The sequence below is a fragment of the Strigops habroptila genome, chromosome 4 (genome assembly GCF_004027225.2).
Source record: "Strigops habroptila isolate Jane chromosome 4, bStrHab1.2.pri, whole genome shotgun sequence".
Taxonomy (NCBI): domain Eukaryota; kingdom Metazoa; phylum Chordata; class Aves; order Psittaciformes; family Psittacidae; genus Strigops; species Strigops habroptila.
Genome location: NC_046358.1, coordinates 51,120,179 through 51,242,074, shown reverse-complemented (window position 1 = coordinate 51,242,074; position 121,896 = coordinate 51,120,179). Strand labels below are relative to the sequence as shown.

Sequence of the window (121,896 nt, the reverse complement as noted above, 5' to 3'; positions counted from 1 at the left end):
ACACTGCTCAGCACACCACTGAATTGCCCTCTCAGAGCTCAGACTGCATCCAAACGCCAGCTCACTGCTATTTTTGAAGGGAAATACCCCCTCAACCCTGGGACAGAAAAATGTGAGGCTCTAAGGGTTGTTTTTCCCCCTTTTTCTCCCTTGCTGAGCCATGTGGACGCAGGATAGCTGGAGGCATAGCTTGCTCAGGATCTGTCAGCTCCCCAGCCCTACCCTATGCTTTAAACAGGACAAACAGGTTATGACATTAAAGTTTCAAAACCTGGGGGGGTTCCTTGCACGGGAGAGGTTAACGCAGGGGCACTCCAGGCCCCTGAAGAAGAGGTGGGGATGCTTTCAGGCTTGAAATGGAGACACAACTTTTCCAAAATCAGAGCTGGCTCAGAAGAAACCCAAACCTGCTCTCCCCACCCATCTCTCTCCTCTGGCAGCTCTTGCAAGCGCTGTACCTTGGCAGGCGGAGGTTCGAAAACACATCACCCTGGGTGAGGCTGTATCTCACGTGGATCCCAGCAGCCCTGGCTGGGGCAGCCCCTCCAGCCCCAGGCCGGGCTTCATGTACCCAGCTGGGGAACGCTTGAGCATCTAGCTGCCAGCCAGATGTGAGGAGAAACCGCACCCCCCTCCCTGAGCATCATCTGAAACAGCACAAACATACCCAAAGATGGATAGCCTTACACCCAGAGCCTGTGGAGATACTGCTGGTCAGGTGTCTGCTATTCCCTTCACCACCATGGAAGTGATGCTGGAAGTTAATGGGCACAAGCAGGTCTTGGTTTTATTTCTCCAACCAGCATATTGGTATGGGAGGGCTGTGGGCAGCCCACAGGGCTGTGAGATGAGGGGGTTTGACTGAATCAAGGGCAAAGCACATGCCCTGGGGGGCAGCGAGGAAAGCTCTTGCCCCTGGGCATAATATCTCTTCCCTGCCATGCTCTGAGTTCCTTGCACAACCAGCAGTTTAGGGAGGGTGAGAGGAAAACTACTTTTTGGCTGCCCCCTGGCCTGGGGAGCCCCTCAGCTTGTGCCTTTGCCTCCTTAGTGTGGGGGCTGGAGCACAGGGGTGCACCCACAAATTCAGGCTGCCCCCATGGCCCCAGGGCAGCACCCACCACTATAGTACAGAGCTGCCCTGGCAGGGCGAGCAAGCACGCCCTGGGTGCCAAAGCACCTACATCTCTGCAGGGTACCTCACTGTACCCGCTCCAGCAACCCCAGAGCAATCTGCAAAAGAAGCATGCTCTTGCTAGAAGATGAGAAGAGCTCTGGAGAACTTGGAAAAGTTGCTTGTGAGATACAAACTGAACCACAGATTGGGCAACATAACTAAACGTTACTGTAATGGGAAGGACCTCTTTGAGGTCCAAAACACCCTCTAAGAGACCCTCTGGGAATAGCAGCATCCAAGCAGCCAGCTGGTGATAGCACACAGATAGTGGCTTGGGAACTGCCTGTGCTGCCTGCTAGCAAGGGAGAGGGAAGGAAGCATGTTTTTGGGATAAGAGTAAGCACTCAGCATACATGCTTTGCAGGTTGCAAGAAGTACTTGTAATACTTTAGCAGCACCCGTGCTGTACTTCATTTCATTAAAAATGCCAGGAGGTTTCCTGTGGGATTTAATATACAATTTTACAAGAGAGCACAATGTTTCTACCGGTTTATGGTACCAAGGTGGGTGGCACCAGGAAAGCAACCGGTGTGCCTGGTCCTGGGCTCTTTGGTGCTCAGCACACAGGGTGTAGAGTAGGAAAGCCCCAGGGACTTCTAACAGGAGCCCCAGAGGCTGGCCTCGGGCCTGGGCTCCCTCCCAGCTCAGACACAACTCCGGGAGGTCTCCTATGCTGGGTGTCAAAACAGCATTTCTTAGGCAAGAGTTGGTGTGGCAGGAGGGAAGTGCTGTGCATGGTATCCCTTGGCTCAGCTCGGACATCCCTGAGCATGGGATGCTGTGCATGTACCAGCTGAGCATCCCGAGCAGCTCCAGCTGCTCTTGGACCATGGCAGTGGAAACGGCAAGCAGAGAGAAAGCTGCCACCCTGCTTGAGCTCCCCTCACTGCCCATGTCCCCTGGCTGACAGGTCCCTGGGACACCCGGACATTTCCCCTTCTCCTTCTGTCTCCAAGTGTCAATTCTCAGCACAGCCAAGGAGCTGCCAGGCTCCCTGTCCCCTGTGGTGCTTTGAAGGGCACCACCACAGCCACTGCACCGGTGGGAGGAAGGGAGAGAAACAGGGGCAGGGCAGGGGGGGCAGGATGGAGATGGCAGCGGCTGGGAGCCCCCCCATCTGTGAGCGGATCAGGCTTTCACTCCCAGCCATTGTGGGAACTTCCTCATAGATCTCGATTTCGTTTTCGTTAATTTCTTCTAGCTCCTGAAGCCCTCCAGTGCCAAGCTGTCATTTTCCTCTTTTAATCATATTTTGTGTCTGTGCTGCTCTCTAGGCGAGTCTGCAAGCTGCTTCCAAGCTCTCTCAACACTTAACCATTTACTGCCTGAAAGACATGCTGACATGTTTTTCTCCTTTCTGGGGATGGATCCATTCTCCCTTTCGCCTCCCTTTCAGAGGCTGCTGGAGCTGGTGCTACCGTTGCCATTTATTTGCAGCAAGATCCCTGTGAAGAATAGGGAGGGCATTTGGAAAAGAAAGGAAAGGCAGTCCTCAAGGAAACCCCCTTGTGACTGCTGATTTAGCTCAGATCTAGGTCCAAGGGAAGTAGAACCTAAATATTCTCATATCTTTTCTGTTCTCAGCAGCTCTCCAAAGGGGGACAAAGAGGTGAAATGGTGGTGGTTTAGCTTTAGAAAGCTAAAACAGTTTCAGTAACACAGATTTTACATTTGGCAGGCAGCAGTTACCAGAAGCCCCAACAGGTACCCAGCTGCTGGCATCCCTGTGCTCTTTCAGATAGGTTTGCTCTGGTGCAAGCTGTACATTACCAACAGAAATTCTTGAAGCCCAAAGGTCTGCTGGATTACCTGGAAGCATAAGCCTTTCCCAACAGGCCTATGGCAAGGAGGCAGGATGCTATTTTAACCCAGAAGATGCTTTTTACACACAGCATCTGCTTGAGCAATCCCCAGAAATGGCACTCAGCTGCCCTGGCATATTTGCCAGTGCCAAGTACATTCTAGCAAAGAGATATTTTTAAATGCTGGAAGAACTGCCTCTTCCCAGATGGAAAGCAGGTAAGGAGGTGGTCCTGCTGCCCTAGCCTTTGTGTAAGTAAGTGGCTGGTAGGACCTCCCCCGCCCCTTTGTATATCCATAGGGACCCTTGTTGCTGGGTGGAAGGAAGCAGAGAAAGCACATCTGGAGCTAGTGGAAAGCCGAGCATCCCACACCAGCAATGTTCACACTAATCCATTTATATGCTGCAGAAAGAGGGCTCCCAGGGACTTCAAGGGAGCTGCTACAGTGTCTTGGAGGGATTTTGTGGAATTTGTACCTCCCTCACCTTCCTCCTGCTCTCACCCTCCCCTTCTTGCAGCTACAGGTCTCTTCTGCGGAGTAGTCTCTGCAAAGGGGCACCTTTGAAACAAGTAGTCTTGCTACATCTGCCTGTCGAAGTCCTGTCCACTGGATGTAGCAGTAGTGATGTTTAATCACTTTGTTGCTCCCCAGCCTTACAAAGATGACACCTTTGGGTTTCAACCCATGGCATGGATCAGCTAGTGCGCTTCCATTACCATAAACAGGGGCAGATGATGAGGACGAGCATGTTGCTTGGGTATAAACAATGGCAGGAGGTGATGAGAGAGGTGGTGTATCGGTGCTGTGGGAGACCTGCTACAGGCAATTGCCTGTAAAAAACTCCTGTGAGATCCTGGAGGAGTTTGCTGGGTTAGTAGTTAGATTAATAGTGTTCTCCCTCAAAGGACAGGAATTCGCCCTGTGGCAGATCCCAGCCTCCAGCTCTGCAAGATGCACTTGCGTCTGGCTGTGCAAAATGTAGCTGGATTGCATCCTTGCTCAGAGCAGCAGCAGGGCTGGGACATAAGCCTGGACCCCCAAAGCACCACATGGTCCGCCACTGTGCAGCATCACTGCAGCCTCTGCTGCCTTCCCACTTCTTTTAGTTGTGTCCCACATGCTTCTCTGTGAACCTGAAAACTTTGTCTGCTTCTCTGACTCTAAAGTGAACAGGTCCTGTTTACTCTTCATTATAATAATTAATGCTATTACTTTTATTACAGGTCTACCTAGAATCTGCCTGCAAGGGATGTATTAGAGGAGATGATGGCTTAACACACAGGATAGGACAGGCTCTGCCCTGCAGACTCGATAGCCAGTGGTGTATATCTTCCTTGACTTGGAAATGTGTCGATCGTGCTTCTGATTGATTACAGGCGCCAATTTGGTAAAAAACACTGTTGTCGAACACAGCTTTATGAACATGTTCCTCTTTTCAAATTCTGTTTCCCACTTCCCTGAATGAGTCACAGATAAGAAGACCTTGTCAATGCTTGCCTGAGAGTTTCCAAACCTGTTTATTCTGGTCTTGTTCTGGTCATCCAAAGAAAGCAGTGCTGGGGTAGAGACACACTATGTGCAAACACATACAGCGTGAGCAGTGCGAGGGTAATAGCTGTCTTCGGACCCCAGCCTTTTCTATTTCAGCCCCTGAGCTATTTGCTCTCCTGCAGAGAAGGTAAAAAAGGACAGAGCTTGTGCTGGGGGCTGGGGGTGGGGGGGAGTGGTGTGTGTGGTGGGGACCCCCAGCCACCCCTTCCCAAGAAGATGTACATTCATCAGCCAGAGCCAATGCTGCAGGGTGACCATTTGTCCCTTCTCCTGGGCATGTGACGAAGGACCTGCAAGCTTCCCAGCAGGCCGCCTGCTTGTCAGAAAAGACAACACATTCATGACAAACTTGGTGTAGTTTTCTCTTTCTTGATTCCCCTACTTCCTTCCCACCTCCCTGCACATCGCATCTCACAAGTGGGTTGTGCTCCCCCACAATAGCACCAGCAGAAGAAATGCAATGAGACACGGAAAAGCAGCCTGTGCCTGTCACAGCCCGGCAAGCCTTTCTGCCAAAAATGGTGGTGAGGTTTCCTACAATCCTTCAAGCACTTAGGCTGATCCTGGGAAATGCTGCAACCAGCACAGAACAGGGCTGCATGGTGCTGTAGCAGAGGCTGAGAAATACATTAGTGAATGAGAAGAGCTCAAATCCTGCAGCGGTGAAAATGGTGTGGGACAGACTAGGTACAGAGTTAAAGCTGACTGCTGGGATTGAAATCCAAACCTCTAAGATAGCCCTGAAAACTTTGAAGCATCTTTAAAAAGCACCCAAAACTTTGAAGCCAACAGTAGCCCTGGTGCTCTGCCAGCATCCTGGCAGAAAACGTGCCCTCTTGGGCGGGTGCGTCTGCCCAGTGTGTTTACAAAGCACCAGCTAGTCCTGTTGGGTTGGCAAAGGGAGCTGCTATGGCCATGCAGCCCCAAGGAGAGCAGAAACAGGGAATATCCGTGTTCCAAGAAAAGGCTGCTTTTTCTTGGGGTTTAGAGTATAGAAAAGTGGGTTGTGAAGGGCTGGGAACATCAAGAGAGGAAATGTAGCACTAGTCATGGCTCATGGTTGTCGCTAAATTTTCCTTTGGTTGGGACTGCTCTCCTGTGGCCAGTCAAAGGTAAGGTAGCTGGCCTTATCAAAGCTGTGTTAAACCAGTACCCAAAACAGTAGTGACAGCCTTACTTGGGGGACTTTGCTGTGACAGCTAATGGGAAGGGATTAAGGGGTGTCTGAGATGTCGACAAGGGTCCCCACCTCCTAAGAGCCTGAACTGCTGACTGTTGTGGCTCATGTCCCTCAAGCCATGTGCAAGGGAAGGGAGGGAGCCAGGCTGCTGTGATGGGATCCATTCAGTGCCAAAAAGCCCATCTTCTGTTTCAGTGCTAATGGAGGGGTCACTGGGCATCAGGAGGAGTGACTGCTGTAAATCATTACCCAATCTCCTTTCTGAAAAACGTGTCACCTGTGTACCACCCATTTGTCTGCAGGTCCCCATTGATCAGAAACAATGTGAGCCCAGCAATGGCATGCAGTGGGGGGAAAGCAGAAGGAGAAGAACTGTCTGAATTTTGATTAAACTGGATTCAGATCAAAATTTGTCAGAGACTATAAGGCAGATTGTCACAAACTGGAGATCACTGCCAGCCTCAGGAGACTGCCATAGGATTACCAATACTTTGTATTGTTTTAGAAGTCTGTCACTCTTCAAGTGAGAAACTCACTCCTTGGGTTATTTTCCATGCGGAAATAATCCTGCAAGCTCAAGCTGTGCCCTAGGGCATTTGCAGCATGTAAATTCAAGCAAAAAAAAAGCACTGTCTTTATATCTTGTAGTAAACCATGAAATAATTTGGATGTAGTCTGGTGTGGGCCTGGAGAGGGGCTTTGCAGCTGGACCCTTACAGCGACGAGAAGAACAGCTGCAGCCTCCAAAGAGGGAGACCCAGATGTTGTCACCGGGCCTGTCCCTAGCTCTAGCATGATGTATTGCACATGGAGGCTCCTTGTGTGTTTGCCATTAGCAAAGCTGGGTGCCTGGGGGCAGCTGCGCTCTCCCTCCTCCCTGCGCGAACCCGCAGCTCCTAAAGCACCGGGGAGCTGCAGGAGGGATGTGAGGGAGCAGGGCGCCGGTCCGCCAGCGTGTCCGCAGCGCCGCCCGGTGCGCTACGGCCGTACTGCTGCCGTCCCGCTCCGCCCCGCCGGACCCGGGAAGCAAGGGAAGCCCCGGGGACCGCACGTCCCCTCACTCCGGTCCCCGCCTTCGCCTTCACCAGGGCCTTTGTCGTAGCAGAACAGCAGGATCCTCTCTGCCGTGGGAATATTGAGGCACACACGACACAGTTCCCCAGTCCTGAGAGGTGAGATGATACCACAAGATGATGACATCTCCCCTTTGTGCCCCAACATGTTCCTCCTACCCGTGCCCCCTCCGTGACAAGCCCTCCCCTCTGTTTGTCCAGCTCTGCCTGGGCAAAGGGTGCCAGCTCCAGCGCTGGTGGTGGAGCCCTGAAGCAGAGCACAGGCCGCTTTGTGCACAGCAACCCCAGCCTTGTAACAGGCTGGGGATACCTGCCAAGGGAAGCAGCCCACAGAAGCAGAAGGATTTTAGCAAAGATCTTCCCGCTGATGGGATGGCACATTCCAACTCTTGCTCCTTGCACCTCGCAGCCCCTCATGGTGCACCCTGCTAGGAAGTCACTCCATCACAAGCAATGCCCTCCTGACAGTCTCAGACATGCAGAGATCGTCCCTATCTTGCAAGGGTCATCTGTTTAATCCGTTTTCCACCTTAAAACATATGACAAAGAAAACTACAGATGTCTCAGTATTCACTGCACCACCAGTTCATTCCCTGGTGTAAAGTTTGTCTGTAAAGTTTACCAGCCACCATAATTTTCTTTCAGACCACTGGTTAAGATACCATACAGCTTTGGCCAGAGAGGATGCCATCCTCTTATTTACCAAGTAAATAGTAAATATTTTACCAAGTAAAAGTGCTTTACTTTGACCTAGTTCTCCATGGTTTTTTACTAACTTTTCTTTGCATTGTAACTCCTCAACTCCCTAAACAGAAAAGCTTCCACCCTGTCATTTGGGATACCTTAAATTAAGCCTACATCGAGCAACCTGGTCTAGTGGAAGGTGTCCCAGCTCATGGCAGGGGGGCTTGGAACTAGATGATTTTTAAGGTCCCTTCCAACCCAAACCATTCTATGATTCTATGATTCTATGATTATTTGAAAAGGATTTTCCATGTCACAGATCAGCTCAGATGCACAGCCCCCCACAAGCTGATGGTGCCATGAAGGCCTGCCCTTGCACTGGGGCAGCAACCCTGCCTTTTCCCGTAAAGAGATCACATCTTCCTATTTTTCAGCACCTCCCAATTCCAGCTGCCTCTGGTGTCACTGCAAAGTGCAACCAAAAATCTATACTTCTTCAATATCCTGTGCATTGCCCAGGAAAGGGCTAATGGGAGAGGCAGACCACTTGAGAGGCCGATCGATAGGCCTGCCTGATTTTGATGGTAGGTGTCTCGCAGAGCGCAGCACTGTCTAAACCCTCAATTACCCTTCCCTCACCTCTCCCTGCCTCCTGACAACCGCAGTGGTTAAGCCCTCTTCAGCATCTGTAAGTTGACCACTGCCTAATAAAAGGCTGCAAAATACCAGCACATCTCTGAGCCACTTCAGGAGGTAACTATTTATTTCTGAAATGTGGTGAAGGGAAACTGCCCCATGACTCCAGTCATAAGGAAAATAGATATAACAGGGAAGAAAGGAAAAAGCAGGTTTTAAAAAATACATTAAGAGGAACAGGGGGTTTAAGACCTTTTAGAAACATTTTAAGGTGAAGCCTGTGACCCCATTTTTCACAACAGACAGATAACTTTGCAGAAGTTACCTAAGCATCCAGCTTTTCCTAAAATCGGTCCCAGAGCAGTCACTTCAATACAGGTGTCGGAACTGAAGCATTTTTGGCCGGCCTGGGTTTTGGCCATGGAGAAAGGGAGCAGAGAGGCTGCAAGCAGAGAGGCTGCAAGCCATGGGGCAACGCTCTTCGGAGCTGTTTCCTGTCTGATGCTGTGACATATCCCAGGGCTGCAGGTGGGGTTGATGGGAAGAGAAAGGCAGAAGCCCATCCACAGAGATTATCAACAGTCACCCTGAAGTGAAGCAGGATCCAAATAAGCGGGTAAAAACGAGAGAAAAAGAGGGCAAGTGAACACACTGTCAGGAGCAGATGAGGGGCAGGAGGCTTCTGCAGACTGGGGCTGTGTGTCCAGCTGGAGTCAGCATACTTAGCTTCCTGGAAATTCAGCAGGGGAAAGAGATTTCAGGCCCTCTCATGCCCATCTCCACCCATTAAACAAATGAGTGTTTGCTGAAAGCAGGAGAGCTTTTCCAAACCCCTTGTTTCAGAAAACCACTTCTTCCTTATGGACATCTCCCAGTAGAAGCAGCTGTCAAGCAGAGAGGAGCAACCCTGAGAGCTGCTGAGTTTTTGCAATCCTCCTTTGATGTGCCCACAGAGAGCAGAGCTTGCCTGGCATGAGGACCCACGAGAGCAGCTCTAGTTTTCTGCCTCCCGGTTCAACCCCTGGCTGACCACCAGCAACCTGTACTGGGGCAGAGGGAAGGCTCCAGAGGAAGGGTAAGGAGAGACTTGCAGCGTCAGGCACATTTATGACCAAGTTTCTTTCAGCCGTGCACGTGGGGATGTGGTCAGAAATAAAACATTTCTAGTGTCCTGCACAGCTGCAGACTCCAGGGGAAGGGGATCTGCTTCCCAAGTCTTTCTAGCAAGAACAGAAGCCCAGAGACTGACCTACCTATGGTCAATCCTCCCACCTACAGCAAGATGGGAGAATAACGGGGAGATGGTGAGACCTGGTGAGGCACCGGCGGGTAACACAGCCTGTTTTGCTTACTGCGTGTCAGAGGCCTGATGGGATAACGATTACGGGAGACAGGGAGGGGAACAGCACATGCTGTCATAATTACAGAAGAGCCTTAAAAGGGCATGAATATGACTTTTCACGCCACATTTGAACAGAAATGCAGCATCTTCCTGTTCTAGGACCTCCAAAGCACCTTGCAGAGATGGACAAATATCTCCCATCTTCTGGAGAGGCTCTGGAAGGAGAGGGGGAGCCTTCTCCTGAGATAGAATCAGCCACGTGAGCCACCATTTCTCTTGATGCGCCTGTGCCAGCAATGGCTGGAGGCTGGGGAGGGGGGAGGTTCCTGGGCCATGACTCAGCATGGGGTGCAGCCTGGAGCACTGAGTCACTCCATGCCACCTCCAGCAGAGGTGACAGGCCACCAGGCACATCACAAGCAGCAGCCGGTCATCTGTTTCTATGCTCGCTTGGCCCGGCCATTGCTCTGTCCCCATGGCTCTTGGCTGCCCTGCAGGCACTGGGGACCCAATGGCACCAAGCAAGGAGCCCTGTGGCTGATTCGGTAGCAACTGTCATGTCAATTAGAAGGCAGCGAGGTGTCATGTTATTAACAACAGCACAAAGTGGTCCTTACATAAAAATTCTCTCAGCAAGCTGAAGAATGCATTGACCAGCTAACAGATGGAGAGATACTCTCTTTTTTAATTTCTTCCCCCCCCCCCTTTTTTTTTAATTTTGGGGGCTTTTCAGGTGGGCTTTTGAAGAGGCTCTTTTTCAAGATCTGCTTTTTTCTTTTTTTCTTTTCTATTCTTTCCATTGACAATCCCAGAATGGCAGAGTGGTTGAGGTTAGAAGGGATTTCCAGATTGCCTGGTCCAGCCCCCTGCTCAGGCAGAGCAGCTGCACGGGGCTAGGTCTAGCCAGGTCCACCAGGACCTAACCCTAACCCTAGGGCCTTCCATGCAAAGCTGCTTTCCAGCCAGTTGAACCACAGCATGTGCTGGTGTGTGGGATTATTCCCGTTCAAGGGCAGGACTTTGCATTGTCACTTGCTGAGGTTCCCATCTCACTACTTCTTTAGCCTGCTAAGGTCCCTCCAAAGGGTACCATGGCCATCTGGCCATCCAGTGTGTCACAGACCATCTGGGGAATGGAGACTAACCTCAGTTCAAGTCTAACTTTTAAGCTTTTCCTGAGCATGAAGAGAACCCTTAGTCCTTTCTGGAGCTGTCACTAAAGCCCAAAAGAAAACCAACGGAAACTACATGCAAGGTGTTTTCCATCTTGGGGCATGGACTTCCCTGATAGAGGAATTCAAAACACATTCTCACCTGACCAGCCCCAAACATGCTGTAAAAGCTTCTTGCACAGAAGGCCTTTCAAATAGATCTGGACCAGGGGGAGATGTTAATTTGGGAAAAGACGCTAGAAAAGATACTCTAAGTATAACTGGTCTCAACCCCACACCCAAGCCACTATCGTCACTGTGCCTAAGCTGCATTGCTTTGATCATACTTTGGTGGCTGCTTGATGCAATCTAGGAGAGAGAATAGTGTCAGGAGAGGAGGTCTTGCACACAGCCAGTGTCATATGCCACTACCAGCTGCCTGAGTTGTGCTGGCAGAGAAAAGCATGTTCTTTCTCTAGAGCTTTATTCTCAAGGAGCAAAACGATGAGCAGCATTGCACTTCAGCCTTGGATGTTCACTGCCTGGCAGCTGCGATTGCCATGGGGACACCCCAGGAGTGCAAACAGGTGCCCCAAGTTGGGGGGCATCACAAGACGAAGACCAGGTTTTCTGTCCAACCGAGGTCTGGTGTGACCTGTATTGCCCCTGCCCTGGATGATATTCCTGAGATGATGGGCTGCCACATGAGGAAGGTCTGGCACTGGGAAGAGAGGATGAGGAGGGTGGGATGGTGACCCAAAACAGGCAGCAGGGGCACACCAGCTCTGCATCATTTGCTCATTTCAGTTGTCCAAAGGTGTTGGCCTCCCCCAGCAGTGATGCAGTCCAAACAGTGCTGGCTCTGATCAAACAGGGACTTGCTGGAGACCTTCTTCAGGCACTGTCGGGGCTGAAAAGCAGCCCTGCGTCACAGGACATAGGGAACAACAGGCAGCTGACCCTGCACCCGCCCTGCGCTGCTTATCGGCAGGGCAGCGGGAGTGCCTCCATTTAGGGATGTGTTTGCTTTGCCCGACTGTAGCAGTGTGATAGGGGCTGTGGTGAGACATGGGTCCCCCTGCCACTCCTCCATGGACACCCATGCACACAGGCAGACCCTCGCTCCCATCTCAGACTTTCACCGGATCCAGCCCATGGCTGTGTGCCTGCCTCCTTCACACTTTCAAATGTGTCTGCGCTGCTTAAATTTATCTAGTCTACCCCACTCTAACCTCCACCATGGGGTATGGGAAAGCACCCTTACCACCTCCTAATCCCGCCATCTCTTTGAAAAGCAGAGAGAAATGCTCAGATTTTGTTCAGTCATTAGCAAAACCGCAGTGTCAGGGTGAGAAACTGGTCCTGCAGGAAGTGCTGGGATTGCATCGAGCCTCAGCCCCCTCAGTTTCCCCCTCATCTCTCCCTTGTCCCATCCTCCGCAATTTCTTGGCCAATTTCAGGAATAAATGGCTGGTTAATGGCAGGGGACTGGAGGAACTGTTCTGGCCCAGCGCATGCCATAATGACAGGTTATCACGCACGTTGATCCCACTCCCATTTCTGAGCACTAGCAAGGAAGCTGCAGCATCCCACAGCCCCAGAGCTACTCAGCCAGGTGATAGCCTCCCGGAGACTGTGCGCCCCACGGCCACCCTGTGGCATCTTTTGGGGCATGGAGGGCTTGCTTCGTATGACCCAAGGCTTGGGGCTGGAAGTCTCTTTTGTGTTGTCAAGAGGAGGACTGACTTTATGCATTTTGGATGTCCTTTTGAAGCACTGAAATGGGGGGGTCTGGAAACAACACTAGTTGTGTTGTTTCTGCCCTGCGAGGTAGTTTCTGAATTGATGGAGAGCTTTGATTAGTGTATGTTCTCCAAAAGTGCTGCTGAGCGGTAAGTCGAACGCAGTTGTGCTGGAGCCAATGGGGTAAGACCTTTTACACCCAAGGAAGTAAGTTTCCCTGGATGCTAAAGCTCATGCTGAAGAAAAATTTGGAAAATATGACAATCCAGGGAAAGATCCTTGTTTTTTTATCATGGGAGCTGTTATTAATCCCTATCATGCCAGATGAGTGACTTGGGAAGTATAGATTTGGTTAAAGTCCTGAAGAGCACTGGATCTCTAACAGCCAAACAAACCATAGGAAAGTGTTAAACTAACCTTCTGCCATCCCATTATCAAAAAAGAAAAGAATAAAAAAGGAGATAATCCTTGTTTAAATATCACAAGCAGCAGCTGAGTCAGTGGGAGCTTTAGACTGGAAATGTCAGGGAGGAATTTAGATTTTCAGAGCAGTTGCTGCTCTGCAATTATCATAAGGCACTTACAAGGACCCCTTGTCTCTCATTGCCCTCAACCACTCATCTGCAGGGAGGGGGAGTAGAGACAAAACACATGGCCCTACCAGGGACAGATAAGGGAAACCGAACTAAAGGCACAAGGCAAATCCCTTCAGGCTATGGCCGGGCTCCTGTCACTGCGCTGGTGAGGCATAGGCAGGAAGGAAGGGGACAGGGAGCTGGGGGAACGCAAACCCACAGGAGAGGCAAGGAAGCGATATAAGCAAAAGGAGATTGCTGGAGAAAAGCACATACTGGCTCCCCCCAAAAAAGGCATTTATTTGCTTCTGGTGATGTTTTGGCGGTAGGAATTAAAAGGGAGACAGAACAATGAAGATCTGGGGAGTTTTTAACCTCTTCTTGTCTGTGGTACTTTTCCTCCTGTACCAGCACACCTCGTTGCCATCTAGCACGTCCCTGATGTAAATTAAATAAGCAAAAGTATTATTAACTCTCCTGAGGCAGGCACTGCCTGCACAAATAGGGTAAGGGGGAAGGGTGAGCACTGGAAACACATAATTTCCACCTCATTAAGTAATGCAGAGACATGCATTTTCCCAACTGGTACATGTGGGAAGGCTAAAGACTTCCTCTGCAGGGATGGTGTTTTCTTACCTGTCTTTTATCACTAAAAAAGTGAAGTTTCCAACACCAGTCTTGGCAAGGTGCAAGCTAGAAGCACCTCTGTCATGTTGTGCTGGCAGGAGTTGGTAGGGGTCTGCCCTGTCTTCTTGGCTGGGGACAGTAGGTATCCCTGCTCCCAGCTTTGTGCTTTGTGGTGATGGGTCATGACAGCTGTATCTCCTCCTGAACAACACATGGGTTGTGCCATCCCCTTTAGTCTTACCTTGTCCTGTCTCTGTGTCTGATGGACACAAGATGAAGTACTTTTTCTGGTTAGGACACTTCAAGTAGAGGGGAACATGGCTTTCCCAATGCCCATCTGGCTTGCTTACTATCACTATTAAAATTGTATGCCCTCCTACTGACTTGAACTTTTCTTCATTAACTTTCAGTTACTGGTCTTTATGTTCTTTTCTGCAATAGATTAAAGGATTTGTGTGTGAAGAGGACAGTCCTATCATTGGGATGATAGGAAATGTAATCTTGTAGAGCCTGCTTTTCCATCATGTCATCCTAGTAGCTTAATGGCAGAATTACTGAAGTCAGGCATATTGTACCAGTATAGATCTCAGACTCTTTCCTTTCTTTACTTTCCATGACTGTGGATCAATAAAACATTGTTGGTACATTTTGAAGATCCAGAAGAGAAGCACAGGGCTTTGATGAGTCATCCTCTTAAGCCTGCTAGGTAGAATGAACCTTGCCATGGGTGATACATTTACGTTCATCCTCTAAAAAGGAAAGAAAAATATTTTCTCATGCTCTTTCCCATGTATTTACTTGATGACTACCTGTTAGGAATAACAGATGAGATCCTGAGCAGATGTGAATCAGTAGGAAAGCACTGATTTCACTGTGAAATGCTGGTGACAATTTCCAATTCAGAACTGGTTGTGTCTCCATAATAGATCTCATCCATTCGATGATGAATGCAAAATGCCTTTCTGCGTATAAACAGATGATGAATAAACATTTGTATGAAGTCAATATGGTGACATTTTTATAGGTCTGAGACCCCTTGTGTGACTCCTAATGCTAAAAACACATCAGACCTTTTGTTTGACAGGTGGATGGTTTTTATCTTCCAGTGCCCGAGGAGAGAGGGAACTGAGTGGTTAAGAAGTCAGCAATTTTCTGTTCATGCGGAAGTAGCACTGAGCTGCATTTCGCTGGTCCACCTTGCTGACCTGGAGCTGCTGTTACGGAAGAAGGGAAGGGGGGTAAGAAGAGGGGGAAGATGTATCTACGTCAAAGAAGTGACATGTTCATGAAAAAGGAGTGTTGGGCAAACACTGACAACCACTGATGGAAACTCCTTGGCTACTTCTAGGATCATTTTCTTCCATGGCTAGGATCATTTTCTTCCACTCTCGGCGAGAGTGGCTGACTGGAAAACTGAGGGGAAAACAACACTCAGGGGAATCGCCCAAGAACAGATGTGGGCCAGACCTATCCCAGCCATGCTCTGCAGCCTTGCAGTGCAGGTTCTAACAGTCACAGGGAGCTAGTGACTGCTGGCAGTGGGTCAAAGTCCCTTCTCGTCCCATGCCATCAGCTTTGGCCAGGCTAAGACTGCACCAACACAGAGTGAGGTATTTCCAGTCCTTCTGAGAAGGCAATGGGAACTTGCTCTGGTCGTTTGTCACACAGCTTATCTTTCTCTGTTCTGATACCACCATGTGTTACGTAAACTATGTTTTACTCCATGGTGTGGGCAGATGAGCAAGAGGGTTAAACACATCAGGCCAGACACCACGGTCACTAGCCATGAAGAGACTAAGCATTCAAAGCCCACTTTCACGAGTTACTTTATGTAGTAGGACAGGGACTTAATTAACTTTTAGATAAAATGGGGACATGCCCTCAACTTTCTCTTTTATCTAGAGAAAGAGTTGGGGGATCCAGGTTGCTGCAAACCTCATAGAGCCAAGACTTCCAAGGTTCTGGATCAAAACTAAGCAGTAGCATGAGTCCCTTTTCCCTATGTACTCAGCAATGCAAAGGCCTGATGGGCAATCAGACTGCAGCTGAGAGGACTGCAAGGAGGCGAGAGCCAAATATTTCCATCGATTTCTGCATCTATTGTCCACTGTTAACTGGTTCTTCACAGCTGAAGGTTACAGCGATTACCAGCCTCCAGGCAGAAGGCAGGAAACTAAGGCAGTGAGTTAAACGACTTGCCAACAGCCATGCAGTGAGCAGTCAGAAAGGCAGTCCTGTGTTTTTGGCAATAGGATTAGCACCGGGCATCTGATTTTTCTTGTCAGAATGTTTCTGATGCTTTCAGGAAATTGTTTACCTGCTCAACCTCCGCCCCCCCACCCCCCCCCGAAGAGCAAATTCACTATCGAGCTCAATCTTTAAAAATTCTGTGCCAGATCTCCATATAATTACTTTTTCTGGAGGGTTTTTCTACCTCTCCAGGAGTCCTAGGCTCCTCTTCCACCTTTCCTCCCTTCTCAAAAGGTCTTCATTGTATTTATTATTAAAGAAAGCTGACTCCAGGAGCTGGGAGCAAATTATTTGGTACCACAAACATAAAATAAAATCATAGGGACTGGTAGTGCAGGAGGAGACCTGTTGCAATGCACATAGGCTACCTTTCCACATAAAGGCAGCATTCTCTGATGACCTTGTTAAAGAAGTTTTCTATGAGTTGAAATACTGTGGGTCAGAGGTGTCAGCAATTAATTTTACAACCCTGCAAAATGCATGTTCCAAGAGATAGTGCATTTTTTACAGCCAGCTGCTCCTCTGTCTGCTTGCTGCCCTCATTTCCAAGGGAAAATTGCTCCTAAGTGCTTCCCCATTGATCCGAGACAAGATGGTTGTTTTGGATTCTGCAGCAGTGGGTGAATCATCAATACAAGATTTCTGAATCTTCACTCTCCTGTTCCAGGTCCATTTCCTGAAAGACAGAGAGATTGCTGCTGCTTTTGCTTCTGAAAACTCCAGGCTAAATTCTCTGTTTCTGGGTAAATGCTAAGTGGTTTCCTCCATCCAAGCAGCCTCCCTTCCCTCTGAAAACCCTTTCCCCAAACAATTCACTATTTTTCTGGAAATGAGGTTAATTTCCTCTGAAAAGTTGATTGTTGTAAAAACTTCCCAGAATTGCACTTTTATTGTTCACCAACAAGAGCAGATTCAATGAGTTTTGTGGTAAAATTTGAGCAAATTGAGGCAAAATTTGAGGAAAAATTGTATCTGAATGTGGAGATGAAAACAGAGTTTTGAGACCAGGTGGTCCCATGCTTCAAAACTGCAGGTGGGAGGGTATTTTTTATGGGTAATAGGAATATTCTCAGATATAGCTAAAGACTAATCTGGCCTTCTGAAATGTGAGATCTTGGACACAGAGGTATGCATTTAGCTGCTGAGGGTATTGGCCTTGATTTGTGCCTGTGGGGCACAAATTGGTTTGTGCCTGTGGGGCATATCTATCCTATACACTACACTGTGAAAAGGTACTGACACATACTGAGGCAGAAAGGCACTGGAGGAGGCTGCACACCCCTACTCCATCTTCTCATCTTCAGGAAAAGTGTGTCTTCTGCCATTTTTTCTGTAATGTAGTTGGCTTTTTTTATTTTGCCTTGGGATTTACCCACTGACTGGAAGAACGCCTGCATCAGGGCTCTTCTTGTCCCAGTGGTCAACTCTGTAGAGGGGAATGGAAGGCCAGGACCATCTGATCCGGCTGAGCTTTTCTCCCAGGGTGGCAGAAAACATCTCACTGCCCTTACTGAAGAGCTAGCACATCTCTGCTGCTTGCAGCCCTGTTTTTCCCCCCGGCTCATCAGTTGTGAGAGAATGTGAGCACGGAAGTCAGTGTTTTCTAGATAATAGGAGGCTGCAAACTTAAGAGGGAGATGAGGATTTTAATCATCTTTTTTTTTCCTCCTGCTGCTGCCCCAGTCCTAGGGAGGCTGCAATGACGTGAAGGTCTGAGGTGTCATTATGGGTTATTAAACTCCTTTGTAGCACTCGGGGATGTTGAATGGAGCTGTGAAGGGAGAAGAGAAAAAAACATCTCTTGATGGAACTGGCTAACCCTCACTGTAATTACTTCATGTGGCAGACTGTAATTATCCATGCTGTGGTGGGGAAGAGGAAGAAAGAGCAACAAGGGGGCCTGGGCACCCCACATGGCCATCAGGGTTGCCTTTGTTGTGATGGGAAATGGCAGCTCGTTCTCACATCAGCATACACCGTCCCTTTCTTTGACCTTTGGTAGGGCACTCTCACAGCACAAATCTTGTCCCTGCAGCTCCCTGGGCCACAGGAGAGACCCCCACCCTTGCCAGGGTAGGCTGTAAGTGCCTTTACTACTGATTCACCCTCGGACTTGTACCAAGACCACAGGCTGCTGCATGAAGAAGTCTCCAATTCAGATGATGAGGAACAGTAACTTGGCAGATAGGGTTTTCCTCTTGATCCCCATACCCGAGGTGTTCAGGAATGGTGATTATAGCAATCAGTGCTTGAGGATGCAAAAAATGACCACATGGATGCAGCCAAAGTAGATAATATCTTGCTTTTCTCTCTGCACTGCCAATCCTGCATCCAGCGGCAAGTGAAATGAGCCTCCCAGGGATTAGCAGCACTCTGCACCTTAATGCCATTTCTGGATTCTTTTTGGGTCTGCTTTACCTTTGAGGGAGGCACAATTTATGGTCTTTTCTGTCAGGGGACTAGTGCAGCTAAGTAGTGTCCAACAGTGTTTGTTGTTTCTAATTTATGTCAGATTAATCCCTTAAAACACACAGCTGGATACACATGACACCCACACACATTCAAGGGTGGTTGTGTAGATGGGGCGTGAGAAACAAAGCATGATGAAGACCCATATATCTGTTGTATTTCCTTCATAAAGCTTCCTAAAGGTTCCTCTTCCTCATTAGCAAATCTAGTAATTAGTCAAACATGACAGAAGCTGAGACAAGTGTGGCTTCGTTTAATCAAACAGGCTTACACCTCCTTCCCTCCCACCCCCAGCAGAAGTCATGTCTGATAGCAGCAGAACTTAAACATGGACCCAAACAGGTGATTTATAAAGAAGCAGACGCACAAAGATCTGGAAATGTCCAAGCTGTGGGGGCTCTCCAAAAGCTGGGAAGGACAGAGGTGGAAAATGTATTAAGGAGCTTTGCATTGGACTAGCTGGGAAAAAGCAATGCCTATCCTTTTGGAGTTATGCTGATAACACTGCAGTGAATGACGTCCACTTGCTGCGCACCTTTCTGCTCAAAGGAGAACCTGCTGCCATGTGGTTCTCTCAGCTCACTTCCTCTGTCAGCTCCTCCAGGACAGGAGAACCAATCTGATTTTTCCACTCTTGTCAGAGAAAGAAAGTCTTACTGTCACTCATGGCAACCTGGAAGTTTTGCCCTTGGTTGCATGGAAAGCAGAACTTCACTTTGGCTACATGGAGCCTCCATGCTGGGAAGTGTTCCTGTACAATGCAGGACTCTCATCACTAGACAGGGATGTGCGGGTGACAGATTAGCAGAGTTTAAAGAAGAAAACAGTTGTATGCCTAATTCATCGTATATATAAAGAAAAGGGATTAAAAATCAAGGGCTTTGGGATAAGACAACTAAGTGGAAGAACTGAGATGAGCTTAAATAAACTGCTGGATTTCACAAGGAGAGAAACGATATGTAATGAGATGAAAGGAAAACAGAAAATATATTCAAAGAAATTCGATCTATTCATACAATAGTCTTGAAAACTTTTCTGATGTTATCAGCACTTTTTAAAGCTGCTGTTTGTTGGAAGAGCCTTCATATGTGATCTCCGAATATGTTACAGCCTGCAGGGAGGCTGAGTGACTCTGTGTTCCCATATTTACTAAAGAACTTTGCCAATTTTCTCAATTCTTTACATGAACTGACATTTTAAGGCTATCCTGTCAGAAAATTGATTACCAATTTGGATAACTGGAACTTGCTTTTATGGCTGATTTTAGGTTTATCATCCCTGGCACATGCTGTTCTAAAGAGACCTTTGAAATAAGTTAGTTACCAAAAACAAAAGGTCTAGCAAAATGATTTCTCTTTCTAATTTTAAGGTAAGAAAACAGTATGCAGAAAAAGAGATTAAATTCATTAAGTAATTTGAATTTTTTCTTTGTCCTAAAATTGAACTGAAAACCTCAAACTAAAAATTCATATTCTGAAATTTCATATTCTACATGGTGTTTTAAAGGTAGTGCAATCCAGAAAAGTTCATCCAGAATTATAAGTTTCTTTGTTAAAAATATTCAATGCAACTCTCCTCCTACCCAAACCCTTTTTTCCTTCCTAAAGGAAATCCCAGTGAAGCTGGCCCAGTCTTGGCAAGGCCTCTCATTGACAATGTTCAAGGACAACTTCTTCAGCAAAACAGACAGGCAATGGCTGCAAGAGGCATTTTCTTTACTTTCTTCATATGATTACCTTACTGGCATTAATGGAGTTACAGAACACCCAGTGAGGGCTCTTTGTTGATGTATAATGTGACTGATACACAAGCTCAATTTTGCGGCCTCTTTTGGAGTTGGTTCTTCTTCCTGCCACTCTTTATTGGTTATCTTCAGATGACCAATATGGTCTTAGTTTGCTTTTAACTCATATGAGAGTTCTGTTTGAGTTTCCATATGAAATCTACTTCCTACGTACTAGGAAGCCCTAATAGCAGAGTGGATTCAGTCTTCCTAAAGCAAGACACTGGTGCGACTTATGGCAGATACCTGTTTGTTTGAAGCAGCTGTTTCTGACAGTCTGCTGACTTACTGCCTGACTTTAATTCCCCCTATATCAGAAAAGGTGCTGAAGATCAACTTAAAAACACACAAAAGTCCAAAAATTTGGTCTCTGGAGAGGACGAGATCTCTTGTGGGGTAAAAACCAGGATGAATTGCTGTGATTGACTTCTGTGGGATTGCCCGCGGTGGTCATCCCTCTTCACACTCTGGGGTAAGATAGCATGAAAATGAGCATCACGCTGCTTGAAAATCCTGTCTGTGAGATCCCTGAGAAAAGCCTTGCTTCTAAAAAGTCAGGACAGAACACGGAAACATGAGAGAGCGTGGGTGGCAATCTGCATGAGATCCTAATCTTTTTAAGTTTCATGGAAAGATTAACTTCAGCAGCAGCTAGGCTGTGTTTTAAATTAATGCTGTCTTACACTCATCCCCAAAACCCTTCGTTCTCTTAGCCAGGAGGCAATGAATTCCTGAGCAGGTCATTGAGCCAGGCTGTCAAAGACAACCATCACTCCTTAGGTGACAGTGGTCTTACAGTGACAACGTGAAGCAATGCTGAAGATCTTCTGTTCTGTGCACCTGTTGGAAATATCAGGCTCAAAAGGGTTGTGAAAAGGTGCAGCCTGCAGCGAGTACAGACAGGACAAGGATGCCTGTCTAAAGCAGCTTGGGATTGAGTGCTGGTATCTCAGAGTGGTGTTCCCAGTATCCCAGCTTGTCCAGCTACCACAGTCCACCTCAGCCAGTGGCAGAAAAAAGATTAACCATAGGATTGAGCTAATTTGTATCCCCCAGTAAGGGGGTCCCCAAAGCCACCCTAGCATCTAGGAGGTGACTGGGCCTGCAATTCTTCTCCTTGTCCTGGAGCTGGGCAGTAGGCATGATTTGGGGTCTGCCCCAAAATATCTTCTGAGAAGATGCTGCAACACCAGGCAGCATTACCCTCCATCAGTTTGGTGGGGTTTTATCTTGTGTTTTGAGCATCCAGGGTTTAGCAGAGGACAAACAGAAGGTTTAGGAGACTCAGAGGGGATTAGAGATGAAATTAAAGCAAAAGCAAGGACGGCTCTCAGTGTGCAAGGTGATACCACATGGGAGGATGCAGAGGCTGGGGAGAGAAGAGCCCTGATGTCTGCTTAACTCCTTCCTCTGGTTTCCACTGTACCAAACAGCAGGATGTCCTCAGCACCCGCAATAAGAGAAGCTGCTCCACTTGACTTAAAATTAATTTTGGCTCACTACTGAACCAAATCTTTAGCTGCTGCTCTCTGCTTACTTCAGCTTCAGCTTCTACCAACCTCTAGCCAGCTGGAGCTTCCCAAGCTGCCTTGGTGGGGCTGGCAGCATTGATTACGCTATCTGATCCCTGGTGTTTGCAGATGGCAAACATCAGGAGCTTTGCAGCCCTGAGGAGGTCAATGGGATCCTCCAAGGCTTTTGGCACTGCAAAAATCATCAGCACACTGGCATGAACTCAGCTGTCCCACATGGGAAGAACGACCCACCCACCCTAACCACATGTCTTCAGCAGAGATCTTTGAAAGCAACACTGTGGTCAGCAAGGTTGTGGGTGAGCTCTCCAGCAGTCAGCTGGTGAAAGGCCACCAGCTTCCCTGCTGCAGGCGTTTGTGCCAGCCGGTGGCCTGTCCCCCGTGCAGCAGTGGCTCACATGAAGCAGGACCGTGGGTTCCCACAGCATGTGTTTGGGATATGAGGGCTGCTGCAAATCCCCAGGGAGGAAAAGGCCACTTTTACTTGCAGAAAAGCAGGGTCCTGGGATGGGTCCTGAGCTGCCACCCACTGTCACAGCCCTAGATGTCCGCAGGCATTTTTTTCTTAGGAGTTACTTCAAGAGGAATGAAGCCCTTGGGAGGGCAGGACTGAAAGGGTTTTTCCAGATTATTTTCTCTATTGCCTTTTTCATCTCTGAGGACTCAATGGGCCCGATTCTGCTACCCTGCTGTTAGTGTTACATGGCCGAACCAAGACATGAGGTGGTGGGAGAGCACTGAAATACATAGAGTTTTCAGAAGTGAGGCATCAGGAGGTGCATACGTGACAGCAGCATCCAGTCCAACAGCTGCCTTGGGGGAATCAGTGTTATTTTGCTATTTCTTTACTGCCTCAATGACAAGGCAAACAAGGGGAAAAAAAGGGCTAGAGAGGGTTGAATCTTTTCCTTCCTTTTATTTTGTCCTTTCACAGATCAAAATCCTTTCATGCAACTTTCAAGTTGGGAAAGCAAATGTGGACTGAAACACAGCACGAGAATGAACTCCATCAAGAAAGCGGGGAAAAAAACAGAGTGGAAATCTTTTGGGCACAGGCAAACAGGTGGGGGGAAGTGTCTGGTCTGCGAAGGCAGGGTGTCTGCAATCTTTGTAGCGATTAGATTTAATGGGACAGAAACGTTTCTCTCCTTCATGTCCCCTCCTCCTCTCAGCCTGAGGGGGAGAAAGGAGGGAGGTGGTGATGGGGAGGTGGCGGGGGGAGAGAAGATTTGAAAGAGTCTTTGACGTCAGCCCTGCCCTATAAAAAGCTGGCAAGGAGCTGGAAAGCAGAGAGCAGAGCTCACGGAAGAGCAAAGATGCCAACCCCGAACATCTCCACCTCTGCAGCCAAAGGTTTCCGCAGGGCGGTGTCAGAGCTGGACTCCAAGCAAGCTGAGGCCATCATGGTAAGACAACCCTACCCCACTTCTTTCCCTCCCCCTTCGAAAACTGCAGCCTCTCCTGTAGCTGTAGGCAGAGGCAGGCAGGGACAGATGGACCAACACTGCCTTTGTGGGAGTTCCCCACATGGGCACCTCTGGGCTTCAGGCTGGGAAAGGGAAATTACCTGTACAGTTCTCTCTATATATAGCTACATGTGAAATGCAAACATTTAGGGGGATGAAATCTTGAACTAATGCAACCTCCACCTTCCCCCAACCAAGAGCAAGGTAAATAACCCATAGACCTAAGTCAGGAATAACAAGGAATCCCCAGCGTGAAAGGCAATTTGAAAACCTTAATGTTTTCCTGGTTTCAAGGCAATAAACTGCAGTGATTTCACTTGTTCTAGCATAATGGAAAACTGTGGCTGTTATTTCAGACAACATATGAGGCACAGGCAGTTTAATCAGTTTGTTCACTGCTGCTGTGTCCACAGTTTCACTCTCTCCCAGCACATCTTTCCCCCGTCTCTGTTCCCAGCCCTCCCTGATGTGGACTCAGCCCTGGGTTTAGCTGGTGGAATGCTTCTGCACACACCAGATCTGTATGTGTCAGGGAAAGAAGATGAAAACTTCCTGCTGATCTGTCAAGTGCCTTTAGAAAGCCAAGTCTGGCCAACCCATTGGACTCTCTGTAGGGATAGGGACATTTCGCCTCCTAACCCAAATGCCAGGGCAGGCAGGAGGAGCCTGAGGCTCCCAGCACAGGACAGTCCTGTGGGTCAGAGATACGACGAGGCTGCGGGCAACCCTGGAGGAGCCAGAGCAGACCGTGGCAGTGGGTGCAGCAAGAAGGGACCCCCTCAGGGTGCTTCACAGGAGGAAATGAGGGAATCGAGACGGGTTAGGGAGAAGATGTGTTTGGCAGAAGTCTGCAGGGTGACTCCAGCAGGTCGGTTATAGAGCTCCTCATTTCCCTCCCCTATGCCCACTGCCTTTTTCACCCACTCTCCTTACGTTGTGTGATGCTCTGACTTGGTAAAATCAGCCACTACATAGGCAGTGAGAGGTGTTTTGGAGAGTGGAGTATGCTGGAAAGGAAGGGAAATATTTAGGAAAAAAGGAGGTAAGCTTGCTTTCTATAATAAACGGAAATCAGGGAAGGCTTCCCTCTCACACAACCATTTTTGTTTTGTCAGAGTAATGAACACTTAAGTGATTCTTGAAAGCCTAGTATTTTCCAGACTGCTCATCAAATAAGTATTCGAGACGCTCACTGCTGTCTGGAGAAGGGGAGAGTGTTATGTTATTACACGTTCTGGGGTGCTGCTTCGTGTTTGATGGGAAACAGGCCACTGAACAAAGGGCCCAGAGGAATTTGGGTTCACCAGGCATGCTGGCAGGAGCATAGCAACCTGCTTGGGATAAGTGATTCCTCCTCTATCCTCCAGGGATAACCTCAGCCCATCTTTTTATCCCTTCTTTGATTGGAAGTTCTCAGAAAAAGAAAAAAAAACCCAACTTAGTCTTGTAAGGATCACTTTGAGAGCAGGCTCAGCGAAAGGCTTTGTCCTTTGCTCTCACCTAGCACAGATCTTGAAAACCACATCACTTATTTTACTGGCTTCTACCAGGCAAGAGGTGTGACTGCATTTGTATGTAAGGGACGTCTTGTGTGTCTCTGTGGCCACGTGTGGTGATCGGCCACCCAGTGTCTGTGTGTCTGTGGTATCTGTGTGGCCATGGGTGATTGGCCACCCAGCCCCTGCCCATCACTGCACCAGCTCCAGCAGGTCTGAGGTGTTCCCTTGCCATTAACCTCCAGGGACTAGCACGTGGGTGGGAAAAAAGGACCTTTGCAATCCCAGAACTCATTTACACAGGCAGGTATTCTACGTGTCACCTGGGCCAGCCAAACATCAAACTCACACCATGGAAAAATCTCTTGTCATGTATTTGGTTTTTCTGCTGCTAGTAGTTTTTACAAGACACCCTGGGAGTGTAGCTGGAGCAGGATTTGATTACAGAGCACACGAGTGGAGCCAGACACAGCATAGCAGTTGGAGGCAAACCAGCAGAAAGGAGCGCCCAGGGAAGCAAGGGTGCGACATTACTGTGCCTATGCTGCTGGGAGGGAAATAGCCTCTGCAATCCTTCCTGCTTGCTGCAAGTAATGTGCCAGGAGAAAAAAGCCACAGTACTTCTTTAACTCAGAGCGCAGTATTTTTAATGACACTACTCAGGTAGGGGACTCTGAGTTGCAACAAATTCAAGGAAGGAAAAATGAACTAACCCTTCATAAGAAGTGCAAACTAACCCTTCATAAGAGATGCATGACCATATCAGACTCAAGCTTCAGTTAGGCAAATAAATGCTCTGCAAAACCAAATTAAAGTTCTCACTGTAGCTAGATGTGCACTCAGAGAGCTAGCCTGCAAGGCAATTTGGAAATACCAATGGTGACTTCCAAAGAAAAGAAGGCATTTATCATGAGATATCAGTTTGGTTAGTTTATATGCCAGATTCCTAATTTCCAGCAAAAGGAGTGTAAATGATGAGAGGCAGAGGAGAGGATGATGAGATGGGAGGCGTGCAACCAGGCAGCCTCTACCTGGCAGAGGAGGCAGCAGGCGGGCAGACGCCTCCCAGACCTCTTCTTCCACCAGAAATGTCTTTTTTTTCCTTAATTTTTAAATTTACCCACCCAAAACATGCCACCATGGAGCTAAGCAGCTTCCGGGACCCCTCACTCCTGACTGCCAGGGGCCACCCAGCTGCAGCACATGGGTCTAACTGGTCAAGGCTACTTCTCCCATCTGGCTTTCCAGTCAAATGAGTCTGCTTGCTATTTAACCTCCTCACAGACAGATTTTAAGCAGATTTACAGCGTAAACACGTGGGCCTGTTTTCCCTTCTCTCCCCCGCTCCACCTGACAAGTAAAATCCTGCTGCACCTCTGGGCACAGTGTGATAAAACATCCTTAGCTAACGTGCTGCCTGGCTTGGGACTGCTGCACAGCTCTGTTATGGTGGCTAGCACAAGGTTGTTTGCCCTGCTTATTGCAGGCACTTTAAAGTAAACACCAGCTTAGCTTTAAACACAGTAGTGATATAAAAACACACGCTTAAAGCTGAACGCTTTCATGAGACTGTAAAAGTTATGGCTGAGGATACTTATTAGACATCTTCTCTCTTTGGGCATGAATACCAACAGTTTAGACAAACAGCAATATGCGCTTATTTGTTAGAAGGTGTTTTTCTATGCCACAAAGAATAAAAGGGTTGAGGATCAGCAAATATCATTTCAGAGAGGTATCTTTATTAAAAAAAGGACTGAATAGAAGTGCGTAGGCTGGCATCTAGATGTGCTGCATTTCTGAGGCTGCATTTTAAATGTCAGTGTTACACCGCTGAAGCGTCCAGGAGGATTTTCTCAGGAAATATTAGTTACTAATGGTGGGCTTTGAAAATCAGAGAGAAAAAGGGCTTAGTAGTTGAGCGGGCTGTCTTTTTAAAAGGAAAATATTCTCCAGATTTTCACAAGGTAGGGAAGGTGCTGCTTGGTTAACATTTTCCAGATATTTTCAATATCTGGAAAATATTTTACCTCTTTTCCAGATATTTTCAATGTAATCATAGAGAAAACTGCAGCCAGTCCTGCTCTATGTGCAGATGCTAGATGGCTTTATGTCCTTCTTTGGTGCTGCCCCAGGTTTCTTTTGACGAGTTCTGAGGGTTTGTCAGCTGGCTTGGGTTTTGAACAGAGAAAATTGGAACCAGCTGAGCTGACTCTAAAAGGAAACTCGAGTTTAGTTTTTCTAAAAGGAAAACTGGTTGTGAAGTACCATGAGCATATGAGTTAGTATATGAGTTATTTGTATAACAAAAGAAACAGCAGTGACAGAAATAGTTTGTAGCTCACTATAAATATAAGGGAGTGACCTAACATGACCCCAGGCACAGAATTACGGTATTTCAGGTGCAATTCCAAGTAACAAGTATCTGCAGGAGTTTGTTGGGACAAACCAAATCTATAGATCAATGGGAGGAATTTATTTTCTGGGGTATATGGATGTGGTTCCAATTACATTTCGATGGGCAATCATCCACTTAATGCCAAAAGAAAATGTTGGGTTGGATCCTGGGAGCAGTTTAGCTAAGCTACCCTGTTTATACACCTGCAAACAGTTCATTTTACCTTGCCAGGCCACGCCATGCCACAGCTGTGGGCTTCAGCTGTCCCTCATAGTTGTTTTTTCTCAGATGTCTTCAAGTTTACCTAACACCTCTCCAGTTCATCAGACACCTGAAATCTGCTTAAGATTGTTTCTGATTCTTATTTTTTGAAGGATATTGGAAACTGTTGCTAATGAAGGTGCAGAGAGAAGCCCACTCTCCAGTCATGCTACAAGGGTATTTTACACAGATTTTTCCTAAAGCTCCACTTTTCCAAAAGTTCAATTCTAAGGTCTCAGTCCGTATCACCAGATTTTCCTCTACAAAGCCAAGCAAGTCAGTCCAACCTTCCCCTTCTACCTTCTCTGAGACACATGTGTCATACCTCACCCAGCTACGAGCAAAGCCTCTGATCTCCCCTACAGCTCTATCAGAAGTGTTAATTATTTCTGTTCTGCCTTCAGTCTCCACGGTTCATTGGTAGGCGTCAAAGTCTCATTGAAGATGCCAGGAAGGAAAGAGAGGCTGCAGCTGCAGCCTCTGATGCTGCAGAGTCTACAGAGACCATTGTCTTTGAGGAAAAGGATGGGAGAGCAATGCTGAACCTCTTCTTCATGCTCAAGGGAGCCAAGACTTCACCACTGTCCCGTGCACTTAAGGTGTTTGAGGTGAGTACCATACCTGTTGTATGGGATTCAAGGAACACACTACAGGTTTCATGGCTGTTCTGTGAGAATTATCATTTGAGTCTACTAAAGAAGACTCAGACTAGGCCTTCCTACTGCAGATTGTAAGTTAATTGTCTGATATCCCCACAGTCATGCTTTGCTCATGCCCAACATACCCTCATTTTTCATAACTCAGAATGAGCTATACCTTTATCTGGTAGCGCTGCTAAGCTCTGGGCTTAACTTTGCTTCATTACTGGATAAAACCGCACAGTTTCGCACCTACAATCCACACCCATGTGTCTGGTAGCATACCCTGACAGCCCTCTCCACTGCTCAGCACTTCAACTTCATGCACAAGGCTCTGATCCCACGTTCAAAGCAAGCTCTGTGCCCTGCATGGCTACAGACCAGACCAACCTTACTTGTGGGTCAAGGATTTGTCAGCCTCTCAGTGCTGTTGCCATATTGTCCCTTGGTCAAATACTTACAGGAAAAACTTCACCCTGAATATAAAACGGGTATATTGATTTCAAAAATACCTCCCTACTTCAGGGATGAATTTGATTCACATGTTAAAGGTTCTCTTTGTTCCCTGAAGATGTTCCCCGTGTATGGCTCTAATACCAAGGGAAACTGGTAACTAATTGAGCTTTTTCCCCCTAGCCAGCAATATAATGTTGCATTATCTAGGATCTCAGTACCATGAATGGAAAGACTGAGATAAGTACTGCCTATTTAAACAGTAATCAAAACATGACAACTTGCATTATGTAGTGCATTTTCATCCAGAAGGATTCAAAAGTGTTTTGCAAACTGATGCTCTGAGAATGTTTTATCTACAATAGTTTAATTTCATTGACTTCAGCAGTGAGAGGAAAGGACAATTTGTTCCTATTAATCTGTCACATGGGTTGTAAGGGGCCTTTGAAGGTCTATAGTCCAACCTCCTGCTCAGAGCAGATCCAGTCACAGCAGGTTGATCAGGACTGTTCTTGTTGCATTTTGAGTATCACCAAGGTAGAGATCCCACAGTCTCCTTGGACCCCTTGAGCAGTGTTTAACTGCCTTCATGGTGAAGAGCTTTTTCTCTTTTCTTTTTCTTTTCAATGTCCTTGCTTCCAGCTCTTTTCCTCACACTGTGTACTTTTCAGACAAGCCTGGCTCTGTCTGCTTTACAGGTACTAGACAGTGAACCAGCCTCCCCTGCCCCTTCACTTTTTATGGTTGAAAAAATCCAGTTCCCTCAGTCTTTCTTCATATAACGTTGTGCTCCAACCCCCTGCCATCTTGGCAGCTCTCCACTATGCTACAGTACACAGCATAGGGTACAATGCCTTCCGTCTTATGGGACAAGGTGCTCCCAATGTAGTTTTACTCATCCCAGACAGAGAGGAGGAATCACTTCCTTTGACTTGTGGTCTACAGTCTTGCTTCTATAATTCAGTACGTGGTTGGCCTTTCTTGTCACAAGGGCATGCTACTAGCTCACATGTTAGTACACAGAATTATATAGCACCTTCTTCCACATGAAACGCAACCTCTTCTGGGGTAAAAACAGATCACTAGCAACACTATACAGCAAAACCACTACCTAACAGCTGTAAACATACAAAAGGTGTATTTGGGGGATAAGTATTTCCCTGAAATTGTAGGGCATTCTAACTATTCATTGCCCATGTAGTACTATCTCTGATAATTGTACAGAAAGTGGTAAGATCTTGATCAATTGCAAAACCTCTTGCATTTCCTCTAAGAAGATTGTTGTAAGAAAATTTGTTTTCTTGTCTCAAGACTGAAAGAATCTCTAAGACAAGCTTGTCAGACAAAAGTCTTGGTGTTGCCGTGGTTCGGGTCTCCTTCCTAGAAGTGCACAGATGCCAGATAAGGCATAAAAAATCCATCAGTATAACATTTCAAATGCAGAAGACTGCTTAGAAGGTATGAAACATAGAAGTGTAGCCTCTCGTACTTGATAGATTTTATGTTACTATGTATTTAAAGTCTATAATTGAAACAATTTTTAAAACATCAAGCAAGAAGCTAGAGGAGCTTATGGTCAAATAATATTTGTTTCTTCCTGGAGCAATTTACTTGCTGCATCAGAAGATTTCCTAGTAAGAAGCTCTTTGAGCTTGTCACAGAGAGAGCTTTAAATATAATAAAAAGACAAGCATGTCAAGCCACAACAGAGGAAGATTTATTTCGCAGATCCCTCTGGCAATGCAGGTACAAGATATGAAAGCAGACGGGCATAATGACATTTGCCTCATCATGAACCAGGCTTCAGGGAAACTGGTTTCACTCTTCTGTATGTGTTATATGCAGCCAAAGCATAGGTAATGCAATCACAGCTGTCAGATTAATGCAAAGGTATTGATTGTTGAAGGGACAATGTAATAGTGAAGTTGGTAGGTACATTAAAAAACACGATCCTTATTTAATTTACCTGTGGCATTGCATCTGTTCCTTCTCATCATTCTGCCTCTGATTAATAAAAGAAATCATGTCCCTTCCTCTACCAGAGATCTTGCAGAGACTTTGGAAGGATTGGGTCATTGCTCAAGGACTTGGGCTTGTACCACCAGCTTTCACTGAGCTAAAGAAAATATCCAAAATCTACCAGAGAAGAATCCTCTTTTTTCTCTGTTCTTTGGGGGAGGCGGGTTCTGATATTGAGTCCAAATGATACCAGTTCTGCTAGGGAGCCCCAAATTAACGCTGCTGTGGGTTGGGTACGGCTCAGCCACGCCATTTCAGCACCACGGCCAGCGCCGAGCCGCAGTCCCTGCCCGGACAGCGCTAGCCCCTGCTATGCCGTCGCCAACCCCTTCCTTATCCCCGACCAGCTAAAAAGCATCTTTGTCTGCAGTAGGAGTTTGAAGGAGAGGAGGCCATAGGATGTGGCACTTTGCCACACAAGGTTCCCCTTTTGATACGATCTGCTTTACCAGTACCCATAGGGGCCTACCAGAAATCTGGAGAGGGACTTTTATAAAAGTGAGTAGTGGTAGGACAAGAGGTAATGGCTTTAAACTGGAAAAGAGTAGATTTAGATTAAACATTAGGAAGAAATTCTTTACTGTGATGATGGTGAGGCACCGGAACAGATTGCCCTGAGAAAGTCTGGATGACCCATCCCTGAAATAGTTCAAGGCCAGGCTGGATGGGGCTTTGAGCAACCTGATCTAGTGGAAGGTGTCCCTGCCTGTGGCATGGGGGTTGGAACTGGATGGTCTTTAAGGTCCCTTCCAACCCAAACCATTCTATGATTCTGAGTCTATGATAGTTATTGGCCAGCCCCACTGGTTGTTTGTACAGAAGGTAAACCTGTGGAATTAATGGTTAAATGCGTTTATCCCAGTGAGGGGAAAAAAGGAAAAAAAAGACAAGGGGACTCCCTCCCAGATACCTCCATATGGACATCTTTGGGAAGTACCAGCAAGTATTTCAAGTATTGTTTAATGCTTTTGTTCTCCTTTTCCATGTTCCAAAAGACATTTGAAGCTAAAATTCACCACCTGGAGACCAGGCTTAGCCGAAAGCCCCGAGAAGGCACTGCTGAACTGGAATACTTTGTGCGCTGTGAAATCCACAGCTCTGACCTCAATACTTTCATTAGCTCCATCAAGAGGGTAACAGAAGATGTGAGGACCACTAAGGAAGACAAATGTAAGGAACTTACAAACTATTTCACTTTTGCAGAGAGGCTGGGCTGTAGAAACAGGGTTGTTCCCAGAAAAGAGGATGGGCTATTGTACGCTGAATTTGAGCAAAACAGAAAAGACTGCCTCTGGGACACCTGAATCTTGAAAGCCACTTCACCCCTTGTCGATTTCTCAATGGACTCCAAAGTCCATAGCCCATTCTTCTGGGGCAGATTGGAAAAACAGAAATATGAGATGAAATTTCATCCTTTGTTCACACCTCTCCTACAGAGTTCTCCATTCCTAATCCAGTGTTTTATATTATAAATGTAAAGTAGTTTCCTACCTATGTGTCAAGAACTGTGTACAGGTCCAGCACTAAACTACAAGACATTCCCATGCCATCCGGTTCTGAAGACAGGGTTATTCTTATTGTAAACTATCTCTGGAGATCTGCAGTGATTGCCCTACAACCAGTTGGATCTCTGGATTAGTTTTTAATGTTAAGTCTAGAATCTTTAAGTAAAATCCAATTTTCATCTTATTGTTTACTTTTGTCACAAAATACTCTGCTGAGAGATGGACAGGGAGTCATGAGGTACAGATCATGGCATTAGACCTGACTAAGGTCTAATGGACAAGACCATTTGGAGTGTGGATCTACTGCCCAGAAGGCACAACTGTGTCGTGTGTTCATCATGTGTCTGCATTCACACATTACGTCAGATGTATCTTATTCAATTTCACAACCCCTTCTTAGCAGGGGATGCTCCATCTTCACTTCCACAACCAGTTTTTCTCTTTCTCTCTACCCACAGTTCACTGGTTTCCCAGAAAAATCTGTGAATTGGACAAGTGCCACCATTTGGTCACCAAGTTTGACCCTGACTTGGATCTTGATCACCCGGTGAGTTAGTCTGTGTGGACACATCCTCACGTCCTGAGCCTTCCCTCAGAAGCAGGGAGCTGGACAACACCGCTTAGTGCAGCTGATCAGGGAACGGTGGTGCAGTCACCACCATGACAGAAGTTTCTTCAGCCAGTGGTGAACTTTGTTGGGCGAGAAATTTTAGTAACTGATTAAAAATCCTGTCTCTGTTCCTATTTAACACCACAGGGCTACTCTGACCAAGTATATCGCCAGAGAAGGAAATCAATAGCAGAAATTGCTTTTCACTATAAGCAGTAAGTCCCTTTCTTAACATTCATGCAGGGATAATACCATGTCAGTGCAACCTATTGGGAAGTCATTGTACTACCTGTATGAGACTTCTTTTCTTTTATGTTTTGTACCCCCATTCATCCTTACCAGCTCGTTTTGTGTCTGTCTTTTCTCTATGTGTTCCAGTCTCTTCTAAATTAAAAAATGTCTATAGTCATTAATTCATAAATTGATAAAGCCAGAATAAATCTTGTGCATGACAAAAGCCATATATAATTCCTTCAGACCTCAAACTTCATTTTGAAATATAGTATCTCTTTTAGAATGACATCTAGTTTTGAGTTCAGTGTTTCAAGTACCTAAAAAACTGCCACATGCCCAGAAAACTTGTTCCAATGGTTCATTATCCTGGCTGTGAAAAAATGCAGGGTTTATTTCTAAACTGAACTTCAGTGGCTTTAGCTTTCAGCCAATGGATCATACATGCTTTTCATCTGTTGGACTGAATTCTGCTATCAGATTTTATTTTTCTTTTTGCTATGAGGGTATTTATGGACTAAATGGTTCACCTCCTAACTCTCTGCAATAAATTAAATAGATTCCAGTAATGGTCCCATTATTGTCATATATAGACTTAAGACTATCTCTTGTACTCCTACATAATACTTCTGTTATGATAAATGCAGTGATAGCACGCAGCATCTTCACTACAACATCAAACAGAGCTCTAGTATTCAGGTGGGTTTGTAAAATATTCTGTAGATCCTATTCGGTAACACTGTCTTTCACTGTAGCATCTCCCTCTCTGAGCATGACTTTAAATGTAGATTTCTATAGCAAGCTGTGCTGAAAGTGGGCTATGGAAATTATATGGGTCACTTTCCCGAGCTACCCCTGCAACCAATGTGATCCCAGCACTGCTTTCTGCTCTGTTAGGTTTCATGTTCTTTGCAGATTTGAAGCCCAGAATATAGACGTTGATGTTTTTGTCCTGTACTAATACTAAATGCACAGAAAGTCACTCTGTGAGCAGGAGAGTCCTGAGGGACTCAAGAATAAATACTGTCCTAAGATGATGCACCCACTTCAGGTGTCTTCTCTCATATCTCATCTGCAGGTTAGCATTTATGAGCCTCTGTGTAGCATTCCTTCAGGCTGTTAATGAAAAAGGAACTATGCTGTATGACTGTAATATGTGAATATCTCATTTGATCAAATACAGAAGGATTTAGAAAATGCAGTTGGAAATTAAGATTGAGGAAAGGCAAAAGTATCAGTCTTCTTTAGTTCCCACTTACGTCAATGTTACTGGCAATCAAACTTACTGACAATACATTTTGCTGCAGTTCAAATGCATTTTGTTTTTCTCTTTAGCTGCTTTTATTTCCCAGCCACTGACTCATTCTTGGAGTCATCAGTCCCATGAAGTTCAGGCACATGAAATTAATTTATTTTCACACAAAATTTCTTTTTTTTTCCAGTGAAAACAATTTATTTCCACACACACACACACACACACACACACCCCCCCCGGAAAATATTATGCCTTCATGCTTTTGCTCATCCCTTGTTCATTTATAACCTCTGGCTAGACTAACACTATTCTTTGTGTCTATGTATTTTTTGCACCTGTACAAATGACCCGGTACTAAGGCTTTGTCTTTCCTATCACCCTCTTTTTGGTTTAAAGAAGTTTGTTGAACATCAGAGCAAAGCTTCTCTGAAATGCTTCCTTCTCAAAGGGAAAAGGAGCCTGGCTTGTGCTCTGCTGCCGTCAGTAATGGTGCATTTGCCTTGCAGTGGGGACCCAATCCCTCACGTGGAGTACACAGCAGAGGAGATTGCCACCTGGTGAGCGCTGATTTAATCTGTGACCTTTATTGGCTTCAACACTAGAAGCTGGGAATCAAAACCTAAGTGGTTAGGGAGTGACCTCTTGAAAAATGCATCAGCAGTGCAAGCATCCTACTTAATGGCTTGTTATAAAACTCAGTAACTTATTGTACAGTATTTTAAGGTAGGCACTGCATCCAGGAAAGCAAGCTACCTCCAAAACAGTGATGCTCTGTCTCTTCCTCTCTTGGGGCTGCACCAAGAGCACTTTCATGCTGCAGCCCCCAGGAGTTTCCTCCAAAGGAGCCTTTCCCAAAGGAGAGCAAGGTAGATAATTTGGAGTCCCACTTCTGAAGGGGACCTGGCTTAGTAGCAGCCTCCAAACAAAGGGTGCTTGTCATAGCTGCAGAAAGAAGTATGAGTCCTGGGGTGAATATCTGCACGGTACCTCACTTAGGAGAATGCTTCCTTTGAACATGATTATTCCCAGGAGTGTCACTGAAAAGAAAGGCAGCTCATACAAGTGAGTACACAGGCTCCTAAACAAGGTAATCTCCTGGTTATATTGACTGTCTTCATAGTGCAACTGTAGTAGCTAACCTACAGGGAATATTTTAATTTCAGTTAATACCTTTTGTACAATCTTCTGACCCTCAAGGTAAGAAACAGGTCTGTGCAGGTACAAGTACTGACTTTTCAAGCTCATTTGGATGTGCTTCTGTATGTTTACATGCCCCTATCAGTGTGCACAAACATAGACTTAGTGGAGGAGAAGGGTGAAAGGACAAGAAACGTAGAGGTGTGAGTTCTTGATAGTGTATAACCAGAAGACAGGAGAGGACTAGACATATCAAGCCGTTAAATGTCTGTCACCTCTCCTCCTGAAGGAAGGAGGTGTACAGCACCCTGAAGAGCCTGTATCCCACCCATGCCTGCAAGGAGTACCTTGAAGCTTTTAATCTACTGGAGAAATACTGTGGCTACAACGAGGATAACATCCCTCAGCTGGAAGACGTCTCCCGCTTCCTGAAAGGTAGGTATGAGTCTGGGGGACCTAGGTCCAGGATCTGCCAGGGCTCCAGCATGGTGGTGGCAGCTACAACTAGGAAACTCGAACCCGAAGGAGAAGCGTGTGAGCTAAGATTTGGGAGGAGAGCTGGTGAAGGCTTGTACATTGCACACAGGGGACAAGGGGAGACCCCAGGCAGTGGGGACTGTAGCCAAACACAGTGAGCTGCAACTGAACGTCAAGCCTGCCAGTCAAATGATCCCACTGAGCACCTAAAGAGCAGATGTTACTCCCTAGTAGGAACAAAAAGATTATCCTTGGCACAGCAGAAGCCCTTTAGTTTCCAGCACTGATCTTTTTGCTGTCTGTGCTGGGAATGCAGGCTGCCAGCACAGCGCGTGGGCCGTGCACCCCTGCAGAGACAGTATGTGTTGTTTCAGAGAAGACCGGATTCCAGCTAAGGCCAGTGGCTGGCTTGCTGTCGGCGCGGGACTTCCTCGCCAGCCTGGCCTTCCGTGTCTTCCAGTGCACTCAGTACATCCGCCATGCGTCGTCGCCCATGCACTCCCCTGAGCCGTGAGTATCGCCCGGCCACAATGGCCTCCCCTGCCCAGACATCCCACCAGGCCAATAGTTAACTTTTTCCCCTAACGGACAAGCTCTGTCTGCTGCTGACCTTGTTTTCCTCCTTTCCCCCTGGGCATTGGCAGGGATTGCTGTCACGAGCTGCTGGGTCATGTCCCGATGCTGGCTGACAAGACATTTGCCCAGTTCTCTCAGGTAAGGTGGTCGTCTGTTTCCTTGCCCCTGAGAAGACAAGGCACGACGTGGGAACCCAAACCAAACCCAGTCTCACCATCAAAGCGCTTCTTGTTCTATGATTTATTTATAATAAAGACAGCATTCAGGAGCCCTAGTGAAGGACTGAGAACCCTAACGCAAAGTGAAAATATCAGGGTCTGCAGCAAAATGTTTTCAGTCTGAGCATGATGAAGCCCCAGCAGATGCATGGCAGTGCAGGGCAGCAATATCTGTTGTCTCAAGGCAATAGAACAGAGCAATCCAAGTGTAAGGCTGTAGGACTGAACCTGTCCTGATGCTGGCCCCTTCCCTTCTCTTCCCAGGACATTGGGCTGGCATCTCTGGGAGCAACTGATGAAGAAATTGAGAAACTTTCAACAGTAAGTTTTCTTCTTTTCTGGATGGGGGTCCCAACCCCTCCAGCAGCACTTCTGTGGTATTAAGGGGACTGGTCCAGCCTGGCTTTCCCAGATTTGCAGGCTCAGAGCCCATACCCGAGCTGCCCCACACCTGCTTTTTCACAATGAGTGTGAGTGGAGATCAGTTAAACAGAAGAGCTAGCCTGCACATTAACCAAATTTTCTTGGGCAGCAGAGTATCGTCAAGCATCGTATTTCTAATGACAGCACTGCTGGGACTCTTTGGGATGGGATTAAATGACATCCACTTCCTTTGCCTCTCCCTCAGCAAGGTGACCTGTCCTGCTCTAAGGGCACCAAACAGCAGCTGGATACTCAGGGGACCAGCCCAGGCACACATTTTCCATCTGTCCCAGTGTGGCAGCAGCTTAGTTTAGCACTTTGCTCTGGCAGTGATGGATACAGGGTAAGGAGAGGGGACAAAGTGACAGGTTCCTTTTCATTTTAAACAACCCCAGATCCTGGCCATGATGGAAGGGCTCCGAAGTGACAGGGAGATTAAGCTGATGAGCTGTGTCCCCTATGCATTTTTCTTTCTCCTTTCACAGCTTTACTGGTTTACGGTGGAGTTTGGGCTCTGCAGACAGAATGGGATAGTCAAAGCCTATGGAGCTGGGCTTCTGTCTTCCTATGGGGAGCTCATAGTAAGTCCCAGCATAACTCGCCTCTCTGCCCTGGACCCTATAAGCAAAACACCTTCTTCCTTTGCATAGTTCACATGACTATACCAAATCTGTTCTCCACCTCTGTTTGTCACATGTGCTCTCAGATCCCTTGAATTTCATGACAGCATTTTTCTGCTGTGTCCATAGCATTCCCTGTCAGATGAACCAGAGTTGCGGGACTTTGATCCTGACACTGCTGCTGTTCAGCCCTACCAGGACCAGAACTACCAGTCCGTATATTTTGTGTCCGAGAGCTTCAGCGATGCCAAAAGTAAACTGAGGTAGGACTGGGCAGTGAGAGAGACCCAAACAGAAGGAAATTAAGCTGTAACAATTAGAGCAGGGCTTGAAACCATGTCTACTTTCAGTTCCAGGTCTCAGAAGTACTCTGGAAACTGATATCGGGTCTTTCAAAGTAAAGTGATTTTCCAGTTCATACAGGCTCCAACTTCAGTCCCTTAGATTTGCCCAAAAGCCCCCCCAAAATATGCTGGACTCAAGAACATGGGTGTGGAGGAGTGGGGTGGAGTGGGAGGCACTCTTAGAAGCAAAATTGAGGGTGCGAGAGAAGGGAAAAATCTAGCTTGTCTGCCTAGTTTTCATGTGAAGAAGTTACAGACTATCTCTAGTTCCTAAGGGAGTTCAAGCAACATAACAGGTGGTCCAGAAATTAGAGACTCAAACCACACACCAGGATCCCCTCTGCTTCCTTGCTGTAGAAGGGCCAAGTGATAGAGGTCAGGTACTGGCTGGGAGCATCTCACCAGCATGTGTCTTTCTGAACATAGGCTTACGCACCATGTTAAAGTTTGCTCTGTGGGTGCAAGTTTTAGGAGAGGGGTGAAGAACTGCTCAAAATGGTGTCATTCTCTGAATTCAGGATGCAGGAAAATGACTTTCTGAGCAGCTGCTGGGCAACTTGCTCATTTATCATTCAACCAGCAAAAAAACCTCCAGGCATTGTTAGTAGCTCATACACAAACAAGAAAGGTTTGCTTGATGCGGATAGATTTATTCATGGGTAAAAAGGAACTTTTGTCTCCTAGACTGATTAGCGTGGGTTAGTAGACCCCAGACAGCATCTCACCAGCATAACTGGGTTTCCCTGTTCCATGGGGCTGCAAACAGGATGGAGAGTGGCAGCTGTACAAGCTGTTATCTGTTCAGAAAAGCATGTTCTTGGTTATATCCTGAATTGCCTGAGAAGCAACACGCAATCCCTTAACATTTGACTGACAGAGGGAAACTTTGCCTGTACCATTTTATCTTAGCTTAGGAAAGGATGAGACAAAGTATTACACAATATACATGACTTTGCATTTCCTGCAAGTGGGGTGTGTCATAAATAATGTGGTGAGGACTGCTATATTTCAACTTCTGCTTTTATTACCCTCACTTGTATCGCTCATACAACCTGGAGTCCAGCTGCTCAAAAGCAAGCACCTGGGGAGCCTGTCTTCTCATACATGCTAGGCTGCTTTAAAACAACAAAAAACCTCAACTGTTGCCTTATGAGTCATTTCCTTGCATTTTAAAAGGAAAAATGCAACCCGTACGCAGCCAAGATTAGGCTGGAGGGTTTTGACAATGACAAGCACTGTAAATGATCCTCTTGAAAGAGCTCAGAGACCACACAGATGTTACTCTGTGAGGCAAAACCATTAAAACCTCTATATTTTTTGCATTACTGGCAGCTGCCACCATGGACCTGATTATCAGTGTTATCCCTCAAGAGAAGCCTCTTTCCCCCAAAAGAAAACTTCCCAGCAGTTTTCTAGGATGGACACACATCCTCAGTGTCCTTCCAGGCACCCATGTCATACTTGCATGCTTCAAAAAGACATCAAGTGAACACACCCATGTTGGAGGGTAAGTTTCTAACCATTAGCAGCTGTGCTACGAGTCATCGCTGTGGCTGATAGCACTAACAAAGGAGGTGAACTGGATCTCACCTGGTAGAACTGAGATAAGCCACACCTTTAGGAGGTGGTCAATGTGAGCATGCAGAAACCCCCTTCCTTTGCACTTATTTTGGTTTCTCTGCAAGCACCAGTCTGCGGCTTTGACCATGTTGCCCTTTGGCCCTGTCTGGTGTTTTCCCCCAAAACCGGCAATTCAGGAGTAGGCTTCCCCGCGTTACCAGCCAAAGCATCTGAGAAAGGGATGCCGTTCCCCGAGCCCAGCGCCAGAGCACACCCACGGTAGCCACAAGAGGGTACCCTAAGCTAAGCAATTCAGGAGTGAAAGGGTGAAGCCTCAGTAGAGGGATAGGAACGTGCCTGTTGCTAGTGTTGTTCGTCCCCTCATCTTCCCAGGCCTTTCCAGCATGAGACTGTAGCCATAAGTACCTAAATATAGATTCCCAGCTCCATATTTACACATCCACTAAAGAAAAAAAAAACCAAAACCTACCTTGTCAAGTGTACAAATCTGAGGTGAATATGATCAACTTTGGGGAAATCTTACCCTTGATTTGTTTTCACCTGAGCATGTACTTCTTCATGAGAAAGGTAGCAGCAAGGTCTTGTTCTTGAGAGGTAGCAAGGTCTTGTTCTTGAGAGGTATCAAGTAAAGTCATGCTCATCACTGAGATCTAGACTCCAGCTGGCTTTCGGTACAGTCATACCACTTTGCTCAAGCATATGGCTCTGGTGATGTTATGCTCATCCTCTCACCCAGGCCTGAGCCACTGCTTGTCAGATCTATCCTTAATATGGCTTGCAGCTAGTTCCTCCCTCCCCGAGCAGAGATTAGTCAATAAATGAATGTCAGAAAGGATTTAGGAATATACTACTATACTACTATGGGCTTTTCTTGCAGTTAGCTTCTAAATCTCCTTGGCATTTTTGAAACAGGAAAAAAAAAAAAAAAATTGAAGTAGAGGATGCCTGGCAGTGGACACAGAGGTCACCAGTGACTAGTACTCTCCAATTTGGTGCAAGCCCTCGTGTTCAGCCCACGGAAACCTGCAGTCAAACTTATGGTTTTCCTTGCTTAACAGGAGGGGTCTCAACTACTGCAGTAGCACTGTAGAGCTGGAGAGGTGGGAAACCAGAGCTTTTGTCTAGAAACTGTCTAAAGGAGGCACTAACCTGTTGTGATCTGGGTGAATGGTGATGGGTAGGGGGAGACTCAGGACCCACCTCTTGTACCAACCGTCTGCACCCTTTCCTTACAGGAGCTACGCAGCACACATCAAGCGGCCCTTCTCAGTGAAATATGAGCCCTACACCCACAGCATTGAGCTCCTGGATAGCCCTCAGACGATCTGTCACTCCCTGGAGAGCGTAAGGGATGAGATTCACTCGCTGATTAATGCGCTCAATGTTATCAGTTAATATGAGAACTGGGCTCTTCACTTCTCCTCTTCCCTCTCAACCCCAAAACCTCCTGCTCTGCCCTTGACTAGTTCCCAACTGATAACTCCTACCCATCTTCTCCAAACATTTGCACCGCTGCCTGTCACCATGCAACCCCACCAGCTTTCCACTTTTGTATGTAGGGCCAGCTCAGAGGAGGGTAGGCAGGCAGACCCAAGGGCTGCTGGCTTGTTGAGGTGGCTGTTCTATTGACTGCTGGAAGAGGCTTAGCACAGACCAAAGGCATGGCCAAGCTACAAAGCTGAGGTCAAGAACTGCGTGGTAGGCTCCTGGGTGCAAGGAAGAGGAGAAAAGCTTCTTTATCAGAGAGAGAGAGAGAGAGAATCTATTTTTTGCAGTTTGAGAGAATAAAATAATCTGCTTTTCTGCTTTTTTAGCCCCAAAGCAACTCCTATAGCAACTTCAGGAGGGACCCTCAGTCCCCACTGTGTCCTGCCTCTTACAGCCTCGCACATTTGGAAAATGCAGAGCTGCTTGAGAAGCTTTTCTGCCTGAACTAGCCCTGTGATATTTAACATTCCAGCTCTCAGCCTCCCCTCAGCTTCTCACACAGGGTGATTCTTAGGCAAGAAACCCTGAGCTGTACCACCCCTCCAGGCTGCAATAAGCTGCTCTGTTTAACCTCTAAACTGACCTAAGCCAGGAGTTGCCTGTCTGGCATAGAGCAGCCCTTATCTACCTGCATCCTCCCCAGCACAAGCACCACAGAGCAAATCCTGGCCAGGCCAGAGCATGGGCACCCTCTTCAAGCCCTCTTTTAAAAGCTCCCACAGCAGAGAGTGTTCAAGAGCCCAGCTGCAATCCTTCATAGCAGGTAGCAGCCACAGCTATTTGTGTCCCTCTGTGCTGGTGGCCCTGGGCAGCCTCAGCAGCCTTTTGGTGGCGCTGAGTTTATTGGTTGGTGCACATTGAGTGAGGCCACTGGTGTCTCAAGTTTTCCAGTCCTTGGGAGGATTTCACATGCTTTCACTTTTCCAGTCTATTACACAGACAGGTACAGCATTGTCTTGTTCTTAGCTATCCCAATATCACTGTCACCTGCTGTAGCTCAGGTGTGTGACTAATGCTACTGCTGGCCATTTCTGAGGAAGATAACATGTGGTTAGGATGCTCAAACCCAGTTTCATCTGGCTTTCACTGTAGATATTAATGGCTTGATCTGACCCAAAGCTCTCAGTTTTCCTCCCCCTGCTTTTCTCTTTCTTATCTTCTTTCAGGCTGTCTCATAACTTAGCAGTTTGCTCAGAAGGTTGGCCCAAGGTTATGCAGCTGTGCAGTATCAGAGCTGGGCTTGGGATGCGTGAAGGCAGCGAACCAGTTGTGGGGGACAGTGAAGGGGAGAATTTCACTTAGTTGTTTTCATGATCAGTTATAACATTTCTAGACTTTTACCATCCTTATCCACTATATATGATTTTTATTATTTCCTCTTTAAGAAAATGCAAGGTTTAACAGTTAAGTTTTGGCTATTAAGTATCCTCCAATACTTAAAAATACTATTTCTTTCCAGTGTTACTTCTACTGTGGCTCAGTCATAATAGTTTACAATCCATTACATTTTTTCCCCTTTCAGACATTCACATACATATGCTTAACCCCCAGTTCTTTCAAATTTTAACTACTTAGCTACTGACAGCATTTAGTCTCCCATCTGCTTCAGTACCTCCTTTCTGTTTCCTTTCTTATTTGACCCCTCTACTAAATTCCTCCTAAACTGCTTAAAAGGCCATTACTGAAATCAGCAGTTCAACACTAGGGCTAGCTGCTCTCCTAAGGTTGCTCCTCCTCAGAGGATTGTCCCATAAATGAATAAAACTACTGAGTTCATTCAGTTATCGTCATTTTAGAGCACTTTTTCCAAAGCTTCAGCTATGATTTCCCAATCTGGGTGGATCCAGACCTTGAGCTGTAACTCTCAATGCTCCCTTAAGAGCTGTAACAATTTTTAATTTGGGGTCTTAAATTATTACTTTTAGATTAAGTCGCTGGAACAAGCTATGCAAGACTAAGGCAGTTAGGTCATAGGTTAGCTATCTAGGCATGAAAATCTTATAGGTGGCTCCAGTAAAACAGACTAAAATAAAGAAAATAAACCTTCAAATGGGCAAGATGTAACGATGAAGCCTGTATAGTTAATGCACATCTTATGGTCTTGCAAGCAATAGCAATGCCATGTTACTGGCCTGCACATCGCTGTTTCTCCTCTCCTTTGGTAGTCTCTAGCTCCTGGGTTACTGCCCATGAGTGCAGCAAGTATGCTGCAAACCCTGCAGTGACACCAGGCCCCTGGACAGGACTGAGTAGGGAGTCTCCATGGAGGTGTTTGCTTTCTGATCTGGCCGTAAAGGTCTGATGGTGGTTGCCTCTAGTTCTCCAAAGCACTTCACAGTCAATATCTGCCTTGTTAAATGTCTAAAATTAATGCAATTTATAAAAAGACCAAAGCTATTAATATGGAATGAAAAACCAAGCTAAAAATCCTTGCAACTGCAGGAGCCCTCAGCTCCTCCGCTTTGCCTCAGAGTTTGCATTGCTGCTCCATCACTCTGTCAGCTGTTGCTTGTTCAAGGAGCTGTAGTAAAATCTGTTGCCCTACAAAAATAGAAAATAAGCAAATCTCAAAGCATAAGCCAGCCCCGTTAGTATGCAAGCACATAAACAGATCTGCTGTCGCCACACAGGAGGTAAACACCACACAGGCTGTGCTCCTTTGCTTCCGAGAGATGAGGTTGCGCTGGGGCATGCTGTGAGTGCGGGGGCTTAAGCTGAACAGGCGCCGGAGGTTCCTATTTGGGGCATTTTCTGTGTCTGTGTTCTTGACAAATTAATGACAGATTCCAGAATTTTTTGGCCCCTTAGGGGGACATCTGAGAAACATGAACCCATTTGTCTTTACCGTTGCCCTCATCTATTTAATATCTTAGAGGACTTATCCTATTAGTAACATAATAGGTCCCCTTCCGTTTTGTCTCTAAGGCTTGTTCCTTTTTATCTGATTTCAAATATATTTCTTGGCCTCTTATTTCATAAGCCATATATAAATTGGATTTGTCCTTTCTCATTTTACCTATTTTTCTCATGTTGCTTCTCCTACTCGAGCCTTGTTTTCTTCTTTATCCTACCATAGTATTCTGGGGTCTGGGACAAACAAAATATGGTAGAATCGTAAACCAGTCCATAATCTGTCACTGCTTCTTAAAGCTACTAATATTGAGCTTAACTTTTCAGCCTATCATTTTTGATATTTTCATACAATTTTCTTTACTCTATTTTTAATAGTCTGACTCATTTCTTTCTACCACTTGGGAGGATTGCAAGTGGTAGGATATATGCAGTCCTTGCTTAATCCCCATGTTACTCATTAAGGCTTGAGTTACTTCACTTACAACTCTGCTTCTCATCCCATCTCAGCTGCTGTTCCATACCTATGGACAATTTTCTTTAACAGCATTTTTACAGTTCCAGCCACTGTATTCTTTTTAGGCAGAACGCATCAACCCATCCTGAAAAGATATTCATGGGAACAAAAAGATACTGATACGCTTCTTTAGTTTGCGACAGTTTATCTGGATGATCCCTTTGCAGTATTTGCCAAGATCCTTATTTTAGCCAAAGCAGTTGCCAGCTTTCTTTTACTACTCCACCTTTGCATCATTGCACATCTCATGCAGGGGTTTTTCTGTCCTCTTTCTTGCTGCATTCGGAGCCAAATACAAATTCTTTCCAGTCTTTCCAGAGTACCCTGTACTTCTTTACGTAACTTACTATGACAGTCTAAGATAACTTGCTCTTGTTCAGCCAGCCACATTATCCATCCCATCTTCTCTTTTAGCTGATTCCTGGTTGGAGCTGCAGTAAACAAACTCCAAATCAATCAATCTACTTGCTCACCAAACTATTTCTCAGTATTGTGTTCAGTCTTCCCGTGTACTTTAACATCCTTTACATATATTTTATTCCCACTCTCCCTCTAAGCTTGCAAAATAAACCTTCTGTTTTATTCATGGGTGTCCCATTAAGTGCTTGCCATTGCCTTTCTCCCTATCATTCACCCAGTATTTTATTCTATTATCATCATACTAGCTTTCTGTAGAGATATTGTGTAGAGGGATTTGTCTGTTGTTGCCAGTCTGTAAGCTCCTTGGCATGATCCTTTCTCTAGTTTCCCCACTAGTTATTTCCTCATTCCACTAATAGTAGTACCTTTGAGTATTTTTCCTCCTTGTTCGAATTTAGCACTCCCATGAGTGCACATGGTTTATTACTGGCTTCCTTTAAAAGGATATCCCCATTAATACCTATTTCTTCTCTTTGTGCTTAAGAGCAAAGTATAAGTAGACTGGGGTACAACTGGACTATGAAGGGGTAAAGCCTCAAAGACCATCACAGCCCAGACTGCCTCTAAGCAGGCTTTCTCATAACCAGGGAAATTTTGGTCCAGCCTCGGGAGAGGGGAGGACTCATATGCTACTGGTATCCATTTTCCTTTACTATTTTTTTGTAATAGCACTGCTCCCACAGAATAAGCTTATGTTGAAATTCTTCTTACAAATAACTTTCCTTTGACTGGGAATTTTAATGCAGGAGCTTTTCAAGCAGCTTCTTTCATGTTAGATAAAGCATTGTCTTGCTCTTTGCTCCAGTTGCCTTCCTGATTCTTTTTCTGTCATTTCCATAATGCTCTGCTAGTACTAGCAAAGATGAATATACTACCATAAGATACTAACAACACAGTTATAGATATGCTGCTGTAAGAAATCAAATCTTCCCAGCACTCTTCAGTGTCGGGGCTGATTAGTGTGAGTCTATTTCACAGAAGGCTTAATCTTCCTAGCATCTATCCATCTTCTTGTTTCACCAGTTCCAATTCCCAGACAGTTAACCTGGGGTTGCATTAATTGTGCCATATTCAAATTGACTTTAAATCCCATTTGGTCTATTAATTTTAAAACTCAGGTACTTCCCTCTTGTACCTCTTTTTCTATAGCTGCAGTCCCCCGAATATCATCTACATAAGACAATTTATTTTCTTTGTCCTCAGGATATCATCATTCGAACACTTTCCTAACACAAGCAAGTGCAGCAGGGCAGGTGCTCGACCCTGTGGGATATGAGTAAAAGTATTTTGTTTGTCTCTTAATGTGAAAGCAACTCTGTAAACTGCTTCTTCGCCTGCATTTTGCCATATGGGCGTTTGCTGTGAATTGTGGGTGTGCTTTCGTGCCACCAGCTCTCCTAATTCATCTGGTGTCCAAGGAGTCTGACTTAGCCTTTGGGCTGCCAAGGAGCAATGGAGATACCTGTGCTCCATTGGGAGTGGGTGGTTGGTACATGGTATCATGTCCTGCTGACATTCGAGCAGCTCCCCATCAGTTCATTAAAGACAATCCCTCTTCCTCAAGCTTATGGGCTGCTGTTAATGCTGCCAGTTGCATCCTTGTCTTACCACTCTGCTGGGCAATTTGATTAAATGCCCATGATGGCATGATTAAATATTCATCAAGGAGGTGCCCAATGTGCAATGAAGCTGGTGGAGCACATGCTTTAAACAATTTACCACCAAATCCCCATTTAATTAAAAATCTGAAGCAGTTTCTCTAAGTCCTACACTGTACTGTTGTACTTTCTTTCAGTGGCTTCATATTTGCACCTACCTGGGTAATTTTTTTTTATTTTGACAGCTACAGCAGTTTGATCTGCCATACCTGTCTGTCCTAGGGCAGCACTTGTAGTCTTTGTGGGATATGCTGCTATTCTCAACTTCTCTTTCTTCTCCCATTTTCCCATATCATCCTTGAAATCATCTTCCTCTGATGGCTCCCGATCCAGTTATCTCCACCACTTCCTTCAGCTACAGCAGTTATTTTTAATTTTTGCATCCCAATCTGCTTTTGCAAGTGTCTAATTTTAGCTTTGCATTTACTACGATCAGGTCCCTTTTGAGCTCTCCCTTGCTCCAGGGTGAATCACTGCACTATATATGTTAATCCCTCTCCTTACTTCGGCTGTTTTTCCTTCTCATTTTCTAAATTCATCTGATTCTCTAATTGCCATTGCACTTCCTTATTGCCTTTTTGGGCCACTAGATGGTATTCCTTTTCTAAAGACAAACTTATTTCAAGTCACTTGATAGACTCTTTTAAAACACGATTTTCCCTTGAAGCAGCTGATATTCTGATGTTGCCCTGGCTCAGTCGGCACAGATTAGTGCTTCTTCCCATACCAGTCCCACTACTAGAGGCACCATATCCTAAAGTTTCCCTTCATCCACTCTCCCATATCAGGGAACATTTGGTCTCTATCACCCATCAGCTTCCTGTGGGCTGGAGAGGCGCCCACAGCCCCTGCTGTAATCTCTGATCTTGCTGGGATTTCCTGTAGCACTCCAGTATTCCTGTTTTTAGGCTTTTTCCTCAGTCATCTTAGATTTTTCCCATGCTTTCAATTTCATCTTAAAGTATTGCCTAAGTATTGTGCACAAAGCTGGTCAGATGTGTAGAGTTGCCTTGAATGAGATTGCTCAGAGGAAAAGACTGAGGATCTATCCAGTCGCACCCTCCACCAAAAGATGCTATAAATTCCCTTTTCCTGACAGTGGAGCAGATTTGTAGGATTATGTATTCGCTTAGAGCGAAGCACAAGCTCATGTCCTTTGGGTGGGTCATGGGAGCCTTTATGCCATTTCCCTAGACCTCACCAAATGTGGCTGCAAGCTCTATAAAAAGTGACCTGGAGAAAGCCAAGGTGATGGGTCAGCCCAGGTTAAACCCTCCTATAGATGGAGCATGGGCTGGTGAGGGAGGAAGAAAGGAGAAAAGCCTTCCTTGGAGCCAGGCCCCACTGTACCTTCTGGTATCTGCGTGTCCCAGTGCCTCGCTGAGCGGTCTCTTGCTGTTGTCGCTGCTGCTGCTGTGGGTGGATCTGTCTGTCTGTCTCTCTGTGTAAAGAAGTATGAAACAGAATTATTTTTCATTTTGGAGTCGTGCTGCTGCTGACATGATATTAAGAATAAAAAAGATATATTTCTGGTCTAGCATCCTGAGTTTGGCTCTTGCATCTCTCTGCTGTCCAGAATCAGGTCAGCCGTCTTGCCTGCAGGCAGTACGCAAAATCCAACCTGGGGCCTATTATGGCAGGAGAGCCACAACTTGCGCTCATGCAAAATGTTAACTTGGAGGTGGAAAATGGTCCCTTGTTTGCAGACGAGCTGATCTAAGCCCTTCTTTGCCAAGATATTACCAATTGCACAATTACGCATGGAACAGTATCTGGGAGGTCTCTTTTAAATAGTAACACACCAGGGGGGTTTCCTTTGCTGCGTGCTTTCTCTCCCAGCATTTCTCACTATTTCTGTTCAGTTCCAGTAATGCTGGCCACGTAGGAACACCGATGTACGCACTATGCCTGGTAACATGGTCTAGTTTGCATGTAACGGGGCTATGCAACCCCAGTCCTAAATGTGTTGAACACCCTTCTTGGAGTAACCCTGATTGCTTAAGCATAGGGACTATTTTAGATGATGCAAGGCATCTGCTGCATCCATGTGGGAGTGGTGGATGGGATACAGGATGCCCAGGAAGTGAAATGCACTCCCGGAGACCAGAAGAGATGCCCAAGGCCACATAAGTGTTTACTACTCCAGTTATCATTACGTTTAAGGGAACTAATTCCAGTCACTGCTGCTAACTTGGCTTTTACGTTAAAGCCATACTCTTTCTCTGGTTAAATCCCTTCCAGAATCATGGACAGAAGTAGATTAATGTATTGCTGGCACGGGTCTGGACCATGCATGCAGGCACCCCAGCACCCCCTGAGAGGGAGTTTCCTCATTTAGGACTTGTAACGATACCCTGTATCTTCACAGTGCTTGTTAAAGTGTTACAGCTGTAATGAATTCATCTTCATTACACACTTGGGAGGTAGAGGAGTAACTCTTGTCCCTGTAAAAGGCTGACAGATAAAAGACGGCAGAGAATCAGAGAGACTCAGACCAGGCGCAGAGCCTGAAAAGTAATTACATGCCTAAACAGCTTTGGGAAGAAGTGTCTAAGTGGCAGATCTGAGGCTTGAACCTCGGTCAGCCCCCTCAGGACCAAATCTTTCTTCTTGTGCTGTGATGGTACGGATCAGAAGAACTCAATTATTTACAAATTCTATAGCCACAGGTATGCTCCCACACACGCACAACCCCCTCCCAGAAACAGGAATTGATTTGGATAAGGCTACGGCTGACCTGAGCTGTCATTTGTACTGCTAATCCAGCTCAAATCAGACTTGTTTTTTTCCCCAGGGACCAGAAAAGGTACTGCTCTTTCCACTGCAAAGAATTTGTTTTCAGTTTTCCTACACTTGTTCATTACGGTGTTTTGGGAAAAGATAGGTTTTCTAGGGAAAAGAGGACCTTTGGACATTTTTCTGGCATGGCTGAAAGCAGAAAATATCTGAAATGTCTTGGAAATTAATCAGGAGGGGTGTTTCATTGCTTTTTTTTTTTTTTTCCCAAATTGAATAGAGAGGTTTGCAGAGATTAGATAAGGGATTTAAAACCTTATGTGACTGCACCCCAGATGCGCTACCATATCCTTGCAGCACTCTCATTGTGCAGCTGGTAGGGTTGGCGGTGGCAGCTCAGTAAAGCGAGTGTTTGGAGATTAGACATTTTTCAGACTTGCAAGTGTTTCTTAATGTCTCTGTCAATTAGTTCACTTAAACCATCTCGTACATGGTGTATATCACTCTGGAGCAGCTTGAGCTCATGCACATGTTGACATCTATACTGCAAGCCTCCCGAAACCACGTACATTTCAAAGTGGTGGGGCCCACCCAGAGTCCTTGCACATCCCCTGTATCCTCTCCAGAACAGTAGAGGGTTTGGGTCCCGATCTAAATTTCCCCAAATCCAAAACACTCCCTCCAGCTCCAACCAGCCACTATCATGTACGTGAGGTTCAGAGGTTTTGCTTGGGATGGAGCAACTGGCTTTGAAGCTCATGTGAAACATAGGTTTGAATTAGACCTGAACCACAGCGATGCATGACAGGCTCAGTGGTGAGCTCTGGTACTTGATAGGGTCAAGGCCCATCTTCACTGATTTTCCTGGAGGGATAAAGATGCAAAAATCTATTTTTTCACTCCTGACAATAGTTCTACTTGGTCTCTTTGCCATTATTTTCTCTAGGCACAGCAGGGTGAATTGATCTACAAAATATTTGCAGGGATGGTGGAGGATTAAACATCTCACACAGATAGTTCAATGCAACAGTTGTTATGGAGAGAAAAACAGGGTGGGGTGAGGGAGTTGTTCATTTTCCTTCCACTAAGGTCAGCCTTAAATAACTCTCCCACCTCCCCTGGAGGCTGAGACAAGATAATAAAGACAAAAATGTCAGAGCAAGGCATGGGGCCCCTCTATTTACAGCAAAGGCCAAATCGCTAACCAACAGATCGGAGTTTGCTTTCTAAACACCGATAAGCGGCAACTTTGAATTAACAGCCCCGGCTCTTCCACTGCTGTAAATCAGCCTGACCCCGACTGCCCGCAGCACCCCAGTGCCTGCCCCCAGCCAGGGGCTCCCCAGCAGGAGAAGGAGGCTGCAGCAGTGGGCTCACCCCTCTCAGCCCCTGGAGATCCCTGTGCCTGGCTCCAAACATCCCCCCGCCTTCCCCTCCACAGCCCCCTAACACTAACAAGCCTTATCAGTAGGATTTACACCTCCTTGTCTAGGAACCCATAGGCAAACCTACAGATCAGTTACCGGTGTGCATCCAAATCCTTAAAGTAGCTTTAAGTGCCCAAAACAATCCACTTACCCAGCGATAATTAACGATATCGGACCTGGGAGTCCCCATGCCCTGGCAGGGGAGATCATAGCACTCTACTGTGGGGTCCAGCCAACCACGAGCAGGGAGGATGTCAGCCCTTCTGCAAGTCCTCGGCACCTCCCAGCCCTGGAGGAGCAGCCAGGAGCGAGGAATAAGCAGTGTAGCTGGCGATAACACCAGGAAGATGGATACCTGGGAGCAGCCACTGCTCACAAGAGCAGTTGTGGGTTGAGTTTTATTCACTGCTGGATGCTGTGTTAGGAAAGGTCCTTTGGCACAGAGCTGTGCTGGTCAGTGAACACTAATTCCCACGTGGGTGATGCTGTGGGAGTGAGGGGGAAGGAGGAAGAAATCACAGCTCCTGTCTCAGGTCCCAACCCAGCTGGAGGCATCTGAAGTGCTGAAGCTCAGAGCACCCTGCGAAGGAGAAGGAGCGAGCGACACCTCCAAGCCACATGTCTTGGAGAAAAGTGACATCTGGGGGCAGTGGTGTCAGGGCAGCGTGAGCCAAAATCTCCAAGAGCACCCTCATAGCAAAACAGGGGCTTTTAAAGTTAAGTTTATTCTAGAAAACAGGGTCTCATGTTTAAACTTGGCAAAAAGTGTAGTGCAAGAATGAGTATATTGTTCCACAATGTCCTCTTACAGTGTCACTTGCAGCCCCCAATTTTATCATTGGTGAAACTATGGCAGATGTCCACAGTACATCCACAGCTGTGGAGATGAGCAGTGGCAGAAAACACAGAAGCAACATGACCATTTATTTTCATTTAATGAGACCACTTTACAGCAGGGGACAAATCCAGTCTGAGCCAGTGAAAACCATTCCTTCATTTTCCGGCATTTCTCTCTTTACCCCTTTGCTGGTTTTAGCACCCATCAATTTCTGCTATGCCTGCTGCTCTCTGGTGGCCTGCCCATGCTTTCCAGCATCATGGCTGAGGACCGGGTCTCCTTCTCTATTTTACCAAAGGCTTATACAGGTCATCCATGACTGTTTTCCAAGTGGTGCCTCTGATGCCACCTGCTGTGGAAGCCATAGTGGTGACACCATGAGATTTTAGTGCCTACAGTTATGGACACTAGAGAAAACACCCTGATGGACTAATGGCCCCTCTCGTGGTTGCTCCTGAGGGCCAGGTCAAGATCCAATTTCGTTGTTCTTGTGGACTTCCATGACATGAAGCAGGACAGACATGGTACCAGTGCTGAAAATGTGTATTTTTTAATTGGTGCTGATCAGGTTACTTTTCCAGCGCTTCTCCACTCTGAAAGTTATTTGTTACTTTTGTTGTTCATTACTTGTCCTCTAGCAGTGTGTCATCACCTCTTCTAATGTTTATCTACGCCAAGGATTACTTTTGGGCCATTAATAGCCACAGATTTCATCTTCTCCTCATTGATAAACAAACTAATTTGTTCTGCTGAGTCTGCTAATAGCTGTGTCTAGGAACTATTAGCAGCTCTTAGGTGCTATTTTCTCCTCTACCTTCTCAAAAAATATGTGGCCAGTAATATTTTAATAGTGTTAAAAGAAGCATACGTGTTTTTTCCATCTATATTTATAACCTCGCATATGCTTTTCCCAAGATGGGTGGGAAAGATTTTTGGAAGCTTTACTCTAGAGATCATTAAATTTGGTCTATTTTGCTTGGGTAGCTGTACTTGTGTAGACATTTGAGCCTGCAGAAGCTGGGGGAGGCCTGAGCAAGGTGCAGCCAAACCAATTTTGCTTGTTCCATGGTCCCCGGTGAGCTGGGCTAGTGAAGGTCAACATTTACCTGCCAAGAGGTGTGTGTACTCAGGAGAGGTGGCCAGAAGGCTTGGGTCACAGGAGGCTGTTCTCAGAACCACAGCGCACCTGAGAAACTCCTTATCTTCTAATGAAAGCTACTGACTCTTCAGAGTTGCTCCCTGGAACACCTTCTACCAGTGAGCTGCATCTCCAGAGGTGTGGATGTACTCAAGACCCTCTCTGCTGTTAGCAGCTGATCCAAAGGTGACTGAAACCAGTGGGTCAGACCTGGTTGGTTACACTGGGCTTTGGGCTACACCCTCCCTTTTATGAATCAACCCTTTGTGCTCTAAGAGGCAAGACAATGTCCCTGGCCTGGAAAAGCCTGGAAAATTGTGAAATCCATGGTCTGGCAGGAGTGTCTCCCTTGGGCCCGGTGTCTGGCAATGTGATGGGGCCAGTTCACATGCCCTGCACCCAGGCGGCCACCCGGATTAGTTTGTAGAAGCAGCTGAGATTACTTGTATCCCAGCAAGTGACCCCCTTCTCTGCTTGCACAATGCCCTTTTAAGCAAGGGCATGTCTCATTGTGTGCCTCCAGATAAGCCACAGAGCCTCACCCTTTGCTATAGCAGCCCCCTCTCCATCCTGAGGCTACGGCAGCTGCCCCACCTGCCATGTATCTTTGCAGGCATCACAGGATTTGGTTGTAAGTATTCCCATGATTACGGACCCTCTTTGGTGCCAGGTTCACGTCCCTGCCCTTCAACTCACACCACTGCCACTGGTGGGGTGGTCGCACGCTGCCACTCCATGGGTGCTTGGACATGCCAACGGGAGCACAGCTGCTGGAAACCACACAGAAACACGGAGCACCAAAGATGCTGACTTCCCCACTCCATGCCATGTTGCCCCCCTCACAGGGAGCAGAGCAAAGCCTGGAGGAGGAAATTGCTGGGTCCCTATTGCCCCATGCCGAGTGAAAAGCTACACCTCTGTAGCTCAAATAGCCCATGTGCTTGAATACACTGTCCCAGCTACACAACCCCAGCTACCAGCGGCACCTCCCAGGGGCTGGCCACCCCCAAAAGCTGCTCTTGGGCATGCAGACTCCTCTGGGTGCCTCAGGCTGCTGGTGCAACACAGGGGTGCATTGGCAGACAGTGCCTCCTTGGTGCCTCCTCGGTGCCTCCTCTGGGACTATTTGTTTCACAAGCCACCAAATTTGCCCTGCAGGGAAAAGGAGGCAGGCAGTCACTGCCGTGTTGCTCTCTGCTCCACTTTTCAGGCAACACACATCTGGGGATGGGCAGAGCAGCCTTGGTGGTGGCTGTGGAGTGTGAGAGCAGTGGGAGGGATGCCGGTGGAGTTTCGGGGTTCCTGGGTGCTCTCCGAGAACTTGCTCGCCTCCACACCTGACCTTTGCTGTCAGTAAAACTTGCACAAACTTGTAATTGTTAACTAGTTCCCCTGTAGTGGGCTTGTTATTTTTTCAGGACAGGGTTCGAAAATGCTAGACATCTACAGTAGTAAAGATTTTATTGTGCTGGCAATGGACTGTAAAACTTGATTACATGACACTGGGGATTGCCTAAACCTCGTTCCCACTGATGCAACCACTCGGGATTGGGGGGATGTGAATGAGGGAGGTGGCTTCGAGTCACGTCTGGAGGTGGTTTATCATGAAGGGCAGGAGTCAGGAGCAGCCCATTCCTACCCAGCTGCTCCCACCCTTCGGCCAATTGAGCCCAACATGGTGCCATCTCTGGGGGGGTCACGGGAGGCATGCATAGCTGAAATGATGCATGAGTGTTTGGCCTGTCACTGCCTCATCACATGAAAACCATGGGGAAGCCCAGCCTGGAAGGAGCGAGCTGAGATTTTTATGTAGAAAAAGCTTTTCCATCAAGAAACACGCTCCCCTGTTGGCCCCCTCTCTCAGTTCGCTGCTGACATGGGAGGTTTCCCCTCTTAGAAAAACTTTTCCACAGTTTATATCCGTTTTATATCCATTTATATCACTGACAGCATTTTTCATATTCCAAAGGACCATTTATGGTAGGAAAATAGAGTTTCCAATAAATAATCAAAGTGATCATATTTTTGAAGGGGGAAAAAAAGTCATAGTAGGAAACTTCTTTAAAAAAAAAAAAAAAAAGGCTCTTGCTAAACTTAGAGCCAGTGTGATATCTTTTTTCCTTACAGTAAATCTTCTGGCTTATTTCTGCACCCAAACTACAGTGAGCCAAGAGGAATTCCTGAACGCTCGGGTACAGTCAGCCCTTCCCCTGCTGGGCCATGCTGCAGAAATGCCATGAGCTTTTCAAAGCTACCTCCAGGATTTAGTTAGCCAAGAGTAAGAGAAGCAATAGACTTGGCAATTCCAACACAAAATAAAAAGCTATTTTTGTTATAACAGTGGGGTAAGCCCCAGGGAATGGGGAAGACCAGCAGTGAAGCTGCCCAGAAGGGAGAAGACAGTGGATAGAAGAGCCTCCTTACAAAGTCCTGCCGTTAATAAAACATGAGTTCAGGTGAGCTCAGGTAATGTTCAAAGGTGCAAGAAGGAAAACATTAAATGACAAATCTCAGTGTGTGATTAACTTGAGAACATCCTGCTCCAGAGCCTTTCCAAGTCCATCACTGGACTGAGGTCCATTGGACCACATGCAGTGTGGTGACCACAGGAAAATGACTGCTAAGGGGATCTGTAAGGTAATTCTCTAAGTTGTCCCCTTCATGTGACATGCTGGGTGGGGGCTCCTTGCTCTGGAGGAAATGTGAGTGGCACAAGGCTTCTGCTCCTGGCTCTGACAAGCTACTTCAATTGCGGTAAAATGCCAGGTTTTGTCTTGTGTGGCTGCTAATTCCCCATCTTCTCCTGGTATAAAGAAGGTCTGAGTAAGTGAATTCCCTGTACTCATACCTTGCTGAAACCCGAGACCCTCTCCATGGGTATACCACTAGGTCATTCAAGTACATTCAATATCTTTTTTGAGGGGGAGACAGAGATAGTGTTACATATAGTGCAGAAATGCTATTAACTCCAGTTGAGCATCACAACCTGGATTTATTAGCAGGAGGCCGAAAGACCTACATGCCAGGGGATGTAACTGATAACCTTGTCTCGCATCCGTTTGAACAAATGAATCCCCTCCCTGTATGCTCATCAGAGATTTAGCACTTTTCATGAGCCTTTTTGCAATCGCAGTCATTTAGCAAACATATGATACTTCACACTTAAAGCCATGAGAGGGACATATGGGACTTCTTACCTCCTAGATGCTGATGGATGGAGTTGCTTTGGCTACTCAAGAAATCAAGGGTCTGGTTTAAGTCTCAAGGCATTCTGCTGATTTTGGTGAACTTCCTTCTGATTTATACTGTCTATGAAGAATCAGGCTTATACTAAGTTAAACAAGCAGCAGAGATCAAACAGATGAAAATGTCTCCTTTTCAGGGGTGCTGAGCACTTGCAGTTTCAAAATTTAGAGGGGAAGTTTAAAGATCATCTCATCCCCAGCACTTAAAATGGACCTTCTCAGGCTGGGAAAAACAAAACCAAATCAACACAAAACAACCCACAAAGAAGTATACTTTCAGCAGAAAGAGGAACAAGCATATTGGTGACAGAAAAGTCAGGCATAGAGATATCAAAAAGTGGGGTAATGTGAAAGAGAGAGAGAGACCTAGATCTGTTGCCAGAATCAGACCCTTGAAAGCAGTGGACCACCCTGGTTCATCACCTCCTCTTAAAAGTGAACTTACCAGCCAGAATGGAGATTAATCAGCTATCTCCTGGCTTTTGCTGGGATTTACCAGAAACATTTCTTGGTGTTGAAGACACAATTTCAAGCAAAGCCCCAGAAAGAAGAGCTGAGCTCTCACCTGCAAATGGCAGAGACTCAGCCTCTGCTCTGCTTAATCCCAAATAGGAATTTGAAGGGGCACCTGGTAGATGAAGGAGGGGACCTGTCTTTTGAAGGGTGAAGGGAGAAAGACGTATTTTTTCACATAGAAAATTTCAAATGCCCTAACTCTGGCCCCGTGCTGAGCCAAAACGACCACCCAAACATCTCCTGTGAAATGCAGATGTTATTTCTTCCCCAACTCAAGCTGTGGACTCGTGTCTCTCACTGTGCGCCACACGGCCAGCGAGTGAGGCTGCAGATAGCCTCAGCACAATAATGTGTTTTCCTTCCTCTAACACCTGACGGTAGCATGGTCTCACCAACAACTTGGTCCCATTGCTGCATACTTTCCAAGGTGATATTAATCAAACAGATTAACATGTTTGCCTTTAATTTTACATTTTAGAAACAGCTGTTGAGCTACCTCAATGCCAGCAGTGTCTATTGCCAGCATTAGTGCCATTAGTAATCATTGTAGCTGTCATAGCACCATTATCTCCTGCTAAAAGGGTCACTGATGGCTCAGGACAGAGCTTCAGGGAAGCAAAAACAGGTCAGATGAAATGAGATGGAAACTGCAAACTGTTGCTTCTATCTTAACTTGCATAAAGACCTGTGGATGCTACGTAGAGGGAAATTAATGTGCACAAGCAGCAAAAAATTTGGCTAGAGTGTCGTTGAGGAGGTGGGGCTCACACTAGCTCTTGTGTCACTTGGGCTAATGTAAAGCATATAAATATGGGAAAGAGACAACAGGGATATTACTACCAACCAACCAATCTTCACCTCTCAGAGCAAACTTCTCTCCATCTCTTGCGGCCACTTCTTTGGGTAAGTCTGATTGCCACCCTTTTAGCTTCTACCTGTTTTGCAGAGCTGTTTTCTTAAGGTGATGTAGCTGTGATGGTGACAAGTGCTAGCTTGTTAGATCAAGTCTCTTCAGGTCTTTAAGCACATTGGGCTGTTCTTGGGCAGTTATCATAAATAACAGGCCTTTATGACTTGTCAGAGAGGGTTTTTCCTCTAAAGGTCTCTGCTGATCTCAGCTCTCCTGGGCACATGTGCTATAGGACTCAGTGGGATGGCTCTTCTAGTCCAGTTTGGTCTTTTGGGGAAAAACAGGGAGGGCAGGACTGACGTGAGTATCTGGATAGAGATGGACTTCTGGTTATGATCACTAGTCACTTACTGTGACTTGTAAAGCCTGATGCAGAAAGCTTTCCTTCCCTCTCAAACTAGGGCATCTTTATAAGGTCCATCTGCTACTTTGATCTCATTTTCCTGCCCAAGGAGATGAAGGACATAAGATGCTTGATGACAACTGATTTCTTCCTCCTAGACCTCCCTGTGTCTCCTCTGCTTCTTAACCTTAGGCCTCACCCCACTAACCATGGCTCTCTGGATCCTATCACTGCCTCTCCTGGCCCTTCTTGCTCTTTCTGGCCCGGGGACCAGCCATGCAGCTGCCAACCAGCACCTCTGCGGCTCCCACTTGGTGGAGGCTCTCTACCTGGTGTGTGGAGAGCGGGGTTTCTTCTACTCCCCCAAAGCACGACGGGATGTTGAGCAGCCTCTAGGTAAGTGAACGCAATTGTATGCTTATGTGATGCAAAATATAACAACCGCCTATCTTTGACAGTGACACCAGGAATGTCCTTGATTGGGAATGCCAGGAATACCTTTAGCATACCAACAGCATCACATTGTCAATGAAAAGCTCTTCAGGTTAAGAAGGCAGATGGGAGGGCAGGCAGGGAAAGAAGATTTATGAGGCAAAAGGAATTGTGCCTGAAAGCTCAAACTTGTCTAATTCTTTGTGTGGCCATTACATTGGCCTGGGAGCATTCATAGAAAATGAAGGTGGAAGGAACTCAGGAAGCCTCTTTCTGCACCAAGACAGGATCAGTTGTCCCCATCCTATTCCTGACCCATGCTTGTCTAGTGTGTTCATAAAAACCTTCAGTGAGAAAGCTTCTTCTGCCTTCTGAAACTGTCTGTTCCCATGTTTAACTGACCTTCTCCTTGAGTGTTTCTTCCCAATATCAACCTGATCATCCCTTGCTGTAAATTATTTCTTGTCTTCTCCATAGTGGACATGGGGAAAAGTCTACTCAATTCTTCTTTATGACTGCTTTTCAAAATATTTGAAGATGTTCCCATGTCTTGTTTTAACCTCCTTTCGGCTAAATCCTCTCTACACATTCCCACTACCTTCTCAGGTCATGTTTTCTAGATTTCTGTCCATGCAAATTGTTTTGCACTTGATCCACATCCTTACTGACTGGTGATGCCAGAGAAGCACACAGGATTCCAGCTGAGGCCTTGCTATTGCCAAGTAGAGTGAGCAAACTGGAAGAACAATATTGCATGTTTTTCACACTATGTTCCTGTCTACACAGGCAGCCTGCCTTTTTAAAGGAGCACTGCACTGTTGATTGACAGTGATCACTGTCTCCCTTGGACGCCCTAGCCTGCCTTCAGGTGGATCAGCAGTCCTTGAAGGACTGCTGCCACAGTCAAACCTTCATCCTGAATGAGCAACACAGTCTTCCTGCCTACCTTTAGCATCTTTCCCATTTCTTCCTGAACAGCATCCTGTCTTTTCAGTGCTTCTATAGTTTCTAAGGTAATTTTTAGTACTAATCTTGCTCTTCAAGAGGCTTGCAGCCCCCACAACTTTATATCATCTCTTATTTCATGGTGGTGAAATGCCGGTGGAGCTGCTTAGGTTCCCCTTTTCGGGACTCCTGGACCACTGACAAGTGCGAGCCAGGAGGCAGGAGGAGATGACAGAAATGCCTGCTCACCCTGCGGTGCTGGGCCGCTGCCTCTGGTCCAGCACTTTGTGTCTGTGCCACAACACAGGTGTGAGGCAGTTCAGAGAGCAACCCTTCAATACAGTGTTTGTATCTAGATGGGGCCAGGACGTGTAATGTTCCAGCTGTAAAGCAAGGATAATGTCTCTCCTACAGATGGATACCACAGCTCCTCTCATCTTTGGCTCCTCTAAGAACCCAACAAGCAAACTCTCTCTTCTACCTTCCAAGCTGATAACAGAGACTGTGAATAGATGCAGAAGAGACTCCTGACAAATCCCAGCAGTTTCAATGCTCTCGTTTCAACACGGACCATTACTTAACCTCGCCTGACTACAACGCACCTCTCCCACCATTTGTTTTCCACCATTTGTTTTCCCATCACACACTAGTTTCATTCAGACCAGATTCCTTCCCCTCTGTATGTAAGATCCTGTGAAATAGTCTTAGAGGTCTTCAGAAGGTGAAGCAAGGTAATGTCATAGCAGAGGGTTTGTCATGATTCATTTTGAACAGCCAGCTGGGCTGTTAGTTGTTCCCTTCTCTGATTATTTGTTTCTGAAGACCACCACAAGTGGGTTGGAAATTTTGTTATCCAAATTCTCTAAATATTGTATGGAGAATTTAAATAAGGCCAACCAGTTTGAAAGTATTTGAGCACTCTCTACCTTTTTTTCCAGGACTTTTGACTGAGCCCTCACTTCTTTGTCACAGATGCTGGTTGTGTTTAGTCTGCTCATAGCTAGCTTGAAGGATGAAGACAAGTAAATCACAAAACATTGACTAGCTATTTCCTCTTCTACTTCATGCTGGACTAAATCTTTCCTAAATTTCCCCCCTAGCACACTAGCATAATGATTTCTTGTTACTCTTGTGTCTCGTTCATTGCATCACACTTTGGGGGTTTGAGGATTTTGCATCTTGCTCTGTACTTTCATATTGCCCTAGAAACCACATCTCATTCTTGCTTTTCAGGCATTTTCTTTTTGTTGTTAGGGTGTCTTCTCTCCCTACAGGAAAAATCACTGTTTTATTTGCCATTTTCTGTATTTTCGTTGGACAACTAAAACCTGAACAATTCTACCCACAAGTTTTCCAGCTCCTACCAGCAAACAAGGCATTCTGTTGAGTTTTGTCTATATCCAGATACCCCAATTCACCATTCCTTCTAAAACCTTGTCCCAGCTGTGAACAAGAACATACACAAATGCTTTTGCCATCAGCATGAGGCTACATCCAGAGAGCCAACAGGAGTGGGCTGTTCAGGACCAGCTGGGAAATGCATCCAGCCCCAGGACTGGCCTGTCCTTGCAATCCCAGGGACATCCCAGTTGTTTGCCTTGGCTCCCAGAAGAGTGGGTAATTGCCTGAGATGAGGATGCATTCTCAAGCAACCCACTGCTCTGGAGCAGAGGGGCCCATTTTATCATCTTACTTACTAGCTGCTCACCCCAGGAAGGGTGCAGGGTTTCTCTTCTCCACACACATTCCTCAGTAAAGCCCCTGTATCCCTTTGTCCCTCATGCTGCTGATATCCACTCCATAGGATTCTGAGCACCACAGGATTATTCTGGGAGACGAAACACAGAGCCTGAAGGTGCTACAGCAGCATCAACCCAGGGAAACTTTTGCAACTTCACTTTTCCAGCTAACTCTGGCTTAAAAATCTGGTGTCTTCAAAGGGGGTGTCTGCAGGACTCAACAGCCAGAGATGATGCTCTGTGATGTCCCATGGCTTATCCTTTTCTTCCCTGGCAGTGACCGGTCCTTTGCACGGTGAGGTAGGAGAGCTGCCCTTCCAGCCAGAGGAATTTCAGAAAGTGAAGCGAGGGATTGTTGAGCAATGCTGCCACAACACCTGCTCCCTCTACCAACTGGAAAACTACTGCAACTAGCAGCAAGGCCGGCGGCAGGGAGCTTGTAGGCCACAGGTAGAAACATGCACTTAAGCTACTGCACCTTCAAAGCAATTGAATAAATGTTGTGGACCTATTTGAAGGACTGTGCCAATTCATGTGTCCATGTCTTGGGGCGGGGGAACTGATGTTTAATTTAGAGTGTTGTCCTCTGTGCTTGGATAAGGCAGTTTTAAAAGGTCCTGGAGCCACCCACCATTTCACACTATCCTTCTGCCACCCAAATGAACTCCCTGGGAGGGAGGAAGGGAGGAGGATGTCACAGCACCAGCGTGGGTACACATTGCACCCAGTACCCCTAGTGCTGGGGAGACAAGGAGGAGAGGGCAAGAGGTTTGAATGAGGTTTCTCTTTCTAGGGAAATGTTACAGGGGAATATCTGTGGCAATGCCATGCTGATCAACTTCCTGCAGTTCACAGCCCAAATATAGCCAGACAGCTGGGAGACCGAACTTCCTCAGCTGCGTAATGGAAACAGTTCAGATTAAGCAAAGAATGAAGTCACCTATTAATTGTACCCAGAAAAATCATGGATGACCACCGTGACCAATTTAGAAAGTGTGTCCAGTTCCTCCTTCTGCTTGTGGCAGGCCCAGGCAGACTCCCTGCTGTGGGACATGCTTGTCATTCACAAGTATTTGATAAGTCACATGCAGAAAGTCAATTTAATCCAAAAGGAGTTTTGAGTGTGTTGGTCAAGAGCTGGGCACCTCAGGGCAGCATCCCTGCTTCTGTTGATGCAAACCTCTTTCAAATATCCGCCCCCAAAATCTCTGCTTTCTGGGAGGGAAAGCTGCCATGGAATGCCAGCTGACTGGTGTGGCAGAGAGTGTGAGGAAGGGTCATGTCCCTTCTGCTGAGGGACTCCTGGGCCAGTGTAGTGGAAGCCATGCAGGAGGTCCCTGTGGGATGGGTGCAGCCTGGCAGAGGTGGCAGCAGTGGCCACGGCTGCATTTTGCTGGTGGCAGATTTTGAAGGATGGTCTGAGAGGAGGCTGTGATTTTGACAGCCTCTATTCCCAAGCTAGATCTGATTGCCTTCATTGGAGCCATGCAAATGGAAGCTGCCATCTCATCCCTGCCAGGGTGCATTGCTTCTGCTCCTACCATGAGCACAAAGCTGGCAAAACCACTGCAAACTGGAAGAGCAGCCGGAGCAGCTGTTGAGAAGACACATCCATAAAATAAGAAGGAAATCAGAAAGCACCAACAATGGTGACCCTCCATACAGGCTCCCTTGGTACATCCAACAGTCTGTGACAAGGGCCCCCTCCTGCAGCTGACACATCAGTGCTGCTCTGCCAGTGCTGCTCCCTCTTGACCACCCTTCCACCTCTCTCCATCGTCCTTTCCTCTGGGCCCTGCCAAATATTCCCAGCAGCACAGCTTGCAACTGTGACAGGCAGCCTTGGGCCAAAATCTTGTGGTTATGAAAGATGGCAAGACATTTACTGTTTCTGAGGCTCCCACCAAGTAAGCCTCACCGCATACAGCTCTGGCGGTTTCTAGAGGAGACTCTCTAGAAACAATTCTTCTACCTGTCCTGGTGCTCCACAAGATCAGGGTGTTACACTGGTGTGTTACTGCAGCGAGAATAGCAGAGCCATTGCTCATGGTAAGGCCACCGTCATATTCAGCATGCAGCAGTTTCAGCAATCCCATACATCTGTCCACTGCAAGGACATGCCACTCTGATCCCAAGGGCAGAGCATCAGGTCCTCTTGCATGGCCTGGAGGGAAAGCAAATCCAAGAGAAATGTTCCCCTCCGCAGCTGAAAACCTAAGACTTGTTGGAGTCACCCACACTTGTCCTGCCTCACCTAGGACCAAGAACCTGCACTCAGCATTAGGGGTCCATGGAAAGCAAGGGAGTAGAGAAGTTATTCTGAGACAAGACTGAGAGTTTCTAGTGCAAACCTGATATTTCCATCCATACGTGCCTAATAAAATTGTACAGGTCTGCTGATGGAAAAGGTTGGAAGTATGAATACTGCTCCTACACCAGGAGCATCCTTGCACACCTGACTGCAAGACTGGTACTAGCACTTCTCCAAGTGCTGCATAGTGGTGATGGAAAAAGCTAGAAGAGCATGGATATTGCCAAATGTGTGGAGATACCTCTGGCTTCTCCAGGAATGGGGGACATGGGTCATGCCAAGGACAGGCACAGTCTGGAGCTATATAGAGCCCTAATTCGTAATATCAGAGATGCATCTTGCATTACAGAGATAGCCTACATGTGTTCAGCACCAAAGGGACCAGCACTCACTTGCAGCGAGGTCAAGCACCCATAGCAGAGCATGGTGGTTCCTTTTTTCATGCCAGAGCTGTTTATCTGCTGGCACTCCTGCCTTGGCAGTGATGCTTGGGCAAGGACAGCACTTCGCAGATGCTGAGCGCATTTCCTGCCCTCTGCCATTGTTTGGTTTGCTCGTCTGTTTGTTTGCTTTTTCTGAATGCTCTCAATTAGGACTGGTTGGGAAATTGCAAATGCCACGTTTTTTTGCTGGAAAATGTTGATTCATCAAAATCAGCACTTCCCGCAGGACCAGACTGGTTTCAGCAAGGCAGGATTCGAAGGGATGAAGGGATGTGGGAGTTCAGGTGCCTGCTCTGCAGGCATCAGAGCAGGGATTTCATCCTTTGTGCCAGATTGCCCAAGACCACATGCTAACCTCCAGGCTTTGGTCTACCCCGGGGTGGACTCTTCTCCTTCTGCTGAAAAATTCCAGTAGGTTTTAGCAAATGCAGAGTGGGAATTGTTTTGAAATCTTAAGATGGGGCAGGACCATCCTCTCCTACCCAGCTCAAGATGCAGTCCAATATTTTCTTGGCAGGTTTGTATGCTGGGTGAGATGGAGGTCTGGACACACCAGGAGCCCCGCTGGTGATTACCGGGGGCTGGAGCAGAAGAGAGGAGCAGAAAGAGGCTCTCATGAACATTCCCAGCCTGCCTTTGTGCCTCCTGGGAAAAGGAGTCAGCAGGTCCCTTGGTAGAGAAGGGAAGAGGATGGGGTGGTGACCACCCAGGGTCAGGGAGGGAGGCATGGCCCCACGTCCACTTTGGGGACACAAGCAGTCTGAATCTCTGCAGAGCACACGCAGATGCCATTCTCCCTTCGTCCCCAAAGCAAGAGCTCTCCAGGAAGCATATGGCATAGGGTGAGGTACACCGCTCTCTGGGAGCTTCAGGAGAAAAAACTGCACCAATTTAAAAGCTGTAGGAAACTTAAAAATAATAATTAAAAAAAAAGTCCTTACGAATATACTTTGCTTTCCAGAACTGACAATAACATAGAGGGCCAGCTCTTCACTTTCTAAAAGGTGTAGCGAGGCGAAGACCAAGGGAGATCAAAGGTACTTTTTGCCCTTTTTTCTGGGACTCCAGGGAAGGAAGCCTGAAGGCAACCCTACGCACTTTCCACACTGGAGCACACAGCTCCTCAGCTTGCAACCATGATAGTACCAGCTCACTGCTCCTGAGTTGCAGCTGGGAGGGCAGCCTCAGCCCCCTGCCCACCCAACCTGAGGATGGGCAATAGCCCAGGACGTCCTCAACTGTGGTCCAGGATGGAATTTCTGTATAAAGCCCCCTCAGACCCCTATGCCTGTGCCCAGGCCATTCCCTGGTCTCAGATATTCTTGGGAGATGCCAGATCTTATGAATTCCTGCAGAAGTGACTCAGGGACAGGGAATGCTGCATCCATTGACCTCCCTCCTTGCTCCTCCTCCTGCCGGGCTTTGCATTGTGATCTTGGGGAAGCAAATGCATCCAGCCCCCTTTATTCTGACTCAGCAGTTGCTTTGAAGTGATCTTTGCGGTAGCGGTGGGGCATCATGCCCGGCTAAAATATCTTGGCTGTGCTACTCTCGCAACAAACTTCCAAAGGTCTCATGCTAGTGGTGGAGGGCAATTTGAAGAGAATGCAAATAAAGGCTTCGGTTCATTCATGCTGCTTGAATAGAGAATAGAAAGCTGAGCCACAGAGGGGATTGCAAGACAAATTCTTTGGGCTGATGAGTTGTTAACGCTGCCTAGAAAAAAAAGGACCAAAGTTGCCTCTGTTTCCCATGTCCGTGAACACTTACCCAAAAGGGCTCCGCTCCAGTTTTGAGGAAAGGGGAGCAACGAGCACAGAAATGGGAATGGAGGGGAGCCACTGCGGGGCACCAACCAGCGGGGTCACTGGTGGTTGGGTGACAGCCCATGTCCTTCAGGTTGCTGGATGGGCTGTGCTGCTCCAGCTTATCTGGAGAGGAAGGGAAGTCTTCCACTTTCCTGGAGCTAATCCGACTGTATTATTTCCTTTTCCTGGAAGCCACAGATAGAAGAATGCTGTTTATTACCCTGGGACCACACAGATTCACTTTATATAAGAAATAGCCAGACTATACCCTGGAATTTTTTTGTTTTTTTATTTTTTAACCATCTTATGAGCTTTTCAGGAAATTTTAAACCTGCTTAAGGCCCCTCTCCTTATCTGCAGCATTATTCCTTCATAACTGGCTTGCAGCAATGACTTGACTTGGAAAGCATGCACTGAGCAGATTCGGTGTTAACAACCCAAATTCACTCTGATTTAGTCTGACCTCACCAAAGACACCTATTTTGAACAAAAAATAGCCCTTCCTCCTTCTCCTTTCACCCTAGACAGGAAGAAAGCTTTAAGTCAGGCTATAAATTGATCTGGAAAGTCACTGCCAGCACATTGTCTCTGGGTGAATTATTCCTGCATGCCGTGGGGAGGAAGGAGGCCGTTTTTTTTCCGAGCCCAATGCCAGGCTGGCTCTTGCTTTCCCCCCTGGTCCTGTTGGGCAGAGAGGGCGGGAACAGGTCCGGGACAATAACGGGAAGCAAAGCAAGCCTGTAGGAGCGCACAAGGAAATGATCTGAGCCTCAGTCCTTTCCCTCCATCCCCAGCCAGCTTCAAGAGCAGCGGTGGGAGGTGAACAAACCATTTGGGTTCCTCCAACCTCCTTTCCGGTGCAGAAAGAGCTGGCCAAAATATGCTCTTTTTTTTTTTTCTGCTTGGTAAATACCAGGATTTCTGGAATGTGCATGATTGTTCACACTGAAATTTCCTACTACATGTTTTCAGATTTTGGGAGAAAATGGATAACAAATAAATTTGGCTTTTTGGTTGTTGTCATTTGGGCTTTGTAATGCTGGATTTTAGGGATGTAGGATGTTTTGCAGAACCACCAACTTCTGAAATATAACTTTTTGTCTGAAAATAATACGACTTCCTCTTTTCTAATCATAAAATAGAAAATCAAATACAAATGACACCACCAGCCCTGCATTGATGATAAACCATTCTGTGGATGTTTCTACCCTTTTTTTCCGCTTATCAGGAACCTCCAGATTGGAGACTGGGACCCGGAAGTGTCTTGGCTCTGCAGACATGCCTGTCAGCAGACCCAAGTTTCCAGCTTTTCCTACCTGGTATGTGAACTTTTGGGGGATTTTTAAAACTTATCCTTAATAAATTCTCTCTTGGCCCTTGGGCTTCTGCTGATTCCAGTGGTGAGAGAGAAATCACAGTGAAACAGCTCAAGATCTGACCAAGGGTGCAAACTGCAGCCTGCTCCTCTCCTGCCTTTGAAATTGCTTTTTCAGTCACTTTTTAAATGTCTGCAACCTAAAACTGGCCACATTTTCATGAATGCTGACATCCTGTCCTGAAATAATGAATTTCCACCTCAAATGAGGAAAAAAACTGACCTCACAAAATTCCGATGAAATGTAGAGAGCTATTTTTCAGTCCTAGTCCCAGCACAGGTATTACAAGGCAGGTGTCCAAAGTGCATCCCTGTGCAGCCAGGTGCATTTTGGCTGACTGAAGCACGGGTCTTTGTCAGTGGTGAGGAACCAGTGGCATGCAGGTGGGGTGGGGAGGGGGCACCTGGCTCAGCTGGGCTTATGCCGAGGAGATGAGAGGACTGCCAAAGGCTGAAGTCCCTCTCAGAAAGCATTCCTCCACCCGCTCCTCTGCTCCTGCAAGATTGCTGACCTAACCCTGCTGACAATGAGCGACACCGAGCACTGACGTCTTGCCCAGTTTTCCTTTATGGTTTTGACTACAGAGCCCCAATGTCATTCTCAAGATGCTTGACTTTAATCTTCACCCCGTGGAGCTGTTGCTTTGACTGCCCCATTTCTCTGTGCATCCCATTTAAGAATATAGGGCTGGGAGTGACTTTCAAGCCATTCGCCTTGGCCCTTGCTAACCTCACATCACTGTGACTTCTTCATCTCCAAAAAGGCTTTTTACATCTGATTTCTTCCTTTAGCCTGACTGCAGTTTTAGTTTCTGGAACCTTTCCTGAGGAATTCATCCTCTCCTGTTGAGCTTCACAGTCCACACAACCTGGAAAAGATCCTGAGGTTTCACATATCTGTTCAGAGCAAAGCAATTATCTGTGGCTCTGCCACCGAAATAGGGCACCACAAAAATGCTGGGAATCTGTAAAAGACAGATTCCTGTGATGGCTTTCCCTTCTGCAGTCCCTGCTGCTGCCAGGGGATGGAGCGCCGGGCGGCCTACAGCCGGATCCGGCAACCCTACCTGCAGCTGCCTGCACTGTCTAGGGCAGGGCAAGGTGGCATGGCACCAGGGTCGCCAAATAATAGGGGGGAAAGACTAACAAATACAAACCATGCAGGGTGTTGGAGAAAAACTCGCTGGAGATGGGATGTCAGAGTAAGACTTTGCACCAAGGCTGCGGGGCTAATGGATCTGGGGCAGCAAGGTGATGGCTGGAGCAATGCAAACTGCCTGTAGACCGAAGCGTGGCTTTCGACAATGACATCAGCTAGCCTTCACTGTCATGGCCAGTGACCTGGAGCAATGATGACTCGGGTTGCTGCTCCTCTTGTTCTGGTCTTTGTTTAAAGGTTGCATTTCTTCAACAAGGATTTTGGTTGCCTTTCTGAAACTCTGGGCTCTTGAAGCTGGGACTGTGAGCATGGCTCTCACATCCCAGGGTACCCTCACCCCTGTTCACTTGCCACCCTGCAGCACACCTCTCTGCCATGTGCTCTGGGGAAGCTTTACCTGCCCAATATTTCCCCTGATGCAGCATGTACCTATGGAGTGTTTGGGATGGATGAGCATCTGTTTTCAAGTCAGAAATCCCCTTTTGAGTAGACTTAGGTTTAGGTCCACAATAACCTCCTGTCCCAAAGAGCTTGTGTTGTGCAACAAACCCCTGGGCTCTTCTGCCTTGCCCTGGCACTGAAGGACTGTCAGAGCACAGATATATCTCCTGAATAAAAATATTAATGTTTCAAAGAAAGACAGAATGTCTCTCCACCCAGCATTACCGCTGGTGCTCAGATCCTTACTTCTGCCCACAGCTCACAGGGCATTTCATGGGATCATGGTCCTCCTCCTCAGCCGTTACACAGCCTTGATCTGCTGTTTTGCTGGTGGGGATAGGCATTACCCCTGGCAGCATCTCTCCCCAGGGGGGATGAGGCCCTAACGAGGGGTTATGAAATTATGAACTGATGCTATAGCCAGCAGAGGGAGCGCTCAGAGCTTCAGCCGAGCACTGGGACGGCTTGGGGAGCGCCGGGACAATGTGTTAAACCCTGGCTGGAGCGATAGGGAGCTGAAACAAAGGTTTGCCCTAGCTCAGCCACCCACCTGGTGATGCTCAGTTGTGAGGATGGGGGAATGGATCTGCCACAAATTCCCCTGGAGACTCCGGGTACCAGGTGACCCAGAGATAAGGATCCCCAGCGAGAGATACGCTCGAGACTCTTAGACTTTAGTCATTTTGCAGTGCCTTCTCCAAGCTGTCAAGTGAAATTCCCCCATTAACTCAGTTCTGGCTTTGGGCTCTCACAATTGCTTTCCAACTGAAGGTGTTGCTGCAAATCAATTATTAAGGAATTATTCCTATAGCACTGTATTTCCAAAGCAATCATACCTCCATGCCAACACCAGCTCAGTCCTTGTGCCTCATGTTGGTGTCAGAGTCGGGAGGGACTCGATGGGCTGGGAGTTGCGGGAAGCTTGGGCTCAGCTATACCCACCACCCGAGTCTTTTAGGTAGAGCTTCATTTGAATTTAGGCCAAACAGAGCAACACACAGCTAATTTGTATTACTTTAGTGAATTGAAGGCTTCACACCTGGCAGACTGTGTAACAGCCCCTTACCTCAGAAAAAGGGTCTAAATTATACTTCATGAAATGCCTCAGTGGTGGGGGGACCTCTTCACTCATATACAATAATAGAAATATAATTAGTTACCCAAGTGCACATTGGCAAAGACTTGTGCCTGGTCCCCTTCTAACTCTGTGGATCCCCCAGGTTTTTAAATGAAGAATCTTCAAGCACCAATGGGCAATTTTTCAACTTGTCTCTAAGCAGATCAGTAATGACTAAGTCAGGTGTCTCTGGGATTGAGTTTGGACAAGCCCGGGAGGGGATCCTGATGTGGATGAGATAAATATGTCAGTAAATCACTTGCAAAGTGAGGTTACCTAGGAAAAGCAGAGTGCTGAGTGTTAGGAAGGTGTTGTGTATGGTAAGCACAACCACAGGATGATAAACACCCCTTGTGAAGCCTATTGCAAGCCTGATAAAAGACAATGGGCCACATTTTCACTACTGAATACATCAGGGATGAAAGGGAGCTGGGGGAAGAAGCAGAAAAGAGCAGCAGAAATGGCCTGACCTGCCTAAAACCTTCCTTTCTTCTGGAGAGCAAAGCAGCTCATTTTACTTATCAAAAAAAGGTTGAGAGAGACTTGGCCACAACCAAGATGGTGGGTTTGGAAGAGTCCTCATGCTGCATAGCGGCCAAATGCCTTGCAACATTAAATGCCTGGAAGGCGAAGTTAAGCCTCTTTAGACTGGAATAGTGTTTGGTGGGAAAGAGGCAACTACTCAGTGGGATAGTTCAGCTGTCCACATGAAAGATTTGCAATGCTTGACTCAATAGAAGATGAAGCTTGTTCAATGGGAACTGGTTGCTCACCCCAGTGTCAGCTCCTTGCTCTGGGAACAGCTGGGTACAATTTTCTGGCCATGGCATGTGGAAAATTCCCCTTTCTCCATTCAAAACCTGTGTTTGAGGTTTCCCATGTGTCTGATGCTCTTACTGGTGCCTTTGATCCACTGCCCCTCTTTCTGCTTCATCCCCTGAGAAGAAAGTGGGGATGGCAGTGAGTATTGACACCCCACAAAAAAGGGGTATGGTAGCCACTAGGGAGCGATGCTACAGATGTGAGAGGCTCCTCTGCAGGGCCAAGCAATACACAGATGAGGGCAAAGCCATGGGCAGTCAAGATCTCTGCTGGAAAACAATCCTATTTTGCAGCCTGTACCCTCTCACAACTGAGACATGGGAGTGAATCCTGCCACCAGCACGGGCAACCTGCTGATGTTACTACTGTTCCCTTCCCATAGCCAGGACCAAATGAGGGGAATAAACCTGGGGAAGGAAAAGTTCCCTTCTCCCTTCACTTGCTTTCTAATTAATCTTCCTCCTGGATCAGGAGAAATCTCCTGCAGCTCTGCAGCAGAAGACACTCTCTGCCTTACCAACTGTATTGTGTGCAGTTGGCTGGTCCCAGCTTTTAGGTGGTGATGCTTTGACCAAGGACAGCCTAGTATTTCCCATTTATAGCTACTCATAAAATCTGAGAGGAGAGCCAGCACTTGCTTGTGATATGGGTGACTTCTTCAAAACCTGAGTCTGTCTCACTCACAGTAAACTGGGACTGGTAGGCCTTCAGAAACATGGGATGGCAAAAGCTGCAATGGGTTCAGTAAAGAAATAGAGGAAAAAAAAAAAATCAGTGCAAAATGGCTCAAGCAGTGATTTGTTTGGACTTTTGTTACAGTTAGCTCCAAATCAGCAAGCACAACCAAGTTGTTAGCAAATCCATTTTAAATATGAGCACCCCTCTAAAATCAGTCTTGCTCTATAGTATCCTTTACATGTGCTAATACACATTGCCTTTTTGACAACACTCAATGCCTGGTGCAGAAGTGGGAGAAGACTTCACCCCCCGGGGCTGCGGGAGCTCTGGGATGATGCCTTTCCCCTTGGCTACCGCATCATGCCCCTGTAACAAAACCTGTGCTGCAAACCACTCTATCTGACTATTTCTGATCACCAAATTGTGTACCCTCTGGGCAGCCCAGCAGAGATATGGGCACCCTGCCTGAGCACTCACCAGGGCACAGCGAGGTTCAACACGCCAGCAAAGGTCCTGCAAGAAACCTCTTGCCAGGGCTGCAGGTCCCCTGACTTTGTCTCAGAGATGGGGATGTAGGGATGCTGCTTCCTGCAAGGGAGCTCCAGGTTCCCTCTGGGCTTAAGAGCTCACAATGCTCTCCCTACAGCACATGGTCTTCTGAAAGCAACACAGGATCAATCCTCATGCTGGAAACTGGTCACAGGGTATGGTATGTTTGGTAGCCAGAGTCCATGTGCCAGTGGCAGGGGGAAGCCCAGAAGGTGGGAACCACCACCAAAACCCTTCAAGCATGGTGGAAATCACTTCTTTTGTCCCAGGCTTCTGCAGCGGCCTCGTGCAAAGCCCGCTTTCAAACTATTCATGTTCCCTGGCTCTCGCCTCCCTATGAATTACCCATCAGCCAGAGCAGACCCTCCAAAGCAATTAGTGAAGCTCAAGGGCTGATTTCCCATTTTATTGCGGGAATATTGGGGCTGTTTTGACTCCCAAGACCAGAACCTGGCTCCAGCCAGTGTTATCCTGGCAGAATCGTGCCCAGAAAAGCATGCTTAATTTAAAAACCAAGTGCCAACATCCCAAGCTGGTTGTTTAGATTAAATGAAAGGTTTTGAGAAAAAAAATCAGTCTAACTTAAATTCCACCCCCTTTCCCCAGGCGATTGCTCCCTATCTGGTTGCCTCCTGAAGGTGGGAGCAAAGGCTTCACAGTGAGTCATCTTTTACTTTGTATACCCCAACAGTGCTATTACTGCTTTCATGTGGGTCTCTGGGAACGATGAGGGTGGTGGTGGGTGGGAAAAGCGGCCGTGAAACAGGCATCAGCCACTTGGAGGGGTTTTGTGCCCTGATTGCATTGCTGGGAGGGGGGACGACACACCAGTGAGGCATCCTCAGAAATATTGCCCTCTCCAAGATGGTTCAGCCTTGGGGCAGTACCTGCTGCCCTATACGAGCGGGATGTCCACCAGGGATTGGGATGGGAGCTCTTGAAGCACCCCAGTGACTCAGGCAAATAGCAGATGATGCTCAGGCAAGTTGATTAGGGAGCAAGGGCAGTACTCAGCCTGCCCAAAAGAGCCTGAAGCCCCTGGGCTTTCTCCCTGGAAACTGAGGTTCACCCAGAAAGGGACACTGAAACAGTTTTAAGAAACAGCAGTTGCAGGCACTCATCTCCTCTGATGACAGGAGCACTGGAGTGGGACCCAGCAGGTCTGGCCTGAAATAATTCCCGAGCTCCAACACTAGGGTTTCTTGGAAGAAAAGCAACTTTCCTCTAAATGTCCCTTTTAGGGAGGTCTGCTATCCATTGCTAGACTTTTCTCTCCTTATATCAGACACAGAGACAAAGGAATTCACTCTATCTATGGAAAACATCTTTTTCTTTTTTATTTTTTTTCCCCTTTGGATTAGGTTAGTGGGGAAGAGGTTGTTCCCGTCTGGCACCTCTTGTGGTTACTGTGCTTGTTTTGACTAAAAAACACCCGTGTGATCTGTACATATTTGAAATGGTTGCCTTTAATGCAAATAAAAATAAAAGAAATCTAAACAAAAATCTACTCAGTGTAGTTCCAAGCAAAAAATCCCCCCAAAACAACCTTCTTCTGCCTGAAGAAGATCTACCTGGTGGACTGAGATGCCTCAGCAAGAGACCCATCTGGAAAAATCAAAGGAGGACTGGCAGGCAGATTTGAACCAGGGATGCAATTTCCATTGCTGTAATTACACTTACTAATCATTAATCACGTCCAGGTATTTGTGTAGCTACAGAGGCTCACTGCAGCCACCTCTCATAACTAGGGATGCCCTAAACTGGGGCCTACTGAGGTCAAGAGCATTACTTCCACTCATTTTTGTGTTGTCTCATCAAACATTTGTTCATTCAGGTGTTTTAACTACTCTTTGGCTACCATGGCATAAGCAGCATGTCCTTGTACTCAGCCCAGATACAAGCAGAGGGCCCGTTGCAGGGTGAGGAAGGGCCATGCATTGCCCACAGGCAATGCCACAGGGATGGAAGAGCCACCTTCAGCTCGTATGCGTCAAGGCATTAGGAGGTTGATCATAGGGGCTGCATCCCGTGAGCTTCACCGGGGGTTAGAAGCCCAGCACCATGGGAGGTGGCTGATGGTGTGTATATCCACGTATGGATTATGCAGAGAAAGGTTCGTGGGGGGTCTCCCTTGGCTGTAGTGATATCTTGCGTTGCAGATTTCTTTAAACTGTGGGGAAGTTGGATTAGGTGAGGAATTCCGCAATTTCTTAGCTTTTCAAATAACATGTCCGTGATATCACCCAGTCTGACTCGCGCTCCCACCTGCCTTGGGAATTCAGTTAACCCTTTGCCTCTTGACTTTGGGGCTTGCACTGAGGCTTCATGGAGGTCCTGTTTGGAGCGTGTTATCTTCAGCTGATGAATAGACAGGGACGCAAGTGTCACCACCAAAGTGGTGCCAGAAATAGGGGGTAGCATCTGAATCACCTGCCATTTGGCTCTACCTACTTAGCCAAGCACTCGCTTCCCCCTCAGCACAAAAATACATGTGTGCACACACACGCCTGCACATGCTATGCAGGCATACCACCTGCTGTTTTGAAAAGCTACATGCATTTCTTTTGGTGGGGGTTACCTTCCTAGTAATTAGTCATTAGCTTAGCAGTCCGAAGGATCCTATCCTGTGAAGTCTCCTGCTCCAGGAGCACTGGGATCTCTACAAAACCTTTGCTTCTCCTACCAGACCCTTTCTAGAGCACAACCTGCACTATAAAAAAGCTTCTCTCTCTCTCTCTCTCCTCCCCCCCCCCCTCCCCCAATTGCACTATACCTGTTTGCCCTGCAACACTACTTGGAGATGCCAACCCCATCTATACACCTGTCCTTGGAGGATAAATAGCTCCCATGGCCAACAGGAGACATAGAGATGAGGCTTTCGAGGGTGTGTGATCCCAGGTGGAGCCACATGCAGGAAGCAGGAAGCCCAAAGCAGTCCCCATGCACTTTCCCCCAACCCTCCACCCACTGCCCCTGTGTGAGACACCCTGGAAGCCTTCTGCCAGGAGGAGCTGGTGACATCCCCAAGCCCACCCTGGCTGGGGCCTGGCTTGGGGCACAATCTCCAGCTCGGCTGCCTCTGCTCTGCCAGCACCACACCACACTATCGCCTCACTTGGTGGATTTTTCATCAGCGGAGTATAAACATTTCTAGTGAAGTGCACTTAGTGTAAGTTGCTTTGCCAAGTGCTGCTGCCTCCCCTCCTTCGTTATGATTACGAGAGTGTTTTGTTTAAGCAAGAAAACAAATTGCCCACACCTCCTACCTCCTCGTGGGCATCCATCACCCATGGCAAGAGCGTGGTCTGGAGGGGATGCTGGCAGCACTGGTGGGCACAGTGTATCCCTGTGTCAACTGCTTCAGGAATGGGAACGAGGGGAGGGTGCAAGCAGTGGGGATGTTATTGCAGACTCCTGTACACCCACTGCCAGCCATAGGTATTGAAAGTCCCAGCCCCTAAGAGAATGAAGCAACAGGAGACAGATTTATTCCTGTCCTGAGCTGATGATGGGAATGCAAACCAGAGGGAAATTAAGATGATGTGTGAATGCAGTGGCAGAAGAAGGCTACACTTGGGGCACAGGAGCCCTGTGTGAGTCTCTCACTGCCCCTTCTCCATACATCCACAGCCACCTGCCTGCGGGATCCCAGCCCCTTTGAGGTCTTCACCGCTCAGCTCAGACCGCAGAGCATCAGTGGTTGGGCCTGGTAGCCCATTTATCCTGCCTCAAAAGCTCCTGGCCTGAAGGAATGATGGGGTGACCTCCACCATGGCTGGCAATCAGAGGTGAAGACAGGGGTCCCTGATAAGGGGTGAAGCCCTGGCCTGGGGTAAATGTTGCCACCTAACCCTCTGCCCAAAGACAATGAGAGCTGTGAACAAAGACCCACACTGAAGCACAGCAGCAATGCAAAAAGAAGGAAAAAAAAAAAAAAAAACCCCAGAGGAAGAAATGTCTGAAAGATACATAGCTGGGATTCCTGAACCCCTCAGAGGTATTCGGGCTTAGCCAAGAGGCTCGGGGTTTTTTTCAAAGCCATTAATTACACAACAGAGATGTATCTGCACCACTCTACCTCTCCATGGCAAATAAGGGCCCCACGTATATTCCCTAAAATGTGTCACCCTCTGTGCTCAGTGCCATCGCCTCTCTCAGGCTCTGGGAAAAATAGCCCATCACAAGGTGATGCTTCCAGCTGGCTCTTCCATCTGATTTTTCTGCAGAGTATTGAACGGGTGCTCAAAGCACGCACCTCCAAAGGGTGCATCTGAAATACGTGAGCTGCATCAGTAGCAAATGCCGGAGGACACGGCAGAGGGTTGGAAATACCATCCTGCTCACCTGGGCAGCTTTGCTGAGTGACTTGACTGCACAATGAGGCAGTCATAAGGGCAAGCTCTTCAAGAAGCTTAAAATCAGTGCAAGGACTGCATTCATCTCCAGCATGGCCCATCGCAGGCATTTCCACCGGTCACTCAGTGATGGCTGCTCTGTTGAAGCTGCTGGAGAGGACCTCAGCAACAACTGCTGTGTCTCCTTTTTTTGAGGAAGGAGAATTTATTAAAGGCTCACCTGCTTCTGCTCATGAATCCGGCAACATGCAGCCAGACTGACTGGTTCATACTGATGCTCCTGGGAGCAGGATGAGAGAGTTTTAAGAATGAACCCTGAGTATTCCAAGTGAGGGCAGATCAAAGCGGTATGTGAGGGTGGTGGTGGGAGTGAGTGGCTGCATGGTACTTAGTTGCCAGCTGGGATTAAACCACGACAAGGTGACGTGCTACCCTTAGAGGGCATGGTGTGCTCCTGCTCAGAGGGGGGTGGCATCCCTGCAGCCCACTTTTCCACTGCTCAGCTCCTCCATGGGGGACATGAGGATGCCCCCTATTAACACTGCCATCCCAGAGCATCCTCATTAGGCTGTCCGTGCAGGGGGACAGCTACGCAGCACAGCCTTCACCCCAAACTGATTCTAGTCAGAAAGGTTTCCCACTGCCTCCCGCAACGCATTTCATTCACAAGCTGTTTTGACTCAGAGCTTGCTCCGTAGACAGACCCATATTTGTACAATGCTATGAAGAGCTAACTTCATCTCCTGGTGCTTGGAAGAACTAATTGTACCTGCTGGAGATTTTATTGGTCCTTAAACAAGCCTGGACCTCTTCTTCCCCATGACATTCCAATAAGTATTTTCATGGAAATGCTTTTAAAAAAATAATGAAAACAGGAAATGGTGGTGTACTTAGCTGTTAATATAGGCACAGACCCATCTTCCTTCTCTGCTACTGTATTTGTTGCACATTTTTGACACAAAAAATCAGCCAAAACTTGGAGCCTTCCAGGTTCCCTCTGCAATGAGAAGAAGTTGGGAAGAGGATGGGCATTCCTCCTTATCTACCCTATTCCACCTTTCTCCAAAAACCCTTCTGGGAAGCTGTTAGCTGAGCTGGAGTCCACTTTGGCAACCAGAGATGACCAAGAGTTTTTTGCTGTTGCACAGGTCATGGGGAGAAAGGAGACACTTCTCTCCCTTTCTGGGATCACCTGATCCTGAGACCCCTTGACCTCCTTCTTTTGAGCCATGCTGCAGACAGCATCCCGACAAGCAGACCCACCACATTTCACTTGCTGAATGTCATTCTTTCTTGCTTGTTCAATTCTTACCTCACAGTTGGCCACCATGATACCACCCTACCTCTTGAGCCTCTTGAGCCAAGTGAGGCTGCTCAGGCTGGAGCTTTTCTCTAATTGCTGGGGAGGTTGAATTATAAAAGACACTACAGGAATACCAAGTCTGTCCAGCCCACAAAAATGCACAGTTTGTCCTCTACATAAACAGGGGTGAAAACACTTGTGCCTTTTACCGCTGTCACAAATTCCTCTGGCACAGTGTAATAACTTACTTTGGAATAACATCAGTTGTGCTATGCTCAGCACCCTCCAGGTCCTCAAGATGCATCTGCCAACACCCCTCCTGAACACCTAAGTCTAATGAGTGCTCCAAAGAATTGTTAGACCTGGGCAGGAGTTGCTACAAGAGTCCCTCTTTCACTCTGAACATGCCAAATAAACATCCTCTGCTGATGCGTAAGGGCATCCTGCTTTTCCCCTGCCCGTATAACAATCCTGCAGCAGAAATCCTCTGGGCTAGGAGCATGGCCCTAAAATGCTCTCTGCACTCAGGGGTGACAGAAGCCCTGAGCAGACCTGCCCAGCCTCTGCTCTTGTTTGCTCCTTGTTGACCAGGGGCCCCAGGTGAATTATTTCTCCCACACTTAGTTCTTTGACTTCAATTTCACACAGGGACCTTCTATATATCACATCCCTTTTTGCCAATGAATCTCTCCTGTTCCAACAGTTTAGTGTGCCCCAGGATCGATATATTTTAGCAGCGTGCAAGGACACAGTGTTATTGCCAGGTTCTTGGGTTGTACAAAACAAAAGGTATCACTTTCTTAATGCCACTGAAAAATCCTCTGGGCCAAGTACAATTATTCTTCCGCCATTAAACAGCTGTATATAGGACTCTGGCTAATCACTCTCCATTCTCACTAGGGATGACTTTTTCTCCTAGTCTTCAATGACAGGAGACCCAAACCCAGGGACCATCCTCACTCTCCTTTTGTCTTGTCTTTGACATCTCAACCTGCAATGCCCAGATCTGTTGGGCACGTCAGAAAAGCAGTCTGGTTGTCCTCACTCTTGACATATGAGAATATAAGGTGCTTTACAAACTGGGGTACCTTTCTAATACCGTAGGTACCTGAACCACGCACCTCAAATCTCTGTTCAGCACACCCTGAACACCCTGAACAGCTCACATCTGTGGTATAATTGTGAAATAAGCCAAACGAGCATCTTGGTTGGGCTGGGATTAGGTGACCTCTTCCCTCTTTGGATCGGTGGAGAGGAAAGGAAAAGTCATGTAAATGTCCCCATCCCTGAAGGCATCTGCCTGGCTCAGCTCCCCAGCAGCATCACTAACAGCCACCCTGGCCCACAACCACTGCATTTCTGCAGCTATTTACATTCCTCTGCCTTTGCTGAAGCTCACATCCCTGCCTGCGAAGTCCAGGCTGGCCCAAGCCTTCCTGTTCTTCCCCCTTTCCCTGGAAAGCTTTCCAGCTCATCGCCATGTGTTGGTGGCCACCCACGAGCCGCTTTGATCAGTTCAGATGGGCAGTGCCGTCAGGGGGCTTTGCAGTCTGCATGGACACTTCCACAGCCGCTGCAGCAGCAGAAGCTTTCTCTCCGAGTCCCAGGCATCCCCTGGTTCTTTTAGAGCACCCTTCAGATGTCGCTTTTATTCCAGCTCCTGCTTAAGTTCCATTTAGTTTCAGCTTGCTTTGGCTGACTTTGCTTTGTGAATGCTGTCATTGCTCCTTGTGAATTTAACAGGAACCCACAACCATGGTTTCTTTATGATTTCTCTCCCAAACTGTGCTGATGACCATGGAAGTCTGACAACTGTTAAGACATGGTGGGCTATTTTTACTGCATTTCCAATGTTTTCAGGTGATGCTTTGCTGCAGCCCACCAACTTTCAAACCAGAATGCTTCCTGGGGTGCTGTGTTTTTCCAAGCCCCTGGTGGTCAGTGCTGTGGTCCAGAGGCCTTCTTCTCCCTCTCTTTCTGCCTTTCTGTCCTTGGGTTAGCCATGTCCTTGGCTTTATTGGTCCTCCTGCTTTCCTTTGCAGGCCCTCCTTACAGGCAGTGCCAGGGGCTGGAGTTTGGGGTGGAGGCAGCTATTGTTCCAGCTATCTGCAGTGTAATGTTCCTTATGACTGTATTAAATGAAGGGCGGAGGTCACACATCCCTAGTTTAAATTAGGTTTAGGCTGACCTTTAACAATATTACACTCGTGGATCCTCTCATAACTCACCGAATAAACTCCCAGAGGGTTTTACCACCTCTCTCTTCCTACTGTAAGGATGCCCGAGGCTTAATGTGCTTCTCTCCAATTTTGCTTTGATTTCTAATCCTACCCTCTTCTCCCCCCTTCTTCTCCCCCTCCTGCCCCAAATACAGATATATTCACTCCTTTAAAGGTGGGGGGAAAGAACCTGTTCCTTTTTGCTTCTGGGCGACAGCTCTTTCTTTTGTGTCTCTTTCCTCCCTTCCCCGCCCCCCTCCTCTTTCTTGACACAATGCACTATTTATTTGCACTGAAGGATAACTAAGAAGCAATTAAAAGATCAAAAGGCACAAACACAAGTAGATCCAGTGGCAACTTGTGGGGTTTATTTTGCTGCTGCTGCTGCTGCTCTAGCAGCTTCACCAAACTGCTGTCTTGTTTTTCGCCCAGCCAGAGAGACACCTCTCTTGTTGGGTCGACTCTTCCTCCAAGAGGACTTTTTTATGATCGCTATTTTTCACCCCCATTGTTTGCTATTGCAGTTGTTTACTGGAAAATCACTTGTTTTTCTCAGAGAGATTAACCCTCCAAGCTTTCTTTTGTCTACTCTCAGGAGGTCCTTGTGGTGAGCTGGGGGAAGGGAAGGGAGCTGGGCTCCTTCAGCTATTAACAGTAGCTTACAGCCCTGCTTACCCCCCTGCCAAGGTTGGGTCCTTCCTTTTGATGGGGTTTTGCTTTTCCACTGAGGAAAGGTGGTAAATGTTTGTTAAGGAGACCAGCTCTGCTGAGATGTTTGAGGACCCACCATCGGGGTTTACTAAGTGCTGGGCATCTAGGAGAAACCCCTAAAGCCCAAGGTAAGCATCGATGGAGATATCTCTTTTCAGGAAAAGTCTAGAGCCCCGACACGCGCCAGCAGATGCTCAGTCTCCCTGATGGCCAGGCCACTTCTTTACATGCTTGAATATCAGTGTAGGAACTGAGACTCAATGCCTGTGTTTGAGCGTGGTGTGCCCAGAACCACTTCCTCAGCACTGCCTCTCTCTCCCAGGTGTGCCTATGTTTCAGTCAAAGCCAGCAGCCGTGACACCAGGTCTGCTGGGTACAATACCCAGCGACACAGCCTGGAGAAGCACAGCCCAGAGGACAGCTCAGAGAACAGAAGGATGCTGGGGAAGGAAGGATGTCCAAAGCCTAGTGAGAAAGGACATGTCCTGCACACATTTTCTTGGGCATGTTTAGGGTAATTCATGTTTGGGCATGTTCAGAGATGCACCAAGCCCTCACCCTTGACAGAAAAAAGTGCAAACTTGAAAAAAAAAAGAGAAAAAAAGTTTTCTTTATTGCACTAGCTGCTGCACCCTTGCCCTTTCATGCCACTACCTATGGCAAGTGCTGCCTGAAATGGACCAACCTGCTGCCCAATCTCAGGCAGCTCCGCTCCTCTCCACACCAGGAAGGGTGCGTGCCCCTGCAGAGGAGCATCCACCAAGCAGCAGTGAGGCTGCGGGCTCTGGCAGGCTGGTCAGGGCTGTGAGCGGGGTCCCTTCCCTTGGAGCAGCTGCTTACCCAGTGGGGCAGACTTGGTGGGCAGGTCTTCGGGAGAAGGTGAGTTTTGCTTAATGCAGCACAATGTGATTGCCATGCAGCACGGGCAGAGCAGCGGGAGTGCGTTCAGCCCGCGCGCTGCTGTACGCGCACGGCGAAGCCTGGGAAAAGTCCCTTTGGCTTAAAGGCAACTGTGCTCGCTTGCAGAAGCCCGCGGGCAGCAGAGGCGACCTAGTGAAAAGTAACCTCTCCTGCGAAGGTGCTCTGCGGGGAGCAGAACCCGAATGCCGCTACCCTGTGGAGGGGCAGTGTCCATGTTGTCCACATGGACACGCACGGGTGGACGCAGGGGCTCGCTGCTGCCGTTGCCTTCCTGCATTGGGACACATAGCGCGGGACAGGCGTGGAAGCCCAGGGGAACCCTGCGGCCGACACCCCTGAATGGCTGTGCCTTCACCGGGGAGCCCATCAGAGCAGTTCGGGGCCGGTGCGGGGCAGGGCGGAGAGTTCGGACACCTGTGCCCTGTGCGCACCTAGAGAGAACCTTGGGAGCGGGGTGGCCAGGGCAGTCCCCCGCTGTACTCTCTCATCTCCCTCCCAGGGCTTGGGGCTCGCTGCTCCGCAGCGAGAGGCGGCCAGCGGGTGCCCCCAGCATCTGGGGCATGGGTTCGGGGCACGGCTCCCCCACATCCTCCCCTCACCTGCGGTGACGGCGGGGGATGCGCGCAGCCTCCCCCCGCTCCATCCTTCGGGACCGGCCGGGGTGGGTCGAAGCCCCCACCCGGCAGCAGCCCGCGGAGAAACCGTGCGGCAGAAACTTTCTGTCCCCTCTTCCCTCCCGAGCTGGACTCCGGAGGGTTACGAAGGAGAAGGAGGGAAGAAAGGAAGGGAGGGAGGGAAGAGAGGGGGTTAGACCGCTCTGCAACATTATTGGCTGCGTGGCCGGGCTGGTGCTCGCTGGGGACGATAGAGCATGCCCATTGGGGGGGTATAAAAAGGGGGCAGACGGAGCGCCCTGCCTGTCTCCTCGCTCGTGGGGCAGCCAGCCGGGAGCAGCGGGCAGTCAGGCAGCCAGCCCCTCCGCCCCAGCCAGGGGGACGCAGTCAGTAAACACAAAAGTGAGAGCCACCCAAGGGGCAGCCAAAGCAGGAAGAGAGAAAGAGAAGGAAAAAAAAAAAGAAAAAAGAAAAAAGAAAAAAAAAAAAGGAGGGGGGAAAACAGGAAAGAAAAAAAAAAAAAGAAAAAAAAAGGAGGAAAGAAAAAAAAGGAGAAAAATTAAAAAAAGGAAAGGAAAGCTCTCGCTCGCTCGCTCTCTAGAATAACAAGATACCTGATCGTAACAAAATAACATCCTTCAGACAAAATCAAGCAGGGACTTGACATACCAAAAGGCAAGGCGAGGAGAGCGAGCCAGGGCGCGGGAAGGCGAGCCAAAGCCGCGATCGCTGCCAGGGCAGGAGAGCAGCAGCATGTCAAGCGCCGGGGCACACATGGATGAGCGCTGCCGGCAGCCTGCCTTCCTCCCCGGCCCGCCGCCGCCGCCAGAAGTTGAGAGTAGCAGCGGCAGCGCCAAGGTAAGCGCCGCGCCGGTCCGCTCCGCTCCTCCGCGGGCAGGGGCAGGAGGGCGCCGCCGCGCCGTGCCGGGCAGAGCCGTGCCGTGCTGTGCCATGCCATGCCATGCCGCGCCGTGCCATGCCGAGCCGCGCCGTCCCCGCTGCCCGCCGTCCCCACGCGTGTCACTAGAGGGACCCCGAGAGCCGGCCGAGGCGCGGGCTGGCGGGGCGGCCCGCTGCGGTGGGTGCGCGGGGCATCCCCGGGGGGCAGCCGGCGGCCGCAGGGACAGCCCGCACCGCGGCCCCGCACCGGGCGCCGGCTGGGAGGGGCACTAGCAGCGGGACCGCTTGCGCGCCATTTGCGCGCCCGAGCACCGGCGGCGAGCCAGCGCGGGGCGGCCTCGCGTGCGGAGGCGCGGAGGGGCGTGCGGGGCCGGGGCTACGCGAGGTCACGCAGGGCTGCGCGGGCCTGGGCGCCCGTGGCGGTCCCGCCGCTCGCCGGGCGGTGCGGGAAGCGGGAGGCGGTCGTAGCGGCGCGGCCCCGCGCAGAGACACACAGTTCTCCGGCCTCGCAGACCGGGGAGATTGTTAAACTCTCTTCTGCAAAACACTGCGGTGTGTTGAGTCTCGGAGGGATAAAAATATAGAGAGGAAAAACAAGAAAGCGAAGCCAAAATGGAGTGAGAGTTAATGGTTGGCATGCAGCCTTCGACTTTGTGTGAATTTTTTTTTTTTTCTTCTTCTTCCTTCCCAGTTGCTTTTTCCTACAGTAATTGTTTTAAGAGCACAACTTGGAAAGGTTTTAGCACTCTGTTGAGCAGTAGGGAATTGGGGCACATGAGGAAACTCGGATTTAGCGTAACTGTACCAGCAGATGTGGCTGCCTTGCCTTGAGCCAGTGGTACTTTAGCAGGGTTTCTGGTGCCCCAGGGCTCACTCCGGCAGCGTGGAGCAATCAAGTGTAAAAACAAGGGTTGTGGGGGTGGTTTTAAATAGACACCTCGGGAGAACCGCTGCTTTCAACCCTTGAGCCGAGGCTTCCTATACAAAGTCTGTTGTTTTCTTCCTAACGCTGGGATATGCTTGGGAGGCCGAGGCCTGGTTTTCTTTGGGTTTATTTGTTGTCAGGTTGTGTGTGTGTGTGGTTTTCCCTTTTACTTCACATGGTTCAGCGTGTTGTTTTTTTTATTCTTTCTCTTGCCGTGATTTAGAGGGTTGTTGAGGAGCCTGGGTCGCAGGGTTTTGTGAGGGTGACTTTGTGCTAAGGACATCTGGAGGAATAAAACTGACTGACACTTCTGATTTGAGCTTCACTGAGCTGTTCTGGACCCAACTTGACAATTTTGGTGGGGGTGAATGGGTCAGAGCTGTAAATCTTGCTCCATGTTGTCGACACCCACACAAGTTCAGTCAGCCTTTCAAAGGGGCTATCCCGGCTCCTGTGAAAATTCATTAAGGGATAAAAGATTTGACACCGCGGGTCCCCTCCCACCGCCACATGAAATTTGAGAGCCAAAATGTGTCTGCGTGTGTGTCCCGGCGCTTTTTCTGACAGGTGATCCTTTTTGCAGCCTGGCTGGAGGGCTGCTGCTTTGACCAGGCAACCCGGAGGTGTCAGTGCGTGTCTTCCCATTGATTCCTGTGGGCTTCGGCGTGAGCCCGGCTTGCCTCACAGAGCACCAGAGGAAAGCATTTCTGTACTTTTCTTTTTTTAAATAAAGCAAACACAGCAGGTGAGGTCTTATTTTTAGAGGGACCGAGGAGTTGGTGTGTTTCCAGCAGTGCATACGAGCACTGTAAGTGGCCTGCCCTCTCCCTGCTCGTGTCCTGGGACTGACCTTTCCGATCCTTCTTTGGATTGCCTTTGCTTTTAGAGGCTGCTGTGTGTCTTAGCGGGGCAAAGAGATACCGGTCTCCCTCAACGTGTTTGAGTAAGGGGTCAGGAGAGGTGGGGGGCACCAGGGGAAGAAATCTGCCCTGGGGTTGCAGCCCAGCTCTGAAAGGGTTAAAGCCGCTCTGCCAAGACATAAAGCAAGTTCAACGTGTTGTGGGAATATCACTTGCCAGTAGACTCCAGTCACCACAATTTCTGATTTAACAGCTTAACTTGCTGTTAACTTTCCCTGATATACTCCAGGTTTTGGATGGGAATGCAGAAAGGAGAGAGGAACAATAAAGAAAGGAGTTAAGTGAGGCTACTAAAATGGACTTAAATCCCTTCACTGGGTCCTGCCAGCTGTCTTTAGAAGAGTTAAGCAAGATTGCGTTTCTTTTTTTTTTTTTTAATGCAATAAATCAAATGTTTCTGGGCTGCATACCAAAATTTGTGCAATACAGCCTTACTCCCCAGTGGGGTGAGTAAATGGTACTGAATACCCCATTCACCTTTTTCAGCTTGATTTTTCCACAGCTATGGTAGTTCTTGCTGCAGCATGTATAGACACGGGGTGTGGGCAGCGCTCCGCTGTCCTGCAGGCAGAGGAGGCAGGTGCCTCTCCCCACTTGCCTGGAGAGAGACTTGGGAGGCAGAAAGGTGACCCCCGGTGTGGGGTGGGCTGCTGATGGGGATGAGCAGTGAAGACAAAAAAGTGAGGGCTAAAAATAGTGGCAGCATTGCCAACCTCAGCCATATGAATGTCATGCGAGCCAGGTGCCAAGGATCGTGAGGTTTTTTTTTTTTCAAGCCCCAGCTAAACAGCAAAACCTCTGGTCCTGGGTCGGTTTTATTTGCCTGACAGCTCCATGGTTGAAAGTTTTGTGTTTTGAAGCTTGCTTCTTCCAAGCTGCGGGTTGGAAATGTCCTCCTTTCTCTTTTAGATGGAAAGGGAGGCTTTTCTGCAGCACAGCATGCAGCGGCTCCTGTCTCTCTGGGTACCTCCTCCTTGTGCCTCTGCCCAAGATGCAGCCTTTGGGTGGTTTTCAGCTGCCAAGGCACCTGCCTCTCCCCGCCGGCCTCCAACATCTCTTTGCTACTTGGCACCTTAGGGTGCTGTGGCCCGGTGCCATGCGTGAGGTTGCCTGTGGGCAGGGGTGGCATTCACTTGGCACGTGTGAGGTTGGCATGTACCCCTGTGCAGCGCCTTCAGGAGAGCTGTACTCAAAACCAGGTCAGCTCCCTGCTCTGCTGAAGCTGCCCACCAAGAGGACTAGCACAGAGAGATAGATGCTCAGCGTCTCTCACAGGCAGTCATCAGAGAAGCACAACCTCAGTCTGCTTGCTTTGTCTTAGAGGAGTGGAGGGCAATGGAGGCTGAGATGTGCAGCCTGGGGTTTTCCCCTCCTGCACACACCACTGGGTTTGGGTTGATGACTTTTAGCTGTGCTCCCTTCTAAACGCTGCACTGCTCCACAAAGAAGTGAGATTTTTTTTTCTTTTTGCTGTCCAAATCCAAATTTTGCAGACTGGGCCATCTGTCAATTCCCTCCTACGTTGTTCTGTTCATATTAAATTGTAATGAAGGCCAGACTGAAGAAGGAATTAGGTCAGACAGGAGGTTTAGTCTCCGTTTTTTGGGGAGATGTTTGTTGCCCAAGAGAGGCACCGTGGTTTGATTGGCTCAGCACAAGCCTGGATGCAAGGGATGCCTGAGCCGTCCGCCGAGATTTGGCAACTGGGCCTTTTAGCACATTGTGGCCTCTTGGCCCCCGACTCTCCAGCAGCTGGACAGAAATCGCAGATGCAGCTGATTCTGCAGCAAATCCTGAAAAAATCCTTTAACAGCCTCGGGTGGGAGAGTGGCTCCACTGCAGACCTGCCCCTTGGGCTCGCTCCCGGCCTGCCGCAGCCACTTCGAGAAGACCGTCTCTGTTGGCGTGTTCCTGCTGGCTGGGTGGCTGCTGAGAGGTGTTTGGGGGCCCCCAGCCATGAGTGCAGCAGCATGTGCTGCAAGGGGGGAAATACACAGGAGTCAAGGCAACAGCATCATCCCAGGTATGGCAGCTCACCTCTGAGCTGGCTCAAGTGCAGCCTGGAGTCATGTGGGGATGTGGGGACATGGGAGAAGGCGGGAGAGGGACACGAAGGATGAAGAGCAAAGCAGATCCTCTCCAGGCAAGGAGAGGTGAGTGGTGTGCTCCAATGGCTTGTCTGAGCCTCTTTGGCACCGAGACGGCTGCTCTTAGACACTGGTTGTTCAGAGGAGCTTTAGGTGCAAGTCCCAGGGTAGTACAGGGCACCTGTCCAACCAAGAAATTCCTTTTGCATCACCCTCTGGCACAGTGCGTGGGGTTTGAGCCTTCATTGTGAGGAATTCGGCGCTCAGGTTTTTGGGCATCCGGCATATCTTGCACTGCCATTCCCACCGTTCATGGTTAAAACTGCATCCTGAAGCGTTTGAGCTCTCCACGTGCACGTGAGGCGGAATGGCAGCTGGCCCTGCTGATTCAACCCACTTTGGCAAGGATGAAACTTTGGTGGGTGTAGCCTCTCTCCTAGCAGAGATGGGACCTTGTTCTTTAGGAAAGCACCCTGCTGCCTTATTCCTGTTACATGTCACATGAGAGAAGCTTTCTGATAAAAATTGAAGGTTTTTCCAGCCGTTGGTGTGAATTTACTGCTGTCCCACAGCTGAGGGGGCTGTCCCTGTACTAATGCTTGGACTAGAATCCAAAAGCAGTGTTGTCTCACATTTCCAGTGGAGAATGAAGGCTTGAATGGGTACACAGGGCTTCGACTCATGATGCTGAGCAGGATTTGGACATAACAACCGAAGCCGCATGCAACCTGTGCTGCTGGCATGGTGCTTGCACTGGGTCACAGGCTGCAGGTACCCAGCCGTGCCGTGCCACCTTGTTTTGGGGAGCAGCGCCTGCTCCAGCAGCCATGGCAGGGCGGGTGCAAGGTTTCCTGAGTGGGATGCTGCTCATGCTTGCTAAGGAGGAGCAGGAGTGGGAAAGGATCAGTTGAAAGGTCATCAGGATGCCCTGAGCTGGTGATGGCACCATGGGAGCCTGTCTAGCCTTTGGGTGAACCCTGGGGCCTTTTCCTCTGCAGGGTCAGTAGGTCCAAAGCAAGAGGGAAGTGCTTATGGGGTTGGGTTGCAGCTCCATCAAGCTGGAGAGAAACTGCAGCACTGGGTAGTAAATAAAGATGCTTTTTGATTTGCTGCCCGGTTTCTTGTTACACAGCTGCTGGAGGGAGCAGGGAGACGCCAAGGTGACAGCGGTGGAAAGGGCTGGAAGTTGACTCATGGGCAAAGGGGGACATCAGTGCATCACACACCTCAACATTGGCCTGGCTCTGGATGACAGTGTTGAGGCCATACCTGTCCTCATGGCTTCAGGGGGGCTTCCTGGCCAGAGTTACAGAGTGCATGGTCACCCTAAAAGAGCTTGCAGTGGAGGCAGGGAAGGCTGCCAGGGGCCACCTTGTGCTTGTGGTGCGGGTTATGCAGGAGCGGGTATTTTCCAAGGAGCATAAGATTTTTTCCAGAGAAGGTATCAGGTCTCCCCAGCATCAGATATCACCCCGCTGACAAAAACTTGCTCTCCCCCTGCTTCAGAGCATCTCATCCCTTTCTTTAGACTGAATGTGGAGGAAAAAATGCCTTTGTCACCCGTGCTACCAAGCAAGCCCCTTCTGGGGGGCCGCATCTGGCTTGAGGGAGGCCGGCAGACAACCTGCTCGTTAGCCACAGTGCTCGCAGCCAGCATCAGCCTAATTGGGGACGAGGGATAATTTGGGTGTCCTGAAGTCCCATGTCAGCAGCTTCAACAGCAGCACTGGCTGGCACACATCTGCCACCCCAGCAATAAGCTGCCATGCTTCCTGCACCCTGGGGGCACCAGCAATCAGGAGCTGCATGTAAGAAAAGGGGGGGAAAAGAAAAGCATCATTGGTCTCTTGTCAGTTGGCGACCTGGCTGACAATTCTGCTGCACCAGGGGCATGACTCAAGCAGTGAAGGTGATGCTGTGGCCATGATGGGATGCTGTGGAAATGCTGGGGAGGCCCAATATACACCCATTGGCCGCTTGATAAAAGAATCAAGGTGAAAAGGTGTTGGTGGCAAAACACTGCAGCTAGGAAGTGTGGTGCAAGCACAGCCTAGTGCTATCCCTTTGCTCCTATGTAATATAGATCAAAGCGCCCACAGTGTGCTCTGGGGACTAGTGCTAGGGGAAAAGCTGGTCCAGGTCCCATCACTTGCTAGTTTGAGCCCAGTTTGTTCCTAGGGCTGCTGCCTCTCTTGTCCAGAGCCCTGGAGGGGTTTTGCCAGCCTTGCAGGTCTCTGCCGGCTCAGGCTGAGCAATACGATGGGCATCGAAGCACGTGCAGGGGGGATGCCCCCCTCAGCCCACCCAGACAAAACCTCTGTTTTGGCTTTTCTCACTGCTGATTCCTGTCCTCCCGCTGTTCAGAAGAGTTTGCGACTTGTAAGCACAGCACATTTCTATCAGCGATGATTTGAGGTATGTGCTAGTAAAAAATTGGTAGCAAGGGTGGCTTTATTGCTGGCAGGACTGTAGCGGTGCCCCAGGGGAGCTGGGCTAATTTCCTGGCTGTGCTGCAGACTTCCCCTGTGACCTTGGGCGAGTCATTTAATCTATCCTGGGCTTCGGCTCCATCTCTGAGCGTCCCGGGGGGGGTGAGGTAATATTCATTAACTGATATTATTCTCGAGTTGCTCAGATGCTATGGTGATGAAGGCTGGATGTGAAACCCAGCATCTTGGCTGAGTGTTAACAGGGAGGGGGGATGCTCCGCTTGAGATTTAGCATTACCCCACGCCAGCTGCTATCTTGCCATGCTTCCCCTCTTCATTTTGAGTTCACCTGTCTGGCCACCATTGTTATTTGGCTGTATATACACGGTAACGGTCATCACTGAGGGACTGTAATGCCTTGAAGCATCCATGGGTTTTGCCTCATCCAGTGAGGCAATAGCACCCTCACTTTACACCTGCAGAAGCTGACATGGAGGTAAAACTGTTTGCTGGAGCTGAGTCAGGGGAAATCTTTGGGTTAGTTAGCAAATATCCAGGGAGTTTCTTTTTTAATCCTTCACACATGCTAATACCCCCTTGGCCCTCCTTGGTGATGCCTTAGGCAAGTTTCCTGTGGGACTGCTTTGCTTCTGAGGGACATCATCTTGGTCCCAGCTCTCATCAGCAAACACGGCTTGTGCAATCAGCCCCTCGATTGCCTGAGCCTCGGCTGCATGAGTCTCTCGCATGCCCAGGGCAAAGGCCGCTCCCTGGCAAAACCCAGCTTTCCTCAAAAGCAGCTCTAGGACAGGTTGAAACTTCATTTGATTCTGCTTTGGGTGAACATGTGTTCATGTGGGTCATGAAAACCTATAATCAGAAATGAAAAAAAAAAACCAAACTCCCAATAATCATTTGAATGATCTCCCATGCAGAAGGGGGGAAAAAATAAAAAATCATGCTGTTGAAAGAGCAGGGGGAATAAAAGCCTTTCAGAGGTAGGCTGAAGTGGGATTTTACAATGGAAAAACTGCTTCAATGCAAACCTTGTCTGACCGGAGCAGCTGACCGGTGGGGCGAGCGCAGGGAGCCAGCCTTGCACCAGTGGCCCGCTCAGTGCTGCCGGTCCTGCCCTGCAGCATCCCGACATGTCTGGGCGTCAAACCCCAGGCGTGCTGTGGCGGGGGCCTTTGCCTGGGGTAGGTGGCAGAGAGAGGTGTCTCGTGCCATGTTAACACTGTGCCTTTGTCCCCAGGTGCAGAGGATGTGTGCGGCGAGGAGGATGCTGCTGCTGCTGCTGGCTTTCCTGGCCTATGCGCTGGATTCAGCTGCGGCGTATGGCACGGCGGAGACCCTCTGCGGCGGGGAACTGGTGGACACGCTGCAGTTTGTCTGCGGGGACAGGGGCTTCTACTTCAGTAAGTGTTGGGCAGCTGTTGGCGGCGGGCAGGATGCTGCTCCCACCCCAAGCCTTGCTTCAGTGGAGCTGGGACAGGAGGGAAAGGAGGGGTTTCCCAGTCTGGCTGGGAAGGTTTTTTGTGATTGCCTTCTACATGGTGGTAGGCCTGGAGATGAGTGAGAAAAGCAATGCGCTCAGGGTGACACACGCACCCCTCTTGCACTGATTTTGAGAACTGTCTAGTCTCATGAGGGAAGTGGGTCCTGCATTTGATGCTTGGGAAAGTCAAATATCGCTGGGGAGCCATAGGTGGTTGGCTAACCGATGATGTTAAAATAATGAGGATGTCTGCAGCCAGCTCTCTGCTGAGCTTGGGCCCTGGCTTATTTTTAAACCTTGCTGCCTATGTGCTGCACCTGAGAGCAGGCAGGGATCTAGCTGCTTCCCCTTTCTGGGCAGGCTTTGCTTGGGAATGGCAGCAGTTTCTAGGCTGCTTCCAAAACACGCTTTGTGACCTGCTGGGTACCCAGTGGTGAACCCATCACTGAAGAGTGATGTCTTACCATTTTTGCAGCACAGCTAGTGCAAAAAAAAATGCAGTATTTCAGTTGTCCACAGAGTGCAGGTGGCTTCAGGACAGTTGGCTGGAGTGGGCTTTCCACCAGGATGCTTGGGGGTTTGGACTGTTGGCATTAGCAATACAATGGCTTAGCTGGTAAACAGGGAGGAGGAGAAAATCAGTAGCGATGGATGCTCAGTAATCTATGGGCAAAGGTGTCTTGAGTTTCATGCCTTGTTCTGGTGTTTTGGTGCTCTGGTCATCTTGGGAGAGAGAAGACCCTGTGTCTTGCTGCCCTCTGAGAAATGAGCCACGGAGTGACTGACTACAGGAAAGATACAAACCAAACAGGGGGAAGAGGAAGGTGATACCAACTGTACACGGTGCTGTGCACTTGGCAGTCTTGTCTCTGCCTTGGGAAAAGGAATTAAAAAGTCATCTTCACGTAACAGGGTGTTTTTGGAGTTGTGGAGTTGAGAGCCAGCCTCCCTCTTGTCCCAGTGTGCCTGTGCAGAGAATGGAGTGCTGCAGGAGACTACCCTGGATGTCCCTTCCCAACCTAGGTGCTCAGCCAGTCTTGGCTGATGCTGCCAGCTGAGGCTGGGCAGGGACAAGTGCAGGAATCCTCCATCCAGCAGCAGCTGTGTAACTTTGGGCAGGTGGTCGGACTGCAGGTGGCTTTGCAGCTCACTGGGGTGATCACCCTGCCCTATCCCAGCTGAGCAGCAGATGTTTGCACCATGCCCCGGGTGTTGCGGGCAGGCGGCGCTTTTGAGGACACCCTGCAGACGCTTCCTTCCTCTTGCCGAGTGGCAAGGGTTTGCATGTCAGCTGCCCTTCCTCTTCTCATCTTCCCCTTCCACCTTTCCTCTACCAACGAGCCCTGTGCCAGAGCTTAGGCAAGGCAGTGGGTCCAGGACTGGCCTTACTGGTGCATCGAGGAGGCAAGCTGCTGTCCCACCTCTTCCTCTCCCTCCTATATAGAGGAGCACCTATCTCCCTCCCATGGTTTCTCTTCCCTTCTCCACCTCTCTGGGGATGAAAGGGAATGAGGCTTTTGTTTTACAGGCAAACTGACCTCCTCTCACCTCAAGTAACCCAGCTGTCCAGGCCAAAATAAAAGCACTTTTGAAGGCAGAGAAGTTGCTTGGTGCCAAGTGGCCAATCTGATGCTTGCAAGGGAATTCTTGCCTTTTTTTTTTTTTCTATCCTCTCCTGTCCCCACTTCTTCTTTCTGAGTATTTCTGCAGAGCTCAGGTGCTAGGGGATGAAACGAAGTTCCATTTTAACTCCTTCAGCATCTGACCAGCCTGTGCTGTACAAGGCTGAAGACATTTGGGTGATGGCTCTATTTGATGAAGGGTTTGAACATTCCCAGCTTGCTTCACTTTTCCCCTCTACCTCCATCAGTTGGCCTCATAAAGTGATTAGTTCTCTTGACCATATTCATCTTCACTCCTAAACCCTCATGGCTGCACTATTGTCACCATGTAGGCTCAGTGGGGCATTGGTTATATTACATCATCATGGGTTTATGTCTTAAAACTGGACCTGGGTTTGTCATGAGTACTTCTCAGCATGGGACATGTGACCTTGTGTTAGCACAGGCTGCTCACAGTCATTTGTACAGGAGGTAAATTACTTGGGCAGCCTTGTCCTGCAGGTACAGGTGAGCTTTGCTGGATGAGGCTTGTTGGAAGTACCCAACTGGTAATTTTGGGAAGACACCCAAAAAATGGTACAAAAATGCATTATCGGTTTTCTGGTGCAGCAGTGATTTAAGATCTTAAATGATGTTCTACATTCTTACAAGAGAACACTTACCTGGTGAAGCTACCTCTGAAATGCAGCACCGTTTGCACCCATGCAAGGGGATGCAGCATGCTGACAGTGTGCCATTCCCCTGGCATCTGGCGACAGGGAAGTATGCAGCCTAGACTGAGGAGGGTGCACCCCCTGATAACAGGGATGCCCATCCGCTGGCTTGGGGAGCGAGTCAGCCTCCAGTTGCCCTTGGAGGCATCATGGCTGGCTGGTGCTTGGGGTTGAAGATGTTGAAGCTGCCTCTGAGAGCTGGGGCTGGAGCTACACCAGCTGGGGAAGGAGCTGGCAGCACCAGTGTTTCCTGCCATGGGACGCAGGGTGGGCATGGCAGTGTGCACCACTCCAGTCTTGTGCTGCATCCCAGGGGTGCCTGGGCAAGCTGCAGCTGGAGCCATGCATGCGCTGTTCTCTGCCCCAGCTGTGATTCCTCCCCTCCGTGACTTTTAAGGCTTTTGGGGCTGATCTGCAGGTGCCGGCAAGGTGGTGACATCCCACTGTGGCTCTGCTGTGTTGGGACCCCCTGTCCCCACTCACTAGCACCCATCCCAGGGGTGGCAGCATGGCCCACAGAGGGATGCTGAGTGCAGCTCCGGGTGAAGAAAGCAGGGCAAACCAAGAGGAAGCCCTGGCTGCGAAGTTGCTGTCATGCAGTGCTGGCAGGGAGGGGAGAAGGGGCTGCAGAGGGAGAGGCGTCGGACTTCTCTGTAAACAACAGCTCCCGTTTCCTCCTTTCCAACAGCTGATAAGAATTTAGCTCTTTACAGCCGCTTGTGCTGACAGGGCACATTCTTGCGCACCCGCCGCTCCTCCGAATAATACTAGGAAAAAGCAGGGGGGAAAGTGTGGTGCCGGAATGGGGGAGGGACAGGCCAGGGGCACTGGGATGGGGCCCGGTGCCGTACAAAGGCCCCCTTGTTGCTCCCAACATTCCTGCGACAGGGGCGCAGGGACTGTTTACACCCAAAGTCCCCTTCCACTCGGCTTGCCGCCTGATTGACCGGACGAGAGGGGACCCGGCCAGGGTGGCACTGGCACCGCGCACCCTTCCCTGCAGCATCAGTCTGGCCCTGGTGAGAGTGGGGAACTTGGAGCAGCAGGGTGGTGATGCCAGGGAAGGGACTCTCCTGTCCCCCTCTGTGGCGGAGGAATAGCTGTGCTGCAGGTACACGGCCTCTGGGCTCTCCCAGGAATGGGTTTGGCTTTGTACTCCCACTGGGATGCTCAGCTCTCTCTGTCAGAATAGCCTGCTGCCAGATGGGAATAACCCTAGGCAGCCAGAGGGCTTTGCACCATTGGACTTTGCATCACTGGGCTTTGCATTGCAGGGCTTGGCCCCTCAGCAGAGCTGTCGGAGGTTGTGGTGAAGCACGACTTGGAGAAAAGAAAGCATAGCCATTCATTGGAGGCCTAGAGGAAGCGCACTTCCTCAGGAGGAGGTGGTCATTGCTGCAATGGGAAGTGGCTCGTGTGGCGACACAACCTGCTGTCCGCACAGCTCTCCCATGCGGGCAAGGGACAGAGGAACAAATCCTTCCCTGGCTTTGGCAGTGGCAGTAAAGCAAGATGCCACCCATGGGCAAAAGCCAGGAAATTCAACCTTTAGTCTGTGCGTAAATTGTGTTACGGAACAAACATTTTTCCCAATCCAGGTCAGCAGCAGTATTGCTGTTAACCACCAATGTCCTGGCATCTCTTCCTGGGGTTGTTGTCTCCAGGTACTTTCAGGGACTAAATCCCTGTTTGTTTTGTTTCCTTGTTTTTTTTCCTAAAGTAACTCTCCCACAGAGGATTGTATTGGCATTTGGCGAGATCTGTATGAACAATTATGTAATGGAAAATGTGCCCTATCGGACCATTGCGGCAGCGCTGGTAGCAGCGCTAGCAGGGGGAATGGCATGCAGAGGCTTTATGCAAGAGAAGGGGCAGCGCATGGGGCTGGTGGCCACATGTGTGCCCACAGACCTGGCAGAGGCAGTGAGTGGGGAGAAAAGGGCCATGCCACCACAGTGGTCTCTTCTGGGAGCTCAGCCTGTTAGTGCCATACCTAGGTGTTTGCAAACGTGCTGCTGTGATCTTCCCACGTGCTCCCATGCCACAAAGTGCCCGTGTTGGCAAGATGGTGAAAATGGTCCTGCTTTGCTTGGGTTTATTTTTTCCACCCTCTTCTTTTCAAACAAACACGTAGCTGCAAGCGGGCAACTTCTGTTTTTGAGAGGAGACGTGTAACCTTTCAAAACCTCAACTTCTCCCCAAACTGTGCGTGTTGTCACTTGTGCAACCTTCTGTTCAGCGGGAGTGTGAATGCAGCCCTCTGGGGATGTGCTAGCAAGAGGGGGTGACTTGATTTTTTTCTCTTTTCCTTCCAACTTCTCCTTCTGCCCGTGCTCAGGATGCCTTTCTGGAGCAACCTAATGCTTCAGCAACCTGCCACGCACAGGTTTGGGCGGTGGGGTCTGTAGGTGATGAGTGGGGGCCATATGTGTTGTGGGATGCAGCAGAAGCACGTCTCCCATACACCTTGCTGGGCATCACATGCATATAGAAGAATACATGCACCTGCCCCTAAGCTGATTCCTCTCCCCCATCTTCCTTGGGCATTGGAACCTGGATTGCCTTTGCTGGCATCATTCATTTGGCTGTGAGTACCCAACACACCTGGCCTGCCTTTAAAGAGAGGGCCTAATTCAGTGTGCTTGTTGGCCACAAGCATTTACAGAGAGAAAGTTAAACTCCTCACAGCACTCCCTTTGCTGAGTCTTTACCAAGAGGGAACTGTTCTTTTCACCTTCTGGCAGGGCCAGCTAAAGGTCATGTCTGAATTTTTTTCCAGAGAATAAGAAAAAGAAAAGGAGGGTGGTGGCTCAGGGGACATGAATGTGGAAAACAGAGCATTTGACATGACTGCCGAAGGTGCGTTGCATATATGAGTCAGCTGCCCCATTGCCCTGTACCCTGATGCTGCACTTGCTCTCACGACCTATGAGTGCAGTGGCAATGCACGAACATGGAGCAGAGGGCTCCCTGCTGATTGTAACAGAGAGCGGGTGTCCTGCCGCCAGGGGCTTTGCTGTTGCAGAGTCCATGGTGAAGTATGGTGGTGGGGTTTTGCATGCCAGCATTGCACACATGGGGTGCATTGTGCATGCAGGACTGCGTTGAACATGCAGGTCTGCATTGTACACGCATGTTCATATTGCACATATGGGGCTGCTTTTCACATGTGGGGTTGCACTGTACGCACAGAAAACTCCTGTGCTTTGTGTTTTGTGCTTTGTACTTTGTCCTGAGGCACTTTGAATGGGCACCCAGATGGAAATTACCCCCAGGGAAATTGGACAGCACCTTGCAAGCTAGGGCCCTGAAATATTCACCAAGGCCAAATACTTGAGTGCCTGCTTCATCCAGGGTGCAGGAGGGGATCGCAGGTTATGCATGGGGCCAATGTGGACCATTTTGTGTGTTCCTGCAGGCCGGCTGTGAGGTGGGGGCTCAGCATGGCATGGTGGGCAGCATTAGGCATTGCATTTCCACTGCTTGCTCTCAATTTTTCCCATGCCCAAATTATCCTGGAAGGAATGTGGTACAGGATCCAGTTTGGAAGCCTCACTGGTGTCAGCTCTGCTCCCCCGCCTTGGAGCACCTTGTGCAGGGAAGAGGTGCTCATGTCACTGTGTGGAGCCCTAGCTGCAAACCCCACAACCGCACAAGCACATAACATACCATGCATGAAAGTGCAGAGAAAATTCCTTTGTTCTGGGCCAGTTTGTGTTTTGGAAGTTGCAATTCCCAAGCAAATTTGTTTTGCATTAGAAATTCAAATTTGCATATATCTTTTATTTCGAGAGAGGAAGGAAGACCTGTAAAACTGATGTAAGCTTTTCCTCTGGAGTGCTTTGGCCATCATTAAGCAGTGATATGAAATGCACTCAGTTGTTGCTGCACTGGACATGGGCTTTCTCATCCTTCTGCAGGCAGAAACGGGAGAGGAACACTTATTAAAAGATTAAGTTTAATAGCTATTCTTGGCAGGTGCGGGAGCCTGTATTCTTTCTGCAGCTGTCTCAGAGCTGTCCCATCTGGTAAAATTTAGCCGCCTTGGTTCGCTTCACCTGCCTGAGCATCGACCCGGCGGAGGGAGGTTGGCAGCTGCAGAGCCGCGCTGCTTCTTTCTAATAAAACTTGCTTGCCAGGATCAACATCGGAGATGGTTGCAGTAATCGGCGCAGTGCTGGCGCTGGGCTGGGCTTGAGCTTCGTTGCTTTAGCTGCACCCAAAAAGGCTGCGCACACTGGAAGTGTAGGAGGGGAATAAAACACCACCATAGAAAGTGCCTTTAATTAGTGCTGCGCGCACGTGCGGAGCCCTGTTGGCATTGATAGCATTCGTCTGGGACAGTCTTAATGTGAAACTCAGCTGGTTTGCAGGCGTGTGTCGGCTGGTTTGGGAGAAGCACTGCTGGTTTTGAAGTGTGGATCCACCAGCCTCTGGTGGCTTGTGGAGGGATGCCCACAAGGGGATGGGGGCTGTTGAGATGGGAAGAGGGTCCAGTCCAGGCTGGCAGCTAACACTGGGGTCTCTGCTGTTGCAGGTAGACCGGTGGGACGAAATAACCGGCGGATCAACCGCGGGATTGTGGAGGAGTGCTGCTTTCGGAGCTGTGACCTGGCTCTGCTGGAAACCTACTGTGCCAAGTCCGTCAAGTCCGAGCGTGACCTCTCCGCCACCTCCCTGGTGGGCCTGCCGGCACTCAGCAAGGTAGGAGGGCTGTGCCAGGATGGCAGCGCTTCTCCAAAATAGATAGCAAGAGAAAAGATGGGAAGGCCATGGATGGGACAGGACAAACCCCGGCCGCAAAGTCTGCTGCTTCTGCAGAGCCTTTCAGAGATGGTCACCGTTGGCAACTCATGCCAAATACGCTGTAGAAAAGACAGCTTTAAATGAGGTGGGGGACCAGAGGTGGGACAAATCATAGAATAGTTTGAGTTGGAAAGGACCTTTTAATGTCATCTGGTCCAAACCCCCTGCAATGAGCAGGGACATGTTCAACTAGACCAGGTTGCTCAAAGCCCTGTCTAGCCTGACCTTGAATGTTCCCAGGGATGGGACAATGTTTCAGCGGGGTGGATAGAGTTCAAAGAGGGGAAGCCCATCTGGAGGGCTTGCGGAGAGGCTGACATTGCTATCTCATCCATTTTCAGGAGAGCTTCCAGAAGCCCTCGCATGCCAAGTACTCCAAGTACGATGTGTGGCAGAAGAAGAGCTCCCAGAGGCTGCAGCGGGAGGTGCCCGGCATTCTGCGGGCTCGCCAGTACCGGTGGCAGGCAGAGGGCCTGCAAGCGGCGGAGGAAGCCAAGGCTCTGCACCGTCCCCTCATCTCCCTGCCCAGCCAGAGGCCCCCAGCAGCGCGAGCCTCCCCGGAGACGGCCGGCCTCCAGAAATGAACCCTGACCAGCTGTCTCGATTTTTGATCTCCCGGGGAAGGGCGGGAGGACTGGCAAGACCCGGCCTCCGAGCCCCTCCATCCCCGGGGCCGCCGAGCCGAGGAGCGGGGTGGCGGAGCACCCTCACGCCGCTCTGGCCCCAACCAAACAACTGACACAGCAAAGAGGGGATGGCAGCGGCGGCGGCGAGCAGCTCCCGCGGCATCGTCCTTTCGGGGTGGGGGGGAGGGTTGTTTCGTTTCCCAAGCCTGTTTCGTTCCCCCACGCCCCCAGTATTTCCAAGCCTGTACTTGCAAAGGGACAGTTTGGCACTTGAACTTTTTGCTGCTGGGCGCTGCGTGACATCCCCGGTGCCAACGCCAGAAGACAAAAGAAAGAGCAAGAGGGAAAAAGGATATGAAGTTAAAAAATTTTTTTGAATCTTTTTTTTTTTCTCAAGAAGAGGAGTCCATTCCGTGTCTTTCTTGACAATAAAGTGAAAAAATAAAGTAAAATGGGGAGAAATACTGAGGGATATAAATTTTTTGCCTCATTCCCACCCCACTTTTTTCTTCCTTTTTTTTTTTTAATTTGGTTTTCTTATTTTTATAACTTTCTTTTGCACCTTTAAAAGAAAAACGTACCTGAGAAGATGTTCTGAGGAGCCCCCATCTGCATTTTTGTGTGTGTGCTTCATTACAAGATTCCAAATCGACTTGCACCTTTTTGAAATCATCGTGAGAAGGAGAGGAAGAGGAGAGAGAAAGCGAGAAAGAGAGAAGAAAAAGGAAAGGGGAAAGAAGAAAAAAAAAAGTGAGCTGTTGCTCACTTTAAATGGAGGAGGCGTCTGCATTGCACATTTGCCACGGATTTAGTTGATTTATATATATAATATATTATATAACTTTTTTGGCAAAAAAAGCACTATTTTTATGGGACATTTTGTGTAGTATCTGAAGAGGGATTGTAATGTTTAAAATGTGTTATGGTGCTAAAGTAAGTTGGAAGGGAAAAAACCCAGAAATAGCAAGGGAGGGTGGGGAGGGAAGGACAAGATAGCGAATACTGAACTTGAAATTTTAGCTTTTCGTTTTAGGAAAAGTGTGATAAATGTGTTTCTTTTCTCTTCTGAAATATAGCTTGGTCATGACCATATGAGCTAGTTGGCTGTTACTCATGTACACAGATGCACGCACACACAGAAATACATCTACACGCATCCTTTAAAAAAAAAAAAAAAACACAACCAAAAAACAACCAAAACCACCACAATTTAGACTAAAAGGGAACTGTTCTAGAGACAAACTGTTTTGAATGGTGAAGGTGTCGCCAGTTACAACTCAAGGCCCTGCTTCTGCGTGGACCCTCAGCAGAGCTTGGCTTCCCCAGCCACAGGGGACCTACCACTTCCTCCCCACCCTGCCGGCTTGCTCGCACGCCGATGCTCCGGCGAGCGGGTGGGACAGCAGCCCCCACCGCCAGGCCCTGCAGAAGCACCAGCTCCATGCCCCACCATCTCCTTTTCCTTCTCTTGCCCCTTGCGTCCTTCTCGCCGGACCCCCCCCCTCCGTGCCCCATGCCCCCCACCCTTCTCCTTGTGCCCCCGCTGGGGCTGCAGAGGAGGAGGGCTGCACTGGGTGTCTGCAGGGCTGGGACTGCTGCATGGAATGGGGGGGAAGGCAAGTCTCTGGCTTGAGGCTTGGGACTCAGTGAGTGAATGGGTTTGAGAGGTGGGCAGAGGGCTGTAAAATAGGTTGGTTTTAAAATAATATATATTATCTGTCTAGGAACCGTAAAAAGGGGGGAATCAATTACATCTCCCTAATATACTCTCACTTGCTAATAAAATGGGGACACTCTGTTAACCAGTTCTGTACTTGCTTTGTCTTATATATCCATACATTTAAAACATAAAAAAAAAAAGACTACTTGAATTGTATTCTATTTCGTGGTTTGGAGGGGAGGGCTAGGGGGAGTCTTGAGAGGGGAAGGATTTTAATGTATAACGCTTTTGTTTGTTATTACCTTGCAATGTTGAGCCATGAAGCCTTTGTTCAAAAAAAATATGGCACTGCAATACACGACAAAGAAAATCCTTTATTTATTTTATTAAATATATATGGAAAGAATGAAAATCAGTCCAAATTAAAAGGGGGGGGGGGGGGGGAAGTGGGTGGGGAAGGCAGAAAAAAACAGAGCAAATGATTGACTTTTTTTTTTTTTTCCTTTTCATGTGTCTTTTTTTAAAAGAAAGCTAGTTTTTATTTTTTAAAAAGAGAAGTAAAAGCTTTCCTGGATGCTTTGTACCAAAAAAGAAAAAAAGAAAAAAAAAAAAAAGTAAAATCTGTTTAAGCAAATAAATATCCATCCAGAATATGAAGCCTGACTTTTACTTTTCATTTATTTTTGCTCCTGGGGTGAGAGTTGGGTGGGAAAAAGGCCACGCCGAGTGCCACTCTTTGTGGAGGAGCAGGGTGCATGGCAGCTTCTCTTTTCCAGGGCTCAAACCTGCAAGAGAGGGTGATGTGCCCTTAAAAACAACCATGAAACCTCAATCCCATAGCAGATGTCCCTCTGAACCCACCGGGATAAATAAGCGCTCAGTGATTCTTGGTCAGATTTGGGGGGTGTTTCCCAGTGGTTGTTGGTATTTGCTTAGCTTTTACTGGTTTGGGCTGTTCCCAGGTACCCTAAAGCTGGACAGGAGCTGAAGATGTGCCAAAGGCAGAAAGGAGAACAAAAATGTTTTATCTAGTTGGGTTTCATGGTAGGCAGTGCTTCTCTGGTTTCTCGGGGTGATTTAGCCTCTCTTAAGTTTTTAGGGATCCTAATGTGCTGGTTTTTATCACATCAACCACCATGCACCAGTGCAAATGGGAGGTACAATACTACAGTTCCAAATTGGTAGTAGAACAACTGCTGGGCAAAACAGTGCCCAAGCATCCCCAATCCCCAAATCAGGCAGTCCAGCTAGCGTGTCCAAGACCCCAAATCTCACTGTGGGGTAAGGGACTTGAGTAAGGACTTCACCAAGCCCAACCTCCTGCTCCAGATGACTTTTCCACTTCAAAAGTGGAGTTGCTGATTTAGGCACTTAAAAATACATGTTTTAAAACAGTTTCTTTAAAAATTTTACAGTAAGCAAAACTTTTTTTTTTTTTCCTCAAAGTTTTTCCTCTTGGAATTTTTGTGGTTGGTCAGGAGGGTTTTTGTACAGATGAAGGACTGTCTTCTTCCTTTGGACATGTGCTTCATTGCAGATGGAGAAAGGATGTGTCTGCCTTCCTGTCCCTGTCCTCTCACCCACTGCAGACCTCTGGTTTTCTTTGCACTGAAAGGTGTCTCTGTGAAGGGTGAGGACTGAATTCATCACGGCTTCTGGTAGCCACTGCTGAAAATTTTGCCTTTGGAAGCTTTCTTTGCTGTGTAAACTGCTATCATGGGGGACATTTAGAGATAATAAAACCAAGCAAAGCTTCAGCTAAACCTCTTGCCTGCATCTCCCAGGGAGCAAAACAGCAATGCTGGAAGCACCATAAGAGTGATGATGCTGTTCCCAAGCATGGCTCATCTTTAACCCTGCTTTCTGTCTTCTCTTGTTGTGGGTCACCACGGGGCCAGACCAGAACAGCTCATTTCTGTTTTGATACCGGGAGACTGTTCAAAATGTGCCATCCTGCCTTTTGGCTTGGCAGGGACTGCCTTCACTTGCAAGGAAAGACTCAAGCAGCCACAGGGACCTCTGAGCCTGGTCCTGGCCGGTGGGTGGGAGATGGGGTGAAACTGGACCTTGGCTTCAGCTCAAGTTTATCCTGTTGCCTGCAAAGCCTCTTTGAAGGTTGGCAGATAAATCATGGGCTTAGCTTGAAAATCTCAGATTGCAGGCTTGAAAACAAACCCAAGATACCATGTTTGCTCAGATGGCTGGACAGAATTGACTCTGATTTTTGTTATGATGCCTCTACACACAGATACAGCTCCAACTGCTTAGCTGCTGGGTAGCTGAAGCATGGGAGGCTGCAGCAGCAGCCAGCAGTGATCCCTGGGGAAGGACACCTGGAAGATCTGGACACTCAACGCACTTCCACATCCAGCCCAGCTGGTCCAGGGACCTCCACATGCTGCTCTGCTGATATGCAAGAAGGTGGGGAGGCAAAGGATAATTTCAGCAGAGAAGTCCTAAAATGCCACCTAAGAGTCCCAGAAAAGACGGAAAGTCAGCCGCTTGCCTTAGCCCAGCGCTAGCTCTGGTGCCTGGGTCTCAGTCATGTAGATCTGCAGGGAGCAAAGGCCAGACTTTTTGTCATAAAGCATCTCTTGAGAGAGTATTTTCCCAATATGGTACACACAGGGACACTGGGAAAGAGGGAAGGTGCAACTTGCTGTACTTATGTGGCCACAGTCTTTTCAAGGTCTGTAAATCAGTATCTCTGGATAGGGGCAGATGCAGGGGGAAAAACTCCACCAACCAATAAGTACTTTTCCTTTTTTTTCCCCTTCTACATTATTTCTTAGACTTTTTTTTTTTTTTTTTTTTAAATCCAGAAAGCAGCTGAGCTGTTTTCCCAGCTTTCAATGAGTCATACTAGTGTCATCAGGATGGACTGAGCTTCCAAACTGATTCCTCTACCTCAATATCTCTTAGCAGCTTCACCCCTTTCATTCTCCCTGCTCTCAGAAGGTCAGTCTTTCAGTGATGTACCTGCACTAAATGAAGGGAAGAACCATGTTTGTTGTTTTTTAAAATATACCTGATTTCCTTGTTGCATGTATTATTGTCTACTGATGTTTACATGGCTGTGGGGAGGCCTGGGAAAGGTATCAATGTATCGGGGATTATTTCACTTGCATACACTCAACAGTAGACAAAACTCAGACTTTTTTTGCATGTATTGCACTTCTCATTTGTAATGCAGTATCTCTCAATAAAGCAAAGGAGCTATAACAGCCTTCTGACATCTGGTAACTTTTTTTTTCCCTGCTTTAAGAGCAGGTAAGCTGTAAAACACCTTGAGGCTGGGATAGCACAGCAATTCCACAGCTCCCAGTGCAGGCAAAGGGGGAACCCCAGTTTACAAAGACAAACAGACCCCATGCCTCGTCTGTCATTGCCACTGAGGGGCTAGGGGTGGCTCTCACCCCTTCAGGACACTGAGGATGCTCCGGCTGCCAGCAGGCAGTGTGCTGTGGGAGACACGACTTCAACCTGACGGAAAGGCGCAGGTCCTCACAGGAATCTTGGCCCACTTCACTGCTGCACTCCCAGCCGTGCATGTCCCAAGGAATGTTCATTAAAATCATGTCAGCATTTGTAGAGAGCCCTGCCAGAACCGCTTTCCTTGTCTTCTCCTTCTATCTGCCAACAGTGGACTGAAAGCTGAGGTTTCCAACCTGCCAGGCTCTGGCTCAGCAGCAAGCAATTGCCTGGAGGCAGGAAATTTCTGAACTAGAGCGGTGTTTGGCTTGGGCAGCATGGGAGATCAAACTTGATGCTCAAAATGGGCTGTTCTTGTCTTAATCTGGCTGTTTGCAGCCTTGGGTTTGGGTTTCCAGGACAGGCAGAGCACTCAGCAGTGACTGGAGGTGAGCGCCACTGTAGAGCATCCATTTCCATGTGTGTTCTCCAAAGAGCAACATGGCAAGCAGCATTGGCTGAAAAGAATTAAGCATAACACAGTTTCAGATGGAAAAAAGAGACTATTCAAAATATCTGAGTAATTGACAGATAGCAGCAATAGAGACACACGCTGAACTTACACCCTGTCACCAGCAATAGATCACCTCTTTCACTTTACAAAATTACTAGAGATAAATTTGGCTTGTACTGATTTCTCAGAGCTCTCGCATCTATTTCATGAACATGTTTGTGCTTCTTTGTTGGCCAGCTTTAGGAAGAGCAGAGCTCACAATTTGGGACTGTGAGATGAAATAATAAAGTGAAGTATTTTCATGCTTTTCCATGGGAGAAGTGCTGGGACAATCTCTGTACCTCCCTGTCCTCCCATCAGTTTGTTTAGATGAAGGCCATGCTGTACAAGACCACAACCTTTAGCTGTGTCAGATTTGAAAGGAACTGATTTAGGAAGGTAGTCAAGACCCGGAGATCTTGCTATAAAGCTTGTTATTGCAAACAAATATTATTACAGAAATTAATAATGTATAAATAGAAATCTTCCCCAAAGCACCCAGGTTTCTTGTCTCATTGCCTGTACTGGCAGGCCAATGGTGTCTTATCACATCTGGTGGCTAGAAACCATCTTCTAATGATGAAACCACCATCATGATATTCGTTCTAATGTCAGTCCTGTCTTTCGTCTTCTCTTCCTAGGTGAAGGAACCATCTCCTTCATTTCACCACGGTGCTATTCCAAGCTTGACCAGCATTTTGGATACAATTTTCTTAAGGTCCATGTGAGAAGAATGGAAACCTCTGAGGGTGCCCCTCCAACTTCTAGGACAAAGTATCTCCCCATCATCCGCCCTCACAAAAAAAAAAAAAAAAAAAATTAAAAAATCACCAGGATCAGGAATTTTGGATATTTGGTTCTCCCGTCTCAAGCCAGAAGGGCACACCAATAATGGTAATCTTTGTTTTCTTCACAGCTGGGGCATAGCTACAAAGGGAGGGAGGCAATTAAAAGAATATTAAGACTTCATCTTCCAAGACGTTGTTGCTTCTGTTCCTCCTCCCGCTCCCCTCTGTTCCCCATGCTTAGCAAGGAAGCGGCAGGAGTATTATTTCTCAAGGCCTACACTGACGTCAATATGCAGGGTATTTATTTATGAAATTGAATCTAACAGTGGGGGAGAGAGGAGTGGAGGAAGATGGATGCACAGAGCTAGCAGCTGCCAAGTTATAACAGAGCAGCAACCTCCCAGTATTTTTCTACCCTCTTTCTGGGGGAGGGATGCAGTGCCCAGAGCTGCAGAGGCCCAGGGAAAGCAAGACAGAAAAAAAGGAACGGAAAAGGCAGGCTTAGCATTGAGACCAAAGGTATGGTAAGGGGAGGACCTGAACAAGATAAATAGCCTGTTTCTGGTTCTGGGATATTTAGGTTCAGTCCTTATGCAGAGAGGATAGCACTGCAGACACTTGCCTTCAGGCAGGCTCTGACCAGGCTCTAGAAACTCTTTCCTCTCAACCTCATTGGTATTTACATGGAAAAATCAGAGGGAAATTCCAGCCAAACAAATAGTTTCTCCTTTCGATGACCCATTCTTGCTCCCTGTTTCACACTCAGGCAGCAAAACAGCTGTCTGGGAAGCCCAGCACTGAAGTTAACATAAAGATTAAATTATCCCCTGCAGTCAATGAGAAACAGTTTGTCCATTCATGTTACCATATGCAGAAGCATAGAAAGATGACGCTCAGAAGAGTAGTTTCTTTTCTTTCCCAAGAAGGTTACAAGCCCCAGTGCAGACCATCCAGACTGGGGGGGGAAAGCCTGAGGAACTTGAGTAGCACAGATGACCATGACAACATGATGCCTTCACCTTCAGCTCTTGCAGGTGTTGGGAGAAAGTGCCTTTGGGCATCCCTCACCAGCATAGAAGTCACGCATGGATACACACTCCCTCAGGGGTGGAAGTTGAGGAGGACAACTTTTGCCTTTGCCTCACCAGTTAGTAAGCATAGGATAGGTCCAGGCAGGGGCAGGAGGGAAAGTGAGCATGGAAATCAAATACCTTTTCTTTAACCCTCTGGGCTTCTCCAGGCTTATTGCTGGAAAGTCTTCTCTGTACAGCTCCTCTCCCAGCTGAAGGAAAGCCTGTTACACAGCATGATGTGCAGCTGAAGGAGCCCAAGTTCATTGTTAAAGCCTCTGCCTTTCCTGGGATTCCCTTGCTGACTTCCCATTACCATGGACAAACAGGAGGCGATGCCCTGGGTGAAATCCTCCCTGGAAAGGCTCTGTTCATACCCTTGCAAACAGTGTCAAGGTGTCAGCCAGCTCCAAGCTTATTGTTTCTTCAAAATAAGGGAAGAGAGACATGTGCTGGAGATCCATTTACAAGTTGGACTATCTCCAGTTATATAATGGCACAAGCCTCGCTGCCAGCAAATTGTTGCTCTGAGCCAGGGAAGACAATCAGATTGCCTTTCAGGGCGGCCAGTGAGCACAATGCAGGCTTTGTGCCACCCTGCCACCAGCTCCGGCATGTGCGAGTGAGCCTAGTTCACCCATCGTCTTTGGAGGAAGAGGTGCGGATGGAAAGGAAAAGCCCCGGGCTGCAGAGAGGCAGCACTCACACCTCAGTGGGTACCCCGCACCCAGACAAGGATCTCTGCAGAGGGCTGGGGGCGCCAGGGATGGAGCCTGTCTGTGAGTGCTTTCCTGTTCCAGCATTGAAGGGATGACAGTAAATCGGTTGTCGCGCCACAGGGCAGAGACAGCGCTGACCCCTCTGCTGAAAATGGGATGGGAAGTTTCGGTGTCTGGCTTCCTGTGCTTCCTGGTGCGCTGACGGATTTAGGCTCTTGCTGAAAGTCCTGGCACTGCCTGCAGAGTCAGTGGAAAAAATGTGGTATCTAGAGATGGGAAATACCAAACCAGCTCAGAAATGCGCGGGTGGAAAGGGAAAGGTGGTTTCCGGGTGAACTTGCATTCCTGTCCTCAATGGATGTGGATGGGAGCAGGGCTTTGAAAAATTCAGAATCTGGACGGCTGCAATGCAACCGTTGATGAATGGTAGCTGGGTCCTGCTCAGAAACACGCCTGGGCCACAATATGCTTCTGTTAGGGTTATGCCACCAAAACTGCATGTCTGGCCAAGGGGGAGGGACCTGCCACTGCTGTCCCTTTGTCATGGTGGGGCTGGGACATGCCATGGAGCTGCATATGGAAGGCATCCCTCTGCTCTACTACATGCAACAGTGGCCCTGGTTTCAGCAAGCAATAACGCATGGAGAGAAAAGATGGTCCGAAATAAAATACCCGCTGTCGTCAACAGCCACAGATTAATTCAGTGAAATTGCTCATTGCTGCAAGGACTTAGTGAAAGAAAAACACTGGGAAAAGAGTGGCTATCTCTGTGGTGAATAAGGATACACATAGCTGCATTTCACAGAGGAAGTGTTGATAAACATCACTAAACCCTCATGCTTCAGAGGAGCTGAGTGCTGATAGCCCTGGGGCAGAGGAGACTCCTGCTGGCAGCTTGCTAGGGCACTGCAGCCCACACTGAGCACTTTTACCTTGTCCTCTGCAGTGTTGCCACTGGTTTCCTGGAAAGTGGAGTGTTAAATTAAACGCACCACTGCTCTGAACCAGTTGGGAGGTTCCTACTTGCCTGGACAAAGTTGCCCATAGAATTTTTTCTGTCAAAAGCATGGCAAGCATCCTTATGGTAGTGACACTGGTTGCAAAAGCTATGTGTAAATATCCACACTGCAGTAACACAGGTGCATCCTCTGTTTGAAGAGCTCGTTTAGTGTACATGAAGCACACCCTCTCTGAATGCCCAACATACTGTTTACTGGATGTCCAACCCATCCACGCGTATGTCAGTAAAGCCCTAATGGCAATCATGTACTTGCCTAGGACACAATATCACCCTCAGCCCAGTCCAGCAAAAACAGTTCCCTCTGGAAGTGAGTCATATTTCTTCATCTTTAGAACCACTTCAAGCAATTTGTCTTGCAGACTTTCTGACTACATTTACATAAAATGCATCCTTCCTTCCTTTCTATTCCTGGTTCCATGCATGGGGTTATTTTAGATAGCATGCTCAGAGGTCACTGTGACACACAGACACACACACACACAGAGCAGAGAGCATGCTATGCATTTGGTACATACTCAGCAACGTTTGTGCAGGTGGCAGGCTCTTGGTTTCCTTGGGCACTCACAATAGGTTTACATGCCAGCACAAGAGAAAAGGCTAAGATGCTGGTCACTGCCAGAAACTTCGTAAGTTTGTCTGCAAAGCGCAGTTTGTAGACATGAATAATGTCACAAGACCCTGGAAGTAAATCTGGGAATATGGGTTACTGACAAAATTGGGGAGGTGTAAGGGAGGGTGGGAGGGTGAAGATGCTTCCAGTAATGGCTCACGTATGCGTACAGAATGGTTAGGAACTGTTCCTCCCTGGAATTTAGTGCAGGCTATTAATTATATCCCCATAGCTCTGCCAGGACATGACACTTGCAGCATTAGAGCTGGAACTCAAGCTCTGAGCAAGCTGGAAGATGCAACAAGAACCTTTGGAGTCTGAGGGCAAGTGAGGCCGTATATAAAAGCAGCCCAAGTACTTCACAAATTCCACCTTATGGCTTAGTTTTCTTATCAACTCAAACAGGTATCTTCAGGTAGAACAAGAAATGACTGGGAGGCATATTAGAGAGGTTTTCGAGCTTGTGAGTGGCATGGGAGCAGGGATGGGATAGGCTTTGCTGTCTCTTTCTATACAAGAGCAGGCAAATTTACATGAAGTTAGTAGGAGGCACGCTGAAAAACAAACAGAAGGAGATGGCTCTTCATGCAACAGGTAGCAGATCTGTGGATCTTCTTACCAAAGGATGTTGTGGATATAAGTTTATATGGATTCAAGGAGAGTTCATGGAAGAGAAATCCATTGAGAGTTACTAAATACATAGAAACTGTATCTGGCTCAGGAAGCTCCTGAGCTGAAAATAGGTGGAGGCTGGGAGAGAACTGAGAGGAGGTATTGTATACGTTTGCCCTTGTTCTCACTTCTCCCTAGGCTTCCACTCAGGGGCTCTGTTGGGGTCTGGATGTTAGGTTAGACAGACCTCTGATCTGACCTGGTGGAGACTTTTTTATGTCCTTAGATACCTTCATATTCATGAGGGATGTCTTTATCCTGTTCTTGCATGGTTACTTCCCCAAGGTCGCCATCTTCAAGCACCCTCATCTACTCTACACTCACTGCAGCTCAGGCACCACACACACCTTTTTGCAGGTCGCAGTTGACCGGGCAGCTTAAGATCCTGCCTGCTGGTAGACAAATCTGTTGAATAACTTAAGGTTTGTGATGCCTGCCATATGCATCATCCCCAAGTAGGCCATCACTCTGGGGTTTGATGTTATCAAGTGTTTGGCAATAATATTTATGTTGGACACTGCTACCTCTCTTGCCTCCTTGTTGTCCCATTTGTCCCGATCTCAGCAAACAATGTCGAAACTGTTGTGAACTCAACTGTTTGCAATAAATTATAATTCCGCTGTGGTCACCAGTTTGCCCACTTTGTTCTGAGTTTGGCTATGGAAATTAAGTCCTTTTTGGCATCTGTGTTAAAACAATCTGAAGCTGTTGAGACAGTGCATATCTCAGATGAACTGCTTTGGGACTTTATTCATCCTACTTGGGATATGTTTTGAAGGCTTTATTTGTAGCTACAACAGTCAGAGCCTTTCTCACCCCTCTCTTGCCTGAAAAATAGTATTTGAAAGATAAGTCTCTGAATAAAAACTGGGCAGCCTTGTTAGCCTTCCCTTCACATCTTCCCAGCTGCTCCTTTGAGGTCTTCTGTCCCGGGTCTCTCACTGTGACTTTGAGAAACTGCTCCAAACCAACAGCAGTCAGGATGGCAGTGACTGACCCCTGACAGGGAATTAGGAAAAAATGGTCTCGAAAAAAAGAAAAAAAAGGAGAAAAGATGTATACCTGGAGCCCATAGATCCTGTCCTTTCTCTCAAGCAGCTACAAGCAAAGCAAGCTACACTGAAAGTTATCTTCTGAGATAAATACATCAGTTCAAGATTTTGGGGGCTTCATAGCAAGCCATCTGTTGTGGAAACAAAAAGCCTAGCTCTGTCGCAGTTCAAAACTCGCTGGGGTTGATGATGTCTGATTGTCAGCATGTTTGCAGTACTGCAGGGATTACATGATGCACATCAATTGCCCTAACATTGCTACCCTTTTTGTCACACCAACTGTGGATCCCACTTGAGGAAGCTTCAAAATTAGCCAAGTGCTACCCAGAGATCTCCAAAAGTGGATTGCTGTTGTGACGGGTGGAGTGGGATTTCTGCCTCCGGTGGCATTCACATTGTTCATACACTTTTTACTTTTTGCTGCTGCTCACATAATGGCAGGAGCTATTCTTAGCCATGGGGAGCCTAATCTTTAAGAAAAGAAAAAAACCAAACCACCAAAACACCCCTCTGTGAGCCATTTCCACAACAATAACTTGTAGCAGGGAGGAAGGAGGGTAGGCCAAAATATGTAGCCCTCTTCACCAAATAAGGACCCTTGTAAAGGCAGCCCTGAGTGCTGCAGGGCTTAGGAAGGACAGGGAGGGCTTTGGAGTGGAAGAGTGAATCAGCATGGCCATCAGGTCACACCCACATGAATAATACCTCTCACTTCCCTTGAATTGTACATTGTGATAAAAAAATAGCTGCCTTTTTTGGTATTCCAGCGTCTGCCTGAGAAGAGCCCGAGTGAAATTAGGTTTCCTGTACCTTAATAGATTAATTTAATTTGAACTAAAAATGAGGGCATGTGTACTGTCGGGAGCCAAGGGGCCTCAAATGACGTGTCTCCCTTTTAATCCTTTTTTGCGTGTGTGCTTAGTGAGTCAAAACATTGAATAAAAAGTGTTTTCTCCAAAATTTCTCCAAAATTTTAAAAGTTTACCACTTCAAGCAACCCCACTGATTGCATGCAAGTGCATTCAACCCCAAAGGTGATGTCCACGCCGCCATCTGCTCAGCTTCTTGGGACTCCATGAAGGCATTTCTGTACCACTGGAGAAATATTAACTCTTTCATTTGTTGTCCTTGAAGTTTTCTGTCTTAATAGCTGTGCTCGCCCCACCAACTCTCCTGGCTTCCCTCTGAGCATGTGAAGGAGAGCACCCTGGCTCATGTTATCCTTCTATTGTGCCTCATGGCAGGAAAGATGCAGACCCTACATCTTATCTACTAATGGATATTACATCAGATATCCTGGGCGAGAACAGGCAAATGAAGCCAGGGACAAAACTGTACTTCCAGTAGGGAATCACAAAATCCTCATGTTGAAATGTTCTGCTTTTCTTCAGAGACCCATATCAAGTTTCCCTCTCACAGAGGCAACATGGATGGAAATTTCCATGGTGCGTATGAAGACACCATCTTTATCTGAAGGTAACTCAAGATAAACTTTTCCATAGAAAAGTTTTCCATGCCACCTGGTGAAGGCTGCCAAGCATCTTGGACAGTCTGACTGAGCTTTCTTATACTTTTAAGATCTTTGCTGCTATAAGAAGCATTTGCAGTTTTACCATGAGATTAGCTCTGCCCCTTTAGCGTTACAGATAGAGGACTGGCAGGAGACTAAGGCATCCAGTTAAAAATGAACATTTATTGCTGCTTGCTTCATTCAGAGGATACCAGTTTGAACTTTTAGTACACAATATAATGAGAAAAAGATGGAAGAAATTTATAGATAACAGGGTTGACAGGGTAAATGGACCATGTCAAAATCATCTTGAGGTCCACCTTAAGATTGCCTTCACATCTTAAAAGCGAACAATTTTAGAAAATTTTCAGTCAAAATTGGTGCCAACTCTGATTCATAGACAAGACTCTACCGCATGAAGTCTTTCTGTAGTTTCCACACCTCAAAGGATATAGAAACTGGTAGTCTGACAATATCTTCGAATACTAGATGAAGCCATAATGCTTTTCACCATTTCTTTTGCTATCTTGTTTTTCACCTGTAAACCCCTGCCACATTCAGCAACTCAGTAATATGTTTGGGAGTGGACAGAAGGCTCTTTTCCTGCCCAGTAGAGTTTTGAAATCTCATAAATAAAACATACACCTCATGTATCCCACCAGCTCTATATTTTGGGAGGTGGCACTGGTTAACCCACTGCGTTTATGTCACAGGTTTTTCTGCATTGGTTCTCTGGTTGCAGTCATAAAAAATTGCATTAAGCCACTCCTGTTACGATCACTGCCACCAGTCACCCAGTACCGCCTGCAAATGGCAGAGCACCAACTAAGGGTGCATCCCAAGTCTTCTCTCAGGGCTATGTTGTACAGTTATGTATTGACATTGTCTCCTGAGACTAACAAACTCAAACCTAATTCTTAATAAAGTGTTATTTCATGCTGTTAAGAAATGCACCTTTACCAGTGCACTGCCATGCTGCATCAACTTACTGCTTCACCCCGTCATAATAAAAGATAAAAACTCCTAGCTCTTGTGCTGCTTGTGGCTTTTGCTTGCCATGGTTATCTTCCCTAGTTTCCTTGCCTCTGACCAATATATTTTTGTGGTCACCCACAGGCTCAGCTGCTAAGCCCACAGGGGAAAGATCCCTCTGGAAGCCCTAAGCATACCAAGCCCTGGGGCCACGGCAAGAGCCCCTTCGTGGTACCATACTCATTGCCACCACCTCCTCCTCCCAGCCGGCTGGAAGGAGCCCAGAGTTTCCAGTTCTCCTGTCCTTCTTCCTTTTTAAAGTGTGATTTCAAGGAACTGTGTCAAGTCAACAGTCTGTGACAAAAAAAAAAAAACAAACACAACAAACAACAAGCCAAAAACCACACACACACACAAAAAACCTAACCAGAAAAAACAACCATCAGGAACATCCTGGAATTTCCTAGTGATTGCTGATAGCAGATGAAAGCCACTGAAAAACAGCATCAATGATTATGATGATTAATGTTTCTTTCCATATGAATTCTACCAAAGGAGGAGAGATTGTGTGCCTTGAGAGAGCAGCATTCCTTTGTCTTGCTCATCTGCCCCTCACGCAGACCTCACTCTGGTTTTTTGTATCTTAAAAACGGCTCATAAGAAAATAAGTCCTCCCAGCCTTACAGGTTGTTGCTATTCTAAGCCTGTCCTCTGCAGGCTGGTCAAAATTAAACCGACAATATTTTAGGTCTTTTCCCTCCCCTTTATTCCCCTCTCTTCTAAGGGGACCCCATTTTAATAATTATTTAGGAAAAGACAGCTGCTTCCTGTTTGTATCATTAATTTATTTTGTTTCCTGAAGGGAAGCTTCGGTGAAAAGAATCTGTGGATAGCTGGAACGGCTCACAAGATATCACTGGCTGCATGGGCCAAGGTTAAATACAATAGCTAGGTTTATTTTTAAATGATTATTATTTTTATAAGTCCATGCCAAAGCAGAGACTAAAATTCTAGCACATGTAACTAAGCTTTTACAGTAAATTCTGCCTTTCCTACATAACTCCCCAGAAGGGAGACAGGCATTCTTAGTTACAACAAAAGCTAAAACACCAGTTTCCCTCCAACTATTATGAAAACCAAGGCCGGAGGGAGATGAGGTGCGGTTCCCTTTCTCCAGTTTCTCAAAACCTCACACTCTGGTGAATTTGATATGCTGAAATCATGCCTGGCCATTGTGATATGCCTTCTACAATGAGATGAGTGGCTCTGTGGATGAGGGATGCTCAGTGGATGTTGTTTATGCCAGTTTTAATGAGGCTTTCGACACTGTCTCCTATAACATCCTTATAGACAAACTGATGAAATATGGATGACATAAATGGACAGTGAGGTAGCTTGAAAGCTGGCTGAACTGTTAGGATTGTGATTAGTAGCATGAAGCCCATCTGGAGACCAGTCACTAGTGGTGCACCTAAGGGCCCCCATACTTGGGCCAGCACTGTGTAACATATTCATTAATGATGTGATGGGTGATGGGACTGAGGACACCCTTGACAAGTATGCAGGTGATACAGAAATGGGAGGAATGGTTGATAGAGCAGGTGGTTGTAGTGCCATTTAGAGGGACTTCAAGAGGCTGGATGTAGGGGTCATCAGGAATCTCACACTGTTTATAGGGAAATGGATAGGGGAATAACCTCAGAGACCAACATGAACTCGGGGCTGACCACCTAGCTGGAAAGCAGCTCTGCAGAAAATTAAGGTCCTGGTGAACAATAAGCTGACCATGAAACAGTCAATGTGGCCTCATGGCAAAGATGCTGAGAGGATCCTGGGCTGCATTAGGAAGAACACTCCCAGCAAGTCGAGGGAGGCGATCCAACACTCGAAAGCTGGATTCAGTTCTGGATGACCCAATACAAATCATGGGTTTACTGGAACAGGTCCAAAAAAGAGCCCCAAAGATGATTAAGAGTTTGCAGCATCTGTCATACAAGGAGGGGCAGAGAGAGCTGGGACTGCTCAGCTTGGAAAAGAGAAGGCTCTGGGGGTCTTGTCACCATGCGTAAATATCTGATGGGAGGAAAGACAGATGGAGCGAGACTCTTCCCACTGGTGCTCAGTGACAGGAAAAGACACCATGATTACAAGCTGAAAGAAAGGAAATTCCATTTAAACATAAATTTATTTTTTTTTCTTTAGCTGTGAGGGTGGTTGTACACTGGCACATGCTGTCCAGAGAGGTTGTGGAGTCTCCATTCTTGGAGTTAATCAAACCCCAAGTGGTCAGGGTTTTGGGCCTGCTCTAGATGACCCTGCTTGAGCTGGGGAGTTGGAGTACATGATCTCATAAGATGCCTTCCAACCTCAGCTACTCTGTGATCATGTGAACCCAAGACTGTGACAAGAGGACGAGGAGCAAATGAGGTGCCAGTCCTCTTCCAGACTGGTGGTGAGACACGAGTCATACCGCTGATGCCATCACTGATTATGTGAAGAGCTTGGAGCTCCACCTTGCCCCCAGTCAGGTCTTTTACAGCATTTTTGAAGGCTATTAATACCATCCATTTCCAAACCCTCCACTCAGCCCCTATTCAACGTCTCATTGTTTTGGCAGCCTCATCCATTCCATTCATTTCAGCTCAGAGGTGCCCACTGGCCCGAGCAGCCTCACTGCTGTCCAGTCTTCCTGCTGCGAGGAGTTATTTGGCACCAGTACTATTGACCTTTTTGCAAGACCAAAGATTATGGGAGGTTTTATTTATTGCACATGAAGTAACCCTTTGCCCACTGCCCTGTTTTTCCTGGTTTTCTTTCTTATGGTTGGTTCTCTCCTTCACTAGAAGCTTTCACATGCCAAGTGGCTTTGATGGAAACCATTGAACTTGAGAAAGAAAAATTGTACAAGTCTTTTCTTCTACTCCCTCTTCTTATACTAAGTATAGCTTCAAATTGAATGATAAACATGTTTCCTTAGAAGAGTATTTACACTGCAAATTCAGCCATGAGAGAGAGGATATACTAAGATATACTCCAAAGAACAGGGTTGTAATGGCTTGATAACAAGCTAGGCAAGTTTTTATATATAGGGCAAGCTACACATTATTCCTTGCACATCCAATGACTAAAATGACTGATGGTTTCCTGCATCCTTCCCTTGGAAAATAACTTCATCTTGAAGTGAACACTTAGTTTGGCAAAGTTAAAAACTACTAAAAAGCAGCCTTTTAACAGAAGTACCAGATAACTTTTGGTCTAAGCTAACATTGCTGACAGCAAACTGCTGCAGGATTTTCAGCAGAAAGTGGTTGCTGCACATCATGGGGCTTGTGTAGAGAGAGAAAGGTAGGGTGAGCAATGTGCTTGAGAAGGCATGTCCTCCTACACCACGGAACCGTGGCACCCTTCAGCTGCGCATGATCAGCAGAATGAATGAATGAGCACTGCAACCGCACACAGGATTAATTTCTGTCACATCCCAGGAAATGGTTATTTCCCCAGGAAAGAAATAATATTACAATGTGCGTTAATGAGCATTCAATGCAGGCAGGCAAGAACTGTTGTTCAAGTTGTGATTGAATTTGAGGTTTGGCCCCCCGGGCCTAACTGCAACCAGTTGAGATGGTTTCCAGCTTTGTCTGCAGCAAGCGCTGGGACACAGCTCGCGCCCCACCAGTTAACACATGCAATGCTGCTAAGCCATTTCCCAACAGTGCCTGTGTCGAAGGCTGAGCTCCCACTCTGCTTCCATGGCTGGGTGAGGTAGAGCCCTGGAATTGTAAGAGACTTGAACTTCCTTTTTACCTGGGAGGTGGGCGGGAGTCTTTTGATGGTACTATTTCCTGCTGGAGGGACAGAATTAAGAAGAAAAATAAAACTGTAACCTTTTCACTCAACTATGGAGAAGACAGTCTCACCATTGGGCAAGGTTTATTCTGCTGGGAAGCTCGGGCTATTCCCATCCTGGGTATAACACAAGGTCAACAGCAGCAGTCTCCAGGAATATTAATCTTTCACCCCTCAGACCGTGCCATGGGTAATTAATCACTTGATTGCATAACTTCTTGTAAGACAGGAAAAATAAGCTGCCTTTGCCAGCTTTTTGGATGAATTATTTCACATACATTTGAACTTTCTTCCAGTGCTTGTTGGGTTTTGATTGCAATGAATGAATCGCATCCAAACCCCTTCCCAGCTGCGGAGGAGCCAGACAGCATGGAGGCATGTGACGTCCCAGCGCAACACTGGGGAGTGGGTCACTGCACTGTTTTGAGGGGATCCCTCTGGCCTCCCAATGGGTGGGGGAAGGTACAGCATCCAGTGGAGCAGCTCAACCCAGGGGAGAAAGCAGAGCACTGCGTTACCTTGTGTTTTACATCTGTATGTAATTGAAAGCAGGATCTGGCCAAGTTGCTGTTGACTCCAGAGAGCTGGAACTTGCTTAAGAGCAAGGAAATCCTGGAGTTTAATCCTAGAAAGTGAAGTTTTGTTTTGCTACGATCACCTGGGATGTACTGCTGGGATGGGCCCAGCTGCAGGAGACCCTAAGGCCCCAGAGATCACGTAAAGCTGTGAGGGGTGTTGAGCCAAGTGCATTGCTGGAGTGGCTATCAGCTAACCCCATCTCCCCAACATGCTGCAGGAACTCACTCTTCCTTTCTACAGCTTTATTAAATGGTAGAGAAATAAACAAGATTTTCTTTAAAAATATTTTCTGTCATATGGTAATGAAATGGTAAACAATGCCCAGAGGCTACCTCATACCTCATGCTCACATGGACACCAACCAGCCTGCTTCCAACCCTGAGTCTCCAACTTTGTCTGGAAGAGAAGGCATCCCTTTGTGCCTCAACACCGATGCACCCTTCAGCAACCCCAAGCATCTCACCACCCCACTGCTGCCTCCCAAAGCAAGTGGTGGCTGTCCTTTGGCTTTTTGATTGCCCCAGCTAAATATTTGGTGAAGCTTAACCCTCACCTTTGGGTAGCTCAGACCTCTTTCTTCCTGCTCAGCCCAAGGCTAATGATGACACAAAGGGGCTAAACTATGGAAGAAGTGGAGTGAAGTGGTGGAGTGAAGTGTCCCTCTAAGTCCTAAAGTGAAGGGCCCTCAGTGATGCACTTGGAGGGAAGCTGAAAAGATTTTATTGGCCACAAGAATCAGAACTAAATCCAACTGATGGATGAAAGTGCTATTCTTTAACAGCTCCTGGAAAAGCAGTCAGGAAGCTTGGTTTGAAAGCGTTCCTGTGAATATCACTTTATCCTTTGGCTCTAGGTAGCCTTTTGGTAAAAACTGAGAGAAATATTTGCCTGTATTAAGTATTTTGAGATCCTTGCAGGAAAGATGCTAACAAAGCATATGGCTTAGCTATTAAGGCTTACTGCATGCTACAAGAGTTATGGGTGATATGTGGGGAACTGACACAGTGAAAAGCAGTTTTCCAAAGCCACAGTGAGTGGGACATCCCATGCAGGCACGCTGCACCCGCTGCTGTAAAGGGTTGTTCTTCCACCTCATCTGCTTAACTCAAAGCTTCTTAGTGCTTCCCACCCCGCACCCCACTGTCTCTAAATGTCTCTGGAAGGATGGAGGCAGAGAGAAGCTGTTCACCTGTCCTGGGCACTGGAGACCTCCAAGAAACACTCTACACCTTTTTATCTGGTTGCGCTGGCTTATGCTTTGTGGAGTAAAACTATCTATCAAGTGAGCTGCGATGAGAGCTCTGACGTCTTCCCAGCCGTGCACGCTAACATGTGCTCCTCACCATGCAGTGTGTGGCCACAAGCGGCTCACGCTCCATCTGGCCATAGTTAAAGGGCTATCAAGAATAGGTCATCCACATGAATTCCTTCCAAATCTGGTATTGCACCAATGTAATGACATGATGCTGCTGAAATACAAATTAAAACCAAGGCCAGGCACAGCTATTCCCCAGGTACCATTCATATGAATAAACAAGATAAAGCCTGGGAAGAAAAGCACAGGAAATGGTTCTATTTACAGCTTGATCACACATCTTCCAAAAGCAACTGAGCCAGCTGGACAACTTACTATCTTCAACCACTCTCCTGCTGCAGGATGCTGCCCCTCCAGATTGGTTGGCAGCACACCGAAAGTAGCTTAGAAAGCAACCGCCCAGGCAGTTCAGACAGCATATCAAAAAAGATAATAACTTCCAACAGATGATGGTGAGATGGAGGTAAGGACAGAATAGAGGGGCTGATGCCTTCAGCCAAAAGGTGAGTAACACAGCAGGCAACTAGATGATTTTGAGGCAGCAGCAGAAGAACCAGTAGGAACCAGTTCACCCAAATATCTCACAGCTCACGGACCATGAAGCATTCCAGTTTCCATATGTGGAAACCCTGCTGCTTGCTCAGTTTCCTGAAAGGAGAACCTGCTTAAACCAAGGTTTAGCCAATCCTATGACAGGCACTGCAGAACTAGCTTAGGTCAGAACTCAGGAGGCTCAAAGCAGCTGTAAAACTTCTCAAAAAATAATACTTCATGTTTGCTCAATTAGTGCGAGAAAGCTTTACCCACCCTCTTCCACACTTTCTTTACAGCTCCTGGAGGAGAAGGAAAGAAGAACAGCATAGTCTAATCAGTTGGGGGATTGCCTTATCATGACCAGCTACAGACAATAATATGCCATAGATAGGTACACACCAGTTAAGCTATGTTAAGAATAAAATAATTTTCAGCAGATTGAATGAGGAAACATCCATTTCAGTTCACACAGTTGCAGCAGTTGCACTTGGAGCACCCAAGCTGAGTAAGCCACGGATCGTTTTCTTGAGCAAAATTCAAATAGACAGCTGAATGGTCACTGCTGAGTGGCACCCTTATCTTTACTCTTGTCCAATGGTGGACAAAGGTGGCTTTCAGCAAGGTGTCCACCAGCACCAGGTCCCTGTTCCTCTTCTCCAAGATGCTGAATGTCAAAGTCCTATGAAATATATTTGAAGGAATTGCATTGCTAAGGTCAGGAACTACTGGTTTTTTTCTTAGCTAATTGCAAATCGAATGTTCGGTTTTGATAAAGTAAAGGTTAAATCACTCTGGATTTTGCACATGTTTGTAAGAGTGTGCGGACGTGTGAGAGTAGGCAGGAATTGTTGAGGACAGCATAATTAGCAAAGCTTCAGGTTGCATAATGTCTGGAGTCTGCAAGTTAACATAGGACTGTTGCTGCTTCATGCATTACAAATTTTCCTGAGCAACTTTGTAAAGCATTGGTGGAGTAGGGAAAGATTTTGCTTTTCTTATTCACAGAACAGTTTAGCCAATGAAGCAAGTGAATCAGTGGCTTTGGTGGGACACCCGCTGCCCATAGTGGTGTCCCAGGAATAAAAATATCTCTGGGGTCCATTTTGGAAGTGAGAAAGGAAAGCTGTGAGTGCACTGTAATGCTTGTGGCTGAAGATGATGATACAATACTGACTTTACTGATTGTTTTTGCTTCTCTCCCCTCTTCCCTCCAAGATGGTTGCAAAGAAATTCCTAACTCCTTAGGTTATTACTGCCTAAATATCTGCCAAACATTTTCATTGCTACCTGTTTACTAGGGAATGGAGAAAAAACAATTCAAGCTTATTTCCAACTCAGACAACATGAAGTTGGGTATCCCTTACAGAGGACAGTGTTTAGTTGGGTCTGCAGATTACCTTCTACTCTTGTTTTCTTTGTTTGAGCTTCTAACAAGTTTTTTCCCCTTCCTCCTAGAATTTTGCTGGTTACATGAAGGTTTTGACACAGAAACCAGGAAGGATGTGAAGACTTATCATCGACCTTCTAGTACTAGACTGTATGGCATTATAAGGGTTTTCCTCTCCCACGGTTTGCACAAGTGAAGAAAGGTCTTATGTGGCTGGAGAGTAAAGACTTTAAGAACGTGAATGTCCCCATCAAAACAACGTGCACATCATTTAAAAGAGCAAAATAAATAGTTACTTGAACAAGGCTATATTAGCAAAAGGGTGTGTGGGTCATGAATTGTCACTGCTAGCTTCCTTTCTTCAGGCAGAACTTACCGCTAGCATTGGAATTCATGAAGGTAGAAGAGGTTTCTGGGAACATATGTATATTTCCAGGGATACCCATTAATTATCTTACTTCCTATGTATTCTAGGCCAGACAGTTGAAAATAATAATAATAATAATAAAAAAAAAACCTCAAGGAACTTTGCTCAAAATGAGCCAGTTGCTTCAAAGACGTCAATGCACAGGGCTAGATGGGTGATCTGTGAATTTGGCTGTAGAAGTTCAGTAACCAAGAAGAATCAATATTTTGGTTGAGAAATATTCAAGTCTCTGGTTTGGTTGGAAACACTAGACATCCAGTTTTTCTGCTAGGTGCATTTAACCCTCTCAGCCTCCACACCCCAGTCTATACTCATCTGAACTGGAGGCCCAGTCCGCAAGTTGGATGAGGCACAGCTGTGCAACGGTGTGATGGGTTGGCCAGGGTAGAAAGTCCTCTGCTAGCCTGGCTATGCGATCACTGTTTGTGTGTCTTGAGGTCTTTAAGTAACCCCACTGGCTTTGGTGGCATGGTATTCTGCAAAAGAAAAGGTATTTAGCCCACCAGTCTGATCTTTAGAGAACAGCTGCTTCCTGTCTCCACAGCCGGCTTCAAATGGGCTTCAAAATGAAAAAAAAAAACAACCCACCTGTCTCTTAGCCCAGAGCTTTGGGTAGTGATAAGACAAAGTCAGTCATAAATTTGTTGCAATGCCAGTTGAGGGGAGCCTAGGATCTAACCATAATCTTGGCACTGTGCTCCCGCTGTAATATCCCCCCCTACTCCAGGGTGCAGTGCCTTTGCTTCCAACTCTTCGTGTGCCAGGAAAAATGGAGGCAAGAAGGGTAAAAATAGGCATTAAACATAGGACAGTTGTTGCCATTGCATGATAGCAATGTCGCCTCCCTGCTGCTGCGGAGATGGCGCATGGAGGAGACTTGGGCTGTCCCACAGCTGTTCTTGGATCAGTTTGTAGGTGGAGTGATACACATGCTTTTTCAAGGAGAGAGTTTTTGTTTGCCAAAATGCTTTTGGAGCCTGTGCAAATCTTCCTGTCAACCCAAGTGCTCACATACATGCTCACATTGCTATTCATACCACCTTGCAGTCAATACAGCACCAAGGAGAGCTTGGTATGACAGGCTTTCAAACATGAAACTCATCATGACTGGTCTATCTGCCAGCAGTTCATCTTTGACACAAACGACCATGGGTTGTCCTATTCAGACAGTCATCCTCTCATCTTCTGGCCATCAGAGCACAATCAATGTATCTGCAACCACACATGAAAAAAGATCTTTTTGGCACCCACAGAGATTTGAAAAGTGACCAGCGAAAGAAGAAAACTCTACTTGGTAGGTATTTTCTTTTCTTTTTTTTTTTTTTTTTTTTTCCGTTTTGCAAACCATGTGTTAAAAATGCTTTCCTGCCCAAGGAGAGAGAAAAGTAAAGCTGAGTTAAAACTTCTTAAAAATAGGAATAGCATTTTATAATTCTTTCCCTCCCCCCTCCATTACCATGCAAAGCCACCCCACCCACATGAAACTGCCGTCTGACTCACTCTTGTGTCTCACTTGGAGAGAAAGGCTTTCCCCCAACAGGGGCACCTGGTCAAGAACATGACATTCAGGGTGGTGTTGCCTCTTTGCACTTCGAATCTTTTTAAATAGCTTTATATCTATGACTACAGGGACCTTCACACAGACATAAGCATTACCAGTGGAAGAGACATGTTGTCATATCCTTGCAGTAAGTAGAGAGATCAGATCTTCTGGAAAATTAGTCTTCTTGGGCCAAGCTGACTCAATGGCTTGGACAATAAGACATCTCTTCTGTATCGGTTCATTTTCAGTGTTACACTCCTCAGGCAGCGAGTTACCCTCGGCTTTTCTGGGAATACACATTTGACCTCTGTTACAAGGGATTATTGTCAACATGTGTCCACTGGGAGCCTCAGCAACTTCTCCCATTGTCTATTGTCTTATAAACAGGCTTA

The 121,896-nt window shown here is 47.7% G+C and overlaps 3 protein-coding genes across 3 annotated transcripts; all 3 read left to right on the top strand.

The window, feature by feature from the left end:
• The first annotated feature begins 22,883 nt into the window (after window positions 1-22,883).
• Window positions 22,884-40,929, top strand: TH (tyrosine hydroxylase). The gene is made up of 13 exons (XM_030484820.1): window positions 22,884-22,982; window positions 27,599-27,802; window positions 31,300-31,474; window positions 32,268-32,356; window positions 32,567-32,634; window positions 34,412-34,462; window positions 35,332-35,477; window positions 35,894-36,029; window positions 36,164-36,233; window positions 36,578-36,634; window positions 37,222-37,317; window positions 37,486-37,619; window positions 40,517-40,929. The coding sequence occupies exons 1-13, from the start codon at window positions 22,893-22,895 to the stop codon at window positions 40,674-40,676; spliced, it is 1,476 nt and encodes a 491-aa protein (XP_030340680.1). The 5' UTR covers window positions 22,884-22,892; the 3' UTR covers window positions 40,677-40,929.
• A 16,053-nt stretch (window positions 40,930-56,982) lies between these two features.
• On the top strand, window positions 56,983-60,897 carry INS (insulin). The gene is made up of 3 exons (XM_030484821.1): window positions 56,983-57,011; window positions 57,555-57,763; window positions 60,761-60,897. Exons 2-3 carry the CDS (start codon window positions 57,577-57,579, stop codon window positions 60,895-60,897), a joined length of 324 nt encoding a protein of 107 aa, XP_030340681.1. The 5' UTR covers window positions 56,983-57,011; window positions 57,555-57,576.
• Window positions 60,898-81,599: 20,702 nt separating this feature from the next.
• Window positions 81,600-99,564, top strand: IGF2 (insulin like growth factor 2). The gene is made up of 4 exons (XM_030484402.1): window positions 81,600-82,167; window positions 89,826-89,988; window positions 96,941-97,107; window positions 97,551-99,564. Exons 1-4 carry the CDS (start codon window positions 82,063-82,065, stop codon window positions 97,791-97,793), a joined length of 678 nt encoding a protein of 225 aa, XP_030340262.1. The 5' UTR covers window positions 81,600-82,062; the 3' UTR covers window positions 97,794-99,564.
• Window positions 99,565-121,896: the final 22,332 nt, after the last annotated feature.

Bases quoted from the DNA above. Each gene is read 5' to 3' on its own strand.
- TH (XM_030484820.1), top strand. From the start codon at position 22,893: ATGCCAACCCCGAACATCTCCACCTCTGCAGCCAAAGGTTTCCGCAGG. The intron at 34,463-35,331 runs GTGAGCGCTGAT...CTCCTCCTGAAG, and splicing joins GCAGAGGAGATTGCCACCTG to GAAGGAGGTGTACAGCACCC. The intron at 37,318-37,485 runs GTAAGTCCCAGC...CTGTGTCCATAG, and splicing joins CTTCCTATGGGGAGCTCATA to CATTCCCTGTCAGATGAACC.
- INS (XM_030484821.1), top strand. From the start codon at position 57,577: ATGGCTCTCTGGATCCTATCACTGCCTCTCCTGGCCCTTCTTGCTCTT. The intron at 57,764-60,760 runs GTAAGTGAACGC...CTTCCCTGGCAG, and splicing joins GGATGTTGAGCAGCCTCTAG to TGACCGGTCCTTTGCACGGT.
- IGF2 (XM_030484402.1), top strand. From the start codon at position 82,063: ATGTCAAGCGCCGGGGCACACATGGATGAGCGCTGCCGGCAGCCTGCC. The intron at 82,168-89,825 runs GTAAGCGCCGCG...CTTTGTCCCCAG, and splicing joins GTAGCAGCGGCAGCGCCAAG to GTGCAGAGGATGTGTGCGGC. The intron at 97,108-97,550 runs GTAGGAGGGCTG...ATCCATTTTCAG, and splicing joins GCCTGCCGGCACTCAGCAAG to GAGAGCTTCCAGAAGCCCTC.